At 50.5% G+C, this 141,531-nt stretch overlaps 1 protein-coding gene and 2 long non-coding RNA genes across 3 annotated transcripts; 2 read left to right on the forward strand and 1 right to left on the reverse strand.

The window, feature by feature from the left end:
- Window positions 1-7,722: 7,722 nt before the first annotated feature.
- On the forward strand, window positions 7,723-32,638 carry MICALL2 (MICAL like 2). Its single transcript, XM_083800117.1, has 17 exons — window positions 7,723-8,012; window positions 14,584-14,632; window positions 18,678-18,819; window positions 20,538-20,698; window positions 21,373-21,494; window positions 21,873-22,541; window positions 22,760-22,935; window positions 23,773-23,848; window positions 24,168-24,283; window positions 24,810-24,962; window positions 27,694-27,749; window positions 28,257-28,380; window positions 28,978-29,068; window positions 29,470-29,543; window positions 29,855-29,969; window positions 30,948-30,994; window positions 31,086-32,638. Exons 1-17 carry the CDS (start codon window positions 7,870-7,872, stop codon window positions 31,169-31,171), a joined length of 2,400 nt encoding a protein of 799 aa, XP_083656243.1. The 5' UTR covers window positions 7,723-7,869; the 3' UTR covers window positions 31,172-32,638.
- Window positions 32,639-41,101: 8,463 nt separating this feature from the next.
- LOC310882019 lies at window positions 41,102-68,911 on the forward strand. Its single transcript, XR_014572763.1, has 3 exons — window positions 41,102-42,346; window positions 44,402-62,506; window positions 64,508-68,911. It is a non-coding gene; the product is annotated as an uncharacterized lncRNA (long non-coding RNA).
- Window positions 68,912-130,577: 61,666 nt separating this feature from the next.
- Window positions 130,578-132,382, reverse strand: LOC310882217. Its single transcript, XR_014572847.1, has 3 exons — window positions 132,098-132,382; window positions 131,916-132,011; window positions 130,578-131,824 (listed from the first exon to the last, which is right to left on the reverse strand). It is a non-coding gene; the product is annotated as an uncharacterized lncRNA (long non-coding RNA).
- Between the last annotated feature and the right edge of the window lie 9,149 nt (window positions 132,383-141,531).

Consider the following 141,531-nt stretch of genomic DNA (forward strand, 5'->3'; position numbering starts at 1 on the left):
CCTCACTGCAGCATGGCTGGGCTTTGCAGAGCAGGGGGAAAAGAGGTGGGTTGGAGAAGGTGGAAACAGCATCTCTGTCATCAACAGAAACCGTCTTTTGGGAGACGGGAAACTCATTCGAGGCTACGGAGTGGGTGGAAGTTGTTCATTAGCAGGGCATTTCCATAGATCTCTAAATATGAGAATTATCTATTTTTTCTCTGTTTCCTGCTAAATAGAAGGTTTCCCCTATGTATTTGTCATGCTACCATCCTCCGCTTGAATGCAGTGGAGCTGAGCGCGCTGCCCTGGCTTGGAGCACACCACTGAAACCAGATCATGGCTGAGAAGAGGGCTGCCGAGGGGTGTCTGGATGTGCAGAGACAGCTCGGGGCAGGAGTGCCACGGGAGCCCATCCCTCCTGTCTGCAGAGGCAGCTGTGACAGCTCGGAAACGGTTAGCGACGACATTACTGATGCCCTGACACTCGCCCGCCTTTTAATCAGCATGCTGTAACTTTCATCTCCGCCTGGCTGAGCACCTTCTCTCCTCCCATCCCCGCTGAGCTGACAGCGTTATCCTTCACAGGGCTGCTGGGCTCCTCCTGGGGGCCGGGGCCACGTCCTCTGTCTTGGAGGAGAGCTGCTGACTCGCTCAGAGGAGGAGCGGGGAGGAGGCTTGCAGGGTTGTTCCTGGCTGAGCCCGTGGGGGCCCCGTGAGTGTCTGTGCGTGTGCCAGAGGCTTCCCTCCAAAGTGGTGCAGAATCGCTGCTTGGATGCTCCCCTGCCACTGGCAGAGCTTCCTAGGAGAGTTGTGGGCTGCCAGAGCCGGTGTCTAACGGGCTGGGGAACGTGCTCAATGCTTTCAGTCTCCTAGGCCAGCCCGGGAATCCCGTCCAGCTCTAGAGGAGGCAGGAGGGGAAGGGGACACTGGCTGCAGCGTTGTTGTGCATCCTGCGGCTGCAGCAGGCTCAGAGGTGGAAGAGGGCTGAGGAGCAAAGGGAGTCCAGGAGGAGCTGAGCAGCTGCAGGGCCCCTCCAGGATGGGGAAGGGACGTGGGAATCGCAGTGCCCTTCCAGCTCTCTGTTTTCTGCTCAGACAGCACATGCCGCTGCAAATACAGCAGGAGGTGTGGGGTAGAGCCATCTCTGGGAAGGGGAGGGAGGGAGGTGGTGCCTCTCATCTCCAGTCCACGCGCTCGCTCAAGGTGAGGCCTCACCACACGCACGCCATGCTGCACAGCACGTGCTATGCTTGCAGAAGTGAGAGTGGCCAGCTCCAAGCTCCCAGCCATCGGGGCACTCGGTGGCCGTCAGGAATTTCTCAGCAGCTGAGCTGGACGGAGACTGCCGTGGCGGCAGCACTGGTGCGTGCCAGTGCCCCAGGGCAGGGGCAGTGGTGCTGGCGTGGCTGTGAGCAGGGCATGACCAAGGGAGGAGGTGCCTGCCTGCTCCTGACTCAGTGGCAGCTGCCTGCGGGCCGTGCGTGACATTGGGGAGCTGGAAGAGGCCCAGCACTGACCTCAGAGGCAAATCTGCCCAAGCTGCTCTCGGCAGCAGAAAGGCAGCGCGAGGTTGGGGCTCTCCAGGTAACTGCTAACGAACTGGTTTTCGTGGGTAGAGGCACCGACGTTTTGCTAGTAGAAATGAGGAAGGAAAGAGAAAGAAAAGCCTCGCTCCGCAGGCAGCACCATGCGAGAAGCACCACGCAAAAAAGGGAGAGGAGAGCTCCATCTCCATTACTTACCGTGTATGTGTAAATTGGGGGCCGTGGAGTCTACGCAGAGACTGCTCCCCAGGGCCCTGCCATCCTCTTCAGCCAATTCCATCTGTGACCTCGGTCAGTGACAAATACAATTCTGGCCCTGCCTGACCTCAATTAACTTCCCTCTGGCCATACCACAGTTCAGGACAGTATGATTCATGCTTAAGTCAGGGAGTTATTCACTAAAAGCTAAAAATGTTAAGACTTTTGTTAGCTTTGGGTATGTCGAAGCCAGCCCCACACCAGCTACTTAGCCTGGCTTCTATAGAGGTAGCATGTGCCTAAGGTGGGCTGATTTTTAAACCTCTGCATCGCCTCTCCCTGTATTTAGATAATTTGGCCCTCAAGCAGCAGAAAATAGAGCTTGCATTTTCTCTCCCTTTTAAATTCAAGAGATCTTAATAATAATAATCTGCCTGCCCTGTGTAGCTGGTGTTGTCTTGCCTTTGGCCTTGCCCTGTCTGCGTGAACAGCATCTCTAACTGAAGAAGATATTGGGCGAAAGAACGTCAAGACCCCCAGCAACAATTAAAAAATTCATTAAGCTACAATAGGCCAGTCATTGCTGGGTAATTATTAAGCTGTAAGAATTGCTAATTGTCTTATTAGCATTAAACAATTATGCAAATAATGGAAAACATACCATAAAAGTAATAAAATTACCTCTCTTTTTCTTTTTAAACCAATAATGAGATTTAAAATCTAAAGTGATGCTTATGGTTTTGCTCTCCGGGGTTTACTGGGAGACGTTTTTTGCCTCCCAATGTCTTTGGAGCCAGACCCCCAATGGCACTCGGTGCAGGGGGAGCAGGACATCTTCAGCCACATCTACTGTGGGAGTCTTCTTGGGGGGCTTGTAGTGCCACCACCCCAGGCTGTCCCCTGTTCTGCACCCACCACAGGCAGCAACGTGGGGACATGCAGGTGCCGAGGGCTTTGAGGGGCTATGTGGTGGTCACGGTGCTAGACCAGGACTGGTGAGAGCTTGAATCCTGCATTATCAGGGGCTTCCTGCAGCATGTCAGGCTTTGTGTCACCTGCACTCCGCCAGATACAATACGTGGGGCTATAGCTTTGGTCTGGGTGGAATCGAGTTGGTGGTTTTTACATCAATTCAGAGGGAAAGGGGAAAGTCCTGGCCTTTAAAGTTATTTTATTTCAAGGATTTTATCTTCACTTATCTTGTTAGTAACCCAAGGTAAGAGCTGGCCTCTCTTCCTGGTAAGGAACCAGATGGACTTCAGAGTTCAGCTCTAAGGGAATGCCAAAAAAAACAGCCTTGCCTTCCAGTGTAAGGAGAATAAAGTCTCGTTTAGCCACGCCACCACGGAAAGGAGACTTCATTTATTTGTGTCCCCAAGAAGCTTGGAAGAGGAAATGGGCTTCTTTGCTAAGAGCGCTAACAATGTTAATCACTAACAAATGTTATTGTGTTTCCAGGCTTTAAATTGTGCCCCGCTGATAAGAGAGCATTTCAAAGCAGCCCAGCCAGCTCCTGCTCCGGGGCGGGTCCTGCTCCCATGGCGATGCCGTGATAGATATGGGTCGCCTCACCCAATCTCATGATCCAGAGAGGTTTTGATCAGCTAAACACACCTTTCACTTTCTCTTTCCGATAACAGGAGTGAAGTTTGTGGCTCTTGGAGAGCTGCATTTTGCCAGGGCTGTGCAAAGACCAGAGATCACCGCTGGTCCGTATCAGTTTTCTTGGAAGAGGAGGGGAGGTCACCTTCTGACAAGCACCATCCCCGTTTCCCTCAGCGTGCTACTCTGAGCTCCCTGAGGTTCTCTGGTGCCCCACCAAGCAGCCATTCGTGGCCTCTTCGTTTTTCCTTCTCACCTGGTGTGTATGCTGCAGCACGTGAGCTGTCTCCCGTCCTTGCTGCTTGGAAATGACTTCCTGACATTGATCCCCCACCTCTCTGTTTTGGGGACAGGAGAACCAACAGGCCACCTTGCCCGCGGGGCAACAGGGGACAGAGACTTTTTTTTCCAGTCACACATTCTGTTATACCTGGGTGACAGGTCACACTTTACCCCGATGCTCACTGTTCTGGGTCCTTTGAGGTTTTAGGGTAACGGATTTACCATTTATGAGCTTCTCGGAGGCACGTGTTGTGGAGAGATTTACCGAAGTGCCTCTCTCTGTAACTTCACATTTTGCTTTCATCTTCTTTCAGTGGAAATTCGTGTTCAGGCTTGAATTTTGTAATAACTTTTTTTCTGCTGCTTTACAGGTCAAACTAGCCAGACTCCAAGGAGAGGCGGGCATCACGCAGAAGCATTTCTGTGTGAGTAGCTGTGAAATAGTTGGGGCATTCTATTCTCTGGCTTGGGCCTTGCTGTCTCGGTGGAGTCAGCCTGGCTGCCTTCTGGGAAGAGAGAGCTGATGAGGCATGTTACTGATGAGACGCGTACTTTCTCCTTCTTGTTTTGAATCCCTCAATTTAATACAAGCCATTGGCAGGGGAATATATGAGAGCTCTTGGCTACAACACACACTTCCTATTGTTGGGAGTGAACAGCCCTGCATACAGCCTGCAGCAAAATTATGAAGTAGCTCGATTTGATCTACTGATTTCCCACAATAGTTAAAAGATGTGATTTTCCAGTCTACATTGTTGCGCACTCTTATGAAAAAAAACGCTAGTTGATTCTCAGCTTCGTGAGGCCCCACACTGGCTGATATGAGGAATCAACCCTTTCCCTCTTCCTCAGGTCTTCAAAATAACAGACGTTGGCTTGTTTTTCTTTGGGCTTTAGGGTAGTCCTAGACATATATTTAAGTTTTTCTCTACTAATGGTAAAACCCAGGAATATTGCATATGAGAACCAGGATAAATTTAAGAGGTGATGGCAGAGAATGGTTCCCGCTAGTCATAGCAACCATCAGAAAGCACTCGGCATTTCCCCATTACAGTCTGCTGTCTACGAAGAGAACTGAAAAGGACTGGGAAGGAAGAAAAGGGGAAGCATCTAAGTGCAGAAGAATAAATCACTCCATGTCTGTGGCCTACTGTTCTCCAACAAGCTTCTGAACACGCCGCGGGAGGCAGGAGGGCAAACAGCACAAAATGGGAATAAAGACATATAAAGCTCCTCCAAGGAAAAGATGTAAAAGGGAAAAACACAATCCAGAGCGAGGGGTTGTAAGCTTTATCCCATGAGGAACGTCCTGTGAGAACAGCAGTTGTTGGTAATGGGTAAGCAGCTGCACAGACAGCTCTGCTCTTTTCCTCCCCAGTTCCTCTCTCTAGTGCTTGTTAGTTTACCTGTTGGTGTATTAAAGACTCATCATGGCTGTAAACTCCTGCAGAGCTCTCTTTAATCACCAACTAAGAACGCTGCACAAGTCGCTGATGTCTGTATTTTGAAAAGCCATTATTGGGCCAGTAGTAATACTGTTACTGCATTAGCTAACTTGTTCAGCAATGTCATTTTAATCACCTTAGCATATAATGTGGACCTGTTTCTAATGGTATACCAATGGCTGTGTCTCCAACCTTACCCTCTCTTGGGATGCACAGCTTGGAGCCAACGACTAACAGATTCTTCTTCTGGTGTCTGCAAGCCTGGATGCCTTTCTGATAGGATTGCCTCGGTCAAACACAGCTGACCGGGCTCAGTGCGGGGAGGAACGAGGTGAAATGTAGCGATCTGTGATATACAGAAAGCAGCAGCTGCTCTCATAGTCCAGCCTGGCTTTCTGCTCCGTGGCTCTGTGTCCCCTGCTGCCCAGCCCCAGCTGCCCCTTCCCAAAGTGCAAGGTAATGAGAACGGACTAACCACACTGACTCATTAAGCTGGGTTTGTTAGAAGACAGATTGTCATGTTAAACAAATATATTTTTAAAAAACTAAATATCATTCCCTGTGCTGTGCCCCATCTGGGCCATTAAATCTGAAAGGGGCAACTACAGCTGTGTCAAAGCGAGGCTCACTAGCTTTCCACTACCGATTGGCAACAACTCCATTTTCAAACATCATTTTTGTCTCCTCATTTCCCAGTGCTACACTATTTAGATTGCAAGCACGGCAGGGGGACACACTGCCAAACAAAACAGTCTTTGGGACTTAAGAAAAGAAACCCCACAAATGCGTTTCTGAAGCCCGTTACATCCTTTTTATTTCTCACAAGGCCCCTTCCCTGGGTGACCTGATGACAGAGGAGGGAAGGACTGCCCATCTGCCCATCGTTAGCCAGTTTGCTTTTCATAAATTCTGCAAGTTTCCTCAATCTCATGAAAAGGTGGCGTGGAAACAAACCAGGGCAGCTCAGTTTTCAGGGTTCCAGCACTGCTATGATGGATATTTCCGAATTGCAAGAAAGCAGGCATCTTTTTTGAACTGGGGACTCGCACACACAGAACAACTTTGAGTGAATCCAGCGTTTCTTTTGATTGATCCCTTGGTAATCTGATTAATTCTGAGTGCAGATGTTTATCCCTTCCTTCACAGAATACAACCAGTACTTGAGAGCAAGCTCTCTGTGCCATATTTCCTACTTGCCACACTGTTCTGTTATTGTTACGGTCGTGCAGCAACATATGCTAAGGCCTTATTACAAGGGATTCCTATAAATGGCATAAAGGATTAATAATGTATTTATAACACAACTTTGTTTTAGTATAAAGTGATCTATAAATTTGTAATAAATGTTTTATAATGTTTTTGTAGCCTGTTATAAATGATAAATGGGAGACTATAGATGCCACATCAAATATTCATGCTGCATTGTGTGCATTATTATGCCGTTACTGTTCAGGAAACCATTAATAATAAAGTGAATGGAGATGTAAAAGTTGCTGACATGCCCAGCAAGCCATTTATAATGAAATGTATAATCCTTACCATAAAGTAAATACATTGGCCAGTGACTGTTGATGAAATGGAAACACACTGAATTATTCGTAAGGTATTTATATATTAATGTATATTATCCATATCATGTCATAGAAATGCCATTAATACATTATATTATATGTATTATTAATTATTTTTACCTAATTTATAGGCAGCTCCTAAAGTGTTACCTTGTCTCTTCTGCAGTTTTGTCAGCCATATGAGAGCCTATCTGGTGAGTTATTTTCCGCGATGTGCGTGCTGCGGGGCAATTGTATAAATTAGCCATCACTGTGCTTTCCCCAGCTGTGGCTAGGCCACCTGGGGCAGGTCCACAGCTGACGGGCTGATTTTTGGCTCCTCACCAAGCTACCCTGCTCCTACCTCTCCGCAGGGAAAGCAGCCTAAGTTCATCCACCCCCAGATCTCCGTGTGCTCTCCTTGCGCTTGTTGGGTTTTGTTCTTTCGAGGGCTGGGCAGCTCCTCAGTTCGACGACGGCTTGGCACAGCGGAGGTGGCTTCAAGTGACCGTCTCCGCACGCTTACAGTTTTTTGGGTGCCTGGCCCCTGACCCCCTGCTCTCTGTAAGGCACAGCCTCAGGTCGTTTCACACAGCTGTCGGCAGCTGTACTTTGTCCTTGCTTGTGTTTTGTCCTCACGCTGGGACACACAAGGTTGCCTCGCATCCCCTCAGCACCTCTCTGAGGTGAGCTGCAAAAATGGGGAAGCTGGGGCCTCGAGCGTGGGTCTTCCCCTGCAGCCTCCAGCCTGAGGAAAGGCTGCAGAAACCGACCCTGTCTGCCCCTCAATAACGAGAGGGAAACTTGCTTTCTGACTTCGCACTGAGGAAATTTCCCTTGTGTTTGTGTGGAGCCCCCATCTTGACGCGCTGTGCTGCGAGGGGGGCACGGGGCGCCCCTCAGCCGCTGTGGAGCAGGCGGCCGCCCTGCTACCACACACACGCGACGCTCTGCCGCAGCGTGAGAGGCACTTTTCGTCGAAAACCCAACTTTTCTCGGCCCTTTCGCCACCCCACACGCCACGAAGCGCCTCCCGCGGGCCCGCCGGAGGGCGGCCGTGAGGGGCCGCCGCCGCCCGCCCCTTTCCCCGCCTCCGAGCCGGCCCCGCTGCCGCCCACACGGCCGGCAGCCTCCCTGCCTCCTTCCCTCCTTCCCTCCCGGCACGGCTCGGCTCGGCTTGACAGAGCTGAGGGCTCCTCGTGACCCTCACCGATCCCCCCGGGGCGTGCATCGCCACCTCCGCCTCCCCTGCCCTGTGCCCGCGCCATGGCGGCCATCCAGAACCTGCAGCTGTGGTGCAAGCAGCAGTGCGAGGGCTACCGCGATGTCAGCATCACCAACATGACCACCTCGTTCCGCGACGGCCTGGCCTTCTGCGCCATCCTGCACCGCCACCGCCCCGACCTCATGTGAGTACCTCGGGCGTCGAGGCCGGCACATGGGCCGCCCGCTTGGCGAAGCCAGGACCCGCCATTTGGGCGCTCCGTGGGCGCTCGCTTGCCCCACAAGAAAAGGGGAAAGGGACAAAAAGTTGACAGAAAGGGACCTGTCCCGTTGTCTTCTCCTCAGGAGATGTTGCGGTCCTCGTGCAAGCTCTGCTAGGGCCAGCTCTGAGCAGAGCTTTGCCCTCGTTGCTTTTTCCTTTTTTCCCCTTTCCTCCTTCTTCGGGGAGCTGTGGCAGGCTGTGGCTGAAAGATAAACATTTAAAATATGTCCTTTTCTGTTGCAAAACAAGTTCAGGCACCGTTTTGGGAAATGTTTCCTTCTTCGCTGTTTGTGTTTGTTTAGGCTTGGCTTTCCCCGCTCGGCCAAATGGCAATTCCGTGGGTTATTAGTTAAGAAGCGACCGCGGTCTGAACGAAATACAATAGGAAAGCGGGCAGTTTTCTGGAGGAGCTGTGGAGAAGAGAGCTTGCATCTTCCCCCAGCCCACTCGCAGGGCCCTGGGTGCTGGGCAAGTGCCCTCGTCACAGGGAGCCCCTTGTTGGTGCCTGGTAGCTGCTGCATTCTTGCAAGTTGTTTTCACATCCAGAGCTCCGTCCGTGGGAGGCAGAGTGTTTTCCAGTCCTTGCTGGTTTCTTCGCTGTTGTCCCGTGGGTTTTGACCCGTCTCTGCCCAAATGTAACCTCTGGGTATGTAAATCGCCAAAGGAAGCTGTAAAGAAGAAAAAAAAAAAGAAAAAAAACTACATATATATATAAAAAAAAAAGAAACTAGGCAAGTTTCTCAAGGTAAGGGAGCAGCACAAAGATCGCCCAGGAGTATTGATTTAAGCATGAGGTCACTCCCAGCCAGACGTGGAGGACTGGGGTGCGTTTTCTGTGCTGCGGTTTTCCTGCTGTTTCCTGAATTCTGCCTTTGCCTTGGACTCCCAGGACAGCCTACCACTCGTGTCTGTGTGCAGAGATCTCTCTTGCAGGTGTCTTGCTTCTGGTGGAAGCCCAAGAAGATAACCTTTTGCTCTCTCTCCTCTCAGTTGAAGCGGTCAGAGCAGCCCTGGGCAGCAGGAGGTCGTGCAGGAACTTCAGGCGCGCCCTTTCTGATGTCCCCTCCTTGCCGGTGCTTTGGCAGTCACCATGGTGCTGCAGTGTATGGCTTCCTGACTTGCTGTCGCATCCATGTGACTCCAGATATTCCCTTTCCTTCCTTTCGTTCACAGTCCCATGAGTATGAAATACCAGGACAGAAAGGTTGGTGTGTCTGGGAGGTGCTCGTGGATGGCCTGGGACCGCTTCCTGGCCGATTCCATTGCTAGCCCATCCGGAGCATGGGTGTGAGCAGAGGCTCAGAAACTCCTTTAAGTGAGTTTAGTGAGTTGTTTATAATCCTTGAACTGTGCACCACGAGTTGTGGATAGACATATCTTAAGTAAACGCTCCTGTGCTGCAGAGAGGAAACAACCCTTGTGGCGTCTCTCTGTTCCCGCTGAATTCCTCTTCTGATGGAAATCCTGCCTGACTTTATGCAGAACCTTACAGAAAGTCTTTCTGACTTGCACCAGCTCAGCAAGACTGCCTGAAGGTCAAAGAGAAGCATTTATCTGTGACCTCCCTCCTTGCTGTCAGTAGTATAATACAGGAAAACACCAGCTGCACTGGGCAAAGTCCTGCTGGAAGTAAATTATACTTTCAAGTGGTTGGTGTCCAGGGTTGCCAGGTGTCACGTGTACCTCAGCTCCTGGGGCTGAATACTTGTGCAAATTCCCTGTGAATGTACAAAAATCCTTTTGGCATTTCAGGAGCCACTGACAGGAAAGGGTGACTGGGTGCACATGTGGCTGTGACTCCTGCTTCTCAGGGGCTTGAAGTGATTTATCCTGAGCTCCTCCCCTTGCTTCTAGCAAAGATCCTAGCTGAAGATTAAAAGCATCATACAGAAAGTAAAACTAGAATACGATAATTGGTGTTTGGAGAACCCGGTGTGTTTGCTGCAGCCCTTGCGTATAAATCACTTGCAGAACATGATTCAGTCACTGCAGCAGGGTTTTGCAACAGCATGTTTTCCTTCTTGGTTTACATTCTTGGACTGAGAAGTACATGGTATGGAGAGGAGATTTTTCCTTGGAGGAGTCTGAGAAATTCACAGGAAAACTTAAAGCAATTACAAAACCTGGTAATAATCATGTGCTTCTCTCGAGAGTTACATAGGTCAGAGGACAGGCTGGTGCAGGTCTCTTGCTCCTTCTCATTTTCTTGCCAAAAAACATATGGGGAATGTGATAACTCCTCTCAAACTTGCCTGATGTCAGCTCGTATGTTATCAGTGAACAGGGCAGGCTGTGTAAAATTAGAAACGCGTTTCCAGCTCACTTCCCACTCACCCGAGGATGTGCAGACAGACTGGGTTCTGGGGGCGTGGAGGCACACACTGAATCACCATGGAAATTCACTTCTTTCATTCCAGCTGAAGCATGTTTGGTACCTAGTCCCAGCCGGGCACGGATACATCATCAGGCAGGTCCGAGCCCATTTTCTGGGATGAGAGCAGAGCCCTGAAGTTCCTCGTGTCAGAGACCGTGAAGCCTCGCGGCAGTGTGATGTGGGCTCTGCTCTGCAGCTGCTGGCTGTGGCGGTGCTGGCGGTGCGAGCTCCAGCCGGGGGTTTTGTGGTCTCAGTCCGATACGTGGGTTAGAAGCAGCGGGGGAGCCGTGCACACTCGCTCCGGTATTAATGCCAGATGTCGAGGAAAGTTTTTGATTAAGCTCCTTCTCTTCGTCCTGGATCCTGCTTTCCCAGCCTGCTGGCGGGTGTTTAACAGCGTTCTGGGAAGGGACCCGTTGTGAAATCCCCCTTGGCAGCCGTGCGCTGCTGGGACGTGCATGTTTGGTGGCCGGCGCTGAGCAGCTGCGTGCACCCGTTCCTCCGGCCCTGTTCTTGGGGTCGCCATCAGCTCAGCCAGACGGGACGAGGCTGTGAGCCTCTAACACGGACAGGGAGAGCTGCTCGTGGTTTCCATCTCCTCAGCAAAGGGCTGGGGCGAAGCAGAGCTGCTGCCTGCTTGGCCTCTGCGGGGCTGCGGTTTGCGTGACAGGCGGGTGGCCCTGGGGTCAGGGAGTCTCCTCTTTTATTACTCGTCCTCAGCCTCGTCTTTTATTAGTTGCGGCTCGCCAGTGGGTTGAGAGGAATGTGGAGCAGGCATCGCGGAGAGGAGGAGGGGTGCGTGGGGGACATCTTCCACGTGGGGTTCCCAGCCCTGTCCCAGGTGGTTTGTACCTCCAGATAGAGCACTGCTGGAAGCTCCCATTCCCGGCACAGCGTGCTGGGCTCGAACCCTCTGTTTGAGGTCTGTGTGCAGGCAAAGGGTGCTTTGCTCTCTTCCAGTGATCCTCGTGAGTGCACAGACCTCCCTGTGTCCAGGGGAAATAGGACAGAAGTGCCTGCAGACAGGAGGTTCTCTGGAACCCTCACGGCCCGCAGTCTCTGGGACTTTTTTTTTTTACCTCCGTCTGCTCCGAGGTGAGGTTTCCAGCTGAGTTAGCACCTGCAGCAGCAGCAGAGGGGGAAGCACGTGTGCTTGCAAAGGAGCGTGGTGTGCTGTGAGCTCTGGGTCTGTGCAGCTGGAGCAGTGGGTGGTCACGGAGATTTCTGGGCACGGCAAATGCTTGGCCGCTTTTGGCTAAGAGAAGGACTTTCTGCAGAGCTAAAAACTTCACTTCTATTCCTTTGCTAGCAAACTCCAGTCTGATTTATTTCCAGCTCTGGAAGCGCTCTCTTGGGTGAGATTTATGTTTCTCACCTCTTCCAATTAATTCAGTTGCCTGTGTTTTCTCAGCGGAGAACTCCTACTTCTCCATTTAGTATTAGCTTTGCTTTCTTAGGATTACATTGGTCCAGAGAGCTTTGATATTCCAAGATAGGAGATGCACCAGCTTTCAAAAGAAATACTGTATGCAAACTGCTCACCTGGCTAGCCAGGAAACAGTGATGCTGAGAGGGCAGGGAGCTCCTGAAACGACCAGGTGATCTGGCTGTTTGCACTCTCCCCGGGGAACAGACGGGGATTTCAGATATTCACCTTCAGAGCTGCAGGTTTTATGTCTCTGTTCCATGCCGCACAAGTGGGAAGCCGTACAGGTGATACCACAGCAAACAGCACTCAGCAAGGTGGGGGTAAAAGGCACGGGCTGACAATAAATAGGTCACTCCGCTGTTATTGAGGCCGGCACGGATCTGCTGCAGGTACCTCCTGCATCTGCACTCTGATGTGCTGATGCAAAGCAAAGCCTGGACTCACGGCGTTGTGTTTCCAGCGCTTGGCCTGGTTTCACTGGGCTCACCGCGTGAGTGGGCACTGCTCCTGCTGTTCCCTGCTCTCCCTGGTGCTGTGTTACTGCTCTGCACGGCCGAGGAAGCCGGAGCTCCCCTGGTCTCCCGCAGGTGTTCTCCTGTGTTCAGGATGTCCGCAGGGGCAGAACCGGCAGTGAGGCAGAGGGCTGCAACCACCTCCCTCAGCTGGCTCTTACAAAAGCTGGTTTTCTTGCCTGACACAAAACAGGATGATTACATCTGTTGTTCCACTGAAACGTTTTGTCTTGTAGTTATTTTCATCGCTCTTTCTAATCCATTGTCTCAGGGAAGGGAAGTGCCTGGGCAGGAGCAGCACTTGGAGAAAAACCTCTGCGAGTCCCTTCAGATCGCGCAGGAAGGGGGATAAGATTTAAAGGTGGGATGTGCCTTGGCTTGGCGTGCTTCGTGGGGGAGTTTGACCTTTGGGTCTTCGTGGTTGCTTCCTGTTCATTCTCTTGTTATCCAGCACAACAGCCACAGATGTGGGAAACGGGGGGCAGCCCAGGCTGCGGCGTGCTGGACACCCCCGGTTTTGGGTGCCTTTCTTATTTATAATGCAACGCTCTACTTTCTCTGCGAAGCAGACAAAGGACCCGGCTTGTTCCTTGCTCTTCCAAGTCATGGAAAAAGTTCCCCCGCTGCGGTGCGGATCATGTGTTTGTCTCATGAATAGATCACTGCGAGCCGGCTTTGCCCTGGCTTTCACACCGCTACCCTTGCTCCTTTTAAAGGTGAGGCCGACAGGGGTAAAGCTGCATCGGTGATAAAGGTGCCACCTACAAAAACACAGCGTTGGTGGTGTAGTGTTTTTTGCTTGCCTAGTGAGAGTTTCCTTGCTGATAAAAGCCTCTCACTGAGCTTCGTGCCAAGAAGCACAAGGATTGTAAAGTGAAACTGCCTTATCGGCAAGGAGCTGACCCTGCGCGCTTGCCTGGGCAGGAGGAAGCGGTGCTGGAGAGCGAGGCTGCCAGCCAGCAGCCCGTTTCATATTCCCACCTCAGCAAGCGACGGTCAGTTTCAAACAGGCTGGTGGTGAAGGTTTCCTCCACAAGGCACACGCTCTGGGTGTGGGAAAAGCATGCCATACTGCGGCTCTGCTTCCCGTGGCACAGGCTCACTCTCCCCTCTGCTTTCCTGCCTGTCTTACGCTCCCAGTTTGTGAGTTCCCAGCCTAGCCCCATGCAGAGGTGGCATTTGGGCTGGACCGGAGAGGGGAGAGCAAGCCGTGGAGAGGGGAGGAGGGAAGTGATGTCCAGGAACAATAGAAAATGAAGAAGGGTTGTTGACTTTGGCTTGTAACTGCAAGCAGTAATTGTCTCTTCCTTTTCAGTTATTGGTTTAGATTACAAATCAAAAGTGACAGCCCCAGGGAAAGGAGAACGAGATTTTTAAAGGCAACTTCGGTGTTATCAGTCACGGGATTGTGTTGTGGGCAAAGGTATTTCTCATGCAGGCTCTTGCTCCTGGTTTTGTACAGCTATGCTAGAGAAAGAAGGAGGTTTTGAAACCAGAACCTGTGAACTGGTGGAAGCAGAAGCATCTGAGATCAGAGGGTATGGATTTATGGAGGAGCATGAGATGCACACAGCGTTGGAGGTGTCCAGCCCTTCTCCGAGTTCTGTGGTCTCTCTTCATGGAGATGACTTGGAGGAAGGGCAGAGATGGATGTCTGCTTCGAAAATGTTTCCAGGGAAAGAGTGTCGCAAGTCTGGCTGGCAGCCATGGGTTTCTCCTCTCGGGGTGGGAGAGAAGCGAGGCTTTTTGGAGGAAAAAAAACAAAAACAAAAACACCAAAAAAACACAAGTTAGAATTTGCTCCTGGCTGTCTCAGCAAAGCCCCTGAACCTGCCCGGGTTGTTCTGGCGTCGGCATGTCCTGTCCGCGGGAGGCTGCGGAAGTCAGCCCTGCGAGGGTGGACGTGCCAAAAATGTGTTGTGCTACCCGTGGGCAGATGGCTGTGCCTGCTGGGCCTCCTGGCCGCTCCTGTCCCAGGAGGAGCAGCAGGTCTGCGTCCGTCAGCAGGCTCAGACGGGATCTGCCAGGCTGCTCCCTCCGGAGCATCCCTGAAAAGGCAGGGAGGGAGGAGATGCTCTGTGCCCCAGACCAGCGGGGCTCGGAGAGGTTTGAGAAGCTGGAAGCGAAGCAGGTTGCTCAACGACACCAGCCTGAGGTTTTTCTCTTCTTTGTGTTTCAGAAACTTCAACTCCCTCAGTAAAGAAAACGTGTATGAGAATAACAAGTTGGTAAGTGGCTTTTAATGTTTTCTTCTGGTCTAGTCTACGGCCTGGCACCTTGCTTATGTGCTTTACCAACAGAAACCCTGCAGGTGCCGTGACCTGACAGTGCCTTATTCGGATCCTTTGGCTTATTCTGCATGCATCCAGCCTTCTCATTTGAACAGTAATGTCCAGGCTCGCTGGCTGTTTGAAAGCACCCTCAGACTGCTCACGTTTCTTCACTGGCTGCATCGTGATGCCTGTCTTTAGTGTGTCCATTTTCCCCTGGAACTGACTGTGTCACCGTCTCTGCTGTGTACAGCTCTGCTCGCTCTGCCAGCTCTTGTCTCACAGAGAGCCACGACTCCCATGTGCTTCTTGCATCTCTGATCACCCTACATAGCACATCTCAATCTGAATGAAAGGTACTTTGGAAACGGTTGCTCATCTCAAAGTGAACGCAGGCTTTTTTTGAAGGCAAAGCTTGGGATGTTATAAAGGGAGAGCTGGGCAGCCTGGTGCTTTAGAGGGGAACGTTGCTTCCCCCCCACTGCTCTGATTTTGAGCAGTGCTCGGTGCCTTGGTCAGCTAGAGCAGGAATTAGGCAGGATGGTTGATGCTGTCATGCCCCAGCCTGACAGGACCTCAGCAATGGAAATGGCGGAGGAAGGGGAGGCAGTTTTGGTAGCTGAGTGTGTTGGGAAATGGTGTTGAAAGAATTGCTGTCAGCAAGGAGAAGGAGAAGGCAGCTGGCTGCAGGCCATGAGCGTGGTCTCTGCCACCCCTCTGCCTGGCTGGAGGCAGCAGCAGATGCTGGAGGTCACGGCACAGGCATGGGCATGGTGCGTACCTGGTGCTTCAGAGGGATGGAGCAGGAGCTGGGAGGTACTGGCGCAAGAACAGAAGCTCAGGGTTCTGCTTGCACCGCTTCTGCCTGCTCCCAGCACAGGGGATGAGAGCTGCTGGAAGGTGGAGAGATCCTAAAGCCTCGTCTTGCCTGGGCACATCGCTCCAGGACAAGGTTTTAGTTTCTCCTGTTCTCTTCACAAAGAAAGTAGAAGCTGGACAGGCCAGCCCCTCCTGCTCTGGATTCAAGCACGGGCTTAGTGCTCCGAGGAAGGATTTTTTCTCTCCCTTTCCCCTTTGCAAAGAGAGAGGCGGCAGATTATAATGCTTCTCTTCCCCTTAGCACCACTCCACGCAGTTTTGTGGCTGCTTGGCCGGAGCTCAGGCAGTGAACACACCACTGCAGCTTACTCTTGTCCGGACTGGAGGAACAGCATCTTCTGACACAGTGAGCTATCTGAAGTGGTCTTTCCTCCAGGAGAGATAAAAGCTGGGATCCTGCGTGTTCCTCACCTCCGTGTGCTCCCTAATTTCTGCTGCCCTGGGGCAGCACCATCTCCCCGAGCTGGGGCTGTGGTATATGAGCAGTTACTTGGGCTGCAGGGTTCAGCCCTGCGTGTTTCCCTCTTGCAGGTGAGATTCAGGCTGAGTGTTTTTGCCTGGGAGCTTTGGTATTTGGCAGGCACGAGGGCCTCTTTGCCGTGGACGGTCATCCTGGCCAGAGTGCTGCGAAGCCCCGAGTGCTGCTCCTTCCGCACGTCTGGCTGACGGTGTCTGTTCTGCTGGCAACTTTGTTTTGCTCTGGGAAATGAGCTGTAGACTGACCTCCAGTGCTTTTCCTAATGAAAAGCTTCTTTGTGCCTCTCATAAAAACAGTTGCTCCGCTCTCCTATGTCAGCCTGTGTTTCCCTCCCTCCCTTTCCTCTGTTTTTTAGTTTGTCCTTTATTTTACTTTCTTTTCTTTACTGCATCTGTTCTTGGTGCCCTTTTACTGCTGGTATCCCACTGGCCTGGCTCTGCCGTGGGTGGGATTGTCCCCTTCATCTCCCCGTGGCACCGGGTTCCTGGGCTGGCCTCCCTCCTCGGACCGCTCTCCGTCACAGGCTTTCTTCCTCTGGCTGCTCTCGGGATACAAGTGGTCTGATTTCTCCCAGCGCTGCTCCTCGGCTATTGTTCAGACCCTCCTTCGTGCCTCACTATTCAGTAACTCCGAAAAGAGGCTGTATTACTCAACAAAAAAAATCTTGTCCAGGCTGCGACTTGCCACATGAGGTCTTTTTGCCAAGAAAGAATGTGTCACTCGTCAAGTGCCAAAAAGAAAAAGAGAAAAAAAAAAAAAAAAGAGAAATTGCTTTTGGTGTCTTTTTTTGCTAAAGATTTCAAAATATGTATAAATAAGAGAGAGGTTTCTAGCGACCTTGCATCCAGTTTCTTCAGTGCTAGTGTATGGTGGCGTGGTGTAGTGGGTACAGCAGGGAAGAGCTGTGCCTGGCCATGTCAGATGTCCTCAGACCTCTTTGCCTCCTCTATGCAGGGTTCGCAAAACGGGAGCAGCGGTGCTTACCTCCTTTGTAAAGCCCTTGGAGCCGCACTGCTGAGAAATGTCACGTTACTTCTTTAAAGGCCAGCCTGGGCAGGCAGGGAGGGCAAAGCAACTGGGCCAGGTGAGGCGGTGGGCTTGTTAATCTCCAGGAAGAGCAGTTCCCAGGAACAGGAGGACGCAGAAGGCACAGGGAACAGACACTACATCCTCATGCTGCCCTTTGCATTGCTCACCTCGTCCTGGCCAAACTGGTTGTGTGCACAGAGTAAGTACCCTCCTCTTGGTGGTCCAGGCAGCTCCTCACGCTTGTTGTGTGCCCATTGCACAGGTCTGACCAACGGCACCGTGTAGCAGGAGGTGGCATGGCTCTGGGAATGCCCAGCGAGAAAACCCCACTGGTCAGACCAGTCATGCAGCCGGCGGGATGGGGAACACTCCAAAAACCATATTAAGTATGAGGTTAGAAGACAGGCAGGTGCCAGGCTGGGCTGGCAGCCGGGATGATGCAGCCAGAGGTAACTGGCTGAGCGCGTGCGTAATGTCAGCTCGGTTACATTTTTACTGGGATACCCAATGGAAAAAAATGGTAATTATCTTGCTAAAAGCATAGTGGCTGTTTGTTTCTTCTAAGCAGGAATAGCGAGCTTGTACACCAGCCCTGTTGTGTGTCTGCGCCAGAGGTCAGATGCGGAGGGTTTTAATATGTGCAAGTCTTTCTTTAACCATTTAACTGTGGGTTTCAGCAGGAGCCTTCCTTGTGTCTCTGCTCCTTGAGGTGCCGTTTTCCGTTGCTCTTTTTGAAGGTGATGCCCCGAAGGGGGAAGGAAAGGATTTTTTCCCGTAGGCGAGGATGGGAGAGGGCTGCGGAAAATCCGTAGCAAAAGTCCTCTGGTGAGTTGAGCAAAGGCAAAGTTGGTTTAGGGATGTTGCTTTTTTCTTTTGTCCTCTTGCGTAGTGGCAAAACAAAACGGCTTTTCTGTCCTTTATCTGGCTTTGATCCTGCAGTGTCAGAGCAAAGGGCACCACAAAGAGGTATATTTGCCCCAAACACGTTACGTTAGCATGGAAATGGTTAAGCTGGAAGGGAGTTAGGCATCAGGAATTCTGCGTTATTCCTCTATTCCTGCTTTCTAGCCTGGGAGAAATGGTTTCCTTCTCAGCCCGAGGTTTCCCCTTTTTCAGATGGGGAAGAGCAGGCAGTAGGCAGGAAGCGTTAACATTTGCACGGCGCTCAGAGATAGAAGGCTGCCTGCAAACACCTACCAGCGCACCGCTAGCTGGGGAGCGCTCCAGGTCGGGCTGGAAGCCTGCACGCCAGCCTGCCAGCCCGGGCTGCCACAGACCCTTCTGCCAGGCCTCGCTCTCCGCAGCTGTGCGCATCCAGATAGAGGCAGGCTTGAGGAAGAGCAGGGGAAACCCAGGTGAGTTCCCGTGCACTGAGCTACGGCCAGCTTGCCAGGCCAGATTTTTGGCTCCCTGCCTGAGTTTCTCAACGCGGTGGCTGGAAGCCACGACTCCGTTGGTTCCTGTAAGGGCTGGACGATGTCGGAGTTAAACTGGTGCAGCTGTTCCCCAGTAGAATTATTATCTGAGTTTGCGGTGCAGTTTTGCCTGATGAGGAGCGGCTCTGCTGCCTGGGCTGGATGAGACCCCTCATTTATTTATTTTTTCTTCCTTCCCCAGGCGTTTCAAGTGGCAGCAGAGGAGCTGGGAATCCCAGCCTTGCTGGATGCAGAGGATATGGTTGCTCTGAGGGTACCAGACAGGCTGAGCATCATCACCTACGTTTCCCAGTATTATAACTACTTCCACGGACGGTCTCCAAGTAAGTGCCGTGTTCCCTGGAGGGGTGGGCAAGACTGAGGCTTAATTTTGTGCTTTTTCTTGCCCATTAACAAGCAAAAGGCAAAATAGACCTCATGGAGGCCTTTTGGTACCAAAACCATTTCAGTGGGGGATCTGACCTCTTCGCTTACTGCAGCAGCACCAGTGCTTTTGGAAGGGCACAAGGGCTGTGCTTCATCTTTAAAGTGCCTTAGAATTTAAAATATAATCTAAAATTTATTATGGCCCAGCCAGGTAGGAGCACAGAAGGTTCACTTCTGTGGTCCACACTTCAGCTTTCCTTTCTTTTGTGCCTCCATCCATGCCCAGTCCTTGCCACACCAGAGGGCTGCCTTTAATATCTGAATTCTTCCCCCTCCTCCACCTCTTCACTCATTTACGTATGCTTTCTCTTTCTCTCCATAACCTCTTCCCTCCCCCACTTTGTTTTTTATTTCTTGTTTTAAAACCCTGCTGAAACAAATTCCATCATGTTTGTGCCAAGTGGTGGGAATCTGGGTCAGTTTGGGGTCTTTCCTCCCTCCTCCCCAGCTTCTCGCCTACCACATCATCAGGCACGGCACATTTTTATACTCTCTAGTGTCCCACAAAATGCTCTGGTCGCATTCCTGTTGCTGGGGTGAATGTGTGTGTCTGAAAATGAGTCCAGCCAGGAATGTGCCCTCTGACTCCAAGCGGACTCCTAATACTATCGCCGTGCCCTTTGAATGGGCTCCAGCAGGACCATGAAATAAGCAGGACGCAGAAGGCCAGAGAGGGCGAGCAGCCAATATTTTATTGAGGTCAGGATTTTACAGAAGAGTAGAGCTGAAGCTTTGTGCCGGGCTTTGGGAGCTCAATATATGGAACTAGCAGGCAGTGAGGGCTCAGCCTGAGTTTGCTGAGTCTGGTGTCACCATTCCACTGGGCTCTGTGGTAAAAGAGCCCTGGGTGTTGATTTGGACAGCTGACCTTCTTGAGAGAAGACCACTAGGAACTGGGCTTCCTCTCTGCTCCCTGCAGCCTGCTCAGATATCCCCTGTATTTACTCAGAAGGGTATAATCTCTTTTCAGATGGGTGGTCATTTAGCTGATTGCTCTCAAAACAAAGCTACGGCTCAGATAACTGCTGAGTTCCCATAAGGAGTGCGGAGACACTCAGAATAGGAAGTGACACAAAAATAACATCTCTGCGAGACAGATGAGGAGTCCTGTCTGTCGCAGTTGTACATAAAGCCTTATTTCCCTGGGAAGTCTACCTCCATTTCCCAGGACATAGGGCACTCCCACCACCTCCAGTCAGGAGCCCAGTGTTTCTCTTTTCTCAGCTTGCTGTGAATTTAGAGGGGTTGTCTTTCATCTGCAATGAAGAGAGGGTTGGGCATTTTCAGGCTTTTTGTGGTGATTCTCGTTTTGTTCACACCACCTATGTTTTGTATTTTTCCACTTTTTCATTCCTTCTGGGGAATTTCCCTGAGAAGAAAAAAAAAATAGCAGTTTCAGCTGCCAGATGATTCCTGCATATGTTGGTGAAACTCGCTTGTTGCCTCTTTCCCCTCGCTCCACTACAGAACTGCTTGTGAAGGAAGCCTGAGTCTCCTTGTATGCTTTGCAGGTTATCCGTCAGGCACCCCGGATCTTCTTGTATTGTAAATAACTCCTAAACCCATGAATTTTCCTTATGCTCCCTTAGAATCTTCCCTTTTTCCTTTCTTCCAGTTGGAGGCATGGCTGGAATCAAGCGTCCTTCCTCTGAACCTCAGGAGCAGCCTGTTGGGAAGAAGGTGGTTTCAGAGCCTCCCAAGCCGGTGTCTCCAAAACTGCCTCCTGCACACCCACCAGCCAAAGCTAAGCCAAAAGAAACCTCCCCGGTCACCACAGTAAGAAATGGGTTTGGGGCTGTTCTTTATACCTTTAATCTGTTCAGCGAGCTAGGGAGCGTTATCCTAGTTCAAGGCTGCTAGTGATGGGGCCTCAGTCTCTAAACTTTCTGCTTATTGCTTCGGATTTAATCCAGAAATCTGATTACTGCACAGATTCAGATGGGAGTCACTGGAAAGCCATCAACCAGCTGGGATTCATCTAGTGGTGAACACGCCATGGGTGTCTCAGGATATGGCTATGTTGTTCCTAGCCAGTAGGTCTTGGGGATGGAGATTTCTAACAGAAGGGTTTTTGTTTTTGATAGAAAACATGGATTAATTTATCGGAAACAGTTTCAAAGCAGAACAGGGATGACAACAGAGTGGAAAGAAGGGAAGCTCCTCTCTCACTGGGGTAATTAGCTCACGAGCTAGTTCAATTCAGAGACCTTTGAACTTCAATTTCCCAATTGCAGGCAAAACACCCTGGCCCTCTGGCCATGTGGAATTAAGTCCCCTTTACACTATCCTCTTCCATTTTGCGTAAACTAGGGGTTAGCCACAGCAAGTATTTCCTGCATATCCCTTCCCTGTCCTAGCAACTGGCTGTGCACGTCAAATGCTTATCTGGGAGATTCTTAAGCTGTACACAGGCCACAGCGCTGCCCGCTCACCACTGCTTCTTCCCACAGAAAGGGGTCCTGGCAGAGAGTGGGAATATCCGCAGCAGCAGCTGTGGTATCTGCGGGAACCACGTCCACCTGGTGCAGCGCCACTTGGTTGATGGGAAGCTCTACCACAGGAACTGCTTCAGGTACAGCTCCTTGAAGGGGGGGCACAAACCTGTGGGTCTCAGGGGCAGTCTGGTTCCTTTGGGACTGGAGGGAGAGGTGTGAAGCATTCATGGTGTTGGAGGACATTTCTGACAGAGCGGAGGCAGCCAGTCTCTTGACCTGTGCGTAAGGGAAACTCTTTGCACAGGTCTGTTTTCATCCATGCCTTTCCTACCCCGGGCCGTGCTGTTAGCAGTTCCTATTTTGGTGCCTAACGAAACGCACACAGGGTCTGCTCGCTGCCGGTGTGGTACCTTCGCCCTCCCTGCATTGGCAGTGGAATTGTGCCTGCACTCTCAGCTGTGTGTCAATGGCCCCAGAGCTCTAGAGGATGCGTTCTGAGACTTCTTTATCCACAGGTGCAGGCAGTGTTGGAACGTGCTTCTTCCTGGAAGCTACAAAGCTGGGCCTGAGCCCGGTACGTTCATCTGTAACAGCCACCAACAGCCAGACAGTGTCCAGATCTCTGGACTCCGCAGCACCGGGAACAAACCTGAGAGCAGCCCAGCCCCTGCCACTGTCAGGCCATTCCAGAAAGCAGCAGAACCCAAGAAACTGGAGCAGGTGTTGAAGAAACCGAGCCAGGAAGGCCTCGCTAATTCAAACACGCCATCTGTTTCATCTTCTGGAAGCTCTGGCTTCAAAAGTCTAAATACTCCATGGTCTTCTTCAGCTGTAAATAAATCAGATGACTGCAAAGGTACCCCGCTGGGAAATAAAACAGATCTTCGTGAAGGTACCCCGTCAGATCCACTTCGGACAACCTCAAAAACAAAAACACAGCAAGCTCGAGAAAATTTTTTTCAGTCTTTAGACTCCTTCAGCAATAAAACCTCTGACACTACAAAACATGTCCCTTCTCACAGCCCTGGTAAAATTACCTCTGGCAGAACTGAAGCTGCAGCCAGTCCAGAGGATACTGAGAAGAATCAGGCACGTAACCATATTATGCAGGCTCTGGCTGGGTCAAAAATCTCTCCAAGCAGGCCAGGAAGACTCAGTTTCACTGGCTCCTCAGCATCCAGTAGGTAGGTGCTATTTCCCTTTCCCTCTTTATTCCCAGGATGACTTTGGCATAACTTGGAGAAGTCTCTGCATCTTTCTTTTTCCCTGACTGATGTTTCTGATGGGATTTAAAGACAAATAGAGTGACTCATTCAAATCTTTGGAACACCATTCAGTATAAAGCTCCGTCCTTTGAAAAAGGACAGACTTTCAAAACTCATTAGATTGTTCTTTTTTGCAGTGGCAACTTTTCTCCCTCCAGTTCTCAATGGCAGAGTCCAGCACCAAAAGCACAGTCCAGCAAAACAGGGTACACAGCACCAAAACAGGAAAAGATCACAGAGCCTCTGCCCAAGAGTCAGGCTGCCAGCAAACCTGTTGATTCTGTGCACAAGCCAGAGTCAAAAGGCCTCAAAGGTGAGGATGACTGGTTTGAATACAGCTCTGACAACTTTATGCCCTCCTCTTGGGCCAGCACAATGAACATGTCAGTGGCTCACATACTTCCTATCTGTACCACTACGTATGTGTTTTCTGCGTTCTGGGGATCAACACACTTCCATTTGTCCTTGTGCAACTGCTGCCTCTAGCAGGGCGAGTTTTTCTTCTCTGAGGATCTCCAGGTATTTGAAGTTGTAGTAGCTGTCATCAAGTGTTGCGATCATGATGGATTACAGAGGTTTAGGTACGCTTTCCCAGGCTGGAGACCTTGTCATAACTTCAGGATGATTTTGTGGCCACAACTGGGGCTTTCCCAGCTATCCAGCCTTCTCGTCTATTTTGAACTGAGTTTCCTCCCCAGTGACTGTCCAGTGGGCTAGGGTCTGATGTTCTGGGAGTGCTCAACCACTTCCTTATGTTTTTTGGGGGGCTGAGAACAGTGTCTGCGCGGAGTTTGTTGTGAGCTTGTGGGGTTTTTTGTCTTCCCTCTCCTCCACCATTCTTTGCTCTCTAAGATCTAAGCCGTTTTTGTTGTATTGCTGTCAAATATGTCTTCATTTCCGCTGTGGCTGTGTTTCTGTAGCTGCACAGGTTTTAAAACATTTGAGTTGAAAGGGGCAAAATGCCACCAAGGTTATTTATTACCTACTGTATGTGAATCTGCTCGTGTTAAACTTGAGTTGGTGCTGGCTTGCTGCAGTAACGTGATGACATCTACCTCTGTGCACGGCTTCTCTCTTCCTCCTGAGACACAAATCTGGCTTGTGTCTTTCTATTGGATCTGATATTATCTTTCTACGTCCCTTCCTTTAGAAACCATGAATGTTGGTGAAGACAAGTCTGAGAGCCCAGCAGATTGGAGATCTCGGTTGAAGCCTGTGGCCAACAAGTAAGTTTTTTTTCAAGCAAGTGGGTCTTCATGACAAGTGAGTGGGGATGTCCATGTCTGCAGCTGTGTTTGTTGCTGCAGGTCTGTGTGCATGTTGGAGGGAAGAGCTCTTACGTTTCAATGCTTCTTTTTTCAACAATTTGAAGGAAAAGTCAAAGGCTTTCATTTCTGGGAAGGGAGAGCACATTTCAAATGGTTGAACTCTGATTAGAAGTGTGACCGTCATGGCTGGAGATCCCGGCCCAGGATGTCCAGAGCTCTTTCTGTGGACCAGTCTGCTAGAGGGATGGTTTCCTACCTTTGTCTTTCTTCTTTGCAGAGACCAAGGTGGCTCTAAGAAGCCTACTGATAACTCTCAGGTGGGAACAGGGAGCCCAACACAGAAGGAGACAAAGCCAAGTCCGTTAGTTGTGCCATCAGCAAAGCAGGACTCCGGTATGAAGGATATAAGCTTTGCCTTCATTTTGCTGGTCAGGCAGGGGACAGGCATTAGTGCTGCAAGGCACAGAGTGAGAAACATGCTGGTGGAGATGGTGCCTTGTTTACAGGGATTCTTGCTCTCTCTAAACCTGCTTTGGCCCTGCAGTGCCTTTATTTGGAGAGCTGTCATTCCCCAGGGAGAGGGTCTTGGTCCTCACAGTGTGCCCCTCTTCTGCAAGACAGCTAGCGAGATTTCGCTTACTCTCTCTTGAATAAATAAGTATTGCTGAGAAATCTTGATGATGGTTCCTGACCTTTCCTTCTTCTCCTCCACCCTTCTCTCATACTGTGGCCTTGTGACTGGTGGTTTCTCTCTGTTTTCTTCAGACTCATGCTCCTCAGTGTCATCAAGAGAGGAGTGCTAGGACTAGAAATGAAGGCAGCTAGTGATGAATGCCAGAGACTCTGGGCAATACAGGGATTTTTGTGAGACGAGGCATGAAATTTCTTACCCAAGACCTGTCTATGCTTCCTAATTCAGCTTCATCTGGTGGAGTCGTTAAGAAGAAGTTGATCCCCAGCTCAGATCTTATCAGGAGCTGTCAGAATTCAAAGCAAAGCTGGGAAGACCATGGGGGTTCTGTCAAGAAGAAGGAAGAGGGCAACCACCAGTTGAATCAAAGCACTACCACATGTAAGATCTCTTCTGCCTGCCTAAAGCCACTCTCTCCTCTGCACTGCTGGGGATGGCCTGAGTGGTCAGTGTGGGAGGCACGTCCCAGAGTTTTCTGCGGCTGTTGTCATGGGGGGAAAATCTGTGTCGTTAATTTTTATTAACCATCTTGGGCTAACCAGGAGCCAGCCAGGCCAAGGAATTCAGTGGGAAGAGAAGAAATGAAAATATAGATTTTTCAGGGTCACTGTTCTGTCATTCTTCAGGCTCAAAGCTACGAAAAGGACATCTCCTGATTTGGGGAACGGGGATCTAGCTGATGCCTCTGTTCCTCTCCAGTTGAGTGGCTTTGGGAAATGAAAGGAATGCAGAGAATTGTCAGCAAGAGACTCCAGCTGGCGGAACACACTGAAGCTCCAGCCAAGGCTGCTGCTTCTTGGACATTCAAAGATGTCCCAGCCGGTTCTGACCAGCTTGTCCCTGCTCCTAATCCAGTTTCTTATTCTTGTCTGTTCAACCTCGACGTCACTGTGTACCTCTTCTTTTTTGCCCAGTTGTCCTTGCTGCTTTCCCTCTTATATATCCTACCACAATGAAATTTCATGGACCTAACCTGATGTTTGCTGCTGTTCTGTATGCTCAGCTTGTGTGTTTTCCCCTTTCCTTACCCTGTCTGGCTCTGTCTTATCTGTCTGAACTAGAAGATCCTCAGAGCAGGGCTCAGCTCTGACTCTGATGTTTGTCTTGGAGCAAGTAGGATGGGTCCCCATGGCTTGATGGTCTCATGCTTTACTTCTTAGCTGGCTCCAGCACTGTCCTTAGCCTTCAGGTCTGACAGCTGAGAAGCATTCAAATGGCAATTATGTTGTCTGTTTTAGCAAGCCTCTATTGCCATCATTTTCCCCGAACTTTCCATCTCATTTTTTCTCAGACTCAGTCACGAGGCTCACCATTACATCATTCCCCAGGAAGTGAGCTGTTAAGATAACGGAGGCTGGTTTTATATCTCTTTTTAAAGCTTAGTGATTGCTGGTGGGAGTGCCTCCTGTGGGCAACTTTCCCAGCAGTTTGCCCCCAGTTTTCACATATGCAAGCCTGGTATCTGAAAGGCTGCTTCCTTGCTGCTGTCTCTAGGCAGCCTGTGGATTAAGGACAGACTTGGTGCTCCTCTGTATAGGTTTCTACCTCAGCAGAGAGCCTCTGTGAACAGTTACGCCCTTAATACTGTGTGTGTTTCACAGGACTGTAGATGATGAGCATTTCTGTAGATCATTAGTTTTCTTTGGTGTAGATAGTGTTTTCTGTTGAAAAAGGAGACTCTGGGTTCTTCTTGCCCCCTGTTCTATTTCCAGTTTGCCCATCTCGTGTCAAGACAGAACTTGAGGATATCAGGGGACACCAGACTTCGAGCTGGTCAGCAGAGAGTGACTTTGCTAGCTGTTCTCCAGTGACCTGGTTTTCTCCTGATCAGTGGTGCAGCTTTCTGCCCTGCTTAGAGATGCTGCAGAGGTCACCCAGAAGGAGCCTGGAAACGCAGCGCTGAGCTGGGAGAGGCAGTGGCAGGCTGCCCATGGCAGGCCAGGTCCGTGTTGGAGGAACCTTTAAGAGAAGTGTGAGTTGCAGGTAGCATACGGGGCAGCAAGCCAGCTACATCCAGAGGGAAGAGTGAGCCGATGGAGGCCAGTCATGCAGAGACAACACAGCTGATTACCAAATCCCGTACCCAGCATCTTTTGCTCCTTTTACACTCTTCTAGAAAGCCTGTTAGAACAAGGAATGAGCAATCTGAGAGATGTCCTTGAGCTCTTCCTTGAGTTTCTCATCAGCAAGTCGGCACAGTAGCAAGAGATTCTCAGGGGGCTCCCTGGTCTGTCTGTCCTGTCTTTCTCCTTGTGTGTGCCGAGCCTGCATCACTGCTGCCTTTCTTACAGCTCTGCTCTTTTAATACTAGAGTCTTCCTTCCTATCACATCATCCACGTGTGCTTCTCTGCTCTCTCTGTGGTAATTATCCAGCCCAGCCCCTCGGGTATCCGAATACCTCACACTCTCCTGTAGTTATCCTCGCAGCACAGGTGGGCAGAGGAAGCTGAGGCGCAGTGGAACAAACACACATTGCTTAAGGATTGATTGTAATAGGTGTCCAGGGCTTAAATAATGCTGTGTAGCTGGGCCAAAGGGACTTCTCACCTAGGAAGTGTTTTGTGGAAGGAATTGAACCTTAGTTTCCTGAGGCCTATGCTAAGGTCCCCTAGACTATCTTTGTTTCATCAGTATTTACTGATTCTTCTTTGTACAAGAGCACTAGAGGGGCATTTTTAACTGTAACTTGAAGTTTCTTGTGACAGTAACCCAATACTTCTGTTCTGTCCTTTGGAAGCTTAATAAGCAGTGCTTTTTGCCACGATAAATATATTTTAATTTTAACAAGATAACGAATGAACACAGAAGTCACTATTCTCATGTGCAAGCCCCCAGGCCCCACCACGGTTAGGAGACAGCCTGTGCCTAGAGGAGGCAAGCAGCACCCCATGATCTGGGAGTATCTGAGTGTCCAGCAGCAAGGAGTAAACCAGGCTGTGATGTTTCCCAAGGACACGTCTTTCACCTTAGTCTGGGCCTGCCAATGCATGTGTATTGTCAGTGCCCTGTGTTGGGTGCCATGGGCTTCTTGTGCTCTCAGTGGTGTAAGCACTGTCTCACAGCACAAAATTGTTTAAAGTTTGATGTGGGGTTTATTTTTTTCCCTTCTAGATAAATCTTCTGCTCTGATTAACATTCAGAACTGTGAAGCAGTGTCCCCAACCAAGGTATGGCTGGGAAAGGGGTGTAATGGGCACAGACTGGGGTTGCTGGTTATTCTGCGGAAGTGTTTGCCCAGATACATCTCAGGTTATCTTATTTGGAGGGTTTACTTGAATTCTCAGGGAAGGGGTAAAAGGCTTTGGAGCAGAGGCAAGAAGGAGATACTGTCATCTCCTGGGCAAGGGGACAGTAGAGGCTGGAATGAGACAGAGCAATAGATAACAAAATCCTGGTGGACACAGTCTGTTCCAACAAAGGAGGGGGAATGTCTGTGGACTGACAAGTGCGGGTAGATATTATCACCCTAGTGAATGTATAACAGAGCTGTAACATTGCCATGACCACCACTCTGGTGTGACCAGCCAGTTCTGCATCTCTGCTGACTTGGCCCTTCCAGGGCATGGCTCTACAGCTGAGTTCCTTGTGTCATTTCCCATTTCTGTTGGGGCTGTGCCTTCAGGAAGCAGTCTTAGGGCACTGAGATGTATTCATTCCTACATTTGTTTTCCTAGCTGCACCCAGACTACCTCCCTGAGGAGGAAATCCAGGAGAAGGTACGTGACATCGAGAAGCAGCTGGATGAGCTGGAATCGAAAGGAGTGGATCTGGAGAAGCAGCTGCGTGGCTGCGAGGGAGGTAAAGAAAACCAGGGGGCTCTGTTACTGTAGGAAGGTGTGAGGCTCATGTCTTACCCCTGGGCATTCTTGGCTCTGTTTCTAGGAGCTCATGCTACGTGTGAGACACCAAGTTACCAAAGGTAGCTAGTACAGCGAAATAAAGCCCTGGGAATTTGGAACCCACTCTACGCTGTATCCTAACCTATTATTTGAGCAAGGTGTTTGTGTTTATTTGGCTGAGGATCAAGGAGTTTGGGAGTCAAAGGCTACTATTTATCTGGTGGTTGAATCCCAAGCCAGACTGGCTGTCATGGCTAGCTCCAATTCCACAAGGATTAGTGGGTTCATTCAGAATGGCAGAGCTGAGCCAGCCACATGGAAAATGAGCAGGGTGCCCTGTGACAGGGTGTCTGTGAGCAGCTTCCTTCTGCAGGGAGTGGTCTGCTTCCTTTCCTTTGCATCTCAGAGTACCAAAGACAAGCTGTTTTCACTTGAGGTTGCTTATGGCTCATACAAGTTACCCTGGGCTCTCCTTCAAGTGAGAGTGTGTTTGAGCCAGGAAGAACCAAACTGATGCAGCTTTTGGAGGTGTTTTGCTCTTTTGTGGTCTTTGCAGATGAGTCTGAGGATGCCCTCATGGTGGATTGGTTCAAACTCATCCATGAGAAACAGCTGCTGCTGAGACAGGAATCGGAGCTGATGTACAAGTAAGTAGAACCAGAAATTCACCTGTCTTTCCACACACTTCACTTGTAAGCAGTAAGCAGTGAAGGAGAGGAAGTGTGGCAGCCCCCAAAATAATTTGCCAACTGGCGGGATGAGGGAGGACTTGAGGAAGTCTATGGGAGAACTGCCAGCATCCTGAGGGATGCTGGCCCATCCAGCTAATAGGCCTTTGAGCACTGAATGGACAGATGAGCCCCTAAGGTCTGTGATGAGCCTGTGGTGAGGGAAACCTTGTAAATGTGATGGGGGCAAATTTCTCACAGCCTGCCAGCTCCTGCCCAAGTGGTGGGCCATGCGGAGATGAGACTTTAGCATGACATGAGAAAAATTCAGCCCTGGATCATGGTGGGGCGTAACTCATCACTTCTGTGGTCTCTTCCAGGATGAAACAGCAGAAGCTGGAGGAGCAGCAGTGGAACATTGAGATGGAGCTGCGACACCTCATGAACAAGCCAGGTGAGGACCAGCTACACTGAGATTTCTGCTGGTCCCTGGCTGTGCAGAGACCTACGCTCTGCGCACCAGCCCCAAGATGTCCTTCAGATCCGAATGATGCTGTCTGCCTGCCAGGGATTATGGTTTCACTGGGGAACTCTCCTGACTAAGCTGCCAGGTGTTTTCTGAGGGATGTGAGATGTAACCCTGAGTGTGAGGATAATCAAATTCAGGCCTGTGAGAGGGGCTTGCTGGAGCAGGGTGAAGGCAGGAGCCCCAGTGGGGAGGTACTGACCTGTAGCTGTAAGAGGGGCCTCTCTTGTCTTGTGCAGAGGAACTGAAGACACACAGAGAGAAGGAGCGTGAGAAGGAACTGCTGGAGTCATACCTGAACACAGTCAATGATCGGAATAATATCGTGGAGTGCCTGGATGAGGACAGAATCAGGTGAGGGCCTGCGGGTGTTAGGGGGTGAGCCAACACAAGGAGTGGTTTGCATTGTAATTCCTCTGCTGCCCAGGCTCTAGGGGTGGACAAATGGCTGTAATCCAGACTTCTGTTCCACGAGAGCTGGGTGTTGACCTGTCACCAACCATCTTGTCTTAAATGCTGCTGCTTTTGCTTCCTTGGCACCTGTTAGAAACTGAAATCAGGTCTGCAGCCATGTTCAGTGCTCTCTCAAGGTAACGTTGCTCTGAGGACAAGGACTATGAAAGTGTATAAAGCAGGAGCAAGAAAGGGAGAAGCTGGAGATGGGGAGTTGGAGGCAGCGTGTGAACCCCGGGAGGACTCTGGGAGCATGAAGCCACATGTTTGTTTGTCTGCTACGGCAAAAGAACAGCCACAGCCATTGTGCTGACAGCTGGATCTTCCCCAGGTTCAAAGGAATACTGCTGCGTCAAGTAGTTGGATACGTGCCTCTGGTTGCTGAGAACAACATCCATTTCTTGCTCTCAGGGCAGCAACTCCACCTGGAAGGTTCCAGTAATGCCCAGGCTTTTGGCTCTGGCCTTGCCCAAGCCCTAGGGTGGCTGTGATGTGAGCACCTCTGCAGCACCCGAGGCTACTGGTGTCTCAATCTTTATTCCTCTCCTGGGGTGTGGCGTTGCCTCACAGCAGGGTAAACTCAGATGATTCATAGGCCAACTGGGGAAAGGCTCTGCTGCTGTAGCACTGGACTGCCATGATCTGGAAATCCCCGTGCAGGCCATTGCTTTGAAGGGGGGTGTAAAAGCAGATGTAATTTGCTAATGTCTAGGAATTTAACTGTTTTTTTCCCATCCCCTTTTTGGGGTGTGCTGTGGGGATTGGTCACTTCTGACTGGGGGAAGGACCGTAGCCGTGTTTTTTTGCACGTTTTGCAGCGTCTACCACCTTGTTGTGAAACAGAGCACAGTTTTCTAATGCCATGCTCTTCCATTACAGAGAGCAAGAGGAGGACCAGATGTTGGCAAACATGATCCAGAAGTTGGGTAAGGACCTTTTCTGCTGTTAGAGAGCAGCACTGAGTAGCAGCGAGGCTGTGGGTCTCAACCTTCTTTGCATCTGCTCCCTCTCCTGCAGATGGATCTCTTGAGAACCAGGAGCCAGAGAAGAAGAAGAACAAGTTCCGTTTGTCCAAAATATGGAAGCAGAAAAATAAGAGTTAAACTCAGGAGGGATGTTCCCCAGCCCAGTGGCACAGCAGGGGCTGTCAAAGGGATGTTCTTTCCTCACTGCTGCTTTCCTGGAGTTGTGCAGGACTGTGATGAGGCTTCTCTCCTCTCTGATATGAAGACTGCAGGTTTCCGGACCAAAGGGACAGTGCTAGTCACCTCTCACTGGTGTGGGGTGCACCTTTCCCAGAAGACAGACTTTAAGAGCATTTTTTCCTTCTTCAAAGCTAGCTCAGAGCTGGCTTCAACTTTGTTGGCAGCTCGGGAGGGTAGAACTCAATTTGCACATCCACTGCTCAGGTCACTGCAGACCTGAGTGCCGGAGCATGGCACTGCATGTCACCCCGCAGTGCCCCCCTCATCTCCGCCAGGGCTGTGCCAAGGATACTGGGCTGGTTTCTGACAGGGCAGTTCTTGCTCCCTCTCTGTGTGTGCTTTGGCACAGAGAGGTGCTATGGGGCATTAGATAGATTGAGGGCCTCCCCCTTTTTACACCCGTGCAAGCTGTAGCTGCAGGCCCCGCAGCCAGGGGAAGCAGAGAGCAGAACCACCCCCTGAACTATGGGGTGGGATGTCCTAGGCCCAGAGACATTTCAGCAATAGTGCTCTGTTACCAGACCTCTCTGAGAGCTGATGTAGGCTGTTTTCTCAAAGCCATGAGGGGTTACTCACTGCTTCATTCCCTCTGTGGGGGAGATTTTTAGCTTCCTTATTTCCCGAACTGCACAATGAAGGAGGGTCTTTGTTGCCTGTGGCCCACCATACTGAAGACAAACAGAAGTATTCTTTTAACAGCCTGATGCTAACTGGGAGCAGAAAGGGATAACTGAGTTTGTCTCACCCACCAGTTTTCTCTGTGGGATGAACATTCCTCTCCTGAGTCTCTGTCCCTGGACAGCCAGCACCCTCAGGGTTTGCCATGGTTCAGCCTGGGACCAGGACAGTAGGAGCAGGACAGGATAGGTGCTGGGATGCAGGCTCTGAGTCTTTCCCCTCCATCCTCACTCCAGAGTGACTGCAGCCAGGCAGCTGCCCTGGGTGGCAATATCCTCTCTCCCCAGTCAACCTTGGCAACAGGGGTAGACGTGGGCAGGGAAAGATCGGAATAACGAATGTTGCCTCAAGCGCTGGTAAATGTAGAGTCCCTTGCACTTCCTTCCTCCCTCCACACCAGAGTACTCTGAGATTTCTCCAGGTCCTGTTCTCCGGCGGGGCCTGGGATTTTGCTGGGAGGAGGTTTGCTGCCCGCTGTGCCCTGTGGCAAAGTGGAGGCGATGCGAGCCTTACCCACGAGGTGGCAGTGGGACTCTCTGTCCGAGGCAGCCCACCCTTGGCACCGCAGGGGTGAGCTCAGTGAGGTACCAAGTGCTCGAGGGGTTTCGTGGTGCCCACAGTATGCCATGGATATGGGACACCGTGTACCTGTGTATGTTTTTGTCCAATAAAGAACTGCTGGTGCAAGTCTCAGGCTCCCAGAAAGAGTTTAGGCATGGGTTACTGGGTGTGGGCTGTCCTGCTGGCTGCGAGCACTGACAGTCCCTCTGCAGACACGAGTGACCCTAGGTGGGAGCAGGGGATGCAGGGGAGAGCTGGCCCAGCTTTGCACACCTGTAATGGAGGAGCTTCACCACCCGGAGCTCACAGACCAGCCACAGGTCCTGGGACAGCAGTAGAGCCAAAGGGTTTCTCCATGATTTTCCTGTGTTAAACTCCCCCTGGCTCTCAGATGGGTAAGTGCATTCATTTTCTCCCTCGCTGCTTTAGCATCACGAGCATCCCCAAGACTTGCAGGACCCCAGCATAGCCGGCAGTCTGAGGGAGAAGACAAGCTCCAGCTGGCTCTGCCGTGGTAGAACTGTCATCCCGGTGACCTGACTGGCTGAACAGCAGTTTCATCAGGCAAAACACAGATGGAAGCACTGCCACTGTGCTCTGTGCTCGGTGGTGGCCTGTGCTAACCTAGAGAGGAAGATGAGCTGGGCTTGGGGGACATGCTGACCACAGGGACTGGTGTGCAGTGCCTTGATATCCTGGTCTGCTTTTTGGGAAGCTCTTCCTTTCCTGTTGGTGTGTCAACTAGGACTGTCACGATTGCTAGGCTTTTATCTTTTTAGGCTCAGAATCTCCAGCCTCAAGAAATTTAGTCTGTACAGGTTTGGAGGTGGCAGCACCATCCAAACTTATCCAAGCCTTCCCACTCTGGGAAATACAGGGCAGTTCAACCTTCACCTATCTTGAAGGCAATCAGGAGCTGGGTCTACACAGGAACATGATCCCAAGGTGTTTAAATTACAACCCTACGGCCTCCTGTAGGGTTTGGTTTTGTGAGAATGTCTACTGCTGCCAGAAAGCAGGCACTCACTAATTGGGACTGAGCGGGAGGGAGGAGTTGGGAAACTAATTCGTGCTGCCTCTCCCCCGACAGTGGTCACCCCTGAGTAATGAGGCAATTCGGGCACCTTCCTGCAATCGAACAGGAATCAAATTCCTCTCCTTTCTCCGCAGGAGGGGACTGGTTTTGCTCCACTCAAACCCCACCAGACACTGAGCCCCGAGGTCAAGCTGGCAGGGGGTTGGCTGCTCCGTCGCTGTGTGCATGTGGGTGTCTGCGTTTTGGTGATGACTGAGAGCTTAATTGCTCTTCCAGGTCAGCCTCTCCACTTCCAAAATGGTTTCAGGAGGGCTGAGCTTCCCACTCATTTCCTGTTCGGGTTCGTGGCCTCCCCAGCTCCTAGATACCCGGAGTGCTGCGGCTGCTTTGTTCGTAGCTGAAATGGAGGCGTGTGGGAGGCTGCATAGGGTCTGGGGGCTGCAGCCCTGAACCTCTGCCATTTAGGAGGGTCTTGGGGTCCTCCTGTGGGCTTTGGGGTGAAGGGGAGGCAGCTGCCAGCTCCAGCACTTCATGACTTGCAGATGAAGCTGTGACTAGGCTCTGTGTGTGTGTATGTGAGTGTCTCTCTCTCTCTTCTGCCGTTTTCTTTAATTACAATCTCAGAGGTAATTTCTGACGCATCATTAACAGTTCTGAGTAAACAAGGGGAATTCTCCAAATTATTCGCCATGAGCACAAAGGGAAATTGGCTTTCATCAGCTCCCTCTTCACCAAGGAAGAAGATGATCTGGAATAGGCACGGAGAGGAGGGGAGCCCTGTGGCTGCACTCGGATGCTTCGAGTTGACGAGACAGAGCAGCAAACAGCCCCGTTTATCCCGCTGACTGCGAGGGCAGCACTGCCGGCAGCTTTTTGTCCCTACTGCAGAGCTAAGTGGCCAGGGCTTGTCACAGTCGGTGCTGTAAATGCAAAGCGCCTTTTGCTTACAAGAGCTTTAGGTGCTACTTTTCAGCGTTTGACTCCTGTTTTCACCTGGATAAATCCATACCCCAGCTGCTCAGGAGGAGACCAAAGCCATCTGCAAGGCTGGGGCTCAGCTCGGAAGGTGACAGCCTGGTCCTTGGCTGTCAGGATGAAGGGTAATGCCTGAGAGCCACGATGTTGGGAAGGGATGGATGGAGCGCTGGTATGGCAGGACGTGGGTCCTCAGGAGCTAGGCCTGGACATTTCAGTCTAGTGCAGGGCTCAGGGGGAAAGGGGCTTCATTAAAGGGGTGGCACGAGGCCAGTGCACCTCGTGAGCACCCACACACCAACCTTCCCTCGGCACGGTGGCGGGGCCCCTCCGGCAGCAACCAAGCGAGCAGAGGTTATTTATATTCATGTTGCGGCTCTGCCAGCCACGACTCTGTTATCTGCCGTGCATGAATATCATTTGAATATGGAGTTTGTCGTGACTATTCTTCCAAGTGAAACGAGGGATTTGCGGTGGGATGGCAGCCCTCCCTCCAGCTGTCACTCAGGAGGGGTTTCCTTTTCCTGTCTCGCTGGAAGCCGCGTCCCCAGCAAGGTGAGGCAGTGGACACTTTTTCTCTTGTTAATATCCATGTCTAATCTTCTCTCAGAGGGGCCCTTTGTCCTATGCTGTAGCCAAGATGAGTAATTCAGGGATAGATGAGACGCTATAATTGGTTTGTGACAAATTAAAACATTTTTCCTTCGGAGCCGAGAGCAGGACTGTGGTCTGGAGCTGTCACGCGTCACAGGGGAGGGCGATTTTCGGAGTAAGCGCCTTGCAAATTGGCTCCAGATACGCCTTGGAGTCTGAAATTAAACTCCAGCTGGTGACTCCTCTCAGTTGGGGTTTTATTTTGGGAGGGGACAAAGGGAACATGTGTGGGGAAGGAGGGGATCGATAAAGAGGCTGTAACTTTTTTTTGCAGTGAGCAATGAGCTGGGGAGCAGCGCCAGGCACGGCGGGGATGCCGGGGAGCACGCCAGGGCGCGAGGGGAGTGAGCAGGCCAAAGCTGGAGCCCACCCTGGCCTGCTGCCCTCCACCCTGCTCTCAGAGGTTTCTCAGTCCCATCCCAGCGAGGACAGGCCGTAAGGAGAAGCTGCAGCTCGCTCCATCTTTTCCCCTTTGCTCCAAGTCAGTACCAGGTACAGAACATCCCCAGGAGCCGCCGGCTGGTCCTTGCCCTGTCATGCTTGTTTTTGGCCCTCGCCTCCACCCAGGAGGGAAGGCGGGAAGTCATGAGCCCAGAGGTGATTGGGACGGTTTGGTGGAGCACCTGGTTTGGTCCCAGGGTGTTGGTGAGCTGGCTGTGGGCAGAGGGATGGAGGAGGGAGGAAAATGGCTTCCTGATGGAGCTGCTTGGTGCTGCTTAGTGGAGAGTGCCGCGGCAACGGCACCTTCATCGCGCGACAGAGATCGATGGAGAATGAAGAGCATGAGCAGCAGGCTTGGGAAGGACACGTGTTTGTAGGGGGGATTTAAGGGAGGCAGGAGTCACCGTGTGGGCTGGTTTGTGTGCGAAAGGTAGCGGGGAAGGAAGCTCTGAGCTGGGAAGAGTCCAGAAAACAGGGGTGTGAGGAGCTGAGCCTTGCCAGCCCGGTGGGGTGGAGGCCACAGGCAGGTTCAGTTTGGGAATGGATCAGATGAGCAAGAACAAGGCCTTGAATTGTTTGAAGTGTTTTCCATCTGATACTGAAGAAAAAGGAGGCGCGAGGAAGGAGTGCTGTGGATTTTCCAGTGGGCTCTATGTTGGAGAAGAAGGCCTGGAAGAGAAACCTGGAGGTATCAAAACAGGGAAAGCACAGAGGCTTTTGGGGTGTCTAAAGAGACCCTGAAGTGAGGCCAGGTGAGAAAACGAGGAGATCTGGCATCTCCTAGCTGTGAAGAGTACAGCTGGCAGGCCAGGGTGGCAGGCTGATGGTGACGAGGAGTTGGAGGCCTTGGGACGGAAGATCACAGGATCTAGTTTAGCAGTGGAAAGTGCATAGATACAGCAAATCCTGAAAGGCAGGATCAGATGGCGAGCCGTGACTGGTGTCGCTGGCATTAAGATGTTAGCTAATCCGGTTTAAGGGGATAAGCCCAAGAAAAACTGTGGAGACCTAAATTGGAGCTTGTCACTCTTCCATGGAAAGCAGGAGTGTGGAGGAGGAGGAGGAGGATTTGCTGAAAGAGCCCCTGGATGGCTGGTCAGGAACGGAGGGAGGCTGGAGGAGTGCTGTGAAGATGAAGGGTCAGGAGGTATCGGGTGGGAAGGAATGAGGGGAATCACCAAAACCCACACAGGGGCTTGGTCTGGGTGGAGGAACCTCTCCCTGGGGCAAGGAGAGGCCGTGGGACATCCTCAGCGAGGGGTGGCCAGGGCAGGAGACGCTGGCTGCGGAGCACGTAAATCTGTCGTCAGCTCAGATGCCAGCAGTCTCCTCCTAACTGACTGAGACTTCGGGTTGTTAAATAATATTGCACCTAAAATATTTAAGGGGTGAGGGGGAAAAGGAATGGATGAGAGAGAGCAGAGGAAAACCTGCTTAAACAGAGATTGCCTGCAACTTAGTGCTGTGCAGGGCAGTGAAATATCTGCCGTATTTCAGAGTTCATGCTCAGTTTTGACGCCTTTTCGTACTTTAAGTGTGATGTTGTTGCAAAAGGTTAGTTCAAGTTCAATCATCTTACTGATGAGGGTAAAATAAATGTTTAGTTACATGCTTTTTATCAATATTGCTGGGCATTTTTCAAAAAGGAGATGGGAGACAGTGAGAGTTTTGAACCCAAATCACTAATTGGAAATTGCAAGCTCTGGGAGAAATCGCTGCTCTGGTTTCAGTCCATACAGAACTTCCCTTGGCACAGCCTGGCCGGGAGCCTTGGGCTGCGTAATGGCTCTTTTAGTGGTTTGGAAGCTGACCTCCAATAGCCCATCCTGTGCACTAGGTGAAAGCGGTAAGGTAGCAGTGAGTCTGTAGACGTCCAGTGATTATGGTCTGGGAAGCTTATACGATGCATATCAAAGCCAGTGTGGGAATTGCGTAAGTGTGATGTAGGTCTGGCATTAAAATGATAAGAGTCATATCAAGGGAATAACTTAATTAACTGGTCTTGATCAAAGAACTATATGAATTCAATAGCCCAGTTTTCAGCACTAAATGATGAAGTTTAGAAAAACCGTACTTGACGCAATTATCAATTTTCCTGTCCAGGGAGCTTTGAAGTTGCATTAAGAAGGGACAGGCTATTGTTCCACTTAGGACAACTTTCCCCCTCCCTCAAGTGATCGGGATGCAGAGGGACTCTCTCCTTCTTCAAGTGCTCATTTGAAATGGTCTGAGGCATAACGAACAGGGGATGCCAAGGGGAACAGTATCTCGGCTCTCACAAGTTAATTGTTTCAGATGGTGTAAATCAGGAACAAAGCGCTGTCCTTTCTCTGCCAGCCAGCAGAAATGTCTTAATTTCCCTATAGCTTTCATAATGCTCTGGAATTCGGAGGGGAAGTGGTTTTGTTTAACTTTCAACAAGCCTGGACCTTTTGTTTTTGGTCCCTCTGGCACACCTGCCCAGCTGCAGCGGAGAGACTGCGTGCTGCTCATACAAGATGCTGGGTATGAGAGCAAGGAGAGAGGCTGTTGAAAGAAGGCTTCTGGAAGTCTTTAAAATATCAAATGCCACGTGTGCAGTTCAGATGTGTCTGTATTGCCGTAGTGTTTGGCATCTATCCCTTACGTTGACTGTGCTAAATGACTCTTTGGGCCAAAGGGAGAGACGGGTGTCTGGCCTGCCATCCAAACACAGCCAGTTTGTCCAGCTGAGTGACGTCTTCTTGATGGATTCCTCAGCTGCTGACTTGCACAGGTACTGAGTCAGGTTTCCGACGTGATTAATTAGCACCTACAGAGCACTGAAATAGTCTCTGGAGGATATATGTGCAGGCGTCCCACCACAGCTCACTCAAGCTACAGGAGATGGGTTCCTCCTGGTACGGGACTAATGCAAACAACTCTGTCTGCAAGGAAGAAGGATGTGCAAGTTCTGTTTGGGATGAGAACATCACCAGTTCCTTACTTTAAATCCACTCATAACCAACAATGAAGGCAATGCTGAAATGCTGGGAGCAAAAAAATGCTGTGCTAAGGGGACACTAACACATGCTCCAGATGAAGGGACAAACAATCCCAGAACAAAGCGTTACATTAAGTCCCACGTTTCTTTATTTTGTCCATGTCTGTAAATAAAAAATATTTTTGAAAACAGATAACAAATTGTGAAGGGATGCTGTCCTGCGGTCTGTAGGCCATGTCAGAGCCCCAGCTCTTGATACAATTTTCCTGACGGCCAAATAGATGATGCTCGTCTCTGAGTCACCTGCCCCTGAGCATTTAATGCTTCTCTGCTTGACACCAAGGTGTTCAAATCCAGCTTTCCCCTTGCTTTTAGTAAATGGGAAGGCGATGATCACCCATGTTTTAAACCATATGTAGCTTAGTGCTTTCGGTTGGCACCTTCCTGTAAGGATTAGCCTCCAAGACAGCACTACAAGTACAGCCTGTTGCCCCCAACCAGTGTGTAAAACGCACTCTTCCGTGCAATAATAAACCACAGGCCAAACATCATGGGGGATAACAGTGCGAGGCCTGTTCTGCAGAGGGGCAGGGTTTTACTGGACTTCCTGAACAAAATCAGGCCTGTGTATTTGGTCTAGGATTAAAAATGATGTCATGGCTACTCAATGAGACGTTTGTCTGATGAAATCCACCCAGTTACGGAAGCTGAGGTTTAACCTTCCACAGAACTTCACAGCTATTTTAAGGGAGAGGGGAAAGCCTGCACCGCGCCCTGCTGCATCACTGCACGTAGCATCCCAGAATGGTTTAGGTTGGAAGGGACCTTAATGGTCATGCCCTCCTCCTGGCTGCTGGATTCTGTCCCCTTCTCGGTGTCCAGCTGGTGCCCTGCAGACTCACCCGTTTGCTCAGAGTCGCCGCAGGAGAGGGTTGCTTTCTTCACTGTCACCTTGGCAGACCTCGACCAAGTCTTCCAGAGAGCTGAGTCCATGTGTTTGGGTACACCTCCTGGAAAAGGATGTCTAAACCTCAGTCACCCATCAGGGACAGTGATGGAAGAAAAGTCCTACTGCTTCCAGCTGCTGCTACCCATGGGCAGATTTCTCTGCTCTCTCCACCCCCTGGGCACCAAGTCCTTCCACGGGTGGGTACCTCATCCCCAAGGCAAGGAGAACTGGGGACGTGTCTTGTCTGCCAGGTTATGGTGGAGGCTGCTGTAAAAAGCTGAGAACCTCAGAAAGGCCCTTGGGAAGTCTAGAATTAATTCAATTTCCTCGTGGCTCCAGGACCTTCTGCTGGAGAACATGGACAGACTTTGGTTTTGCTCTTGGAAATGAGGTAGATCCTCCTCGTGGGCAGACAGAGGGAATGATTTCCAATGACGGCAAGCCTCAGGTCTGCTCCCTGGGGTCTTCCCCAGCACAGGACCGAGCACTGGGGGTGGAAATATTTGCACTCCAAGCCACATGCTGTTTTTTCCCCAGGCGAGGAGGGGAGATGGGTGCTCGTAGCCAGGAGGCGAAGCTGCAGCTGGCCATGCCGGCTCTGAACAGCGAGGGCAATTAGAGATCAGAAGAGCTGGGGTGGCTTCGTCACATTTCCCTGCTGCCGTTCTGGAGGTGATAATATAATTCATATCAGAAGAGTTAGTGGGCTGAAAATGAATTGGAGAAATCAATCCAGAGGGTATAAATGAATTAGCATGTAAATGAGGACACTTGCTCTACATAGTTTAATATTGCCTGCAGCTGTAAATAATTCCAGGGATGGAATCAAAAGCCGCAAACAACTTCATTTTTGTGCTCCTCCCCAGTCCGGGAGCACCTGCAGCTACGACCGACCCACCCTTGCCGAATCATCGCATTGCAAGGGAATTAAAGGAGATGAGATGTATATACATTTTTTTCCTGATTGGCCATTATTTACCAGGCTGCTGCTCCTGGTTTCGCGCATCGAGTCGCTGTTTGTGCATGCACATGGCAGTCGGAGCGGCAGGGAAGGGGGAGGCGGCGCCGGCTGGCGGCGAGATCTCGTGCAGAGCATCATGAGCTGTCCTGCCCGCCCCGTGGTGGGTCAGCGTGCCGGAGAAATAGCAATTTCTCACCAAGAGCTGCTGCTGGAAGGGCTGATCGTGGTGGAGGGCTTACCCCTCCTGGGGTGTCCCAACGAGCCGTGGGTGGGAGAGGTGGGTGCTTGCAGAGCAGGGGCTGCACGGGGCTGGTGGCAGCTCTGGTGTCCTCATAACCAGCGTGCTCCTCTCGTTGTGTTACAGCCCTGAATGAAAGCCAGCGTGTGCCAAAATCCTGAGTTATCAGGGACTGCTGAGAAGAGGGGGATGCTCATGGGGCTGTCCTGGCTTTGACTTTCCTCCCAGCACGGTGCTGAACCAGCCAGCATGAGTAGCTGCTGAAATAAAGGGCTTGAAGGGGCTAGGAGGTACCTGGAGAGATGGCTTTTCTGGAAAACGGCAAGAGGTGCAGAGAGGGGTCATGAGAGCAGAGAAGGTATCGGTAAGTCCCTTTGTGAAAGGCAACGAAACAAGCAGAGCTTATTTAGCCTAACAGAACGAAGGCTGAGGGCTGATGTGATTGCACAGGCAGATAAACACGAGGGAGGGAGAAGAGCTGGTTAAGCTAAAGGCCAATATTGATACCAGAACATGCAGATAGAAGATGGTCATGAATAAATTTCAGAGGGAAATGAGATGGAAGCGTCTAACCGCCGAAGCAGAGGCTGTGGACAAGCACTGGAGAGTTGTGGGGAGCCTGCACAACCAGGCTGCGCTTGCACTGGTGTTGGACTGTAAAATAGGATTACAGGAGCGGGTCCCTCAGGATCAGGCAACTGCACGCTGTGGTTTGGGAAGTCCTGCCATGCCAAAAGCCCCTTTAATATCCTGGCAGGGGAAGGATGCAGATCTGAGGAGGGCATATGTCTCATTGAGTGACTCCAAGAGTGGTTGTTGAGAGCTTTTGGAGTGGTGCTGATGACAGGAGGTTAAAGATGATCCTCGGCAGTCTTTTATCAGTGCTTCCCTCTTGTTTTTGACACTGACGGATCACTGAGTTCCCTCTTTCATCAGGTTGGAGTTTCAGGTTCTGCACTAACTAGATCTCCCAGGTGGACTGGAAACACTGATTAAGATGGATAGAGTGAAAGCAAGTCCATTAAATTGTTAATAAAGAATATTACACACATACCTTAATCTGCAGCTAGCCTGACACTTTATAAAAGTACATTAGGATATAATCCAATTGAAGCCACAATATCGAGAACATCTTATCTCATCACAAATTGAAATTATATCATATTCCTCATTTCTTAAATTAAAAAGCTAAAACCTTTTAGTTTGCTCTCATATGCTTGTGTAAAACTTAATCAGTGGTTTTAACAACATTATTTTTCAATATGGGCCATTTCTGCTCTCATTTATTTACAAGAGAGAACTTCCTGGTAGGAGAAGTGATTCAATTTGCAGGAGGATACATCAAGCACTTAAGGATTTTGTAGGGATTGATTGATTATTTATCGTGTTATCTTGCCTGGAGATGTCTGATATGGCTGTGCTTTTGCTATCTCTCATTCCCCCTAATGCTCTTGCTTTGCGTCTCGCTCCGCTCCAGTACTAAGGGCACTCTCCCCGTGTCCGTGTCTGCTGGAGGAAAAGGGGCCAGGGGAGGCCGGGCTGAGGCTGTCCCTGCTGAGACGAGGATGCCGGACCAGACGGAGCTGAGATATTCATTTCACTGTAAGAGAGTATGGAGGTGAGAAGTTAAAGGGTGGCTTGAAATCCGGCAGGATTTTATCTGCAGGCTGCCGTGCTGCTCAGCTATAGAACACCAAGTGCATTGAATGCGTCCTTCCTCGCGGAGGAAAGGGCACCGTGGATGCCTTCAAGTTGCCAGCAAACCCCTGGGCACCTCTGGGGACAGATTCCTGCTCAGCCGAGCTGCCCAGGGCTCTTCGTGTAGCCTCCTTTGTCCCTAAGCTGGTGATGAACCTGGTGTCCCAACAAGGTCAGGCTCGTGCCTCAAAGAAAAGGGACTCTCCTATCGCCCAGCTGTAACTCCCCGTTGGCCAACATGGAATATGTTGCCTAACTGGACTATGGCTTTGGGATGTGGCTCTCTGTGATGGAGTTGGTGTCCCTAGTACTGAGGAGCTTTAGGAACTACCAGAATTTGGCTGATGGGGAATAGCAGGGTTGGACTTGCTCTCGGTGTTGCTGTCCTGCAGTATTGGAGGCAATAAAACTTCTTGATTGTAAGAAAGAAAACAATGACAGCAGAAACTCCAACCCCACCCCAGGCTGTTTGGACCACGTTGTCCACAGCACGGATATGGTTTCTGGCATGGGCCGTGGTTGTCCCTCTGGCACTGGGAGCAAGGATGTTTGAGGGTTATTCTTTGCGCTGCTGCAGACTTTGGCAAATTGCTCTCCCTGCCACAGTTTTCCTGGAGCAGTTTGAGATCAGCTGGGTTTATTCTGTTCTGAGTGCTGTAGTGCTGGAATGGCTCTCTTCTGGTGAAAATAAATACAGAAATCCTGAAGCATGACTCCAAAGAGGCACGAGCCTGTGAAAAAGCACCACGCTGTAAAGAGAGCATGTTTGGTTTATCTTATTTTTCTTTTGCTTTCTGGGCTTTGAGGGCTCCTGTGGTAGGGATGGCATCGAAATGACAAAGAAGAGAGCTCTGCAGAATGGAAACACAACCCCAGGACCCCAGGAGCTCAGACTTGGACAGCAACAAATGGCTCTTGGTGCACTCACGAGTGCAGGTGGAGCAGCTGACTTGGAGCACGTGGAGGTGAACGACTCCAGAGCCCTGCAGAGCCACATGGATGGGGTTTGCTGGGCCCAGCGAATAAATTCCTGTATGGGATGATCCATGTGCATGGCCCCTTGCAGGACTGGGGCCAACACTTGCAAAGTGCTGTGAGATGCTTGGACGAAAGGGCCTACAGAAGCGCAAAGTATTTACTTTTTCATGATTGCTGAGATTGTTATCCTTGGGGCTGTCCAAATGCTGTTGCTCAAAGCGAGAATATAAAGCCCTTTTGACACTTTTTTTTCATTGTGATAAATAGAAATGCAGAAGGAAAAAAAAGAAGTGCCTCTTCCTAACAGTGAGAGAAGGCAAGCAGTCCCTGTGTGATTTGTTACACATCTCGTGTCTCTGACTGCTAGCTGGAGAGCTATTTAGAGGGAATATTTAGCCAACCCAGTGCACAGCCTCTGGAATACCAGCTCCTGCCTTGGGCCATGCTTGGTTGAGCCTTTACAGCAGCTTCATGGTTTTTCAACACAGCATTACAGGAGAGGCTTCGATTCTGGAGGATGCCAACTGCGCCGAGTGGGGCTAAGATGATTAATCAAATCATTTGAAGGGCATTTGCCAGAACTGGGAAGTGACCGGTCTCCTTCCTAATCTCTGGATGGAGATGTCAGGCTGGCCTCTGGCCATGGAGAAGGAATGGTTGTGCCTTCCTCCCCGTGGGCTGTGGGGTTGTGCTGTGCTCCGGCAGCTCCTGACCATCCCCAGGGCATGGGCTCTGCTCCCACCTGGAGATTTTTGGTCTTTGCTGAGCAGCACAGGGCAACAAGCAGCCTGGCAAGGAAAAGATGCAAATTTCGATCTCCGTGCTGGTGTCATGTGCTCAGAGGGGCCGGGGCTTTTGTCGAAGTCTTGCTGGAGAGCAAACGGGGCAATGGGGTGCTTGGGGCAATGAGGTGGGAACGCGCTGCCGGGAGCTCCGCGGGACGAAAAACGCAGCGGGGAGCAGGGACTCGGCTCTGACGATGTGCTTTTCTCTTCAGAGACCAGATGGGGCCGTCGCCCACCTGCTGGTGCTTTCAGTGAGCGTTGGGATTTAGCCGCAGTTGAAGATGAGGCCAGAGCACCCGAGAAGAAGGAAGCAGGTGCCGCTCCTGCACTGCACGGTGCCGCCTGCACGGGAGGATGCAGCCGGCGGTGCGAGCGATGCCGTGCGTGGGGACGAGGGTGGGTGGATGGACCTTCCCTGCAGCACGTGGCCCTGATGCGCTGGGAACTGCAGGTCTCAGCCCTGCTCTCCGTCTGGCCAGGCAGTGGGTGTCTCTGTTCCATGTCACCCCAAATATCCTGGCGTTCCCCCCAGGCACGTGGGCTGCATCACGGCCCGATGACCCGGAGGAAGAAGACCTTGGGTACGCTCAGTGCCTATCCCCTGCTTCCACCATGCAGATTTTCCTCGGCAAACACCTCCTGACATCTGTCCTCTTGTTTTCCAGCACCGAACTGGGCACTGTGCGCTCACAGAGCCCCCGCTCGCCATCTGCGTGGGCCGAGCCGCGGCAGCCCCTGGGCTGCTTCGCCCCGAGCCCTGCGCCCACGGCACCGCGGCCACGTGCGGCCATCAGCTGATGGGGAGGATGACTCAGCCGGCAGCTGTCGGGCCCCTAAAATAATGACAAAAACAATTAGCAGTCCAAGCAGTAGCCTCTCCTTAATTATCTCCTCCGAGTTTAATTAACTAGCTAAATTATCAGCAGTAATGTAGGCATTAATTATGTCAAATTACAGTGTAAAAATCACAAAGTGTGGAAAATGTCAATTCAGCTGCGCTCACCTGCCGGGCTGAGACAGCACCGGTGACAGAGGCTCAGCCCGGCGCAGGGGCAGGGGCTGCTCCCCGTCCCCAGGGGCACGGGACCCTGCCACGGCCCCCCTGGTGGCACCGGGGGGATGCCAGTGCCAGAGCTGGTGGCACGGTTTGGGCTGGGAGCCGTCGGGGAGCGGCGCAGGAGCGGAGAGGCTGCGGCGATTTGGCTCTGGCGGAGGGAGGGGAAGGAGCGTGGCTCCCCAAACCAGATGGCTTGGATGCTGAATTATTAAATTATGAATATTAATACAAATCAGACACGGAAGAGGTAATAATTTTGCTGCCCTACAGAAATAATTAACATAATTTTGATAAATTACATGATAAGAGAATCTCAAAATTGAGGTAGATTTATCTTAATTAATATCTTGGACTTGCTCCGAAAGGTAAATTTTTCCACTGGGGACCGGGGAAGGGTGAAGAGGGGGTCCCCAGCCCCAGGAGCCAGACCCTTCCCAGGGTGCGTGTGTACAAAGGGATGGGGTGGCCCCCCCAGGCTGCACCCACCGCGCATGGGGAGCGGTGTCAGGGTTGTTCCCATCCCCACGGTGGCACCAAGGGACCGAGTGGCTGACCACAGCTTGCACGGTCTGTTGGAGAGTGACGGTTTTAATTGGCATCCCCAGGCTCCCGTGCAGAGTGCCACCCTCTCGGGCAGGCACTGGTGGGGCTAAACGGCTCCATCAGGAGCGGGTGCCCAGGTCTGATGTGGGTTTGTGCATCGCAGCGCGCCTGCCTGTTGCTTGTATCCATCAGTGCCACTGCACGCACATGGGGGTGCTGAGTAGCTCCTAGTTTCCGCAATTTGTGCAATAATTCGGGTGTCTGCCCTCGTCCACTAGCCCAGGGCTGTGCAACGGGGTTAAGCCCACGTGCTTTCTGTGCTCACACATGACTTTTATCCTTTTCGGTGTGTCCTTAGCACCTTCTTCCCCGTGCCTACAGAGCGGTGTTTGTGCCACATGTCGGTGACAGCACCGAGGGACCGGTGCAGGGCTGCACCCCGAGCACAGGGGATGGGTTTGCTTTCTGCAGGTGGACCACAACGAGCTGCACGTGGCTGAGCAGAAGTCAGCGGGGCCGTGCCAGGGTGGACGTTAGCCCGGAAAGGATGGCGACGTTCAGGTACCAAGCGATTTGCTTTGCCATCCATCACGGTGTTGTTCGGGCTGCTTCGTCGCTGCGCCGTGGCATTGTTTTCCTGCAGCTTCCAATAGTCTGCACGGCTCCGGGGGAGCCCGGGGACTTCTGCAAGTCTTTGTGCATGGACCGGGCGATGCCTTTCCCCTCGGGTGAGCTGTGGGTGGTGCCAGCATCTTTGTCTGGGTGCTGCTGCTGCTCCTGGTCAGCTCAGCCTGCCCAACAGGGGTATATGGGCAGGGTGTGCAGGTTGCTTTACGGTGTGTAAAACTTTTCACTTGAATCCGGCTTCATCCAAGCGAGTGTCAGTGGAGGTGCAGCCCAGAGCAGGAGAAGAAGTGGGGATTTAATCACTGGAGCCATAGATGTCGCCCGAACGTAGGCAATGCATACGCTGGCACAGCTCTGCATGTGGAGATCGCTGATAGCTGGTGGCATCAGAGCTGCAACTCAAATTAGAGGGCTAATTGCAAAATTAAAGGGAATTACGCTTTGCAGCGACATTTCTGCAATACCAGTTCAAGCAATCGAGGAGACGACGTTATCTGCACATTAGCACTGCCTGGATAGATGTCCTGAGCCGTGGCCCCGCTGCAGTCCTGTTTGCAGCCCAGTTACATTTCAGGCGTGTGCCTGCTGGGACGGCCATAGCCGGGTTCTGTGACACGTTTCTGACCCCGATGAGCCCGAGGAGCAGCAGGAGAGGCTGTTCTCAGGAGGCTTTGGTCCTGGTCTCGAACTCAAGAGGTCTTTAGATTCACATCCATGCGTTCGCCAGCTTAATTGGCAAAAGCTTTAATTTTTCAGAAGGGTTAGAAATCCCGTTGATCTGTTCCCACTGGCAGTGTGCAAAGCCTCAAACACTTTTCTTTTTCAAAGAGCTGTACAAATTAACTAATACAGCCCTGGTTACGTGTACTGTCTGGGTGGGGAAACCGAGTCACACGCGGTACAAGCCTGGGAGAGGGAGCTGCTGGGGGCCTGTCCGTGCCTTGTGCGGAAAGCACCTTCACCACCCTGGGCCTTGCAGCAGCTCCCGAGGAAATCAGGGGAAGAAAAATCCCAAAGCCGACAATCACAGTGAAAGCGAAGCTGGGGGAGGCAGCAGGGAGGTGGCTCTGTGGCCCCCGCACAGCTGGTGGAGACACAGCCGGGGCTTGGCACGGCAGATGGGTGGCATCTCTTTGTCTGCTCCTGCTTTCCTCTTTGCATGAGCAAGCAGCCCCCGGGTCCAGGGTGGGCTTGCTGATGTGGCAGCGTTGGTGCACCTGGGTGAGACCCGAGGTGGTGCTCGGGATGCTCCTGGGGGACACGGAGCAGTAACCAGCTCCTCAACCAGCACTGGGAATATCATTCATGGAAAACACACCACGGGAGAGTCCCTTACTTACTGGTGGCTTTTAAATACAGACCGCGAGTGCTGCAGCCATAGGTTAGGGAGATTTTCCAGCGCTGGCGACAGAGGGTTGTGGAGCTGCGTGTCTGGACAGTGCTGGAAGTGCTGTGGGGACACGGGCACCCCACTGAGGAGCCACAAGGGGAGCTCCATCCACGTACACCACCCGTGGGTGACCCACCACTGAGCAGCCCGTCCTGGTGTGCCTGCTGATGGGCGCCCGTCCTATACATGCATTTATCTGTACATTTTCCTTGCAGTGGAAATTAGAGCCCAGGCTCTGGCTGCGGGGAGCATCCCACGTGCATCGCGCTGCACAGCCCCCGGCAGGATTTTTGGCATGGGGGGGCTGCACGCTGCATGTAGATGTATGCGTGCACACACGCATGGACAGACAGACGGACAGCGATGCCCGCTGCATCTAACGATTCAGTTTAGGCTCAGCTTTAACCCCTTCAGCCTAGCAGATGAGGGCTGGGGATCCACCGGGATAGGGCAGCATGCTGCTGGTGGTGCCTCGGTGGGGATGGGGGGATGTGGCTGGACCCAGGGGCACCGAATTGTGCCTGGAGGCGGGGACGAGGAAGAGAACATGAAACACAGAGGGATGGAGGGTGCTAGGGAGGGAGCTGGGGAGGGCCGGGTGGAAGAGGTGTCAGATGGAGAGAGGGGCTGGTGGGGGGTGCAGGCAGTGGGGGGAATGGTCAGGGAATGGGTGGACATACACGGGGCAGGGTGGTTGTTTTGTGTGGCTGCCCTGCTCCTGCAGAACGGGAATGCGGACAGGAGCGGGGGCTGGGTGAGGGACACCTGCACGGGTGAGGGAGGCCGAGCAGAGGTGAGTGACCCACCCTGGGCGAGCGTGCAAACACACATGGGTGCCAGCAAGGCGTCCCCAACATCCTCACCCTCCTCTCACAACGCCCCTTTTGCTGGCGCCGAAGGTGGGGAGACTCGCTCTGCTTCTGCCTTTTGTGGTTGCTGTCTCCACTTTGTTTCAGGTTTCTCCTCTTTTGGGACTTTGGGCCTTTCCCTTCCCCAGTAATGATATAATTACTTCACAACATGCTGCAGGAATAGTCAGGGAGATGGCTACAGCTAGCACAACAATGGTGACAAGTAAAACATTAATTTCTGGAGTTCTTTTAATTAATTCATCAGGAATCGTGCTGTGCGGGATGATTACGTTAAAGTGTTTAATTACAAATTTATATGTAATGATGCACTTTAATTACTTTGGACTGGTACAATATTATTGGGCCCTTTTCCCAAGATTCCTGGCACTGGGTTTGGGTTGCACATAAGCAGTGCCATGGATGCTTGTGCTTCTAAATTATTTACATGGCATGGGAGAAATCCGGTCCTGATTGATGAGAGGAAATTCTGTCCTTCACTGAGCGGGAGCGAGGGCCGCGGGGAGTCAGGAGGACGGTCAGAGCAGCACGCGCGGCAGGCAGGGCATCGGGGCGCTTTTTGTTGCAAGAATCGAGGTTAATCTGGTGGAAACCGAAGTGATAGAGAGCCTGGCACGATAAATATTTATCCGAGGGGCTGGTGTGAGGATGCTGGTTCGCAGATGCAGCTCCGGCACAGGCAGCTCTCCGGAGCAGCGCGCGATGCCGCTGTGAACAGCCCTCGCCTGCCGCCTCGGGTCCTCTCCTCCAGCCCCGGCCTTTCGCTCGCCCCCCTCTCTTTGTCTTGCCTGCCTTTGTGTGCACGGGTGGGTGTGCACGCTCATTTTCTTTCCCTTTAGGCTCTCTTTCTCCCCTCGTCCCATCTCTATTTGCCTCCGTGCATGGGGAGCATCTGTCATCCCTCCTCCTTTGTCGGTGCCTCCCAGGCTGGCCGGAGCCCAGGGGACGGCCAGGCGCGGTGAAGTTGGAGGACAGCCCATCTTTAAGCTGCTCGGTGTGTAAAAGAGCTGGGTTTTGTAGCGTGGAGATATATACGGTGAAATACATCCAGCCCTGCTGCATACAGTCGTCTGCTCTAAGGCAGCAGTGCTCACACGTTGCCCTCGCCGGCAGCACCCAGTGCCGGCACCACGGAGCACCAGGGCTCTGCAGCCACCTCGCTGCAGCTGAGCTAACCGTCAGGCCTCGGTGGCGGGCACTGCAGCCGGCTCGTGTTCTGCAGACAAACAGACAGACAGACAGACCAAGTTTCAGAGCTTCCCCTCACTGCTGGGCCTCAGGAGGGCAGTAGGTGAGAGCAGCTTCAGTGGTCGCATCTCTTGGGGTGTCAGTTTTGGGACACCGTGTTGGCTTTGCCTTTGCTTGTTCTTCTCAGAGATTTGCAAGACTTTATTGGTTCACAGCAATTTTTTTTTTTTTTACCATTTTCTAGTCTTGGGCTCTCTTAGGATGCTCCATCACCTCAAAGCCACATTTCACCCCAGAGGGCAGCGTGCTCTCCCTCGCTGGGCCGGCTGTAGGGCTGGGCGGGTAACACTGGGCAGCTGCTGCAGGAGGGAGACGGAGAAGGGCCGGGAGCAGCTGCCAGCAAAAGGGCAGGAGGTTTTAACGGGGGGGACGACACCAGGCCCCCACGTCTGCTTAGATGTGATCTGGAACACCTCACCTGCAGAAATGGGGTAAAACAGGATCTTTTGGTAACCTCAGGGATCTGCTGCCTGCAGGCACGTGGCTCAGGTGGTGCCCGGTGGTATCAGTTGCAATTCTGGCTGTGCCCGTGGAAAGCTTCGGGAGGTGAGAGCAAAGCAGCTCCCACACAGCTGGGATGGGCAGGGGAGCCCACGGCTTGGTGAAGACGGAGCAGAGCAACGTGAGCAGCTCCTCCGAGGAGACACAGAGCCAGGCACATGCGCCAAGCCCTCATTGCGTGGGCTGCCTGCCCCGGGCAAGCAGGAGGCCAACAGCTGTGCACAAGTGGGCTCAGGGGGTCTGCACGTGGGCAAGCAAGTTGGGGAGAGTCCCGCGGGGAGCCCAGATGTGCATCGCCCTGCTGAGTCACAGCAGCTGCTCTCCCTGACCAGGCTATAGGTGAGGCGAGGTGGGAAACGAAACCTCCACCATCCTCTGTCACTGCATGGGGAGGGTGCGAGCACCCTTTGGCAGGGTGCTGGGGGCGCCGGGCAGCTCAGCAGGCACCAACGTGCTGCTTGCCCTGCGTAGCTCGGGTGGTTCCACGCTGGTGCGGGGCCGGCAGGGCGCTCAGCTTGCTGCTGCAAGCCTTGTCCTGGTCGCCCCCTGGCAGAACTGCTGTCCCAAGCATTGGGGCTTTTCTGCAGGGTGGGCAGGAGACGGGGCTGTGGCCAAGGTGCCAGCAAAACACGTGAGCACCACCGAGGGCAAACCCACCGGGCTGGTGTTCATCCCGAATTCCCAGCACCTGGGCCAGGCCGCATCCTGCAGCTGTTTGCAGCAGCCGCAGGATCTGCACGATGCAGTTTGTTGGACTGCTACGCAGGCTTCAGGCATCTTATTTTTTTTTTTAAATCTTTTATTTTTCCTTGACATTAATCCAGACATCCAGAAATCATTCCAGTGCCGGCACTCACCGAGGGAGCAGCAGAAGATGTTGCTGAACAACCCCCCCCCCCCCCTTTACTCTGCCCTGCGCCCCTTCTCCCAGCAGCACTGCGGCATCTCCGCGTGCCGAGCGGGGCTGGCACTGTCCGTCCGTCCGTCCGTCCGTCCATCCGTCCGTCCATCCGGGCTGCCGGTGCGGGAAGGGCTCCTTGGGCCTGCCAAGGCCAGATGGTGTTTGCGAGCGGTGCCAGGTCCCAGCTGAGCGCTGCCCGGCGAGACGCGCGCGGGAGCTGCCGCCGCAGCCGGCGCTGCCAAACCCGCGGCATATGCTGTGCTCGGCCCTACACCTGCCGGTGGGCAGCCGCCGCGCGCCGCCGGCTTGAAGGAAGGAGGAAAATCGCAGCCCCATCTGGAAGGAATTTAACGGATAAACAACAGCGGCGAAACCCCCCAAAAAAGGGAGAAAAAAAAAATAAAAATTGAAGAGCACGCAGGAGACGCAGCCAGACGGGTAAGGGCGCAGCGGTGCGTGGGCTGGAGTGGATGGGGCATGTCCACATTTACACCAGGACCCCCATTTCCACCAGGACCCCCATTTCCCCATGCGCAGCCCCAGGGCCAGCTGCCCTGCCCTGCACACCATCCCCAGCTAAAGATGCTGAGGAACTGCTTGGGGATATTTACTTTGGAGAAAACCCCAAATGACCGTGAGCAAAATTGATGGGGGAATATACTTCCTGCCTACTTTGTATTTACTTCGGTAAACTGTGCACACTCCGGGCTCGGGTCTGTAATTTATTGAAAGGAACCAGACTGGAAACCAGATTCACACTGTGAGTAATTTCCAACATCGCTGCCATCTATCACCGGGAGACAGGGCACTTTGTTTCTCTGAAAAATTATTTTTGTAGTTGGCTTAGTAACAACAACAATTATTATTATTAATATTAATAACCACTTGTGTAAGGCCTTTCATGAACAGTTTAGAAAGCATTTTGTGCACGAGACAGTAGCTGTTTGATGGATCTTGTGCGTAGGGAAACCGAGGCACATATTTGGCTACTGCCTTGCTGAGGCTTATCCTGGTGTGCAAATTCCTTGCTCCCAAAACATGGCTGGAACCACTGGATGCCACTGCCCTTCCTCTGCTTCTAAAATAGTTGAGGCTTTAGTAATGATGAAGCAGCAAATTAGAAAAGGATTTTTTTTTTTAATTTGGGTCACTGTGGTTCACAAAATTATTAAGGAAACTTCAGAGCTGTCCTAAGCTCCACACTCGCTGCTGCTCTTAGTAAATAACTCAGTGCCGCTGCAGTGGGATCTCCCAAATCCCCCTTTTTACAGCGAAAAAATACTGCTTTGGGGTGGGGACCAGCAAAGACCTGCTCCCAAAAGCCCACCTCCCGGATGCTGGGTCAGACAGATGCGGGTGGGGACACCATGATGCCATCTTCATCGCTTTCAGCTGCTTGGGCCTCCTGCAGGCCAAACGCGCTGGTTTTGGACACGTCAGCTCCTTGTAACCCAGACTACTCCAGGTGGTAAGTATGTTTTTATTCTTTCCATCCATACATTCTTCAAGACACTATTTTATCCATAATTAGAGTCCTTGGGCCGAACTCTATCCCTGTCTCTTTCATTTCTTACCTTGACGCAAGAATAGTAGTGGTTAACATTTAGGGAGCACTTTGTGCCCTCCAAGTGCATTTGCAGGTATTAGCAAATGAAGCCTGGGCTCACTCCCGTGGTGTGGAGGGGCACAGCAATGATTCCTGCGTTTGCAGGTGGAAAATTCAAGGCAGCATCCCTCAGTCCCTCTGCTGTGGCTGCCAATGCTGGGTTTGTTTGCAAAATGTTCTCTTCAAGTAAAAAAGCAAATTAAAAAAAAAAATCAGGAAAAAAGATGTCCATCAGCTTCCCCAGTACAAGCGTGCCCTTTATTTTATCTGTCCTGGATCTCTGCACTTGCTGAAAGCAGAGAGACGCTGACAGCTCCAGCCCTGGGTTTGTGCCTTGTAGGAGGGATGGGAGGGTGATTTGGGGTGAGTTACACCCACAGCTCAAAACATGCCTGTTCTTCAGGCTGCATCTCTAACACGTGCCCAGTCCAGCATCCGAAGTCCTGCAGAGCCCACAGCTCCCAGCCCTGCCCGCAGGGTGCCTCCCATCACCATCACCGATGCGCTGGGCTCCCTTCTGTCCAGCTCCTTAACGAGGGGCCAAGGCTTGCATGCCCAGATCCCTTCTCCCTCCTGTATCACCTTGCTGTGATGTGCTGCTGCTCTTCTTCCTCCCTCCCTCCCCTCTTCTCAGTGCCCCTCCGGGCCCAATCCAGTGCAGGCACGTGGCGCTTGCTGCAGGGTGCTGCGAGGACGTGCTCAGCATCGCCGCGCTGCGCCCTGCTGCTGCGACCCCGCTGCCAGCCCTCACTGCCTTCCAAATTGCTGAAGTCAAATTAGGGTAAGTGGTTTTATCAGGCTGACCTATACCTTGTCAATCTTTACATCATTCAAAGGCAATTTAGCCTATTCATTCATAACAAGAGCCTATTGATTGAATAATCTCTGTTATTAGCGTTGGGGTGGAACTCGCTCTTTGTTTTATTTTATTATTGTTTTCGCTGGCCGGCTGAAATCTGCTTCTGCTCTGCCCTGCTCTAACTGCCGCTGCAATTACAGTGAGGAGTGTGAGAAGTTACTTGATTAAGCCTCGCAGAGATTATTGCAAAACAAGGCCTCCTTCTGAATGCACGTATTTGAGAAGAAATAGCAAAAAGGAGCAGGCACGTGTGAATTCTTAGAATCTGCAAGCACAGTTTATCCTTGCAGGTCAATAGCTCATATTGTCTGCTCTGCCAAATTGTTCAAACATATATAATGCTCTCAAAACATTGCTTAATTAGATTCTAGAGAACATTGACACACAAACAAAAGATATTAATATCAAGGATTTCAGCATCAAATGTAGTTTACACAGATCAAAGAACATTTTTGGTGCAAAGAGGTTATGGATGTGACAGGTTGTTACTCCGCCAGTGAAGAATATGACAAGAGGGGGATGTGGTGATCAGGGAGCGAAGCACAAGGAGGAAGGAGTACGAACTCACGAGGGATACGGGGAAGATAAAGCTGCAGAAACAGAGAAAAAAGATTACTGGAGAGGCAGGGAAAACACTGTACAGGACACAGGGGCAGGCTCTAAATGGACACAGAGATTTTTGGGGCTATAGGACTGTGAAGTAGGACAGGGTTTGCTCTCTTTCAGAGGGATGGCATATTAAGAGTGAGAACCAAAATCTCAAAACCTATTTGTAGGCAAAATCTTCCTCCAAATTAATGGCTATAGTCTGAGTGAAGACGTGGTCTGTAGCTGGGAGCCTTCTCTTGTATCTGCTGGTTGGTGTGGTCAGCGTTGCCTGAAACTGGGATGAGGCAGAGACGAGGTGAAGGAAGGGGCTTTGGAAACCTCCTGAAAGCCCAGACCTGCTCCTGATGAGCTGGCAGTTCAAAAAGTGATGGTCAAAGTTAGAGGTGGTTGCAGGAAAATGTGCAGTCCCAGCTGGGCCTGGCACCTTGGGGGGCAACGAGGTAGAAAAGGGGGTACAGATACAGTTAACCTTTGCCTGTCTTGAGTTTCACAATATACTGGGAACACGCGACCTGCCTGCTTATGCCCAGGGTTAGGGAGATTGATGGTCTCCTTGGGGCGTCAATGTGCTGTCCCCATCCCCTTGGCAGAGCTACAGGGTCTGGGGGCAGCTCCATGGGGCCTTAGAGATCCCAGGGCAAGCAGGGCCACCCCAGTCTGGTCAACGGGGTCTTAAATCAGCTCATCCACCACGCCTGGAACAGGAAATTACTCTGCTCCAGCTACCTGGAGCAGAAGCAAGGAGCTGGCAAGGAAACGTGGGCAATGTATGTAAAGGCAGGCACGAAGTAGCAGGCCAGGAACACAAGCAAACAGCTAAAAGAGCAAGCCAAGGGGAAGTCGATAAAATCGACTTAAAATACATATGAATGAAAAAAAAATTAATAAGCCAAAGCTGTATTTAATGTCAATATTGTTGTAGTAGTCTGAGAAATCATGAATAAATAAAACCAGATGGTGGATTGATCAGACAACACCAAGAAAGGCACTTGTGAAGAATATTTTCTTCTCAAGGCACACAGATTGATACATGTGTTTCTCATTTGCTTTAATGGGAATCATGTTTGCAAACTCGTGTGCGTTGAGAAACAGGTAAACTTCAGTGATTAGGGCTTGTTTTGACACAATTATTTCCCTATTCTCGCAGAAAGTATTAACTTCTGTTTCAAAAGTCTTCCCCCTTCTTATTACATGATATATCACAGCCACCTGCCAAACCCACTAAATTATTCAAAAATACGCTGACAAATCAAGGACCGACGTTTTGAAGTGTGGTTAATTTGCGGTGTTATCGAAGAGTACCCCCCCTTCCAGATTTTCCCAGCCAGCTCCGTCCCCTCCGAGCGCCCGCCGCTCCTGGCAGGCAGCCGTGCAGCCGGGGCCGAGGGGTGCTGAGTGCTCTCGGAGCCACTGCGTTGGAGCTGCTCAGCTCCTCGTCCGACTTCACATCTATTGAGTTTTCTAGGCGGATAGTGCATCGTAATATCCCATTTATAAACTTGGGAAGAGAGGAAGTGGCATGAAGATGAGCTACGTATTCCTGGCACAGAGGGCTCGCTATTAGGCCCAATTCCAGAAGATCGTTTCAGCGTGCGCTTTCTGAAACATCTTATTTTTATTAGGCTCTTTCATTAGGTAGGTCCTTAGCTATGCTGCAGTTGCAGAGAGCAAGCAATTTGTCTGTCCGTCTCTCACTAGTTCTCATTGCCAAGCTATGTAGCCTCCAGAGACTGAAATAACATCCTTAACATCCCCTTGAAAGTGCATTATTTGCCTTAAAAACTAACTCCTATTATTAAAATCAAAGTGAGAGCAGTATGGAAGTGGCCAGGTATACAATTGTCAGAACATGTCCAATTACGTGCCATTTTTAGCCCAACTTTAGCTCTCCTCATCAGCAGCAAAACCAACAGTTTTGAGTTTCTTCTCCGAGACCCGAAGGTACGTGGCAGTTGTGGCAAAGCACGGCTGGGTGGAAAATCCCACCATCGTATGGGAAGGGTAATGGGGTAAGAGCAGGGGGGTGGCCCTCTTGCATGGGGTCATCCAGTTCATGGCCACCGTGGGGCCCCCAGCAGCAGTGGTACAAGCTGGGGGGACTGGTGCACAGGTCGGGAGCAGGGCCACCTTGAGAGCATGATGCCTGCTTTTGCCTTGCTAGCCGTGTTTTTCTGTGCCCTAAGAAATTTGTGCTTAGAAAACCTCCTCTGTAGCCTTCATGGTGTGTTGCTTCATGCTTTTCTCCCTTCCTGAAGCTGTCAGCAATACTTGGGCTGTTTAAAGTGAGGGGTTGCAGAGCACTTGTGCATGGGAAGGCCATTGCGTACTCTGAGGGATGCCGAACTGCCTGATGATGATGGTCTGATCCTGCACACTTGCTCTTTGGTCCCCAGGATGGCTCAGAGAGGGCCAAGGGCCTCTTCATTGATCACCGTCGCAGTTCGCATCTCCTTTCCAACCTGCTTGCGTAGATCACAGCCCAGGTGTTCTTCTGTTTGCGTGGCACCTACAAGGGTGAGATCCAATTTTTGGCTTGTACTCTTCATGTGTGTGACAGTTCTGGTTCATCTGCCCCGGGAGATTTGTTTTTTCCCTGGAAATGATGAGGTTGCTGTGGAATGGCATGAGGCGCTATCAGAAGGAATAAGCAAGAGGAACATTAACGCCCTGCAGAAAACACAGGAGACATATCAACAGGTATTTCTGAAAGGTGTTTGGGGAGGTGTGCTCGGCACTTGCTAAGGGAAACAACTTGCAAAGCCCTCAGCCTGATTGCCAGCGGACTTTATCGCAGTTTATAAAATTGTGTATGATCCAGACATGCACGCATGCCCACGGTAGCTGTGTGGCCGGGCAGCTTGCTCTGTGCGGACCTCGTCCTGGGTGACTCAAGGGACTGCCTATGCCCTTTGTGATGAGACCCGAAAAGAAGGGCAGACCATGTAAATCTGAACCCAACTGCAGCTCCGTGTCGGGTACCCTTGGCTGTGGAGCAGCAGGTCTCCAGCAGAGCAGGGACAGGAGACCCGTGTGTTAAACCAACCAGCACAGGGATCCAGTCTTCCCATTAAAAAGAAGATTTTGTGACAAGATGCAGACACGCGACACGGGCGGGAGAGGCAGAAAGGGGCAATTTGGCTGAGGTTTAGGAAATCCTGAAGGCAGCAGGGTGTGTGAAGGCCATCGCATGTCCCCAGGGCAGGGGACACTGCTGTCCCCACTGCCCCCTGCCACTGTCACAGCCCCACTCCCCATCCCTCCTGCACCGCCACGAGCCCCTGCAACAGCAGCTGCCCGGAGAATACCTCGCCGCTCCGGCATAAGATGCATGGATCAATTAACTCAGTTGCTGGGTTTCGCTTTTGAATCAATTAACTGGAACCGAAATTAACTAAAAATATCCTTTGCTTATTAACAGACCGAACTAATTGCAATAAAAGGTGGAAAAAAAAAAAAGAGACAAACACAGAGATGCTATTTGTCACAGCGAATCTCTGCCCTCATCTTTATCGCAAATATTTCTCATTTGCTCGGCGGACTAATGACTCCACAACCTCTGCTTCGGCGGTGTCACCCTGCCACGCGTTTTCACCACCCCCAGTGCCACCCAGCTCGGCGGGGCTGGGACAGGGCCGCTCGCGTTGTCCCCACCGGCCTTCCTGCCCCAGCTGCTCCGCGGGGCCTGGCAGCATGCAGCCCTTTTGTCTCGCCTTCCTTCCCTTTGTTTCTGGCTCCAGTTCTTTGTTTGCCTGCTTTTTCCCCCTTTTTTTTTTTTTTCTGTTTGCATCCATCATTCCCTTGCTCACCTCTCCCTTTGCCCCCACCCCATCCCGAGGATTTCCCTCTGTCCCCCCCCAGCCCTTTCGCCCTTCCCGTTTCCACCACCCTCTTCCCCTTCCCTCCATCACCGCCCTGTCCTGCTCCTTCCCTCTCTCTTCTCGCCTGCAATTAGCGCTAATCAGATACCTGAGCAGATCCACAAAGCTATTAGTGGCTTCCCCCTCATCCCCGGGGGAGACGAGCAGAGCTGGACAATTAGGCTTTTCCATGCAGCCCCCACTCTGATAAACACAATAAACAACGCGGAGATGTGGGAACCATGCTGGGCACGGCCGGCGAGCATCCTTGGCTCCACACATCATCCCCCGGAGGTACCCGGTGCACGGGGTGCTCCTGGCCCCCCCCCCGCCTGCCCCATCTCCTGCCCTCGCTCCGGAGAACCCCATTTTTTGGCTCCTTGGGGGTGCTTTTGGCCGGGACGCAGCCTTTCCTGCAGGGCCGATGCGCGGCGTTTGTTGCAGAGAATTTCCCCGCTCACTCGGTAGCACGGCGCACCCCTCCTGCTGCTGGATCTATGAGCTGTGTGTGTGTTTTGTAATTAAGCAGTTAATTGCACTGGAGTTCTTGATTAGCTTTGGGGGATGGTAATGTTCTAGCAGGATGAGATGTTGTGTACAGTTCAGAATCATTTACAGAAATTGGAGCTAATTTTGCTGTCTGTGCTTATTACTGCATTAATTTAATTTGGGTTGCTTTTAGCTCATTAACACATCTAATTAATTCGTTGACATCACTATTAAGATGTCTCTTTGAAATTGGCGTCTCCAGATAATCAGGATGGAAGAGGCTGACAGATCAGGCGCGAAGCTGACTGGGAAAACGGGGAAGGAAAAAAAAAAAAAGGACGACTAATGAATTTTCCATCAGAATCGCACGGTTTGGCAGAGTTGGTATCAGAGAGGCAGAGACAGAGCTAGCGAGACAGAGAAAGGGCGTGAGAGAGACAGCGGTGGTAAAGGGAGACACGTCCTCTCCAAAATATTATATTTGTTAGGAGGGCAAGCAAGACGCGTGAGAGGACAATAATTATTCTTTAGCGAATCGACATCCAGGCTGCATATTTCTTAGCTAATTTTCCTCTCTCCCTGGTTTTCCATCGTGGCCTTTTGGCTGCTTTTATTTTCTCAGCTCTGCACACAGTTTGCAATGCTGGCGCCGGGGGCTTCGGTGTCCCCATGCTGTCCCCCCTGCAGCTGTGGGGTGGCTGCAGAGGGGACACTGGCCGTGCCCTGTGCTGCAGCAAGCGTGGAGTTTGGGGGGGGACAGAGCAGTGCAAGCCATTTATTGTTGTTGTTTAATGAGTTAGCACATACCGGCAGAGCCGTGCTATCTGGCTGTTTGCTGGCCCTGCTGAAATAAAAGAGCTCAGCTTAAACCTGCCTGGCGGAGGAGAAATGTCGTATGGGGTTAGAGGAGCTCTGGCGTGCTGCTCCGGCTGGACAGCCCCGGTGAGGACACGCACGGTAACACCATGCCCTGGCCCAGGAGCTGCGGGTCCTGCAGGTGGAACCCACACTGTGCAGACCCATGTCCCCGGGAGCTGAGTGTCCCTTCTGCAGCTCCAAGAGCATCCTCCCAAAATTACAGAGGTCCCAGACACGAGGGGAGCAGGGAGCAGACACAGGTACGGCTTGTGGTCGATTACGGCTTTATCCCATCGATAATCCCCATCCAACCTCTTCGTATCCCACATTCCCCGTGACAACGGGTACAGAAACAGGAGAAACAGCCCCCAGAACTACTTCACATGTTTCTTCACTGGGTTTGGACCACTCCTAGGAGGTGGTGGTGGATGCGGAGCCGAGACCTTCCCATTGCAGAGCGAAATCAAGCTGTGATGGGTGCAGGGGGGCTGTGCGCTGTGGCCAGGGCTGTCCATCTTGGAAACTCGTGTCCTATGTAGGTATCTACCTGGTTCTCTAGGGTACCAAAATATGAAAGGGGGAGACTGGTTTTAAGAGCCTGTTTTCTGGCAATCTTGATTTTCCCCACCACTATCGTGTTGAAATGCCCTGAAACATGGAATGCCTCTGTAGGTCTGTTTTAACTTTGACGTGGGAGGAAAAAAAGCAGAAATATCCCAACACCCTCAGCCTAACAAGTGAACCCAAGCAACCTTTTGTCCCCTGCACGGCAAGCCTGTCCCCACAAGGAGCACAGGTTGATTTACAGCCACGCCACGCTGCAGTTCCCACCTGGGGAAGGGAAGTTTGCTCCAGTTTCCATTCAATCTCACTCAAGGAGAGAATATTAGAAACTCTACTCTTTAGTACTTCATTAAACACTTTAGTTTAATAGCATCCTCCAGGGAATCCCAATCTGGACCACGTGAGCCAGGAGTAAACAGCTGCATCAATTAACCCCATAATCTCGAGGGTGCTATTAGAAGGTGAGATACCCTTAGAAAGTGCATATGCCTGCAATTAGGCTTAAAATACTTATGTGTCAATAGCTTTAGTTATTTGTGCTCTCTGCTATTGATCTTGCTTATGTTTTCCACATTAAACGGTCTTTCTTACTTCATCAATAAATTAAGCGCTGTTTAGATTTATTCACTTTTTCTATTACACGGTGCAAGCTCCTGAGCTCCTGAGCCAGCTCCATCCGAGGCTGAGGGCTCCAACCCTCTTCGCTGGCAGCTCCATCTCAGTCTTGTTGTCTGGAGAAAGCAGATGATGAGGACCTGCTGGCCTGGACTGACCATCAGCAAGGCTCTGATGGGGCAATGGTGATGTTTGGGATGGGTTTGCTGGATATATGCCACTTTCCATGTTTGTTTTCCCTGCCTCGGTCAGATTTCCAGGAGATCTTTGGAAGGACCAGCTGTCCACACTGGGAACATTACAGAAAGGATCGAGTTTCTGCCATGCAGGGAACTTGGGCAAGGGGCAGGATCTATGAGACCACGCAGAAGATAGGGCTTTTCTTCCCAGGAAAGGGCTTGGGGAGAACTTTGCAACCTCTGAAACGAGCAGGGAGCGGTGCCACCAGCAGTCACCTGCACCGGGAACCAGTGGGGTGGGATGAAGGGCTGCTCCTCTCCTTTTCCTCCCCTTTTTTTTTTCCACCAGCCTTTCTGTAAGGAAGCCGTGCAATTATTTTCATGGAGAATAGTTCTAGAGGTAACTGTTTGCTTTGTTTTGTTTTGTTTTCCACTGGTCATCCTGGCTTTTCTGTGCTTTGTTTAACATAAGTTGTGGTGTTGCAGGAGGAGCAAGGATGGAAATAAGAACAAGTCTGGCTGGGTATTTAAAGAACAGCTTTTCAGATAGTTTGCATTGTTCAGTTTGCTGCTTGCCTGTTCTCAGCTTCTTTAGGGCCTACCTGGTGTGGAATAGTGGATGCAGTTTTTTATTTTTAACCAGGACCAAATGGAGCCCGGCAGGCCCTTGTTGTTACAATTAAGCCATGCGCTACTTTCCGTAACTCATTAGCCCTTTAGTTTCTGGATTAATTCAATGTGCAAATAATGTCACAAATTGAATATTACTAGACTTCTATTGAGGATTAAGCAGCAGTAAAAGCATATTGCTGTGTCTTCATCCTGCATTGCACGACTGTGGTTTGTCCAGCATAGCATGTGCCTAGTTAGCTACCTGAGAGCTTGCTGCCTTCTTTCCTGCACTGTTTTTTTTTTGTTTTGTTTTGGTTTTTTTTTTTTTTTTTTTTTCTGTGTGTGTGTGTGTATAATAACCCAGAAGAGAAAATTAGAAAAGCATCAACTGTGCATGTAAAACTGGGGATGCACAAAATAAGCCTCTTCTACCACCTCTAGTTCTTTGCAGGTAGAAAATGGGGGCGGGATTGCTTAAATCAGCTTGGGCACCTCTACTGTTGCTACAGAGATTATGCAGAAAACCAAATTTTGGTAGGCTGCAAAGTCCCATGCCAGCCAGAGATCTCCACGGGGCGCCAGTGCCTGACCCCAAGGCTCTAGGGGTGATTTTGGGACCCATGGGTGGTCACTGCAATGCCAACATGAGCCCGAAGCGCTAAACTTCAGGCATGTCGGTGGTGCCGACGCGGGGAGGATGGCTCCATGCCACTAGAACTTCCTGGGCACTGCTGAACAAAATGGGTGCAGCTTTCTTTTAATGCACTGAAGTGGAGGCAAATTTCAATCTAATAATGTAAAGCAGCAATAACCATTATAATTAATTTATATAAAAGACATTAAAATTACACTTGATGCATTTAAATCCCATCCAGGAGCAGTGCTCGTTTTCCAGTTAAGCTATGGGCTGTGCTAAGGCAGACGGGGAAAGAGGTATTTCAATATTTCTTATAATTTTATATTCTTTCTAATATCTCTCATGCTAATTTCATTATGCAACACAGTCAGCACAGTGATGTAATTATTGAAAAGTAATTTTGCAATAAATGGATTTAAATGTGTTCGAGTCCATTGTAAATTCAATCTCTTGGTAAAGGTGGATTGAACAGGCAAGAAAAAAGGGAGCTGGGACGTTGCTGGGTGAAAGCTGAGAAGTCCCGGGCATCCCATGCCGAGCATCCTGTTACACCAAGTAATAACATCCACTTTGGATGGAAACTGCTCCCAGAGCTGGCCTCCCCCCCTTGGGCACCCAGAGCAGAGGGCACGTCCAGCCTTCAAGGTGGGAGCAATTTAGGAAGTCTCCTCCCGGAGCAGGGCATCACCGCCACTGGGTGTCTGCGCCGTTCTTGCAAAGCGGTCCTGTGTAGGTGTCTTAGGCTGGATTAAGGGCTCAGCTGCTGGGCAGGGACATGAAGATATTCTTCTGCATAAGACATGGGAGATGTGATTTCTATTCCTGGCTCTGTCAGAGACTTCCTGCGTGAGACTGGGCAAGCGGTATATCATCTCTGTGCTTCCATTTCCTCATCCGCACAATAGGGATAAAGAGTGCTTCCCCAGCTCATCGGTGAAATTAATGTAACATATGTAAAGTGCATGTATATCCCCAGATGAAAGGTGCCATTGTAATAATATTCAAATTATTATGGAAAATAGATAAAGCGACCAACCCCTGCTAAACGATCGTCTAGCTTTTCACCAGATTCATGAGATCCACGTAGAATGCGATAAGAAAACCTCAGATGTCAAGTGGTTTAGAGTCAGACTCTTCTCATGAAATGGAGCTGGCTGTGTCTTTTAAGTGGAGGATGAGATAGGGAAGAATTTGGGACTTGGGAAGTTGTCACCCTGGTTAAGCTGGCTGGGGTTTTTGGATGCCGCCGTTCACCTAGAGGGTCAGCCAGGGGGCTACATCTCCTCATGGCCAAATCCGGACCCAGGAACAATTCTCTGATGCTGAAATCAAAGTGGTAAAGCAGGGCTGCTTGTTTGGGTTTTGGTTTTGGGTTTTGGGTGTTGTTTTTTTTTTGATCCTAATGGCTGCAGACACTTGGGATATCCCAGAAAGGTCCTGTGTGGCGGTAGGTGGCAAAGGGGAGACGGGATGAACTGGCTCAGTAGGAACATTTCACCCACCAGGCTCATGTTGGACCTCTACCGAAGTAAAGGAGGTTCTGGTGTCACTTGTAGGGCATGAGCTGACACTGCAATGGGATGATGTGCAGGTCTAAGTACCGGGGTGATGACTTCTCCCATGGCCTTCATGCATCTCCCCTTCCCCACAGCATCACTGCAAGGTGTGTTTGGTCAAAGACCTCTGCTGTATAAGGAGCATCCATGTTCCTCGCAATAGGTTGTATGTGAGCAGGGATGGTAGCAGGCAGAGATGTGAGCTTTCTGTCTAAGCTGAAACAAACGGACCTCCTGGAGTCTCCTTCCATTGTGAAGGAGGTGCTGGCTTGGCCTCCGAAAGAGCCAGGCTGGGAATTACTTGAAACCTGAACTCACTGGAGATTTGACTCTGAAACTGCTGCGCCCGTCTCTTCTGGCACCATTGTATAGTTGCCCAGCACCAAATGCTCAATTATAGACAAAATTGAATTTACAATTTGCTTTTGGGCAATGTGTAAATTGGCCCTTCATTGATTATTAATGAAGTGCTAATTGCTCTTTGCAACCAATTTTTATGCAAATGCTATTAGTGCTATTTGCACAATCCTGCAATTTACAGTTTTACATTTGCAATGGCCTGGTGAAAAGATGCGAAAAGATGACAGCTTGTCCTAAAAGAAAACAAGAAGGGGAGGGGGGGGACAATGGCAAAACTTGCAAAACTTGGAGTAGCAAAATAACACAATTAGGAATGAGAAAACGTTTTATAAAAAAACAACAACGAATAAACAAACCCTCTCTCTTTATTGATTGTTACAGATTCAGCGTTGACAGGGGTTGTTCTGAATGTAACAGGATCCCGTGGCAGATGTAAACCAGACTGAAGGCACTCGCCGTGTGTTTCGCCAAGGAGGTCAGCGTATGAATTTCCTTGTGAAAACATCGAGGCGAGGCTGCCAGCGTTACCCATTGCAGAGCTGGGTGCTGTTTGTGGTGACAAGTGGCGCCGTGTTAGTTTGGGAACGGAGCGTGGGCAGCTGCTGAGATGCTTTGGTGCAGAGCTTTTTTGGCCGAGCTTTGCATGAGGAGAATGAAATGGTGGAGTATGAAATCAGGCTGAGCTCCAGGTTGTCCGTAACTGTCCCCCCTCCATCAGTGAACTGCTCTGAAAGCATCTGAGGGACAGGAGTGGCCTCATCTGCTGCCAGGTGATGGGTGCTGCCAGTGGGACAGGGCTTCCCGAGTCCCTAAAAGACACATTTGGTTCTTTTAACGTGGGTAGGGGCAGGCTGCGGTCACCAGGAGCCCAGGAAGCGACAGGCAGCCCCTGTGGATGGGATAACGGGTGCGTGGGCAGGCAGGCTGAAAGCAAAACCAGCGCAGGAAGCCTCGAGCAGGGCACGGCCGAGGTGGGTGCCTGCTTGGAGCTGTGTGCATCGGGGAGAACAAGGTAACAGGAGAGTTTGTTGATGGCTGGTTTTTCTTTTATTTTTGCTTTTAGTGCTTTGAGCAGAAAGGTGCTGTTTCTGCCTGCACTCCTGTGTTCATGCAGCCAGGGATCCCGTTTTTTTCATCGGTGAGAGCAGTGCACCGGGAGGTGCTGCTGAGCTGCTCGCTCCCGGCAGCTCCTGGTCCCACCAGAGCTGTGCTTTGGGTGCTCAGTGCTCCTCCTGACATACCTGCCCTGCCCTCAGCCAGTTAATGCATTTTGCTGGGACAAGCCCAGGAAGGGAAGAGGTCCGGGTTACGCTTGTTTCTATCCCGTTCTTGTGTCACGCCAAATTTTCCCCAGCAATAACTTAAAGTTTTCTTTCCAGAGCCTCGAGGAGAGCACCAGCCCTGCCAGCCACCCGTGCCTTCGGCTCTTGGAGGATCGCTGCCCAGCTCTGCTCTGCCCACCCGGACCTTGCCAGGGGTACGTGCGATGGGACCGTACCCCGGTCTGGCAGCAAGCAACAGGTGCAGCTTTGGGATACCCCACTGCTGCTGCAGCGCCCTCGGGCAGGAGTTTTGCTGCAGCCTCAGGGATCGCTGCCGGCTGCCTGGCTGCTGTAAGGCCCGGCACGGACACAGCGTGGCACTCTTTTCCAGAGCACCGCGCCCAGCGCCCATGGGAGCCCGCGGGCGTCCCCGTCCCTGCCAGCAGCCCCAGCTGCCCCGGGGCTCACCCAGCCCCGCTCACCCCCTGCATGCCCTACTCCAGCCCCCCCAGCTGATTTATCTCCTCCAAAGCCGGTGCCTTGCTGAGCATCTCGGCTCCGGCCGGCAGCCGCCGGAGCAATGCCAGGGGTTTGCCTCGGGGAAGTGCTCGGAGGATGCTCGGAGTGCGTAACAGGATGTGTGCATCGATAAACCACAAGTGTTTTGGAGATAGAGCTGCCAGAAAATAGTTTCCAGAGGGGTAAAATTTTCATTTTTAATCCTGGGAGAATTATGCAGATGTGTCTTGGAGGTGGGGTCAGTTTGCCTTGTTTTGGGGGGATATAACCTGCTCTTTCAGAGGGGATGCGGCCCTAATCTGGATGAGGACCCCCAGGTGATAGCTGAAGGTCCAGGAGGTGGGACTGCGCTAGAGGCTGGATCCACAGAGCCACCCCCTCCAGGAAACACCACCTGGGGAAAACCTGTCCGGTGCCCAGGGAGAAGAGATTTCTTAGCCTCGAAAAACCTGAGGAGCTGGGCTGGGCTTGGCCCCAGGTGGCTGGTGACGTTGGACAAGTCTCGTGGTGCTTTCAGGTGGGTCCAACAACACTCACAGCCCCCCAGGAGCGATGCCGTGGGTGCAAGCAGCCTGCACGCAGCCCCGCCGGGACCCCCCAAAAAGCAGACGTCAGCAGGGCTCTGGAGCATGAGGGTTGCAGATCGGATTTAAATAATTGTTGCCAGGGTTTCAGCGGTGACTCATAGTCTCCGAGACAGGATCCCTTGTTAGCAGGGGGCTATCTGGGGAACACCAACCCCGTGTTGCCAAGGCACCTCGACCAGAGGGACCTGCACCTCCTTCTGCTCTTTCATTTGTTTTCCAAAACACTCGCCCCGGTGCAGTCAGGGTGCACGTGCATAGGGGAGAGCTGTGTGCTCCCCAAAAGGGCTCTGCTTTGGCACAGCCGTCAGGCTCCTGTGTCTTTGCTTTCTTTTAAGAGCTAGGAGAGGGTGAGAAAGATCTGCACTCAGATATTTTGCTGGGCAACCAAGAGTCTTGGGGATCAGTCCGGCTTCTTTGCCAGCAGGGTGTCACCGGCATCCCGAGGTCCCAGCACGGCAGACTGTCCTTGGCTGGGTGGGCACCTTGAGGAAGGGCGAACTTGGGATGCTGAGACAGGAGGGGAGCAAACTCACTCAAGCTATTTTAGCTTTCAAATTCCCTCCAGGCTTAAAGCATGCTTTAATCTTCCGGATTTTCTTCTGTTTTCTTTCCAACATCTGGTTTGGAAAGCTGTTTTTCCAGCGGAACAGGAACAGAGCTGCGTTTTCCCCTACACCTTGGCATTGGCTGCCTGCCATCAGTGGTGGCAGCTCTCCCCAGCCCGAGTCCCACATCCCAGGGAGGGTCTGCCAAAGAGGAGGTTTGCCTTTCTGCTGAGATGCTGCAGGTTTTTCTGCCTTTGGGCTTGTCCGTGCCGAGCAGGGAGGGACCTGCTCCATCGCCCCCCTTCGAGCTGCCTCCCTGTGCCCCGCCAGCCCCAGGGATGCTGGGGGTGGACTTGCTCAACTTAGTTCATCCTCAGCCTCCAGACAGCACGGGGAGGCCCAGAAGACAGAAAGAAAACCTCTTCTCCACCCCATATAACAGCACGTCCCTCCTTGTGCTGCTGGGTTTTGGTGTCCCTAACAAAGTCCCTCCCTCCCATGGCAGACAAAGCCCAAGGAAGAAATAGTGGGACTTATTTTCTGGGGCCAGAGTCCTAGCAGGACCTCATTTTAAATCACCGAAATTTGAGGAATATGTATTTTAAATATGATGCTATAAAAACGTAGTAAATATTTAATTTTATTTTTATTAAATACTAAATTGATGATGGCTGACACTTTATTAAAGTGTCAAAGTGAGTGTTCCTACATTCTAATTACTTATTCTAACAAGGAGGCAGCCTCGTCAGGAGCTGCGCGCGCCGACGTGCGCAGGCGAGGGGCGCTCCCGTTAAGTAACACCTATTAAACTATCATTTGCACCTAGAGGCATCTCATTAATATCTCAACTGGTGAGACTGCGCTGCCAGTGCCTACCTGACCCGGGGCATTGACAGGAGAAATGGCTCCAGGAGGCCTTTCTTCACTCCAGGCTCTCCTGTACAAATAATTCCTATAAAATTAATAACGACTATTCCACTTAATTGAATTCCTGATAAATGAAGATTCTTCCAAGCCCCATTATAAGCATCGAAGAGATGCAGGAGGGCTGCTGCACTACAGTCTGGGGAAAGTTTTGTCCTTCTCTCTCCTCCCTGCTTTCTTCATCTCTCCATGCCTTTTCCCACCCTCTCCAGCTGCTCCCTCCCTGTCATCCTTCTCCTTCTCCTCCCATACCTGTCTGCTCTTTTCTGCAGCACTTTCCCTTCTGGCTCTTCCATGTGAATCCCTCCCACTTCTCTGCCTCTGCCTGGATCTATCTTTACAGTATCTCCATCATTTATCTTCCTTCTCTAAACTTCTCCTTCATTTCTCTCTTCCCCCTCCATCCTTCTTGCCCTTTCTTCCACCTTCCATTTTGGTTTCCATCTCACCAATAGCAGCCATTTTTCTCAGGTTTCCTTTCAGGCCCTGATCCTACTGTTTTAGAGGAATCTTCTCCCTGCTGTGAGACCTCAGTTGGATGAGGACGTGGCAGTGCATCTTCAGAGCTGTCCGGTCACCGAGGAGATGCGTCCTCCCTCAAAGAGGAGATGGCCATCACCAAAAAGCATGCAGGTCTCCTTTCATCCCATCTTCCCCATGGACGGAGAGACTACTGCGTAAGCAGAGGAACCTGTCCTCCAGACGTGGTCAATACAGTCACCGCTTGGCTGCCAAATCATTACGAGAGAGGTAATGGGCTTCTGCAAGAGACACTTTGCAGTCTGAGGGGGTTTTTGTTGTTGTTGTTGAACTGCAGGGCTGTCTTTAATCTCATTTCCTCTGCTCTGGGCAGTAAAGGCGCTGCCTTTTTGCTGTTATCCTCCACAGGTGCACTACTGGGGTTTGGCTGTTGGGGTTTGCTTTTTGTCATTCCTGTAATAAATGTAAAAATACTCACTAAAAAATTCCATTCTATTTTTATTTCATTCCAATTAGGAAAACAAACTAGAAACTACACTTAGTATTAAAAACACCAACTCAAGATTCAAAGCAAGCAACTTAAAAATAAATAAATACATAATGGAAAAAAATATCATTAAATAACACATGAATAACAAGTAATGGGATTTTAATCTTCTTGCTAGGAGAGGCTACTTCTTCAGCACTAAAGGTGACTCACAAGCAGCATCACTCCAGGAAAGTTAAAAGTGATAATTCAGTAAGAGTCAAGGATTATGTGGGACTCGAGAGGGCTAAACCAGCCTTTTGCAGGGGGCTGTCTCCTAGTGATGAATGAAGCTGGAAAACCTGGTCAGTTCAGAGCTGATGAAAAATAAAACACCATCACCTCTTTGTGAGCACTCAGGTAGGCTGGAATTCGCTGCCCCATCATGCCATGAAGTCTGAGAGCTGAACAGGGTTCAAGACGTTCAGCATTTGTATGGGTAGCTACATCCAAAATTGTAGGAATCAATATTAAAATAGAAAGAACAAACAATAACACCACCCGCTGAAGTGGTCTGGAGAGTATCTCTGGGTGCCTGCACCCAGCACTTGCCTAACCCTCTGTTGTCAAAATTAGGAAGAAGCTTCCTGCAGTGCTAAGTTACTCCCAAAATGTGGTTTCTTGCACCAGCTTCTGGGGCATCCAGTGGTGGAGCTGAGACCTCTGAGGCACCTGGAAATGGGGCTGTAGTGTCCAGCTTGCACTTGAGCGGTGCATTTCTGTTCATGCATACATCTGTGGGGGCTTCCAGACCAAAGTGAGAAAGGTGGAGGTGGGAGAAGAACAGAGTAAGGCAGAGGAGGAAAAGACTGGTCTTGCAGTGGCAGTGGGAAAGCCAGTGGAGAGGATGGGGGAGACCTGAAAGGACGAAGAAACAGGTGGGAGAGGAAGAAGGATTTCTCCAGGGAGTGGTAGGATTTTAAAGGCCAATGCTAGGAGATGGATTTCATCACTGAAATCCAACAGCAGTTACTCGGGGAAATACTTTAGAATATCTTGATCAAAGTTGGTGCTTGATACAGGGATGGTGGGTGAGCTATGAAACAAGAAACAGGCAAATAAGAGCTGTGAGGAAGAGGTGCAGGGAAAGAGTTGGAAAAAAAAATGTGTAAGCAAAAGAGAGCACTTAGGGGTGCTGGTCTACACAAACTGTGTATGTAGTGTGTTTTTCACATTTTACTCTGAAAGAGGTGACAACAAAAAGCTGTGGAAACTCAAAGAGGACATACCTGCCGGTGGGTTTCCTTCAAGTCCAGAAAGGGACAAGTGGCAGGAGCAGGCACTGCTGACTCACAGGCACCACGCTGCCCTCCCCATCCCATGGCTAGTCATTGCCAGGCATATAATTTAAAGCGGAATTTGGCCTTTCTTAAATATTTCATTACTTCTTTGATTTTTGTTTTGATTTTAATTCATCCATTTCTGTGCATTTTAGGTGTTTCATCTGCCTGGGGTGCCTGGCGTCCCAGGTCAGAGGGAGGAGAGCGCTTTTCCCCTGCTGCCGGGAATGGGCAAGTTGTAGGTGCATGAGTTTTGTACGGAGAGAGGGCCATGAAATGGTGTTGAATATGGGAAGACCTTGTAATATTTCTACAGCTGCTTTGCCTGCCTTGGTTCACCCTCCCTTTCCCTCCACCATGCCTCTTCCATTCTCTGCTTGCAGAATCTGGTTCTTTATATTTGAAACGTTTTTGGGAGCCCACCCTGCCCACCACTGGTACAGGGTTACCACTGGCCAGGAAGGCTAAGGGGGACTTCAGCATGTCCCTTGGCTGGGGTGCTGGGACACAGGGTGCAGGACAGAGTGCCGCACCGCCCGCCGGTGAGCATCCCCATCCTCCTGGCTTGGTGGTGAATGGGGCAGGCTGGTCGGAGGTACAGCTGCCCGGCTTCAGCTTAGTGTTTATTTTCCAGGCTGAAAGGAAGCTTGTGATCCCAAAGCCCTTCTGTGTTTAGCCAGACCTCTCATTCACTTGCAGAGGAAACCCATGTCAGCCGCTCCCCTTTGTCTCCCCTGAGCTATTGCTTTGAATCTGAAAGGATTGGGTGCAGATTTCAAGGGATGTTCAGACAAAGGCTGTTTGAACAGCACTTGTGTAAATAATCCATGAAAAACTCTTTGAATAACCTCAATGAAATTTTCTCTGAATTTGCTATTCTTTTTCCATGGCAGCAGAAAGAAGTGGAAGTGAGGGAAGGGAGGAGAGGCAGAGGAAAGGAGGGAGAGCGGGAAGAAGGGGGTGGGAGAAGGACCCACACTTTTTTCTCTCTGCCAACTTCTCTGAATGCCAAGAAGTAGCTTGGCTTAAAAAAAATCTCTTTGTTATTTTCACAGCTTTAGGAATAATCTCATACGGGACCTCCGCGTCCTCAAACTTCTCCGTACATTAAATGTAAGGGGACACCCTTGTATTTAACGCAGCAAGGGTAATGTCGAGCCAGTTAATTATTAGCCGTATGGTTTAATGTTCACTTGCTGTACATATGTACGAAACAATTCCCCTTTAGCATGTCGTTTAGTTTGCATTAAAATGGAGATAATTGTTTTGATGCCAAATGGTCCCGTTCCCCCCTCTCCCCCCCCCCCAGTGCTCTTCATACAGTTTATACAAATTACATCCTTAAACAAGAGGGACAAAAACTGCTTTGATTTGGTTTCTTTTGAAGATATCTAAATGAAATCCTGCACGTTGGTGGCTGGGGACACCTCCACTGAGGTGTCGCGGGTTTTGGCCTGGGATGTGTAGGGTCCCCCCTGGAGCACCCCGGGATGGGGATGGGGATAGGGACGGGAATGGGGATGGGGATGGGGATGGGGAGGTTGCTCCTGCACGAGGAAGGGCTCTGGGTGCTTTTGGGGCTCGCAGCGTTTTCGGGAGCCGGTTCTTTGGATGTCCAGGAGATGGAGCAGTGTTTCTGTGGCCTCTGCCGCCGGTGCCCCTAACGAGCCAGTCTGTCTGAACTCGGAATGAATTTTGTTCCCTTTTCATCACTCTCTGATGTCCAGCTGCTCCTGTCAACACCTTCTTATAGCATGTAATTCATCGCTCAGACTGACAGCTGGGGCCGCGGGCCTGGGACCAGCTCCTCCTGCCATCGGCTGCACCCAGAGAGGGTCCCTGCCCTGTGCGAGGGCTTCCCTCGCCCCCCTCCCGCACCTGGGGCTCGTGAACTCTCTGAAGGATTCCCGAGACAAAACCAGGAGCAGCCCGGCTCGCTCGGGAGCCACCTGGGGAGGCCGGGGGGGAACACCTCCCTCCCAGGCCCCCTGGGGCTGGAGGAGGCTAATGAGAAGGCAGGGAGGTGGCCGAGGCCTTGCAGGCCGGCCCCCGCAGGACGGCGGTGCTGCGTGAGCCACGGCACCCTGTCCTTCATTCCCTGGATTTGGGCTTGTTCTGGCTGTGGGATGAAGCCAGAGCGACCTCCTGCCCAGATTTCTGGGCTCACACCCCAATAACAAGCACTGTCTGTTGCCCCACACCACCCCCAAAGTGCACCTAGCAAGGCTTGCTGATGCCACCGTGCACAAAAGCACACAACTGCCGTACAGCCCCTAATTCCTCTGGTGCCAACCCCCTGCCCAAACCCCCTCTTCCCTTTGGTCTACCAGCCAGTTTCTAGTAATTATCCTTTAACTCAGCACTTCTGCCTTCAATTCTCCTCCCGCACCTTCCTGTCTCCCTATAATTTATTCTATATTTCACCCATTTCTTGTCCTCATTTATAATTCTTCTTTATTTTATTACTTTGCATAATTTCCTTTTAGGATTTGTCATAAAATAAATTCTGCCACCTCGGTCTTCTCATTTCTGCTCTCAAGTGTCAGCGCTGCACTCTTTTGCATCGGCTCCCGACGCCTTCCCAGCCCTGGTGCTGCAGCTACCCCAACCCCAGATGACCTGGAAGGGACCCCGGTTTCAGAAGGGCCTTTCCAAATGAATCAAAGCCCTCAATGATCTCTGCAAAGGCAATAGTGAAGGTAACTTCAGGGTGAACCTCCAGCCAGATTTTTTGCTGTGGTGAAATTCTGGCATGTGTGGAATCAGCACTGCATGGTTGCCTAAATCTGAGTTAAAAACACTGATGACCAAGTGAATGAAGAAGCCGAGGGGAAAAGCTGCTGGTGTACCTGATGTGGTCCATTGTGGCCATATTGGTGCATTTCCCATTGCCTTCACTGTCCAATCTGCCCTGGGAGGTTGGAAAGCAGATGGGGAAACTGAGGCACGGAGCTCTAATCCAGATCCTTTGAGTGCCTTAGATGCCTGGCTACCTTTAAAACCAATAGGAATGAAACGTGACATTTTTGATGGTATGAGTCTGAGTCAAGTGCTCAAAGTCACACACGACATTAGTAGAAAGGTGGTACAGAAGACCGAATGAGAATTTTCTGTGATTCGTCCCAGAACCTGAATATTTACCTGAAAGGTGGCCTGGCAGGAGGGAGAGCTGAGCACGTGGAGGAGCTGCTCCACACCTCAGTGCACCCCATCTCCAAGGAAAGTAAAAACTATTCATGGGGAGCTGGAGTCAAAACAGTGTTTTCTGCTGGTACGTCTCCTGGAGCAGAAGGTAGACCCGGTGCTTCCAGGGAGCAGCCACAGGAGCATGAACTTCCAGTTACCTCTGTGGTGAGGAAATGTAAAATTTCCCCCAACAACTTCAATGCAGAGTCAATAACTTCGGAAAAGTGTAGGAATCCTGATTCCTACGGAGGTTCAAAGCAATCAAATCCCAGCCCTGGAAATGTCCTCCCTTCCAGAAAGCCCCATTTCCCTTGTGGAAATGACGAGGTCCCACTCCTGCACACAACTGGAGCAGTTTTGGGCCATGCCCAAAGGAGGCTCTGCAGGAAACCAGGAGGCTGTGGTCCATTTCATTTTTACATAAGATTCCTGATTGGAGAAAACAGAAATGAATGAAAGCATCCTCTCTGTGCCCAAAATTTGTCGTGGTTTCTTCAGCTGCAGGCATCTTACCTAGTTTGAAAATTTTCAGGTTATGACACAGTCTGGTAAGGTTTGTGAACCCTTTCGAGGGATATTTTTTGAATGAATCCAGGCCAAAAGATGGCTTTGTGTGTGAGAACCACGCAGTCTAATTTGCCATTCCTTTGATTTTAAGATTCACTTGGATTTGAAGTTCAAAGTGAGACCTGTGAGAACAAACCCTCGGACAGACTGGGATGGAAAGCATCCTCCTGGTTCCTTGTGCTGGAAGAAAACCTCCAGCTTCATCTTCCCAACGCATTTCGGTTTGTTTTGTTTTGTGCTTTTTTTTTTCCTTTTTTTTTCTTTTTTTTTTTTTCCTAATATGGAGAAATCCCTGTGTGGTTTGGGTTTGCGAGAAGGATTTTCCCTTCATGCGCTGCCACAACAACTGAGATCAGCTGAGGCACTCAAGTGAACGGATCCTGGATGTAATTGTCTGAGGGCCAGCGGCCAGGTTTTGTCAGAAGAGGGTCCGGTTGGCCGGCTTTCAGTCCCACCTCTGCCTTGACAGAGCCTGTCTCCTTTAATCATTAGAGTTCAGTGCACGGCTTTTGCCTGGCACGAGTTGGGATTTCATTTGTTTTGGAGGAAGATTGCTTCTTTTGTTAGTTGAGGTCTTTTGGTTCCAGTTGTGTAAACTGGGACAAGGCGATCCCATTGGCTCCGAGCAGCTTACGGCCGGGGGAAGTCTGGCCTGCTATTCACTTTTGGGGGTTGGTTTTAAATCTTGGAAACGCCATTCTTGTGCCTATGGAAGCATTCTTGTGTCTGTAATGAGGCACGTTTTATGAACTGAGAACAAAATGAATGTGTGTTTCTCCCAAACTCGGAGCAGTGAACACAAACTCAGCAGCATAAACCGAGTTCCCGAGTTTCTGAATTTATTCCGATGAAAGTGAATGTTGCATTATTACAGCCTTGCAAAACTCCAGTTAATTTACGGTGGTGTAAAATCCATTTTTTTAATGACTGTGACACTGCCAAAATCTTTGCAGATGCAGAAACAGCTTCGCAGGAGAATTTCAATCTAACATCAACAGGAGATTTGGAAGATGAATTGTGCAAGGGTCTCCTTCCTCCAAAGATGCTGCTTTGTTTTGCTTTTTAGCATTTGGTTTGGCTCTAATATTGTCTGTTTTATGATGTTTTAATTATTGTTGTTTATTTATTATAATCATATTTTAATTGTTTGTGTAGTGCCTTGAGTGCCTTGGCAGGGGGGCACATTATAAATTAAATTATTATTAAAAAGTTGTTATTATGTGTACCTACTCCAAACTGAGCTAGAGCAGGGAACGCATTCAACTGCCTGGAATTAATTTACCCCTTTTATTTTCCTTTGTCTTCTCTCTGCTCAGGAGCATAGTTCAAAGGGTTGGAGAGAGAAAATGAGGTTTCACTGCCGCCTCCCAGGGCTGGGAGAGGCGAGGGGAGCTCTGCTCTTGGCTCCCTTGGGTGCTGGGGATGAAGTTAGGGAAATGGTGTGCTCTGTGGGCTAGGCAGGGAGGGCAGTTATTTTCTAAAGCTTTCCTGCCTCTTCCCCCTTCTAGAGAGCAAGTTGCTGGAAAAGGCTGGTTGATATTTGCTGCGTTATAGCAGGATTTGCTAACTGTTAAGTGAAAAGGGGGCTGTCGTGTGCTCATAGTGTGCTTGCAGGGAAGGAAGGGGCTGCCAGCTCTGGTGGCCAGGTGAGGATGGCAGGGAGGATGAGGATGGCTCACGTCCAAGCCCTGCTTCTTGTGTCCTGACCTTTCTGGTTTGCTGCAGATGTCACCGTGCCCAGCTGCAGGGTCCCCAGCAGCCCGGATAAATCCCAGCTGGGGAGGCCGCAGCTCTCAGAATGGCAGCCAAGGACTCAGCCATCCTCTCACATTGCTGCTGCACCAGATAGAGGCCACAGCTCCTCCACTTCTGCTCTGACCTCAGAGGGGTTTCTGTGTGCCACAAAGCATTGGCCAGCCTCTCAAGGCTGGTGATGGGGAGGCCACAGCAAAACACCCTCACCCCAAGACCAAATAGGTCCCTTTTGGGATGAAGCCAGTGGAGAGACAGATTCCCTCCAATTTATTCTCATTTATCACCCACAGGTTTTCCTAGTGTACCAACACAGCATGGCTGTTGGTGTTGCGGCACAAGTGCAGGTAACCCTCCCCTGGGACAACCAGCTCTGGCAGGACTGGGATCCAGCTCAAAGGTCACCAAGTGCTCAGACCAACCGGTCCACCAGGGCTCCCCGCCCATGGAAGAGAAGAATTTTCTCCTCCCTCAGACCTCCTCCCCACTTGCCCATAGGCTCAGCTATGGATTATGGATCATTGTCCAGGAATAATCATCCTGCTGCTCCTCACAGATGTTCTGCAGGGATGCTAGAGCTGGGGAGGCGCTCGGTGTTATGATGATGGGAGCCACACAAACTCCGTTAATGGCTGAGTGATAATGTGAAGGTCCCTGCTACGTTAGCTGTCAGTTTGCTAACGAATATTAAGAGACAGATGTCATATGAGCATCTCTACACTTTGGAGCTGGTGGCAAACTTCACACCTCCAGCTTTCCTAATAAGACAGTATTTCATCCGGCAGTACCCCACTCAAAATGCTTATTATAGCTAGGCTGATAAGTACTGTAAGATCTCATTATTTATCTATATGCTTTATTTTGAATAGATAATAGAAAAAATACTTAAAAGGGCAGCAATATAGTCCTAACATTCAGGAATAAAACTGTGATTTTGATTTATTCCAGTTCGTGGGCCCCTGAACAAAGTATTCCAGCAGAGGCCCAGGCTTCTTTGTGCTTTCTCTGGAGCATAAAAGATCTTGCTTTATTTCATGGCCTTCTACAGACCTCAGTTCACAACCCACAAGAGTTTGGAGGCCACAGTTTGGAAACCACAGGGATGGAGAGAGAAATGGATTTGGTGCCTGCTTCAGGTGCTGCTGTTCAGCCTCTGATCTCCATCCTCCAGGAGGAGAGAGCTCCCTGGGGAGCCCCAGCCGGGGCTCAGCTGCTGCCCTTCTCCACATGCACTCCCTCATCTTCATCCCCCTTGACGGGGAGGGAGCTGCCATCGCCCCCCACCCCTCCGCAAAGCCCTTGTAATCCTGCACCCAGGGGCCATTTAGCCCTGTCTGCCTGGTTTGTGGCTCAGCATTGAAGGGTCCTAATTTGGTGTCATGTACACAGTGGGCACAGGGGCAGGGCAGGGCTCCCAAGGGCTGTGGTTGCCTCCTGATTTTATGCCAGCAAAAAGGTTGAGCCCTTTCCCGTCCCTGCCTCTCCAGTCCCCAACGTGGAGGGAAAAAAAAAAAAAAAGAAAGAAAGACTGGGAAAGGGTATTTGAACCCAACACCATCAGCCGTATTGTTATTGTGTTATTGTTTGTGCATCTGTTTTCCTCCTCCCAACATCAAGGCTTAAGGTTATTTTGTTTGTTCATGGTCATTATGTAATTGATGCTTATGTGGCTTAAACACTTTGAGCTTGTCTGACTTTCTGGGTCTGTAATAGGGCAAGTAACCCTGTACCTGGATAAAATTAGCTTTAGACTCTCTACACTATGTGCTATGTATTTTCGTGTCTTTACATCTAAGGAGAACATCTGAGTGCATTTGGCTCTGAACACGATGCAGCTTCCTTTTCTTGCCCTCTGCACCTAGCCTTGCTATCTTACCTAACACCACTTACCTCGTCTCTGCCCTTCCCACTAATCCACCTCCAGTGGGACTTCTTCCAGGACTGCAGACCCCCTTGGGCATGGGAAAGGGGTCTTTTTGAAACCATGCGCCCAGAGGTGGGCTCCCTACACCCACCTGCACCAGCTCCCTGCCCTGCCCACGGCCCTGCACATGCAGGTGTGGGTCCCACGTCCCTCTACCCAACCCTGCCGCATGGGAGAAGCCACCTCCCATGTGCCGTGGGGACTCGGACCTGGAGATTTGCACCTCAAGTCCTTCCACGGATTCTCCTGGATTTATAAGAGGGCAGGATGTGGCCTGCAGAGTTTAACAATGGTTGTTAACCTTGGCTGTGATCAAATTAGACCGGAGCACGAGCTGGCTGTTGTATTGTGACCTAAGTTGTAAGCTGCTTGGAAAATGATATGCATTCTTTTTACTTTTTTCCTACGAGCTCTGGCTGTGTCTGTGCTGGGGAGGGATCGGCAGGATAACAGGAGTTTCTGACCCAGATGGGCTCCATCCTCTTCTGTCGTCAGGCTGGAGCCAGAGGAGCTTTTAGCTGAACGGAAATGTTTTTCAGGCCCTCTCCATGCTTCTACTCTTCAAATATGTTTGAAAGTGTTTTCCCCAACGCCTGATGTGTTTGTAACGTGTTTCAACTTCAATGTGACTAAACGCTCGTCTCTTGCAGGTCTGCAGCACAGCTCCTCGTTCGCCTGGCTGAAAACCAAACCTGTACGTGCATTCGTGTACTGGAGCTGGGCTGAGATCCTGCCAGCCATTCCCAGTGTGGAAGGGTCCTCTGTGTGTCTCCTTCCAGACAGGAAAGCCCTGGTGGCTGAGATGCTAAAAATAACAAATGTGGCTCCATGCCTTGAGCAGCAGGGGCCTTGGGTGGGCACAGCCCGGCGTTCAAAGGGTTAAGGAGGCTGTGTCCTTGGTGACATGCAATTTATGATCTTGTGAATCCTTTTTTAATTATTTTGCTGTGACAGAGGTGGAAATATCCAACTTCAAACGACTGGCTTTATTGATATGCTGCTATTTGTGCCTCTGTGGAGGAACAATCCCATAAAAGCAATAAATTAGAAAACCCCTTTTCTCATCAGAGAGAGACAGACTTTCTGGCTGGGAGCGAGAGGCCCGGTGCAAAGGCGTTCCAGCTCCACGAAGGGGCTCCCTGTGATCTGTGCTGAGAAGCCCTCTCCCTCTAGCCGGGCGCGTTCACATTTTTCCACCAGACCCGCCGTAAAGCCCCCACCTGCCCGGCTGCTCGTCCCCTCCGAGCCGGGCCAGGCTCGTTGCGCAGGGCCGGAGCCTGGGATTTTTGTCTGCATCCACGGGCATGGGCTTAACAGCTGTAAAATGTTTATGGCCTTGTGGCTGCTCGCATTGGTTGGTTATTTACCATATTTGCACTGAGAGGATGATCAGAAAGCGCATTTTAGGACAGAAAAAAGGATTTTGAAGTACAATTAACTAATGCTGCTGGAGATGGGCTGGTTGAGGCCAAAACAGCAGTGTTTATCTGCAGACATGAATGACCGCTTCTCACCACAGGGAACGTAACAAAATCCATCTCATGAATCCAGATGAGAGCAAATATGACGTATTTTTTTTTTTTTAAGTGTAAATAGTCACCCGTAACAAAGATGTGCAGGCCTGGCCACAGGAGTACCCCGGCGCAGCCGTACAAACACCCGCAGTTATGGAAGGATTTCTGCTTCCAGCTGGATTGGCAGGTGCCGGAGCCGAGCTGGGCTCTGCCACATGCAGGGCACATCCCATGGGGTCCGACCTGCTCGTGGCAAGCCCATTCCCTTCTGTTTAGACAGGCACAGTTGGACATGGAGCAAAAGGCCTATGGGGCCTGATTCTGAGGCCCAGGGGCACCCCTGACCAGATCGCGAGAGCCCTTGGTTGCATGAAAGCCGCTCAGCCTTGCAGCTTTGGGGCTCTTTTTCATTACAGGGGGACAGTCAAGTTCCCATTCAAGACCCACCCGAGACCGAGCTTCCTTGCTACCTCTCTTTGCCATACAAATGACCTGGTCTGAGGTGCCCCGAGGTGCTCGAGGGACCGGCATCCAGCACCCCCGTGCACCATGCGGGTGGGGGTGAGGACAACTTCTCGTCCGTCCCGGGAGTTTCCGTGCCGGTGCAGGAGTGTGGCTGGGGCAGTAGCAGCAAAGTGGAGATGAGGGCTTGGATCCAGTGCAAAGTTGTTGGTGTGGTTGCGTTATGCTCATGGTGAAAATCCAGGTAAATCACCCCAAAACTTTAATGCATGCCAATCCTGAAGAAGGCAACGGGTCTGGAAGGTGAAGTCCTTTCGGGTTCAAAACAGGAGTTGTAAACTCCTCAGCCCAGTTCTGCAAAGAGAGGGAGACTTTACCAAGGCAAAGCTCACACATTTCTGCCAAAGTAAAGCATCAGCCCCCAAACCCATCTTTACCAAAGGGGAGGCAGCAGTGTGCCCTGAGCTGGAAACTGCCACTGTGTTGAGAGGATCTGTGAAATACCTGCTGGTCTTCTACGGTGGAAATTTCCATCATAACCAAGACCTTGGCTCATTTCACAGAGGCTGTCCTTCAGTGATGATTTTCGGTATTGGCCAGCCCGGACCATCCTCAGGAACCAGCACAAAGCAGAAGGCAGGGCCTGGTTCTCCCTTGCACCCTGCCATAACTCAGAAATGCTTTCGTCGAAGTCCCAGGCACTTCACGCACTCTGGAGGTGATATGAGAGAAAGATGAATTAGTCTCTGAGTATTTACCTGCCGTTGATCTAATTCTGAGATGCCGCAGTAAATGGGATATTGCTTTTGACTTACACAGATGCTGGATCAAGCCTACAGCGATTAACATTCAACACCTGTGCTTCAATCAAGCTACTTTTCTGTAGTAATATCATTTATGCTGAAACTTCGTCTCCTTCAGTCACTGATCTTCAGGCTTATCTGCCTTAGCCTGGTGTAAATCCAGGGTAACCCTGTTCTTATTGGAGTTATTCCTGATCAGCACTGGTTTAAATGAAATCCGGATGTGACCCACAGATGACATCATTTCGGGGCCCTGTAAAGATCAGAGCCGTATTGGGTTCACTGGTATCGATTGCCTCATTTATGCTGACAAGAACAAACAAAGCAAGGTGCTGGAAGATGCTGTTGTGTTTTAATTCACTGACACGGTAAAATCTTAAATGTTCATTGTTTATAGGGCAGGTTTTTATGGGTTTGGGAACCACCCACCTCCATGCTGGCCCATTCCTGGGGTTTCTTCTCTGCTACAAATCCGTAAAATCCCCAGGCTTGGCATGTGTTGCACCGGGAGAGATTGATTGGAGCCAGTCCGATGGAGATCATTTCCCATCCAGGGAGAGAGGGCCTGAGCAGGAAAGCAAACCTGGCGCTGAGAAACTGCAGCAGCTGATCGATGAAGTTTGTCATCTGCATGGAAATCCCATTTTCTAGAGGGGGAGTTATCCCACGGCACCCCAAACCTGCAGCTCGGTGTTTCCCTGGGCTCACACCCCGCCACGAGTGGTGCCTTCGGGCGGGCTGGGCACCCAACCCAACCCGGAGCATCATCCAAAAGAGTCCTTTGCTGCTGCTTGGTCCCATCCTGAAGGTCACTGGTGAGGCCAGGCAAGGAGAAGACAGTGTCTGCCACCTCGCTGGTCCTCCGGGGTGTGTTCACACCTTTGACCTTGGGACCCCTTAGGAAACCATCCCACTAGAGGGCACTGGGAATCGATTTTATGTCCCCTCCTTGTAGTTTCTGCTTTTTATTTGAGTTTCTCCTTGCTTAGTGTTCTCCCCACCTCTCCCTCCTCTTTGCTGGCCAGCTCAGACTGTTTAAATTGGAAATTATTTGTATTACTGTCTGTAAATAATAGATGAGGGAGTGAAGTGGAGTTGGTGTCCCTTCCATAAACTCCTCCTCACTTTAATTAGTGCGAAACAGCCTGGTGAGAATGCGAGCTGCCTTGATGCTGGTAATTAAAATTGAAACCACTGAAAAGCTGCTCTATTTTTTATCGGAGCTGCTGTTCGGAGCCGGGAGCCTGCGGACGGCTCTGCAGTAAAGAGTGATAATGAAGGTGTGAATTCCCGGGGGGAGGAGGGGCAGCTGTAGCGATGGCTGAACTTACACCAGATGAAAATGCAGGAGCAATTAGAGGTGGCTGTGTACAAGCTGGGCATCGGAGATTAGTTGGCACCTTGGGAACGTGGCAGGGAGGGACAGGGAAGGGGGAGGGATTTTTTTTTCCATTTTGAAAAAATTTAATAACAAAAAGGGGGGGGGGGGAGGGTTGGAGGTTGGCAACTTAAAATAAAGACAGACCTGTGCGGTGTCCTTGGCTGGCTGCTGCTGGCCTGCTGGAGAGAGGGATGGAGGGAAGGTGGAGGACGGATGTGGCTGCGGCACAGAGCACGTAGGGCGGGCAGGAGGCAACGGGTCCCCTCGCCTGGGGGCACGCTGGGTTTCTCGGCAGCAAAGGCATGGCCTTGTCATTGTCCCTGGATGTGCTGCCCCTAAATGTGGGCTCTGTGTGTGTGAATTGGCCTGTGTGTCCTTGCTCCTGCCCACGGGACTGATCCAAAACTAACTGCTGTCTGTTGAAATGTTTCCTCCCATCTACAGTTAGGTGTTGGATCAGAGCCCATCGCTGGAGAATAATAACTGTTAACGTAGGCATCTGACAGCGTCACAGCAGTGACGGGAGATGGAAGAGCACAAGCAGAGGCCTTTGTTACTGCTAACCAAGGAGGGGTTTGGGAAGGGCTGCTCCAAGTAATCAGGCATAGTTATTAATTGCTTCCTGCCCTGGTGCATCCATCCTAGAGTGGGCTTCACCACACCGCTGATGGTCTGTTCGGCAGCAGGAAAGATGTCAGTTAATACAATGCACTTGGTCAGAGCTGTGAGCCTGCAAAAACCTTCTTCTGTCTACAGCCACCTCGGAGGAAAACACTCCCTGTGAAGGAGAGCACGTGAGACGGGCACCTCCGCCCAGAGGGCAGCTCGTTCCACCCTGCTCGTTAGCTGCCCGGGGTGGAATTAGTCCCGGCCCTGGGGATCACCTGAATGTGCCAAACTGTCTTAATTTAGATGGAGGAGAAGTTTTGGAGAAAGGAGGTTAAAGAGGCTGTAAAGAGAGCTTCCGCTTCAGGCTGTGACGCCGTCCTCCTTGTGGCCTTGGTTTCAGAAGTAGGAGAAGCCAAGACTTCCTGTAGGAATTTTCAGTGTTGGAATAAAAAGCCAAAAATTAAAACCTGACTATGAAAGGAACAGTCTTAATTAATCTTGGCTTATCAGGTTTACTACATGAGGTTTAAATAGTCTGTACATTATGATCTTATACACCAAAAAAATGAAAAACAGTTGCTTAATTTGAAACATACACTTGGACCTTACCAGAATAAAGGATTCTGACCAGTTTTCACTGAAAAATCCAGTGCACTGGTAATTCCTTGAAAACTCCATTTTTTTTGTGGAATTAGCATTTTCTGGCAAAAGACCGTCCAATTCTTGCGCTCACCTCTGATATATTTCTTTGTCATTGATTCACAGTAACAAAATTCTTTTATACTTTACATTAAATCATTTGATCTCCTGATGAAAGACTCTGAGGGGAGACCGAGGGCAAAAGAAGAAGGTGAGCTGAGATGCCCATGGGAGGTGATTTGATGCTTTTGTTTGTTTTTAGTTAATATGATATTCTCAGGAATACGTTGATCCAGGTATAATGAACTGTCCACAATGCCAATGAATGTTCTAGCATATTAGTGAGATCTCAGTAATTCATATTTATCTCCTGTGTCTGCTCTACCTGTGAGTTTCCAAGGTTTCTCCGTGACTTCATTTGTAAGGTATGCACGTCCCTCAGAGAGACCTCCCTAAGCTTTCCAGAGTTTATAAACTCTGGCAATTTATAAACTCTGGAGATGGGCAAGTTTAGATTCATGTGGGGCTTACAGACTCTGATGAACTGTATTTTTCACTTGTTTGTTGTAATAAGGCTGTTTTATTTCATTATATATATATGTTATATATATAACTGGGCAGGCCTTACAGCTGGATTAAGCATTTGTTCACTGTTGTATATGTTATTCAACGTTATTTTCCTGTTAATAGGTTCTATTTTCTCACCTGTTAGGCATGATACAAAAATGTGATTGAGCAGATTTCAAAATTAAGAGTGAGTTTACTCAAGTCCATGGGACACATTTATTTAGCAACTTGTTTCACACTGATCAGTGGCTGTTATTTAAATCAAAATAAAGAAAGGACAGTTTTGTATCACCTGAGTCAGCTTTTGTACAAGTATTTAGGACCTGCATGTGTCTTGATGCTTTTCCAAAGAACTTTTTCAAGAGAACGGAGCTGTCAATATGTTAGAAGGAAATAAAATAACTCTTTAGAAATGCTTATTTCCTTTACTGAAAGTTAGAAAATTCCCAGGGAAAAAAAAATCTTATTAAGATAGAACTAAGTTAGAAGATAAATTGAAATCCTTTGATTGAAAGTAATGTTATTAAAAAGTTTTAATTATTGAGACAAAATTGTAGGAAAGGCACTCAGAGCTAACATAAAAATGATTGGAAACTGGTAATTAAAACAAAATGCTTGAAAATTAAACATCACAATATATGAAAATGCAAACTCAGTTCTGATTCATTGAGGCACTTAAAACCTGGGATTGATGTTGAATTTATGGATGATTGGTTTGGGTTCTGCAGGTCTACTCTGGGCAACTGTGGCTGCACTTGGCTGACCAAGAACATCAGGTTTCACATCCTGTCTCTGTTCTCCCTTTTCCCACTTGTCACCATCCTCCATTTAAGTTTCTACTTTAAAGGCAAGCTTCCTGCTCTCTCAGAGAATACCTGGATGCTAGGTGTCTTTAAGCCACTGCAGCTCCACTCATTCAAATCTTTCATGTTTTATTTTGCAATACCGATACAATTATTTTCAGCGGAGAGCTGTGTCTCTGTGTAGAGCACCAATTTCTACCCAACAAAGGCTGTAGATTTGTACACAAACTTCTCCAGAACATGCTCGGGATCTTCCAGGACCAGCTCTGCATTTCCTCAGGAGCCCTTCCAGAAGGCAGTTGGCATCAGAGAGCTCCTGTGGTCAGTGAGCTGATTTTGGGGTCTGTGCACTGCCAGATGCCACAGGGAGCCCTGCACTAGGTGGGAAGTGCTAGCACGCCCCTGTTGGCATTTGTGTACCAGAAGAGCCATCACCACTCTGCTAGCCAAGGCCAGACAGGGCACATCCCACCATCTTTTATTACCAGCATCTTGTTTCTCAAAATCACTCCGTTTTCCACATTACCAAGGCAGTGAATGTCACCTTAGTGACATTCTTCTGAAGGAAAGACCGCCTCATCCCTGCCTGGAGGACAGCTGGGAGAAACGTCCCCACACTGGGCAGCCCTGGCTCCTCTCTGCCCACTGGGCTCTTTCCCAGGAGAGACCAAGAGCAAGCAATCTTAGACTTGGAAGAAGGTAATTTGAATTGGATGTGAAGTTGTTACTAATTTAATGTTTATCCAATAACAAGGACTTTGCAAAACCCCTTACCTTTTCATGAGCCTCAGGTAACACTGTCAATTCATAATTGCTATGATCCCTTTATCCTGTGGTTTAATAAATAATTTACCTAAATTATTAAAATGAAAATTTCAACATTATTAAAAATTAACCAGGTTAAATGAGCAAACAGTAAATAGTGCTGGGCTTGTCCTGCGTGACAGGAGTCCGCAGCTTTTATTGTCTTTTTCCCAGGCACAGAGGATACGTTCCTCCCCCCCTGCCCTCCCTCCCCGTCTCTACTTTCACTGCTCTGCTCTTGCCTTTCAGAAACTCCTCTGCTGCACCCCCTCCTTTCCTTGATACTCGTCTTCTTCACATCCTGCTATTTCATCGCCATGTCCTCTTCTGCATTCTTGGTTTGCTCTTCCTTCCCGTGACCTCCATCCCATTGCACCAGTTGTCCGTCTCCTCTCTGCACATCATTCTGCACACACATGTGGCACGAGACGCCTGGTGGGCCTTTTTGTGCTTTCTCGCCTTGATCAGTGGCTGGCAATCCCCTCTGGTGCCAGGAAGGCATAGATCTAGGAGAAAACGTGGTCTCCAAAGAGCAGAGAGTTTGTCAGGTCTTCAGGATATGGGCTGCTTCCAGTCATGAAAAATTTATTAAGATCTGACTGCTCTTAAAGGATCGCATCTCTGTCATTTTTAATTGAAACATTCAGTTTGCCCAAAATGAAGTGCTCCATCTTTTGTACTGTATCTCTTGCCAGATTTTTTTTTCTTCTCTGTAATTCCTGCTGAACTGCTCCTTCTGCTGTTTTCTGGCATGATTCCTCACTGACTTAAAAGGGTTCTCCCCCAGGCTTCATCCCACCCATTTTCTCCTTCAGCACATGGCAGTCCTGGAAATGGCCTTTCCTCATGCCTGGCATTTTTCACCCCGAGCACATATGTGCACAGACGTCAAGGCACACAGTGGATCTTTCTCTAGAGACCACGAGAACTGGAGAATTAGGCACCCAGCTCCTGCTGAGGTTGAGTGAGAGCTTGGCGTCTGCAGGAACACCAGCCAGCCTTCTGGCCCTTTTCCTGGGTGCCCACGACATTATTAAGCATCCCCTGCAGATATCTGGGCACCGACAGGCTTCTTGATGTGTTCTGATAACATTCATGTTTCCTTTCTGCTGCTAAGAAACCACAAATTGAGCAAGGATCTTGGATCTTGCACCCGAGATTTAGCTGTGAAGACAGAGGTCCCCTGCCTATCCCTTTCTGAGCAGCCCTTGGGTAGTACCCAGCACTGTTATGGCCCTGCTTAGGGTGGGAGGCGAAGAGAAATCCCACCCGCATGCAAAAACAGAGGCGATGTGAGCTGGGAGGATGGCTCAGCTGGGAGGTTTCCAGGAGGATGTATCTTGAGTGCTTGCTCTTGTGATACAGCCCAGGAGGTGAAGCCCAGAGGGTCCAGTCAAAGTGAAGGCAAATGGATGCACTAAGGCAGCGAGACCCAGAGCCTATAAAGCACAGGGGCTCTGTCCATGGGGACACGGCCGTTATTGACTGCACCATCACATGGCACGGCCCTTCCCTTCCACAGGCAAGGCTGGTATCTGAATTACTTTGGATTTTAACCACAATTAAAGAGCTAATCAAGGTCAACAGCTCCTTTCAAATACAGTTTAGTACAAAATCCTAATGCAGGAATTACACAAATTGATATTGTCAATATAATGGATTCAAGCCAATTGTTCTAAACAAGGTTGTATCAAGTCTGTGCTCTGTATTAGGTGAGGGCTAATTCTGTCTAGCAGCAATGGAGGCGAACGGAAAAACAGATACATCAAGTCTTCACAGTTCGGATTTATTACTGAGGTGATTTTTACCCCTCTCAAAGAATTCATTAGTCTAAGAAAACAGTGCAGTTCCGAGGATTTCGTTCGATTCAGAAGGCAGAATGTGTAACATTGAGTGCATGCAATGTATTGGTCTGATACACAGGAGATGCAGGGAAGTACCTGCTGAGAGAAAGGATGAGCCTGGAGAATAAATCTAAGCAGCAGCCTTTTGTGAAAACACATGGGGACAAAGGACTTTGCTCAGGTACCCAAACGTATTGCACTTCTTGAGGCATCCTAAAGCATCCAAGACAGCAGGCATGGCTGCAGATGTGACAAGAGACCTGCGGCAAACCCATGCTCCTCCAGCGTGGCAGGTATTCCAGAGCATCTCTGACGGACCCTGAGAGGTCTGACCCTCTCAGATCAGGAGATGGCTCAGCAGTGAAGACAGCCTCTTATTTACCTTTCCTCTGAGACGCTTCAGGGTTTCCCCAACAACTGCAACTGCTTTGACATCCCAGGCAGCCCCTCTTCAGTAGGTGTGAGCCTCACTGCTCCCCTTTAGGCGTGGGGATTTACAGACGTGTCCGTGGTCAGTCAGTAGATCAATGATGCTGGATAGTTTTTTGTTTGTTTGTTTGTTTGTTTCTGTGTTATTTCCCACCCAGATTCCAATTTTTCTTCTGTGAAGGGGTTTATGGAATGGCAGGGTGGCTTTATTTATTTATTTACTTACTTATCTATTTGTTTTTATATTTATTTTAATTGAAACTAATGGCAACCCCAAAGTGTCAAGACCCAAGAGGAGAGAAGGGCTTTCTCCAAGGAAGAGGGGACACCCAGGGCTACAGGGCAATGCTGCTCAGGAGTGAAGAGCTGCAAATGGCAGGGCTTCTGGAGGTTGGAAGACCCCAGCTCTGTCCATGAAGCTGCCAGAGGAGGCCCTGGGGGCAGCCCTTGTGGTGTCCTTTCCTCTTGGCAGCACAAAGGCAGCCTGACACCCTGCGTGAAGCAGAAAGAGCCCTCTGTATTTTTGGCAATACATGGGGAAGAGACAACCCCTGTCTGAAGAGCCGCTGGTGTGAAGGACAGGTTGTTACGGGTTGGGAAGTGGCACCTGGTGAAGAATCGGCCTAGTGCTGGTGGGGAGGGTGGTGGCTTTATCCCTGCGGGTAACGGGGCATTAGATTCCATCTGAAGGTTTCTTCCCATCTTTGCAGACATGGGCTAGCTCCTTCCCTTCATCTTGGCTCCCACTTTTTGCTTCCTCTCCTCATGGGAAATGAGTGGAATGACCCCAGCCCATGCCCCCACCCTCGGGGCTGCTTTGGGAGGGTGGGAGACGGCCAGCCTTTCCGGGGCCCGTGTGAAAGAAGCTAAATGGGAACATGAAGGTGGTAATAGAGTGGAAGCAGAGCAAGGAAAGCCTTGCTGATGGATTATTAGGCACTGTCAAAGTTTCAGCAGAGTGGAAAACTTGGAGGCTGGAGCGAGTAGTAACCCATGAAAAATCACCTCTTCCTTTTCCTGTTCATGGCAGGGCAGCGTGTCCAGATCAAAGCCGCCCGTCACCGCTTGGCCTCAGCCGCACGATTTACGAGGCACTGGGGCACCAGCCCATTAACAGCCCTGGTAATTCATTGCAAGGGCAACAGAAGGTGTAAATCCCCTCCCCTCCAAACTTACACATTTACCTAATTGTCCCCCGATTGTGGGCCCTGGACATCAGAAGAGTTGATGTTATGAGTGTGGAGGCCCATGAGAGGTGCGACGGGAAGGAGAGGGGGGCTGAGGAGAGAGTCTGGGGTGGTCAGCATGGTGGGAGAGACATGGCCCAGCAGGCAGACCCTCTTTCCTTTGCACCCATTAAGTAGCAGAAAATCTCATTGGTTTTAATTGCGTTTTGACCTTCCGGAGTTCCTCTTGGCCATTTCCCTTGGGATTAGTGTTGGAGAAGGAGCACGCTTCGTGCTCACAGGCAGCTGGGAGGCCTCAGTGTTTTTTAAGGCTCCTGAGACACTGTGCTCCACGCACGTGGCAGTCCCTCCTGCCAGCAGCTGGTCAGGGGCTCAGCACCACCAGAACCACTGATGGCACCAAAATCATTAACACCAGCTAAGGGGAGATATGAGGCCCCAACTTGCTTTGGGACCTCAAGGTCCAGCCACCCCTGGGGGAATAACATTCATCTACTGCTCCCTCACTTTACTGGTGGTGCTCAGACATCCTGCTTTCTCTTACAGTCTTCTGTGCCATCCCCACATCCAAATATATGTGTGTATATATATATATATACTGCAGAAAGCAAATTCTTTGTTGTTCTCTAAAAACACCAAAGATCAGTTCTGCTATTTGTTTTCTTGTTCCTGGCTACTCTGTCTGCACTCGCTTTCTTTCTCTCTGTCTTTACCCTCTCCTCAATCTACCAGGTCCCCTTTTTGATTCCCCACCACTTTTCTCACCTAGTTCTCTATTTTCCCTGCACTACTGTCCTTCTGCTCTTTGTGCTTGGCTCCAGGCATTTCTGGCTTTCAAAAAGGTCCCTTTCCTTTTGCTCTTCCCCGACTTTGTTCATTTTTCCCTGTGTAAATGCTCAATTCTGTAATGTTAGCTAATATTTGATATCAGAAAACTTCCCCTCAGCTATATGAGGATATTTAAAATAACCATGCATTTACAAGAAAACTTTGAATGTGAGCTTTCCACTCCCACAATCTGTAAACTGGAACTAAATCCTCATCAGAGGTGTTTGCCTGTAAGGGCAGCAGTGGAGATTAACAGGCTCTAAAGTAGAAAAAGGAGGCTTGCTGGTAGTATTCAATAGGTGGAACAAGATGTCCAGATCAGTGGAGTAGTCTTGCAAAAATCTATCATTTTCCCCCCAAAAAAAAAAAAATAAAAAATAAACTTCACTGCAGTTACTTTCATTTCACTTTTTATTTTTTAGGCAAAACTAGAAACTGATTTCCATGAGCAGTTTCCCTCAGAAACCCATTTTCTTTCCCTCACTCTGAGGTTCACAACAAATAGGCTTGACCCCCCAGCTGCAGGAGCAGGCTGATGTGCTCGCTGGCCAGGAGAGGCCAGGTTTGGCTCAGCAGGGGACAGGGCAGCCACCAGCTACATGGGGACGAGGACTGAGAGCTCCCTGCTCCTCCTCTCAGAGCAAACGCCAGCCCTTAAAGCATGAGCAAGAATGAGAATCGGGCAACGATCCTTGGTTAAAAGATAACAGAAAGGGGCTAAATGGAGAGAGAGTAAAGTGCAAATGAGATGAGACTGGGCTAGCTGAGAGAAAAGGACATTGTTAGGGTAATGGTTTGTAAGGAAAATCTATGAGATTTGGGTTCACAAATGCTCTTGATTCTTGAACAATATGATTTAGGCACTTTGGTGTTGTTTAGGTGCAGGAAGTTCACTGCTGGTTAGGAGGAAGGAACACAGAACTGTAGTAATTCCGTGAACTATTTGTAGTAGGGCAAAGAAAAGTTTAGGACACTTTGCTAGTCCTGACTTACTGGAAAGCAGACCTCAGCACCACATGCAGCTTCTCCATGGTCTGTCACCCTGGGAGGATACCAGGAGTTGAGGAGAGGTTTTGTTGGCTCATCTTGTTATTTTCCCGGAAATTAGCTTGGTAAAATTAGCTTGGTTCTTGGATGTTGTCATGGGAGTTGCAGCTGATTTGAGACTCTGCGTTATGATTCATCCCCACCTCTAAAGGCACATGGCTCGTCCTCTCCAGTCAGAAGGAAAGAGGAGGGATGACACGAAGTCCTTCAGCAAACAGTGAGAAATGACACGGGGCGATGGGAAGCCAAACCTTTGACACTGCACAGTAGAGAAGTCCAGCGTGTGAAAGGGCAGAGCCTCCACCAGATCTTGCCACACATGTGAAATCCATCAGGGTCACTGTTCCTGCGGTGCTCTGTTGTCCGAACCATAACATGACATCCTACGGAGAGGGAAAGGCGTCTGGTGGGCAGGGGGGAGAGCTATCCGTGGTTTTAAGAGGTTGGCTGGGAATTAAGAGAATACTTTATGGTGGTTACACTCTGAATTTATAGTTTCCTCCTCCTTTGCTTTTTAATGTTCTCCTGCCAAATTACCTATGGTTTGTCCTGTAACTTCAAGCTGCCCTGTGGCCTTACATGTCCCAACACCACCTGGGACACATAAAAGAATAAAAAACAAGCAATCTGTCAACATTTCAAAGAAGAGAAAGGCTGCACTGCAAAATGTAGATTATTTCTGGACCTAAACCCTAATTCTCCAGACTCGGGTCAGGATTTAATACATTTGCCCTCTGTCCTAATGAGACAATGGTGACATTTAGGTACAGATCAGAACTTTCTCATTCAAAAAATGTGACTTGGGCACCCTGTTTTCAATAAACCTTTGGCTGTGAAGTTCAGAAAATATCTACAGTCTATTAACCTCTCTGTTTTACCACCTGGAGATGTGAACCATTCCACACACATCTATTCTCATGAGATAGAAGAAGAAGGTTCATCATCAGTATCTCCCAGAGCTTCAAAGCACAGTAGGACACCCGCTCAGAGCAGACGTTCTGGTACTTCCCATTGCTTTCCTGGAGACACTAAAATCAGGTCACACTTAGCTGCTAATAAAACTTGTGCTGAGCACTTGCCATTAATTACTTGGAAATGAGAGATTGCCCCAGAGTCAAGAGTTTGGGAACCTATGTAAAATATTTTTGGAAACCTGGCCATATTCTGTGAGTGACTGGAAGCTTGGGTGGCTTTTACAGAGCTGTCTACGGAAAACCCAAAAGGTAGCAGTGGACTTCAGAGAGTGAGCCGGTGTTTATAACCGCCTGTCTGTGCGTCCTGGGGTCTGCCTGGGCCTTTCTCTTTATGAAGGTCCTTCCTCATCACCCAGGCTGTACCTCCACCTCTCTCTATGCAAGTGACCTCCTGTTCCCTTTATTCCTGTCTCCTCCTGGCAGGGAGCTCAGGAGCAGAGGCCACCACGTGTGGGCTCCCAGCAGAGCTGTTCCCTGCCACATGCACACGCACCAGGAGCAGTAATGCGAGCCCAGTGGTGGGAATGATCTGCCTTTTCTCCCCACTGCCCTCCCAGGTGCCGTGCTCCAGCAGCTCACCTCGGCGGCCCTAAAACAATTAGGGGGTTTGAAGTTTCACACGCCCCAGCAGATACAGACAGGACAACTCATCCGTTATCGCAGCCCCAGAGCACAACGCTTTGTAATACCAGGCAAATGATGTGGGGAACGGTGAACTTGGCAGCCCCTCCTTGACCCTTGTCTGAGCGTAGGGTCATCCCAATATCCGGGATGGATGCTGGCTGAGCTCGTGTACCCGTCTCTTTCAACTGCGGTGTGGGGGACCCAAGCATCCCGAGGCAGGACATCGCCTGCCAACTCAAGCATTAAACATTAATCCCAGCAGGACTTCCACTGCTCTATCTCCGAGGCAGAAGCAGATTAGGGATTTGCTCTCCTGAGCTGACTGCGTGAAAGTCAGGCCCTGGAATCGGCTCCCTGTAGCTCCTCCATCTCTTGTTCGTCACGTTGGTGCTTTGTCTGTCATTAGATGCTGCTGCCCTTTGAGTATTTTTTGAGGTTTTCTTCCCTCACTTCCTGGGGGCTTGCAGGGGAACCAGGGGGACACTCAGGGTGTCTTGCCTCCAGGAGCTGAAGCTCTGCTGCCTGCCAGGCCTGGGCAAAGACAACTACAGCATCTGAGGTTAGGGAGAGGCAGCGAGCTGAGCCTGTGTTGAAATGAAAAAGGGGAAAAAGAAAAAAAAGTGAATTCTTTCCAAAGTCTGTTTTCCTTGGGATGAGCAGACTGATGATTTAGCAAGACTGCTTGGTTGTTTTTCCATGCCACTGCCTTTGGCCCCTCATTCAGAGCAGCTGAGCCAGCAAGACAGGAAGGCAGCGAGCTCTGGGGCTGGCGCTCGCCAGTGTGGGCTCACATCTGCAAAACTGGCCAGAAAGAACAGGGCACCACAGGAACCTCCTGCCTGGGTCTCTGACCCTGGGACCCAACACCCATCAGCTCAATGACAGCATATGAGGTGTCCTACTGCACCTCCTGAAGTGCAAAGGGAGCGACCAGCCCAGGGAAATGGTGCCCCAGCCTGAGCTTCTCCCACCAAATTCCTGACCTTGTAAGCTCTCTGCAACCCCAGACCATTGCTGTGGCCTTCACCCCACAGAGGTCCTGCAGAAGATGAACTCCTCCCCTACCTGCCCAGCACCTTGTGCCCAACACTTTTGTGTTGTGTCAAAGCAGGCAGTCACCAACCCTCCCGACCTTTGGTTTGGTCCTTCTGTGCTGGGGGGAGTTGGCCAGGACCTGAAAATCTCTTACAACATTGGGTCAGACCCCCTGGGAAGGGTCTCCCCAGCTTCTCCTATTGCTGTGGGTCACTCTACGAGTGGAGAAACCCTTTCCATGCCTGGCAGGGAGGTGGTGGTGCTGAGCACGATTCTGCACTCTCTGCTGGCAGCACCTCTCTCAGGGATTGCAGAGTAGCCAGTGTGCCACGGCTGGATTGAGCAGACAGATTTAATTAAGTTGCGATTTAATTACCTATCAGCATCCCTATTTAATAAAGCTCAGGAGGATTTTAATTTAAAAAAAAAAAAAAAAAAGAGGAATAAATGATACGGCCTGTCACAAAGCAGCAGGAGCAGCACAAGGTCCAGGTGCAGGACCCAGGCAGGGCAGGATGGCATCCCTACGGTGTCCCTGTCAGACTGCAAAACCAGGGTGTGGATGCTGGGAGAGATCCAGTTTTATTTTAAATTTGAGGTTTACTTTTGACTCATGAAGCCAAAGCCAAAGTGCAGACCCAGAGTTGGGTGTGATCCTTAGCCACCGGGGTGTGGGGAGGTTTGGAGAAGACGTTTCGCTTTGGCTTCTCTCTCAGAAGCAAGTTAAGATATCAGCTAACAGCTGAGTCTGGGAGAATTTCCACAAAACAAGATTTTTCAGCCACTTTAGCTGCTATCTCTTTCCAAGCTCCTCCCAGTCTCGTTAACTTCTGCACAACATTCATCTCACTGCTTTGCTGAGGATGGTTCCTAAGGGCTCAATTGTGCTTGAGGTTTTATTTCTGCTGGGCCAGACCCAGCCCTGCAGCAAGCAGGCATTGTCGTGGTACTGGGTGAGCCTCCCCGGGCTTACGTGATCTCAGATGCTGGCTGGGGACCTTCTGGCCTGTTCTGCTGTCTGCATTCATCCTGTTTTCTGTTTTAGAGCTTTTCTGCAGTGGAGACTCGCCTGGGACCTTTGCATTTTGCAGGGTCCCCTTGCATCTCCCCACTGATGAGGATGTGTCAACACCAAGTTTAACACCTCTTGAACTACGATAACTGCAAACACACCATAAGGGAGACAGCATTTTTAAACAATGAAAATGAAGGAAACCCCAAACCTTTCCCTAGTCACCAGCACTACGGCAGCAGAGATCTAGCCTGAGCCCTAAAACACCTCCAGGGGGACTCCATATCCATATGTGCTTCCCACCTGCATCACGTGCGGTTTCTCAGCTCTTGCTCTGTTCTCTAAAAAAACAGCTGGGTTTCGGGCACCACCTTCAGACACCCCTCAGTTAGGGCTCTGTGCCCCCTCCCTCCATCCCCTCATCCTCCAGTGGGGACAATAGCTGCGCCAGAGAGAAACAGACCTTGATATTTCTATTGTTTCATGGTAACAGCGCCTGTCCTGAGACCCCAGGCCTGACAGATTGACATAACAGGTTAATAAGTGTTTTCCACTTCTCCTAAAGGCTAATTAAATATTAATCCACTTGGTGAGGTCAGCAAAAATAACAAACAATTGGCAGAGTGAAATTCATTTAATTAATTCTCCTGTGGAGGTTTTTCAAGCATCTTCCTCCCCTGACACACGCTGCCTCGGCTGCAGTAACCTACAGTGAAATCAGGCCTTATTGGTTCTGGGCCTGCTTTTCTCAGATATTTAGTTTTGCTTCATATTTTTGTTGGTTTTCTTTTTGTTTGTTTGTTTGTTTGTTTGTTTCTGCTCTTTGTTTTTTAGTTTCTGTTTGTTGGGTATTGCCCAGGGCCCCTAAACAGAGATGAGAGGTGAAGAGGAAGAAAGGAATGCAGAAATGGGGTGAAAAGAGGAGGAAGAGGTGAGCAAAGCCTCCTTAGAAGGCTCCAACCTTCAGCTGCCAAAGGCGTGAAGCTCTCTTAGTCTTTGCAAAATGAAATCCAGGCACAGCACGCTAATATTAATTTTATTGCTGGAAATATTAAGAAATTGATAGTCTTGCTCTTTCTAGGCAAATATTCCTTGCAGAGACCAACAGGGTCTAATAGCAGTCCAGGCTACCAGAGTAAGCCAAGTGTGCCCTTGCTCTCTTCTGTGCCCACCATCCTTAGCATGACCATGTAACTGACTTGAGCAGTTTTATTCTCACTTCCAAAGCATCTCCCCACGAGTGCTGCCCATTGGTGTCCAGCTCCATTTTGAACATTTCTGGACGCAGCACTTGGCTGCACTCTTGAGCAAAATAAACAATGTAGTTGTGCTCGTGCACTCATCCCTCCATGCCACAACTGATGCAAATACGGCAGCTGGAAAGAGGCCAGGAAAATTGTTTGTTTGTTTGTTTTTCTGTCTCTGCCAGGGGACAGACCTAAAGAAATAATTTCTTGAGTTCCCAGGCCCTTCACGCAGCAGTGAGCCCAGGCACAGGCAAGGAGCTATGGGACGCTGTTGTTTGTTTCGAAGAGCAAAATAACAGAAACCTCCCAAGGAAAAGGATCCAGGAAGAAAAAACCTCCACACAGAGGAGCTCCACTGGGTCTGTCTCCGGCTATTTCTCCAAGCACCTGCATGTCTGGAGGAGGGTGTCCCCATGGACGCTCCGTGGCTGAGCTTCCTGTGCCCAAGCTCACCCTTCAGCATGAGCGGGGAAGGTCTTTGGGGGCATTGAGGCTTCCAGGCATCAGCCCAGACTTGGAGAGAACTGAGGGAGATTGGGGAAATGTTCTCTGGGTTACTGCTTTAGTTCCACGCTAATTTTTTATTTATCTGAAAGTGGCACTGGAAGGGTTTTCAAAGTGAGTCTAAAGTAATTAGGCGCTCCTGCTGATGGATTGCACTGGAGAGACATGTGGATTATTTATTACAAAGTCACTTGCTGGAAAGGTTAGAGGCTGAGAAGTAATTATTTTTTCCCTTTCTTCCCCCTTTTTTTTTTTTTTGTGGAGGAATTGTCAGGGGAGAGCAGCTAGAGTTCCTCTGTGAAATATTCCCTCCCGGCTACGTCCCCCTTCCAACCCTTCTCCCACGGTGGCAAACAGGGTCCCCAGGGAGGATGTGAAACAGGAGCTGATGAAGTTTCAGCAGCTAAAAGTGGGCTTTGGGCTGAGATCCCAGCCCTGCACCCACCCTTGTGCAGTGGGGACATGTAGGATCTCCCCTCTGACCTGAATGTGACCAGGGACAGTTCTGGAAGCCACCCATCTCTCCTAACCAAGCCCACAAAGGTTGTGAGGATCACTGGTGTATATGATGTGTCTGGCTTGTGCCTGGTGGACATGGTGAGCAATACTAGGAGGACTTGCTGCTTCCAGCAACCTCAGCTGCCTCCTTCTCTGCTGCCTGGTAATCTACATCTAGGATGGGAATTGAATCCAAAGAAATGCAATCCTCGACCTTGAAAAACAAAGCCAGGCTTGGCACAGTCCACAGATGAATATGCAACAGCTCTAATCAGGAATCCTTTGTCAGGAAGGGGATAATTGTGGCTAACAGCGTGTTAGCGCAGTGCTGGATCTTCAAGCTCCTTACAGCTTATAAAATCAGGATCCGTTTTCGGTGGGAAAGGCTGAGCGAAGAAAGACACGCTCGAGCAATTAGTCACCAGAGAATTCAGCTCGTGCTGGACAGCTTTAGCATTGCATGAACCGCACCAAGTCCTGTGATATTCGAAGGGGCAGTGTGGGCTGGGGGCAGGAACTGGAGGCGGACCGCAGGGAAATTGGGAAAATTGAGCGTGAGCAGCTCTGCTCTGTGTGCAGTCATTAAATGGGGCCCATCACTGCGGTGTCTGGGCACGTATCACCTCAGCTGTACAGGGGCTTGCTATCTGAGGTCCTTGCCAAAAAATAAAATACTGAATAACCCTTGTCGCCTTGCAGGGGGAGCATCAATCAGGTTTTGGGTAAAGGTATCAGTGGTGGGACTACTGCTGAGGACCCCCAGCCCCGTGCTCTCTCCCCGTCCCCCACTGGCCATACATCTTCCAGGCCTGGGAAGCCCCTGCCTGTGGTGTCACCAGCTCACCCTTGTCACCTCTCCCTGGGCACCCATGCAGGGACGCAGCCTGCATTCCCGGGGCCCGTTGTCCACGCTGGCCCCAGGCCACCCAGGCAGCAGCAACCCCTGCTCGTGGTATTTATAGACCCGTCCATGTCCTCGGCTAGGAAGGCATCCGTAATCTCTTACAGATGTTGGCGAGAACAAAGCCAGCCAGTGACTCGAAAGGACCGCCCGGCAGCGTAATGGATGGAGACCTATTTCTGAGTCACCTCTGACATTCCCTGCCCTTGCCCGCTCTCCTTCATCCCCAGGAGGCTCATCGGTGCTGCCTGGTGCTCCCTAGTGCCTAAAAGCCTTCCCTTGGGCAGGGACTCATCCCCATCCCTAGCAGGGGGAGCCTCAAGCAATTGTTCTCCACCATCCCCCAAAAGTATGGGTGTTCTCCCGGAAATCCCAAAAGCCACATGAATGCAAGAGGAGGATCAAGGGAGGAAGGTCCTCCTGCACGTGGCCCCTGCCTGCCCCAAGAGTACAGCCACCCTATGGTGCTACCAGCTCCATCTCCAATTTCTCTTTCACGCCTGGGTCAAAGCCCAAGCCCAAATTTTCCCTTCTCTCCCCTTTCCTGCCTCCTGACCTTTTCTGTGCCTTCCCTCAGCTCCCCCCTCACCCTGCCCCAAACCCCACCCTGCCTTCTGCAGAACAGGGCTGGTCCTTGGCAGCACTGGTGTGGGCAGAGTGTGTCCCGTGCTCATTTTCAGGTCGACTTCCCATCTGCCAGGAGCCCAACTGTTCGCCTGGCAAAAAACAAGGTGCAGGATCTAATGAGGAATTTGTTTGTCTGGATGCTGCCATGTCCCCTTCTGCCGCTGCCTGCGATCTTGGTCCCTTCCCTGGGTTGTCCCTCTGGGAGTTTCCGGGGAGCTTTGGGAGCTGGTGAGCATCCAGAAGCTCCTGGACTCACACCTCCAGCAGGTGAACTCCAAACAGGGCTGGCAAGAGGGACGAGACAGCTCAGTGGCATATGAAGCTCTGGACCCAGCTATGGCTGATTTAATTTCATCTTCTGTAGCACCTTGTGCCATCCCCAAAACCTACCATGGGGACCAAGGCAGCAGGCAGAGGGAAACCAGTTCCTCCTCTGGCTTTCCCCAAGTCTCAAACCTTTTGTCCCAAAAGCTGGCTGAGTCGATGGCTCCCTCCTTGCTGTAGCATGGCCTCTGGGGCTGCCGTGCAGGGATTTGCACCCAAAATTCACCATGAGGCTGAAGTTGCTGCAGTCCAGCTGTTGGGGAGAGGATCCCTTTGGGGAGCAGGAGGCAGGATAGACGGACAGACGGGCAGGCAGTGTGTTGGCAGTGCTCACAGAGCGGTGCCTTTGTGCTGAGCCACAGCAGCACCGTCCGAGAGCCCTTTAATGAGCTACTCTGGTGAGGGCAGCCTGTCTTAACCCACCGAGACAATATTCACATTGATGCTGGGCTAATGGCAAAACCGGCTTCCAACCCGGCCGAGGGAGGGAGAGGGGGAGGCTGGAGCAAGGAGATGAGCGGGGAAAGGAGACATCCCCCACCCTGTCCCCCTGCGATGGGACAGACCCTGGCTTTCAAAGCCCTTTCCCTTCTTTCCCCGTCCCTCTGTGCCCACCCAGTGGGTGCAGGATGGAGCTGCACCCATGGGATCCCCCGGCTCCATCCCCAGCCCCACGATGATGCAGCCGTGTGCGGGGCTTTGTCGGGAACCGAACACAGTAACTGTTTAACGATTTAACTGCACTAATGAATATTGGGCCAGATATTTTCAAGGCCTGTTCAGACTGATTACTTGGAGAGCTGAGTATGTCTACCAATTACCCAGGCAATTAGGCAACTAATTAAACACTTACCCTCAGCTTCATAAACAGAAGAGAGAGAGAGGGGGAAAAAGGAGGGAGGGAGGGAGCTGGCTCCGGTTTCTGTGAAATATTAGCTGTCAGAAATTGCCGCTTGCGAGGAAAGGTGCACAAAGGCAGAGGGATCCAGGCGGACAGAAAGACTGACAGCCCGCACCAGGAGTGCAGCCCTCAGCCTCTTTAATTTGCCAGGAGGGGTGCAGAGCCCTGGGGTTTGCCCTCCTGGGCAGGGCTTTGGGACACAAGGGGGTGCCCCAGGACCCCGAGGCACCCACTCCATGCAAAAACATGTATGGTGAAAGGAGAAAGCAGCAGCAACGCAGAGAGCTGCAAGCCAAACCGAGGGGGGAAGAAAATCATAAGAAATGGCCCCAGAGTGGACACACTGTAGGGCTTATGGCCAGTTTAGGACACCTTGGGTTTCATCCTTTCAGAGGTTTTTAGGACCCACCCGCTGACTGGTGCTGGCTTGATGCCTCGCCAAGGGTGGAGGCAAGGCGCAGATTAAATCCCACATCTGGCATCTGCTCAGGACACTGCTACCAGGGAGTTTTGTGCTAAAGCCAGAGCTCGGATGGCCAAGTGAAGCCACACGGCTCCCCGCAGGCAGGGCGGCAGCAGGGGCAGCTCACACCGGTGGCAGGACCCCGCCAGCTCCCAACCTCCGCAGAGACGTGTGCTTTCCTAGAAATAGCAGGCTCGGGAAAGAGTGTTATTGGAGGATGTTCAGAAACACTCATGGCTTTGGAGCAAATTTGGACAAACAAACCTTGCCTGGAAAAAAAAAATGAAAATGTTGGGGAAAGGTGGAAATGTTTTGATTACTTTTTAATTTATTTTGCTATACATTTTTCTTTTTGAAAATAGGCTTGCTGCTCCATTTTCAAAGATGGATTTTGAAGAATTCGAAGACATCCTGGTAGTTTTCTCCTTCCTGGTGCATCGCCAGCCCTGCAGTCGTGATGAACCTGCTTGGATGCTCAAGACTCCACCCAGCAGACCCTTTGCAGCACATTACAAGGACATCTGTCAATTTTTAGATGCATCAGGTCTTTGTGAGGTTTGTTTACCTATCCAGGTATCAATCTGAAATCAGAACACGATCAGAGAGACGCCTGATGATAGATTACTTCCACATCAGAGCTGCTGGGGTCTCTGCCTGTCTAGATGAATCCTGCAGGGGTACTTTCTGTGTACATTTGGGATACTCTTAGAGCTGCAAGGATGGAAAGGAAATCCCAAAGTCCCTCTGAACTGAGACATTCTGGCACTGTGGATCTGTCTACTCTCTTTTGGTACCGTTTGTCCTGGAGTGGTGTTGACTTCTGAAGACCATAGTAGGGTGGGCCAGATTGTTTTGGGGTAATTCTAAATATCTTAGAGGATGAAATCATCCCCATGAATGTGGGATTATACAGGAGCCATCTTGACAAGCTATATGTCAGTAGTATGGGCAGATGGACTTCCTCTTGCTCGTGAATATTCAGAGAGAGATAGACCTTTGCTGAGTGCAGTGATGGAGATGGTAGGAATAACTGGATGTGACGCACGGTTGATAATGCACAGATGGCATTTGACAGTGTAAATGAGTGAGCTGATGGGCTTCACTGGAGCCTTCAGACAAGGTGGAGATGGTGTCTGCATAGCCATGGAGTTTGAACAACCTGGAAGTTATTCACTAAAGGGCTCTCACCATATGTGGTAAAATGGTACGGCAGGGTCCAGGGCAGCTATAGCTGCTTATTTCCTCTTTCCAAGCTCTCCTGGGCCTTTTCACTCTGTTTGGCATTGTGGTCCTTGAAATCTAGCCCCTCTGTTGCCAAGTGCTGTAGGAGGGCTGGATGATGATCCGCCAAGATGTGTCTTCTTGCTGGACTCCTGTCCTCCTATTCAGTTCCTCCACAAAATCCTTCCTCTGGGCTCCCTGCTTGGGCAGCTGACAGTGGCTCCTGGACAAGCATCCTGAGTTAGCAGGACCACATCTGCCTTGTTCTGTGGCCCTTTTGCAGCTCACTTCTCCTCCACATCACTGAACTTCCCAAATGCACTTCACTCAGCACCCTGGCCAAAACAACCCAACTTTGCATAACGCCCATACGGAACATAATAATTACTGATGAGCTGGTTTTATTCAAATCCCATTCACTAAATCCATTTATTTTCTTAGCGTGCATCCATTTCCAAATACTGAAGGCTTCCAGTCTCTTTCTGTCTCCTTCCCCCTGCACCCTTCTGAGATGTAGCCCTGCAGAGCTGCTATTTCCAAGACCCCAGGGACTGGAGCTGCTGGCTTACAGATGTCCAAGTGACACGGACGAGAGGTCAACCAGCTGTAGGACCCCACGAACCCTCGGTGGTCTGCCGTCACCGCTCAGCCTGCAGCAGCGTCATCTGGTGATGCCAGCTTCTGCCTCGCTTTTCATTGGGAAGCCACAATGTCTCCTCCTTCGTGGAGGTGGAGCTATGGCAGAACTTGCTTGAGCTGGTTTTGCTTCCATAAGGAAAGGCAAAATACTCTGCTAGTAAGTCTCTAATGTGCCGTGGGGCTCTCCTGGACTCAGGCCCGCTGGGGGAAAGGAGACTTTTCTCACTGGCACCGCCAATGCGGGATGGGACCCTTAGCTGTTACTCCAAACAAAACAAGCTGTCCTGGTAATTGGGGTAGGTCTGCTCTCGCGCCGGAGAGTTGAAATGTTTATTGTGTGAAACATCAGAAAAAGGAAAGGAATCTGCTGGGAGCACTTGGTTCATTCCCGTCCAATACGCCCCGAGTCCCTGTTTGAATGCCGGGTCTGTGGCACGGAGACAGGAGCTTGTTTTGATAGTTTCCCTGCATTCAGAGGCATGAACACTTTACAGTTTTCTGTTTAAATGACCCATTTCTGAGAGCGGAAAGCACCAGCCAACACGCACCCGGGCCCCTCCGCATGTATCCGGAGTTTACAAACCATCCCCACCGATCCGTGGTGCTTAATGGACACTCCTGCTGCTCGGGGGGGCTGGAAAACTGTTCCAGGTGACTACCGGCCTCGGCTGGAGGCAGCGCGGTCCCCAGGGGCCTGGGGAGACACATGAGAATGAACTCAGGGTCTCTCCCGAAGCGTGACGTTGATTAATGACGGGACACAGCCCCGTCCTGTCGGCCAGCAGCTCACTTGATGCGACCTGCGGGGAATAGCCGCGTATAAAGGCACCGAGCACCACCGGTGCGCACAAGGAGCGAGGCGCCGGCTGCCCGCACGATGCTTTCAGACACAAAATTGGCAAGTGGCGGGTAGCGGCTTCAAAGCTACACCTTGTCTCTGCCTGCTCATCACCTGCCTGCCTGCTTTCACCTGGCATTTTGGCTTCGGCCCTGGACAGACACCCTGGACGCCTCCCTGCCTGGGGACTGACCTCTTTTTGAGCTGGCTCTGGGTTTGGACACAGCAGCGTGCTGGCTCTTAGGAAGCTGGAGCAGTGCTTCTGCCAGAAAAGCTGATTTTCCTTCTTCCCTTTGTTGTTTCAGCTCCTCCCTGGGCTTCCACAGGTGATGGCTGAGGCTAGAAGAGATCATTAGTTGACCCAGTCCATCCTTCTGCACGATACCAACCACAGGAGCAGAACGGTGGGCAAGGAGCTACAGGGGAGGGGGCAGAACCTAATTCTTTTTGGGGTCTAACTGCTCACATCTGTCATCCTAAGGGGATCTAAACACATCCTGGAGATCTGTGCATCCCCAGCTTGCTCCTTCGGGTGGACAGAGGAGGACACGAAGGTCTTTGCCCCCTGAGCCCTGTGCAGCGAAGTGCAGGCACCTCAGCATCTTTCGTCCCACGTGCTCTGCATCTGAGGCTTCCTGGGAGCTCCTTGTGCAAAGCTGAGAACATCTGCAAAAGCAAAGGTTAAGAAAGCTGCCAGGGACTCATGTTACCCCTCTCCCTTGAGGCCTCTGTGACTTCCATTCACACCACTTCCCGCGTAATCAAAAAACAAACCCTGAATGCCCAAGAATGTAACTCCTCTCGGAGGCAGGACCCACTGGTGGTAAACCCTTTGTAAAACAGCAGGTTTCCTGGTAAAACATGCTGGCTGCCTCCGAGGGGGGGTGACGCTGTCTCTACAAACAGGAGCACGATTCCCAGCAAGCAGGTTATGCAAACAGCTGCCGGGGCAGGAGTGGGGAAGGGGATGGGGAAGAAGAAGGCAGCCGGCTGTGTGCTCTTGCCTGTTGAGGAGCCGACCAGCCACGCTTTCATCTCCAAGGCCAGCAGGACAGCAATGGCTTGGCGATGGCTTACCATAGACCAGAATCATAGAACCATAAAATCATAGAATATCCCTAATTGGAAGAGACGCATGAGGATCCCCAAGTCCAGCTCCTCCTGCCCAAAGCCCACCAGAGCCCAGACTCACCCAAGCCACCACTGAGGACCGGCTATGCCCCTTCCCGAGAGCTTTCTTCTGGTGCAACCAGAAATTACCTGCAACGGGAAACCACACTCTCTTGGCAAGGGCAGAGATGAGGAGCTCCCAGTCAGGGTACCAAACCACACCAGTGCTACTGGGATGTGCCTGGCTCTGCTCTCACCAACCCTGAGTTTTCTGCAGCCATCTGGATTCAGCTCCCAGGTTGGGGCCTACGTGGGAGCAAAATATTAGGGCTTGGAGGATGCTCTGTTAAAAGCTGCATACGCTTTTGGGTGTCTGCCATCATCTGGGAGATGGAAATGTAACAGAAGTCGGTGTCTGTCTGTTTAACACAGACCAAGCTGTGTCTGCGTGTTTATTTATACCCAGCACACATAACATACACTTGGGTTCCCTGCGCCCTGGCGGCACAGCTGAAGATGCAGTGTCCCCGGCACCCTTAGTCCAGACAATGCTGGGAGACATCTGTGGCTTTCTGTGACAAGCAGAAGGAAAATGCCTGCTTGTTTCTGGGTGAGCAGCAGGTCTTCTCCAGGATATCCAGGTTGATTCAAGGGGGATTCAAGCAGCAGCCTGGCTGGACACAGGGTGCCCAAATATGAAATGGGGGGGGGGGGGGGGGAGATGTCCTGTGCCCCCTCCTGTCAACTCCAGCCTCAGAAAAAGATGCTGGCACGGTAGCTGCGACCTTCAGGCTTTTTAGCAAGCCTTCCCCTGGCCTTGGTCCCAAAGCTACTCTTGGGATGTGGCTGATTTCTGGCCATAACGCTGCCCCCTCCCTCTGTCGCAGCTGGTACAGCCACGGCAGATCGGCAGCACTGGGGGAAAAACACTGACTTCAAAAGGGCCAGGTGTGGGATGAAGGAAACCTGGCTCTTTTTAACACCTGTGCCCATGTTTATTCCTGTGATAGTTTTGCAAGAAACCCTGATGAATCACTAGTCAGGACAGAAGGGCAAAGTGAACGTGGATGCTGCTCCCTGGAAAACCACTGGCATAAAATAATAAGTGAGAAAACAAGGCAAAATCAGGTAAGAAAAGTGAACGTGCAAAAACTCCTGGGCAGGATTTTTTCTTCCCTCTCCAGGAGAAGCCAACTGCAGGAGTTTTGGATCTGTTTCCCAATTTCTCTGCAGTTTGCTGGAGGGGGAGGTCCCTGCTCCACGCCAGTCCATAACCAGCTGCCAGAAGAGTCACCTGGATTTTATTTTTGTCCCTGCCCCGCTCCCCATCCCATACCTGCACTGAGGTGTTTCCATTCCTGCATCCCCCCCATGCCAAAGGAGCACACCGGAGCCTGGAGGTGAAGTATGGCAAAGTTTCTGGAGAGCAGGAAAGGAATTCCCCTCGGAGTCTGGAAAGACCCTATCATTTAAATTAAATGTTGGCCTTTGAGAAGACAAAAAGAGCACTGTCTCCAGCAGGGCTGCCTGGCGACATGGCTGATATTTATTACAGTGCAGGTAGTTTAAGAAAACAGAGGCTTTTCTTTGGAGATTTGGGTCTTCAGCCTAACTGGGAGCTTGGGCTGGAAAGGTTCAGTTGCTAATTAAATCTAAGTTGGACACTGTTCCATAGAGGGCAGATTGTAACTATAAGAGGATGTTAATGTGGATTTTAAATATTTATTATAACTGAGGTAGGTTATAAAAACAGACATTCTTCCTTTCAACACTCTATAATGTCAGATTTAGAGGTTTGTCTCGGGCCGTGAGTGATTTCCCAGCAGCTGTCAGGGGCTGGAGGGCAATTTATCACCCTCCCAGTGAGAGACCTCGCCGGACAGTGAAAGATTAGAGCGCTGATTTATGGAACGCGAGGAAAAAACAACGTTGTTGGAGCGGGTGCCTGGGTGCTGATTTTCACACACCTGTTCCCAGCCACACCAGTAAGTGATTTCCCTTCTCCTCCTCGAGGAATCGAGGCTTTTTAACACCAGCCCCAAGAAGATGGGCAGGCACCTCTCTTCTCCCCAAAAGCACAACCCCACGAGGGTTAACACCACTAAAGCCCCCCTGGGGGCTGTTGCAGGGCTTCAAAATACCTGATCCATGGTCCCCATGATCCACAGGTTGGCAGCCTGAGTCCTGCAGTCCCCCCGGCAGCAATTCCCCCTCCCAGGCAAGCCAGGAACCAGGGCTCAATGTCCCCTGCCTTGCATGACCACAGCAATTGCTGCATAATTTAGGCTCTGCTGGGGAAATGCATCTATAAGGACGCCTGCTCTGTTTGGCTTCTCCTCCTCCCTCCTCATTATCTCTCCCCCCTTGTCCCCTTTTCTCCTCTTTCTAGAGATGCTTATTAATAAGCACGTCTTCAACACGTGTTCGGGAGCTTGAAGGCCTAGCTGTAAAAGATGAAAGGAAAGAGGCAAGAAGGAGCTGGGACAAGAGGACAGCAGGAAAGCCATGTAGGCATTAAGGATGCAAGGAACCAAGGCTTCTGTTTAACAACTAATGATGCCCTGCTCAAAAGCAGCATGGGGGGTCCTCAGTCTTCTCATTTCAAGCCCAAATCTTGGAGGAAACTCCAAATGCAGGTGGCTTGGTGAACTGGGAGAGGCCACCAGCACTTGCTGGTGAAATGCTCCGTGCTATACGCCAGTTGTGGGTGCTGCAGGTCCTGGCTTCCTGGCCATGAGGAGGAGCAGGGATGGGAGAGGTATGCAGCAGGGCTGCTGACCTCCTTAGTCCCTGCAGCACCGAAAGGGGTGACCCCAGTGACAGCACCACCGGAGCTGTGATGCACTTCGTGTGGCAATGTCTTGGTTTTGTCTGCCTTGGCGTGCCTGCCTTAGGGGAGATGGGTGGGCACCGAAGGCAAGGGCGAGAGACAGCAGAGGGAGGGGTTTCCATTGAGCCCAGCAGAGTTTGGTTGGAAAATACATTTTTGGGGAGGGGGGTGGGGACCTAAATCCATGTCTTTGGGATGAAAGTAACTTTTAAACTCAGATGAACCCCAGTGCTTTTCAGATACCTCCACAAGGCAAGCTGACCTGTTCTGCATGCAGCCCCAAATCCACGTGGGCCGGGTCACACTCTGATGGCTCATCTCCCCCCAGACCCCACACCTGGCCTTGGCACGCAGAAGACACCCAGCCTGGTGTCCCCCACAAGCCACACGCCCCATATAGAAGCCCCCAGACCTCGACACCCAGGTCTGGTCCTGCCTTCTCTCTCCCTCCGCCTGGGATTTGTCAATAGCTCTACACACTTTGCCTTCCCCGGCGTAGCAGGGCTGATGGCCACATCCTGCGACATGGCTACGCTCGTGCAGCTCAGGCAATTAGAGCCGACCGTGCTGCCGTCTGATTTGGTTTGTTACTTAGCAGAGGCAAAAGTGGAGACAGGATTGATCCGATAGTCTAAGACGAGGCTTGGGATGCTCGAAGGAGGGGCTCCGTCTAAGTGTTAGTGATTGGTTTTAAATCAGCCTCCCTTCGCTCTGGATTTCACGTGGGGGGGTGCCGGGACTGAAAATCCTCTTGTTGGAGAAAACGTGCTAAAAGGGCAATTTACTCACTCCCTGCATTGCCATCCAGGCTCAGCAGGGCTCTGGAGCTGTAGGAGGCCTTCTAAACACTTGGAGTGGAAAAAACAACTTTCAGGTGTGGTTTAGGATGTACCGAAAACAGTTCCTGGGGGTCCGCCCATGTGCAGTGCTTTCGGAGAGGTGGCAAAACACCCGGGGCACCCAGAGCCTGTCCTGGGGTGGGCTGGCACACACTGGGTGCCCCCTGACTGGGAGGAACACGTTGGCAGCCCCCCGTGGGCATGGGGGGAGGAGGGCACGGGGGGCACATCGTGGCATTTTCCCATGAACAGGGTGGGAGGAAGGCCCTGTCATCTGTGTCCCAACCCAGGACGGGGGGGGTCAGGGGGGAGAAATTCTATTTCTTGCTGAGATTTGTCTCCACTGAAGCTCAAACCGCCAGATTAAAGGCCTTCGTGAAAACATGCATTTAAAGGAGTGAATCTTGCTGGGCAAAATATGACAGAAATTCAGGGAACAATCTGATTCCCCCTTCCAGAAATGTCCTGGTCACTAAAGCAAAATGGTTTTAAATCAAAGCTGCCGAAGAATTCCATTAAATGGGCTGAACGGGAGAAAAGAGGCTGTGCGCAGCAAATAACTGCATTAGCCACACGACAAAACAAATATAACAAAAGCCTCCAAACAAAATTACATTTCACAATTAGGGAATGAATAACTCTTTAGACAAAAGCAAGGCAATGGAAAAAAAATTTAGCATAGACTAACGCTTCTAATTGTCTTTCTTTTAGCTCCTCTGTTCACTGATCCATTGAGCAATGATAAAGGCATTAAATTTGGTGATTATGTTCAGTGTTTCTAATGACAGCGAGCTGCCTGTGACTTTGGCTGTGCTCAGGTGCGGGCTGGAGCAGCCGCGTGCGTCTCTGCACCGCACTGCAGCGTGCAACTCGCTGTGCAGGGGAGGGGAGGCAAGGTAAGGCAGCCAGGCACCTCGGTCCTTAGCTGCTCCAACAAGAGTTAAACCAACAAATGCAAAGCCCCTGAGCCAGGGCAACGCATCCGTGTGTGAATGTGGAGGAAAAATCCTGCTGAAGATGGCACTGGGTGCATTTAGCTTGAGATGGCAGCGATGTGCCCAAGCTGGAAGCCCCTCGCTGCAGATGTTTTGGTGCTGAGCACTCTTGAGCTGAGCTGTTTGGTGCTCCTGCACCACATTCCTGCTTTAATTTATTTATTATTTGAACTGCAGGAGCTTGCTTTCCCAAAGCTACAGCTAGCTTGGGCTTTCTTCCGATTCAGATCAAGTTCATACTTATGGCTTTGATTGAAATAGGCATGTGATCTTATTATCCATATGTCCGCCGGGGTGCATGTCACAGCTTGCCTAGCACATGGTAGTGCTTATAATATCATTAACAATGTCTGAATAACAACTGTTAGTTAGAATCAGCCTTTATTATCACATGGGGCTTCACCGGGTTTTCTTCGATTATTATTTTTTTCCATCTTGTTGTGAACGTCTCTCATTCTGCACTAATTAACGGCAGCTGCCTGCAGAAGGATGCAACAACACCTTCCGAAGATGCCTGGGATGTCTTCAGTGCGGCTGGAAGGTGCCGTGTGCCTTAAACCACTCCCCCTGTCCCGATGCCACTTCTGTTACAGGATCCAGCTTTTCGGCATTTCTGCTCCTTCCAGACAGGATTAATGCAGAACAAGCCTGGTGACCAAAAATGGATTTCTCTTTGCAAGGTGCTGACATCCCTGCTCAGAATTTACTCTCACATGGATGGCTCTTCTGGGGGAACACACGATGGAGATGCTGCAGCCCATGGGGACATCAACATTTAGCCCTGGGGTCTTCAAGGACCATGGGAGCACAGGACTGGTACCCAGGGGTTTCCCTCAATGCTCAAATTGGTCAATCCCCATAAATGTCCAGAGCTTGGGATCCCCACAGCCTTTCGAGTGTCTCCATCACGTGGGGAGAGAGAGCAGGGAAGGAGCTGGTCCCCAGCCCTTGGGAGTGGGCGAGGGGCCGGCCGGCAGCGCGGGGGGTGGGAGCGGGGCCAGGATTGATGGGGCGATTTACATTCCTGGAAAGTCCTGCAAACCATGATTTACCAGCCATGATGGCTGGAGAGAAAAATGATCCCTTTGCTGCCGCCACAGCTGTGGGGAAGGATTGTGGGAAATGTTTCTCTCCCGAGCCTGTCTGCTCCTGCCCTGATTTTCCTTCCCGGTTGCCTCGTCCCTGCGGTGTACCAGGACCGAGGCTGGTGCCAGCCATGATCCAGGAGCATCCTCGGTCCAGCAGGCACCAGGCAGGGCAGGGCATTGACAGCCATCCCATCTCCAAGCTCCGGCCATGCCTGTGGGTACCACTGGTCACAAACTTTGCTCCGGACTGGGTTATTTCACTTTTCCTTCACCTCCCTCCATGCTCTAGCAAGGCTCCGAGCTACTGTCAGCATCCTCAAGCTGGGAAAGTTCCCAGCCTTGGAGATGTCCCGAGCATCAAGGGAGCAGGGTTTGCCCTGCATCATTGACATGAGTTTTATGCCTCTTCCCTTTCATGTGCGTGCCCCGTGATGTATTGACCTGCTGTGTTTTTTCAGTTGTGTTGCAGCCTCCGGCTGGGGCAGCCTGAGCTGGGTGAGCTCGTAAACCTCAGCTGCGAGCCTTGAGAGAGGGATGGGGAGGAAGGAAGCCCCCAAAGCAAGGGGGAGGGTGTGGAGCCAGTTTCCACCGCTGTCAAGTTGAACAGGCACAAGTTGCAAGGCAGCCAACAAGCTGCTCACAAGCCCCTTCCTTCTCTCTCCTGTGCTTTGCATGGGCTGGGTTTGCCATCGTCCCGGGGCGAGGGCCAGGCAGGACAGAGGCTGAAGGGAATATCCTCACTCAGACACCACTGCCTGCATTGCCCCTAAACCCTTGTGCTCACTCCAAAGTGCATTTTCACGGGGCTGCTGGACACAAAACATGCGTCTCCACAGCTTAAAGATAGGAGCCATGAGGAGCCATGCCAATGCAGGGAATCCTTGGCTTCCCTCCTCCATCCAGGCTTGTCCCCTGCATGGACAGACAGACTGACCCCTGGACCACACGGTGTTGGGAAGGTCTCACCTAAATTTGCTGCCCCACTACGCAGATCTCTTGTGGACAAATCTTTTCAAATTTTTCTTTCAACTATTTTAATTTTGTTGTGCTGCAGGCACAGCACGGCGAGCATGAGAGCACCTCGGTTCGCACGCTGTGTGTGCTGGCCCTGACCACGCCAGCCACGCCTCTCCAGTGAGCAGAAAGCCTGCGCTGTGCACTTAACTAATGAATTAAACAGCACTAGTTAATTCCATTTATAAGATGCCTCTAGGTGTATTTACAGCAAGGACAATAACAACAATAAGGCATTGCACGATGCCAAGCAGCATCAGTTAGCGCAAAGGAGAGCAGCCGCAGCTGCCCCACGGTGCCAGCCTGGCTGAGCAGCACCGCTGCCATTTCTCAGCCTGATTCTTCTCCCCTCCACTCGTTTCATGTACTCATGACCTTTTATTCTAGCAGCTGGGGAGGTCTCTTTAGCCTAACAGTGGCCAGGGTTGAGATGGTTCTTGCCCCCTCAGCGTGTAGGAGGAGCGGGAGGGGCTGTGGGAGAACGGTGGGGTGGTCAGACATCCCTTGGGATCTGCAGGGAGCATTCCCAGTTCAGGTTTAGGACCACATCCTTCTCCTGTTGGGATCAGAGGGGGTTGTGGCTGTAGCTGGCTTGGCTTTGGTCATTTGATCACAAGGCCGGGGTGGAGCATCACCCCCTCCCCTGCACGCTGGCTCTCCAGGGCAAGAGAACATGTCTAAACCTTTTGATGGCCATTAGCCTTGGTTAAACCAACTCTCTTTTTTATTATTTTTCTGGCAATAAACATATGGGCTGTAACTCTTTTTGACAGCACTCCAAGAAGGATTTAACACCTTCCCCGTAGAGGACAGCCTACTGATTACCTGCTGCTCTGCTGGGATGGCTGCAGCCTGCCGTCCCTCACTCCAAACTCATTTACAAATGCGGCATGGCTAATTTCGGGCAGGGCTGCAGTGAATTCCTTAGCGTAGGCACACAGCGATCCAGGAGATACTGCACAGAGCCAGATCTCCCTGGGGTTGCTCACCCTCCACTTGCTGGAGCATCTGGGGAAGCGGAATGGGGACAGCAGAGGACCAGCACAGTCCCAGGGCTCTGTGTGATCCTCCATGGACCATGCAAAGGGTGGTGAGCTCGGTGAGGGTTTGGCTGTCAGAATCTGCCTTCACACAGTTTGGGGATGCCCCAGGCTCCACACACTGTGTTTTCCTCTCCTGCAGTTCCTGGGGCTGCCAGTTATTGATATGTTGAATGGCACGGGGCTTAGTGGGCAGCTAATAATCAGAGACTCCCAGGATTTGTTGCCCCACTTGCTGCTGTCGGGTGTGATCTGTATGCACAGGCACTCCTGAGAGCCAATTTCCCCTGACAGAGATATGTGTTGAGACAATTTTGGGGTCCAAGGCTGGATTATCCAGACCAGCTTACCCTGTTTCAATGCCCTGGTTCACTTCTGGCCACAAAGAGCAGCAGAGGGACACTGGGGCTTCTTGCAAGCAGTGCCCGGGGTCAGACCCCGCTGCCCTGCCCTGCATCCCCCCTCCATGGAGGCCATGCAAGCTCCTTTCCCTGCTTTCTTTGGCAGAGATTTCCTTGAGGCTTTTGGGTTTGAGAGTCCCTCCTGGCCTGCAGCCAGCCAGGTCCACGTTCCTCTTTGCTCATCAATCTTTTCACCAAAACGCGGTGATATACACCATGATATACACAGATCAGTGTCCCCACGGGCTCCCGCGACAGCGGACAAGTTACCAGATTATTTGTGAATTTTAGCCCTACAATGGGAATCCGATGTTTCGACTGTAAATGTGAAATCAGCCACTTCCTACAACTTCAAAACAGGGAGCTGTTAACAAGTCAAGTAAATTAAGCAGCAGACTCACTCCACTAACAGGCAGAGCTGTCAGGAGAAGACAGATGCCTGCAATCAATGCTGAGCTCAGCCCAGCTCTGCAGGGTCCAGGCTGCCCCATTCCCCATTCGAGGAAGGAAGCACAGGCTTGCTCCGGTCCCAGTGCTGGGGAAGGAGCTGCTCTGGGAGCAGATTTACCCATAGCTTTGCTAGCTGCTTGCTGGGGTGCTCTTGCACAAACCCAATTTGGGCAGTGGTACCTATCCATGCCATAGCACCCAGCATCCTGCTCCATTTTGGAGCTGGCACTTGCAAGTCCTTCAAGATCCCGTAGCACCAGGAGTCCAAGAGCTGCTGGAGAATAACCTCCAGAATTTACACTGCCAGCACAAAATGGCTTTAAAACCCCACACTGTCAAAGAGCAGATGAAGAGGGCGGACCAAAGTTTAATCCAATGCAAGCTGGGTGTATCACTCAAGTGAACAAAGCCATTTTCCCCCAGAAAAGCCATCTCCAACACCTACAAAACCAGGTCACAGTGACTGGTCCTCTGCACTGGGATGCCCTAAGCCAGAGCACAGCTCTGAGTGCTTGCAGCCAGGGGGGCTCTGACGAGGGGGAAGTGCAGCTACACTTGAATTTGTTAGGTAAATTTATTATGGATAATTTAAACACACAGCAGAACTTAGCGTGCTGTATGCACCCTCTGATAGGGCTCCACAGTGCAGTAATCAACTAGCGCTGACAAGGGGAAATGCAGATTTATTAATTCTCATTTTTGTGTTGGGTTAAATACCATAGAGTTAAATAAGCAGATTTTTTTTTTTTGTAATTCCCCCTTCTTGCTGCATGGCAGATCAGATTAAAATTCTCAAGAAGAGTCACTGGCATGAACCATTTTATATAGCACTTTTTTGAAATGTGAGAACTATTCACCAAAATTAATATTGATCTTCTTTTGGGTGAAACCAGGAAAAAATGTCAGGGCAGGGGATTTCTCTTTTTTCTTGCCTGACTGCCTGAATGAACTTGCTACAGAGAAGCATCTGCCATCCTTGTACCTCCCTTGGAAAATTCTTCTATGGCTTGTTTTAAATATTTATGCTGGTACAGAAGGAATTACTCTCAGCTTTGTGTCTGCAAACAATTCTCAGCAAAATCCTGCAGGAGGCTTTCAAGGTTGGGGCCTTTTTTTTAAGTCGTTCCGAGTCCTTTGCATAAAATGTCATCTGGTTTTATTGTTTTGACACTTCCGCAATGATAAATATTGTTACTGAAAGTCAGCAAAACAGATGGATGGCTGCCTTGGCGAATTTCATAAAATCTCATGCTAATTAAGGGACTATCAGGAAAAAAAAAAAATTGAGATACTGCATTCACTTCCCTGACTTGACACACGGGGAGAAATGCAGCAGCCTGCTGAGCCAAAGTGCCAGGAATACAACCTGACGGGAGCTTTGCTTGCTAAGAGGGGCGCGCGCATCTTCGCCCCTTTGCTCGCAGATCAGAAACTTTGCGAGTTTTTGGAGAAATGGTTCCTTTCTCTGAGTTTCACAGGGATGGGATATCCCACGGTGGAGGGCAAAAGGTGCTGGGAATCAGCACTGAAATGGGATTACAAAGGACTTCGCTGTGCATCCTTCTTGGCTTGCTCATGTGGACCTGCAATTACAGGACAGTCGCAGGGATGGAAATGGAAAAGCAGCAGTGGAAAAGAAATTCGAGGCTTCGCCCATCGGGAACCCTCTGGGTCTGGGAGAATGGGGGCAGGAGCAGTCCCGGTGCTGGCACCTCGTCCCCCCACCCTGCTCACAGCACCTGGTTGTCTTTAACTGGAACAGCCACAACATCAGTGACAAGTTACAGGCTGGCACAAAATCGATTGGTTCTAGGAGGTAAAGGCTAAAAAACACCGGTGGACGCCAAGGGCCGGTGGGAATGAGGAGGACCTGCCCAGGGTTTTGTTTACCCTTTCGGGTTCCCACCATTAAGTAGAGGAGCCGCGAGGGTTGTTTTCCTTCCAGCAGCTTGAACTCATCTGTTTGTCTTCATCTCTGTTTGCAAACAGCAGCCGAGACCCAGCTTTGCTTTCACTTCATCCTCAGCAGAGAGAGGCAGAAATGAGAGCCACAGCCCATCCAGAGGCATGAGGGATGGGAAGCAGCTGAGGGGGAGAGCTCTGAGCCCCCGAGGAGCCCGGGTTAAACAAGCTGAGCACGGGACCCACGGGAATCCACAGACCTTGCCGACAGCTTGGGAAAGGTGATGAAAAGTGGCCAAAAGCGTGCAGTCGCAGCAGGCTCTGTGCCCTGCAATCCTCCTTCTTGTGATCGAGCAGGAGTGTCCTGGCGACATCCCTGGGGATCCTGGTTATGGCCTTGAGGATCCTGTTTACATCCTTGGTGCTCTCCCAAACATGATTTTTTCTGTGTAACGTGGAACAGCAAAATGCAATGGACCAGTTGCCAGTCTGGGACCGAGGAACAGCTGAGTTTCGGTGGCAATCTGTCACTAACTCATTGACTAAGTGATAGTTTATCAAGGGTATTAATAGTCTTTTCCATCATGGCAGCCTTCAGCTGGTTTCTCCCAAAACAACCTTATATACGTCAGCTGGGAAAAACAAAAAACAAACAAACAAACAAACAAAACTCATTTCCCAAAGGAAAGGGACCGTTCATCACCAGGTGCCTCCACTCTTCTGGGGAGCCACATGGGTGGCTATCAGCAGGCCATGATTCATCTCCCATTGCTCCCAAAATATTTCTGAGGATGTTCTCAGGATAGTGGCACCAGGCCTGGATTCGTCTCAGTACTGGAGAGCTTTGGGAGATTTTCAACACCCCGGGTGTCTTCTCCAACCAGGGCAGAGAGCAAAGGGTTCAGGGAGGGATTCCCCAGCCCAGGCAGCAGCGGGTGCCCTGGCAGCCCTGAACAAGTCCCGTGGTGAGCATCCTGCCCCACGGTCCTACTGGAGCAAGGCCAACGTGTCCCCAGCCCCTTCCACAGCACTCAGCTATCTCCCCATCTGCTGTGGGAATTTTGCATGGCCAAGCAGCCCCATACTCTGCTTCCTAAAGACTTCCAACTCTTAAAAGACCTCCCCAGTGACACGTGGGCGTCCTGTGTCACCCATGGTTGGATTCCTATTGCTGGCTGCTCAGCAGCACTGCCCAAACACCCCCAAAATGAGCACCAAGAAAAGAAATCTCACCCACTGCTCCGTCATTTATCAGTAAGCAGCTCCCGAGCCTGCAGCCCTCCAGAGGACCTGGCCTTCGTAAACTTGGCCGGACCCTCCTGGCCTTCAGACTGATATTGGTGCATTTAAGGCTTCTTTGTAATTTTAAAAATCTCATTGATATTTTGCATTTTTCTTTTTTGTTTTTTTTTGTTATTTCCCAGGGTGCTAATATTCCTTTCAACAGACCTTGATTAATGGTCAAAACCTCAGGAATATTCCTGGTATTCACTTAGCCAGAGCAATTACATTGCAAAGAACAGCATGAGGACCCCGGTTTGACATGCAAATAGCCATGTTATGCAATTAGTTGATGCACAATTAATTGGAATAACGACAAATATAGTCAAATACGGCTGGATTTAGGCTGTGTAAATCTGAGGCATACCTTGGGGTTATACAATTAAGAGAAGTAAGGAGACAACAGCAGAATCCTTCAAGGACAAAAAACCCATTCCCGAGAAAAATGCTTTTCTCTTTAGATCCAACCTGGGAAAAGCCGGCAAAACACCATGCAAAGTGACCTGATCATGAGCAGATGGACACACATCCCTCACCTACAGGGTTTTGCACCGAGTTCCTACCCGGGCAGGGCACATGGCCACGGGGATGATAGCAGCGGGCAGGAGGAGGGAGCTGGACGGGGACGTCCCCCTGACCCTGTTGGGTGCAGAGAGGGATGCACACCAGCACGGGGCCCTGCCCGTCTCACATTCTTGGTGAGGGTCAATTACCCCAAAACTGCTCAGGCCTAGCAGGACATTTTACTTGTGCTTCTCTTCCCTTTTCATAACCCCAAACCCACCGGCATTTCTTGCAAAGATGAAAAAATCCCAAGAACATCTTGCGCAGCATTGCCGCAACGGTCTCTACTACGACCCACTAAAAACAAGGATAAACTTTGAATGTTCATCTGTCAGTTTTATTTCCCTCCCATCTGTTTCCCAGTGGTTTGCAAGCCCAGAAATGGGGAGTGAAAGTGGGATGAAAACACTTTTTCCTGCAGCTGCTTCCAAGCTTGTCCTTCTGTCCTGCAGGCTGTCGGTGGTCGGTGGTGCACATAGTAACCGAGCCTGCCTGGCCCCACGGTAAGAAAATCATTCACCAGTGGGCAGGGAGTGCTGAGGGCTTCCTTTCCCTGAAAAAAACAGGACACATTTGTCAGCGGACTGTGTGGAGGACAAGCATGCTTCACAGTCCTTCCCACATTCATTTGCTTTTATTAATACTCTATTTTCCTGTCCTTTCAAAAACTGCTGTGTTAACCCCCACATGATAGATATTGAGCTTAGCCTGTGTTTAAAGTTTAATTATTCTTACTGTTAATTACAACACCTGCAGAGAGCATTTGCCATCCAGTCCTGGAAAGCTCTGATTCCCTCCGTATTTCTGATGGTGGGATGTATTTTGGGGGAGTTTTATGCCCTTTGATGAGAGATGTCTTTGTCAGAGGCTGGGTGTAGGGACACCGGTGTCAGACACGGGCTGGAGACAGACACAGCGATGAGGAATTTCGGGATGTTTGAGAGCATCTGGGAACCCCCCACGTCCTTCAAATGCAGCAATAAGGGGAGGTATCCTGGAGGTGCCCTGACCCTGTCTACACATTTTTCCCCGTTCCCGGTACCCTGATCTATAGGGTTTGATCATCACTTTGTTTTTTCCCTTGTCCACATTTAACATATCCTCCTGCTGTTTCCTGCACATCTTCTTGAACACTTCTCTAATTTCCCTTCAAATGGATTTGTAGAATGGACCCCAGCATAGCCAAAGCAAATTCACTTAAAGATTAAAATAGATTTACAGGAAACTTTTTGGCATGTTTCACTATCTTGTGATATTCTGGATACATTCACAGGCTCTAGATATCCACTGATTCTTCCGCCGTGACCAGTATTGACATGCCACAGCCTTATTCCATTGGTGGAAGAGGGAATTAATCAAGCCCTATAAAACACTCACCACGTTCAGTCTCTTACTGGGGTTCTATTGAGAAACAAATGATCCTTTAGGACTTAAATCAATGTCCATCGAGCCAATACCCTCCGTGTGATTTCAGGGGTCCGTATCAGCTCTTTAGCATGCACATTTTTTACAGTATGTGTTATTTATCTAGGGATGATATTTAGCCTTGAAAAACGATCAAGAAAATTTTAAGCAGCCAGAGACAAATTCTACTTGATCACACATACAATAATGATTGATGGTAATGGAAAAAAACAAATGCTATAATGATGATTTACTCGCCTGTCAAAAAAAATTAGTCATCCTAAGTGTGCAGAAACATGCCCAGCATATGTGTATGTGTGGGTAGGTACACAAACACATGTGCACAAGCGCACACACAATATTGCACCTATACCACCATGTGTGTGCACGTGCTCTGGGGCTGGGAACGCAACGATAAGAGGTTTTTGCACAGTAGAAAACAGTTAACAGCAGACTTTGCAAAGGGATGGTGAGAGGAAACACTTAATTCTCAACATGTGCTATAGGAACTCCTCTCTGACATGGAGAACTTACAAAACACGTATGTAGAGGCCTCATTTCACACCAGAGGTTAAGCCTAGCTGTTTTTAAGCATGGACGATCTGACCGTCTTTCATCCCAGGGACTGCTGTTGATACAGAGTGGGGCTGGTTTTGCAGGACTCTGGTGTCATCTATATTCCATCACGTATGTGAAATAGATGTACAATTCTGTTTGATCCAATATTTATCTTTATCAGTTGGGTTGTAGGTCTTGCTGCTATCAAACATTTGGGTTCCTTGCTATTGATTTGAAGTGGTTTTTGGGTTTGGTTTGGTTTTGTTTTGTTTGGGAGGAATTTGATTTCCCCTCCCCCCAGCCCAATTTCAGGTGGTTTCAGGCCATTAAAGCTGGGCCCAAACCTCCCCTCCCGTCTGAAACCAGCCCGAGAGCGCCCGAGCAAGCAAGATCATCCCAAGATTTCTGTTTCTTTACATAAATCAAATTCTTTTACAATCCCTCAACATAACACATTCAAATGTGCCTGTCTCACTTGCTCCCTCCCGGCAGCGCTCTCCCGGATTGCCTGCGAGAGGAGCAGGCACCCCCGGGAATTGTTTAGCAGCGATTCACTGGGTCAGTGTATTAGAACAGACTCAAGTCTATCAGCCAGATGGTGACTTCAGAAAAAAATTGACACACCATTTCAAACTGATTTCACGCAAACCCTCCTGAGGGGAGCCAGTGGGAATCCAGCAATCAGATCTGTTGTGAATAAATATTACAAAATTGTCAATTACAAAAGGGATGTTTAAAATGTTTGACTGATTTAGAAGCCTATTCATTCCTTGCCTTCTACTTTGATGACGGATCTTTCGATATCACTGACTGATTGTTTCCCTTGGCCAGAGAAACCTCAGCTTTTAATTTTTTGTTGGAAGAAGTTACTGTGGTGCCTTTTCCAGGCTTTTATGGTAAGCAGGCATCTGAGATAAAAGCTAAGCCAGGTACAATTTGGAGCATGATGTCTCCAGCAGATAGTGGCTTAAAAATGAGCATCGGGCTTAATAACGTAATCAGGTTTGAACACTTTCAAAGTTACACAGGACGGAGATCTCTCATGGGTAAATTTAATCGATGTGCATGTAAATGGCTGCCTTTGCAGAGGGGAGAACTTGAAATATCCTTATGGTCCCAAGGCAGCATCACCAGTTGTCTCCCTCTCTTTAGAACTTCGCGTAATAAACAGCAACGCTCACCTCCAGCTGAAACTTTTATTCCCATGGCTCTTGGTTCGTCTGTACTGGTCAGTCTTAGTGGTCCTTTGCTCCCACAAGATGGAGATATGATCACTAGGAAGGAAAATGAGGCATGAGTCAAATTTATTCCAGAAACAGAATTTCAATGTTTTTTTTGAGTGGAAATGAATTGTATAGAGCTTTATTAGTGCAGTATCATCTAATTGCACCGACTGTAGTAAAGATTGTATGTATGTGATTTATAGAAATTTATATACTGTATTTCCATCCTAGATTTATGTCCATTTGTGAAGGATTATAGCACATCCTAGCAGTACTAACATTTCTTCCGTAAATAGATAAATCTCTCTTTTTTTTCTTTTTTTTTTTTTAAATCCAGATCCCACGCCTTGCTGTTCCAGATTATACGTACAATTCAGCCATCAGCCTGAACCCAAGCCAGGCCTGGAAGAGCCTTTCTCAGCAAATATTTGTCCACCTTTTTAGAGATTTGGTTTGCCTGACTCCGAGGCGCTCAGGATGCAAGCGGCGACGCGTGGTATTTATATTGCCTTTCGCTGGGCCCTCGCTCCCCGTGCAACCGTGGTGGGCAGCTCCAAAGACAAAAGAGCCAGAAAAGCTGATGTCTCTGCCCAGGAGGGATAAGAGGAGCCCTCAGGTCTGGGTGACACCTTAAACACCCCCACTGCTCTTTGTCCCCATCCCTGTGGACCCCCAGTGTCCCACCACTGCCAGCTTCTTGGGATAAAGCAACAAACCAAAGAGCAAAAGCTCTCCTGATCTGTGTGGCTGCAGCTGGGGTTTCCCCACTGAGCTCTGAGCCCCTCTCCAACCCCCCCAACCACAAGGTCCCCGCTAGTCCCTAACGCCCTTCCCAGGCACCGGAGGAATGCTTTGGTTGCACCAGAGCTCTGCCATCCATCTTCTGCACAGCTCAGTGGCCACACCACTTGGAGGTTTCCCGACCCCAGGAGCCCCCCGCACCCCACAGTCGCCCCCCAGCCATCCCCAAATCCCACCGGGCCCCACCTGCTGGTCTGGGAACCTGCCCGCCAGTGGCCCCGGTGGAAACAGAGACCCAGGGACGTCAGATTGAGTTGCACGGTCATTATTTCCAGGAGGCTCTTGATCGGAGGTATGAAAGGCAACAACAAAGGTCATCCTGAACTTTAAACTCAACACCCTGCCCCATCACCCCACCCCGGCCATAAATCTCGCTGCAAGGAGGGATAGCTCATCGTTTCCAAAGACCAAGTCCTTCCCAGGCACTGACTTCATGATGCCTGCTGTATCTTCACTATTTCTGCTCATTGCACACCAAGAGGCATCGGTTGTAGCAAAGAGAAACACCCAAAGGACAAGAAAATATGTCTCTGGCTCCAGAAACTTCCCCACCCAAAACACTGAAATTCTGGGGAATTTTTAATAAAGTTACTCAGAAATTTCCGTCTGCATCATGGCCATCTGCAACCACTTTTGTCAGCCACTTAAATTGCCTTGCACCCTCCTAGGTTGCCTCTGAGGTTTCACACTCTTGTGTGCTTTTTTTTTTTTTTCCTCCTACCCTATAATAAGATTTATTATTGGGTTATTCTTCATGGTATATTAGCCCTTAGCCAGAGTCAGTGCTGACAGAAATGTTAGTCATTTGGGCTCTGCTTAACCTGCTAAGAAGAACTGAATTTACAGAATGGGACGAGGCTTTTTATGATTTCATTCCAGAGCCAAATCAGATAAGAATAATTATCCTCTCCTGGGATATTAGGCAGCACCTCCCCAGGACCGGCAGCTGACAGCTGTTTTATTGGTTGAGTCACTTGGGTCTGGAGTCGAGGATTAATTGTTCGCGTGTCCTGGTGGCTCCAGGAGCAACAGCGAAAGGTTCTTTTTGGAGATGGGAGATAATTTATTTTCAATTGTTTTCATACACATGATTTCGGTGGACAAGGAGAATTAAAAACAAAATCGCATAAATAACCCTGCTCCCACCACTTTCTATGTCCATTGTTGAATGCCGGCTCATACATTTCCAGCCTGAGCATATTTAGCAGAAAGAAATGTCACATCAGAGGGGAAATACGCTCCTTGAAAGAGGGGTCAGTCCTCTTTGCCACCAAACCTCCTCTCTGACCACCTCTGACCAGCCAGCGAAGGCAGTGCCCAGCGCTCACCCCTGCCTTTCCCTGCCACCCACCCCCAAACGCCTTTATTCAGAATTAATTTACTCCTGCCTATCACCTGCTGGAGATTATTCTAATGATAATGGCCACGATCCAAAGCAAATTAAAACCCAGTGGCGAGGCTCGCTCCGGCTCCAGCAGCTCCGCATCCGGCCGTGAGCAGCCTCGCGCCAGCCGCCCTCCTTCCCCCGGCAGCAGGATCTGGCCTCCCGTCCCTGTCCCTCAGTGGGGACACACGCTGTGCCTAGCTGCCGGGCAGAAGGGGCCCGAGACGGGGAGAGGAAGGTGGTTGCCTGGAGCAGCAGGGGCTCGGGAGCAGCAGCAGGGATGAAAATCCCCCCCTTCTCCGGGGATTTGCTGCCAGCTCTCTGCCCAGCATCCCTTCTCCTCCGCCTTCGTGGCAGGGATCGGTCCGTGGGCAAGCTGCTGGGTGTTTTGTCTGGGTGCTGGGGATGGGGAGCTTCTCCAAGGAGGTTTGGGGTTGTGGCTTTGCCAATTATTGGGCCAGACCATCCCTCGGCTCGCTGGGCGAGCAGCAGGTCCCGCAGCACAGGAGCTGGAAGGGTCCCTGCAAAGCCCCTCAGGCCAGGTCTGAGGATCACACAGAGCCACAGCGACCACAGGCAGGTAGAAAATGCACCAGTTGCTGTTTTTTTCACACAAAATTAAGAAAAAAGCACATGGATACACAGCAGCCTCTGTAGGAGCCTCAGCCCATGGCTCAGGTGCTGCCCCAAGCAGACAGCCCTTCCCTTCTCTGCCATGGCCTTCATGCTGCACTAAGGACCTCGTGGAGGTCACAAACGTTCAGGAAAACATTTTCTTCCTACACTGAAAAACTTTCTAATGCCTGTTTAAACCTTTCCCTGCAAACGTGGCTGTGTGGAAGGCTGGTGTTTCTCATGGAAGATTTACCATGCTCAGGCTTTCTGTGCTTCATCAATAATTCGGCTGCACTGTGCCAGCCTCAACCCCACCCTGCCCCAGGAGACTTTTCATTGTTGTCTTCATGTGAAATATGAAGGAAAAATATGGATGAGCCTGCAGACAGGAATACACCAAGACAGACCACAGCACAATAATCATAGAGGGGCAGCACAAGTCCTGCATGAGCTGGGGAGACACCTGCACACTGCAGCAGCCCCTAAGACTTCTGCTATAGAGCAAATCAAGGAGCTGGGGTCTCTCTGTGCATGGAGGAGTGGTTGGGCACTGTTCTGGCCTGGGACAAAGTGAGCAAAACTCCCACTGAAGCCATCAGGCGTCTTTGCCCACTTCTGCCAGGGCTAACTTTGTCCCTGAGGCTATTACCCGGGGGCTCTCAGGCGGTTCGGGTGCACAGTGCTGATCTGTCAGATGAGGAAGTTATGAGGAAGCAATGGAGTGTCACAAAGGGATTGAAGAGAATTGATACGTGAGCCCGGATAATTATGAGGTTGCCAGTCCGGTGTCATTTCACGGCTGGGCTGGCTCTTTGTGGTGTATGATACCCATCAACGCAAAAATGGAAATGAAGATAAATGGGGCAATGGCAGAAGCAGTTAGATCTATCTCGCAGGCTGATTGCCGAAGCTCTCTGTTGATTGAGGAACGGCACCCTCCATCAGCAGTGAGGGGTGAATTCCTGAGTCGGAAAGTGTGATTTGCTACAATCTGCTGTGGGATCCACAAGGAGTCATAGAGGACTACAGTCGCCAGGCTGAGCGGGTTGAAGAAAGTAGGCTGCCAAGATGTACTTTTCCAAGGGAAGGTTGCTGCTCTGCTGCGGCTGTGTTGTGTGTTAGGGTGAGCATCGTGGGCAAGGCTGAAGCAGGGTGGTGGTGCAGCCGGGCTGGGAGGACACAAGGGAGTGAGGAAGCTATGGGATGGAAAGTTTAAGGCAGTGAAAAAAATAACGTCAACTAAGAGTGCTAGAGGATGTCGTGTAATAACAAAGAACAAATGTTGGAGAAGCAAAGGCTTAACTTCAATGGAAGAAGCGAATAAAGAGAGAGAGAAGTGGGCTATGAAAAGAAGGAAACCTGATTTGCACCAGCACTTGTTGCACCGCCTTGAAGCCAACCGACATGCATTCCCTCTGTCCCTGTGGCAGGTGCAGACAGACACTCCTGAAAACTCAGAGAAGCAAAATTTTAGAGGAGGCAGGACATTTCTTGCAGAAAGGGTTGTAGGGATTACAAAAAGAGGAGGGAGAGCAGAAGGAGCTGTACATTAAAAAAAAAAAAAAAAAAAAAAGTGGCTATAAATTTATTTAGACAGGAAAACTGTGATTGCATGTACATAGCTATGCATAGCCTGACAAACTCACTCCAGGAATGACAACGAAGATCCTCTTTGGAGGCTCTGTCTGAAGAGAGGTAGCTGTGGATGGCTGAGTGATGGAGGGGGAAGCTTGAACAGTGGTTCTGAGAAAGCAAGTGTTGTGTTTGTGTTGTGATCACCAGCCCCCAGCAAAGGGGAATGATGCTAAGCAGATGATGACATGATTTATTTGCGAAATGTGGTGCCCTCACCATGCTTGAGATGTCCAGGAAATAAAGGCTCTCAGACCTCAATTAACGATGAGATTCCAGTGATAATGAAGCGCTGATTGCTGCCCCGGCTGGAGGAGAGCAAGACCTGATTAGGGGAGTACTGGAGGGTGTCTCTGTAAACATAGCCAAATCCGGGGCAAGCCGTTGGGCTGGAATTACCTGTCATCCTCCACAGCTCTCCCGGCTTCCTTGGGCTGAGAACATGTCAGAGCACCCACCCCTGTTTGTTGCGTTGTCTCCACTGAGAGGAATTCCTTTTAGGCTCAGGAGATGGAGATTTCGGGAGCATAAAATAAAGCAGCGCTGAAATCCCCACCTCGCCCCCATCCTGCTCAGGATAAGGGGATAATCCAGCGTCCCCTGATGTTAGGACCCGCAGCTCAGTGAAGAGCACCTGGGGTCCCATCTCCCTTCTGCAGAGAAGAGCTGCTGAGAACAGGAGCCAGTCTCTGTACCACAAGCCTAGCAAACATTTAATACAAGGGCTAGCAGCTCCAGATGGTTCCTTCGTGAAGCATAACTAAGACGTTGACAAGGGATTTAAAAACTTTGCCACATCAATGCAAGAAATTGGAACTGGATGTAGCTTTATAGGAAATGTGTGGGTTTTTTTCTTTCAATTTCCAGGTTCAACAGAAAACTTAAACACTGGAAGGAAAGCTCTTTGGGGATAGAAAACCTCCCCTGGTTCACCCCAATGCTGACAGTGGGGAAGGTGGCTTTTCAAACCAGAGCTGAGACCTCCCCGGGGAGGAAAAACCACAGGAGTGAGGTCAAAAGGTTAAAGCTTAAATTTAGGAGAGTTGTTTTCCTCATTACTTTTTAATTTCACACTTTAAAAGAGGAGTTTAATAGCATGAATTGGGGGAATGTTTCAATTTTCCCCCTTAGGAGGTCATTGCCTGCAGTGAGTCCAAGCAGTGCTGCAGGCTTGGGCTCCCTTCCTGGCACAGCAGTGATGGGAAGACAGTGGGCCAAGGGCTAAGACACTGCCCCTATGCCCCATGACCTGGGAGCAAGTTATTTAACCTTTTATGCTTTTTCTCCCATGTAAGACAGAGAGCAAAGCAAGTAAGTGTAGCTGAGAAGGGCTGGCTGGATGAGGACACCAAGTGGTCCTCATCAGTGGTACTCAGGACTGTGCCATGCCGTTGTTTTTTGGGGGAGGTGGTGGGACATGTGCCTAAATCAGCCAGCTAACGGGGCTCGGAGCTGCTGTGACAGGAGCGAGAGAGAGAAAGTTGGGATCCCCCCCCCCCCCCAAGTAAGATGCTCTGCTCAAATCCTCTGCTCTTAATGTGGGACACTGCCAGTTTAAGAGCGGGGCAAAGCAGGGATTTCTGATGCAAAATTCAGGACAGTTGAGAGGCAATGTAATAATTGTCAGTCCAGAGAGCATCCTGGTGCACATGTTCGGAGGATAAGAGTGTCACCAGAGTCTATTGTCTGTCCCCTCTCTGTTAAAGTAGAGATAAGGCTGGGATAAATCTCACTGGGACATTCTGCCCTATGATGTTATTTCATGCCACATCACCTAATAGGTGTATTTTCACACTGCTTGCTACTGCTGTGAGGCTCTGCAGCTCCTAGCCAGGCTGACAATCTCACTATATGGAGAATGGAATAGTGACGGCTAATTGATTTTACAGCAGTACCGAAGGACAGACAATGAAAGTACCATCAATTTAATCCACTATTTAATGGTTCCAATTTAGCCTCTGTAAATGCTCACTAAACTAATTTCTCTGGGTTCAGCAATCTGAAAAGCTATCATATCTCTAATCTCCTTCAATATATTCATCTGGAAAAGGGAATTTAGCCAATTCTGATGTGCGGAGATGATCTGTTAGCACAGTGTAAATGTTTATAACACGGCAATCTAGTTCGTTTATAAGGATATGAAAAGTTTTATTGGGGAGGGCACTGAAGTGGAACCACGGGATAATAGGCAGTTACCCAGCAGTCTCTGGGAGCCAGGGAGCGGGCAGGCATGCAGAAAAATACTAGGATTTACTTTAATCCCAAATTGTAAGCTAAAGTTCTGCCCAGTACATGATGCACCTGGGACTGCTGGAACAAAGGATTGTCTCCCGTCCCCCCGTGACCCAGGCTTTCACGCTACACCATGATAGCAACAGTCATTTTGTTTCCTCCAAGAGCCTGAAAATTAGTTTAGTTTTAGCACATATATATCTCCTTGTCCAACCAAGTTGCTAGTGGGGAGCTAGTCTTGAGGGTTCTTTCTCTCCTGTAAGGTTTTGGGGATTAGGGTTTTGGCTTTGGGGTTTTTTGTTGTTGTTGTTGTTGCCCCAAGCCCTGAACCTAATGCTGAATGTCCCCTCCAGCTGCCAGTGTCCCAGACAGCCCACAGACCCTCCTGAGGTCCAGGTGGGGTTTTTTCCCCAGTTTCAGTAGGAATAAGCCCCAGTGCCCTGTCTTTAAAAGGGAAAACTCCCCTGAGCATGAACGTTCATCTCCAGCAACTCAATTCCCGTCCCTTGGAGCAGGGTCTGTCCTATGCCCAGGTCCAAGCTTGAGCCCAGACTCAGCTTTGTATCACAGCTCATCACCTTCAGAAACCCAAACACATGAAAATATTTCTGTTCTCTCCTCTAATAATTGCCACGTGCCACTATGACCCCAGCAGAGGAATCACCCATGTGGAGGCACACAGAGCCCATCCTCTGCATGTAGACATGCAGGAGCAGCTCACAGTGTGTCACAGGAGCACTTTGTTCCCAGGTTGCCACCACCGTGCCGGGGTTGTCACTCCCTGGCATTTCGACAGGACCTGGCAAACCCGTACAGGCATCCAGGAGCGGGGCTGGCGTTAGCTGGCCGGGGCTGTCGAGCATCTTTTATGGGAAGAGCATTTCTGGACTGCAGAGGCTTTGCAGTTTGACCATCCTTTTCCCCTTTAAATTCAAAGACAATTCCACAAATGAGCTTCTGCTTGATTAGTGTTTTAATGAATATATCTGGATACACCACAAGTCCACCAGCCGTGACTCCAGAGCCACAGGCTATGCTATCCAGATGCCGCCTTTGTGCTGTCAGTTCGGGGTGTTAATGTCAGATCCGCCGGGGGAGAGAGAAGGGCAATAAGCAAGGAATAAGCATCCTGCGAGACCGTGATTTTCCCCGGACCGAGCTCGGCGCAGGCACCGCGAGGTCCAGATGGGCAATGAAAGGCTGTGGGATGCACCGGCGTGGAGCCCGACCCACGCTCCCGCTCCGGGCAGGCCCTTTGCTGGAGCAGCATTGCGGATTAATTAGCTCCTGTTCATTGGATGTGGCTTTAGGAAGGGCTGCTCGCTCACCCAGTGTGGTGGCGATGAATTTGGACAGGGAAATCCTGAGTGCGGTGTCGCAGCGCGCATTCCCTTCTGCTCCTGGACTGGTCCCTGGAAAGGGACACCGCGCAAGACGCTTTATGGCAGCAGGACACATTTTTTCCCTTGTAAATTATATTTAACATTCCAGAGAACTTTATTGCATTTGGTGTTAGGGTTTATGAAAAAATCTGTATTTAACTTCAAGCCCTGGTAAACATCTTTGCTTATGTTGTTATGTGATTCCTTATTTGAGTATTTCGATTTAATTTCACAGTTCATATACCTTAAAGTTTTGATTTTTTTTCCCCCCTCCCCTCTCGTTCAGGGGCTGGCCAGGGGCTGGCTGCTCTCAGGCACTCTGCTCTCCCACAGGACGCATGATGTGGGGCTGCCTCCTCCCAGCCCCACCCCATGAGATGCTCCAGGGTGTGGGGGGCAGCAGGAGACCCCCAGAGGCTGGGAAAACTCCATACGAGCCTGCTGCTGTCCTCAGCAGCTCATGAGAAGCCAGTCCTCCAAAATAAGACAAAATGAGGAGCTCTCGGGGCTTTCTGAGATGGGAAATACAGAGGGTTGGGGATGATGGGGGCTGTCCTGGGGTCAGCACCCAAGCCAGGTTCTGGCACCAGTGGGCTCTGCAGCTCTACAGTAAAGGGAAGAGAATCACAAATGTTTGTCCTGCTTGGGTAATTCATTAAAAGCCGGTGATGCTGTTGCCCAGAAGGCAAGAAATAGCGATCTTGGATAATTATGGGGATTTCTGCACTTCTTCTTTTATCTAAAAGGTCTGCATGTAAGGCCTTGCTTCTCCATTTACCCACTCTTCCTGTAGGATTTTCTCCCTCCAGATCCAAAAGGCAACAACACTTTGGTAGCTAATATTGCCATGGCTGTATATTCACTTCCCAATGTAATTTATGGAATTCTAGCTTCTTCTTGAGCTTATGTTTAAATTGTTTGACTGATGATCTTGGAAAAAAAAATAGGAGGTGTTTTGGAGATTTCCTTTCAATACACAAAATTTTCCTTGGATTTTTTGCACCGAGAGAACTCAATGCAACTTTGTTGAGTTAAGAACAGAGAGTTTTAAGAACATCTTGGGGAGAAGTGACCTTGTAGGCAAATAGGCCACATAAACAGGCCACAGAAACCTGGCATTTGGGGACAGATATATGTGGATCCTGTATACTGGAGTCTTCTTCTCTGGCTCACCTAGTAATCACTATTTGCATTTCAAAGGACTTGCCCACGAATGCGTATATCATATGATACATAACTTCATTTCCTTTGGATGCTCTAGACTATAAGTTCTAGTCTTGAATAGGAAAATTCTATCCTGGAATGCCAAAGGTCTCAATAAATGCAGCAAAAGGAAAACATTTTTTATTATTCTTAACCGAAATCACTAAGACATAAGTCTTGGTCAGAAAATAACCTCTCCAAAGAAGACGGGGTTAACCCACATCCAGAAAGGGTGAAAAAATTGTATCTTCACCTTTCTAAGTGTAGAGTCATACTATAGTGCTCATCTTTGTGCAAAATTCTTATTGACACCAATTTCACATATTTATTGATTGTTTTTGTTTGTTTGTTTTTTATGTTTGTTTTTTATGAGCCATATCAACAGGCTGCATTCCACAAATCAGTGCAACATTGCATTAAGTTAAACTTCTCGCAATGGATAGCACACACAACACCCGATCCTATGCTACTCCCAAACACTAGTAAATAAAACAGCAATTCTCCAGAACAGAGGAGGTGCTGGCAATGAATTGTGGAAGGCAGTCACTTCGCACTTCTCTTGGTGGATGTGCGCACGCATTGCCACAGCACACACGTGAAGGCAGAATCGCATCAGCTGTGATAGATACAGCACAGTGCGGGGCCCTGCGTCTGCAGGCAGAGGGAATGTTGCTCGGCTGGCTGCTGGTGCTATCCTATTTAGCTCCAAGCTACTCCTCACATGTGTAAAATTAAGCAAATGAGCAAAGAGAGAAGTCCTGGATCATCAGAATAACTACAGCTCGTCTGCATTTATGGGTGTCATTCATTTTAGTGACATCATTGCTCCATGGTAACGAGTATATTTTAGATTAGAGAAATAGATGGCATGAAAAATAGATTAGTTTTATTTAGATAGATTATATCATTATATAAATAGATAGACCACTCTATTTCTACTCATCTTCCACCTCCTGGTTAATAGGACATAGTTTTATTTATAGATAGAAATGCAGAAAATGTTTCTGCGTAAATGTTTCATAACTCTGGCGTATCTTTGTGTTTTATTTTAACAGGTTGCCCAATTGTACCAGTCTGAGATAGGTGGTAGGTCAATGCAAAGGGGAGAATATTTTGGGGGTTGCCCAGTTGGACCCAAAGTCAAAGAGCTCAGAGAACAGATCCTTCTCATGTGTCCGACGTGGGAGAGTAATGACTGACGCTGGGTCCTGGAGGGACACTCGGGCAGTGCCACCCAAGGAATTTGGCAGCACCCAAGACCCCCTTCCCCAATGCCCCACCCCAAGCCCCTCCAAAAAATAAAACCCAACCCCCACAAACCCGCACAGCCAACGGCAGCACATCCCCACGCATAATGATGAACCCACAGAACCCCAAACCACCACCTGTTTGGGGAGGATTCGGCATTTATTGCCATAAATAAAGCAGCAAACAAGCCCACCGCCCCGCCGGACCATGCTCATCCTCCCTCCTCGCAGGGCGCGGGGTGCGCGCGACGCTGGCGCGGCACGGCTCAATTACAAGCAGACAAGGCAGTGTCACATGTGATTCACAATGTCGATTTCATGCTCGCCGTAACCACTTACGAAAGAGCTGCGGAGGTTTTACATTTGATAAGAAATCAACAGTGTTTGTGTTTGTAAAAGACTGATCACAGAGTGTGACAGCTCCGAGAGATTGCCGCGGAGCATTGACTGCACGTCTGTAGTCTGTCATGGACCCATAAGTATTTATTTCAAATGTTGGTGGTTCTTTCTTTTTTTTTAACCAGCATGTTAGAAAATAAACTGTCAGTCTCTATTTACAGCTGAACAAGTAGAAAATACGAGGGATTTTAGGTTAAATTGTCAGTTAACAGAATTCAAAATAGAAAAAAATATGTACAGCGCTTGCTGGTTTATTACCTGCTGGAAAGAGAGTAGCGTTTCTAAATTTAGAGATACAGATGTCTCTCTTTCAGGAAACACAGATTGTCTATATAGCATATTTGAGGTGTCTTTATCTTCCCAAACCCCTCCACACCTTGCCTACCCCAGTGGGTTTGCATCCAATTACCGGAGCATTAGCTGGCTGGGACATGAATTCAACCCCAGCTATGCTGGTGTAAAGCTCAGCATTTCACTGGGAATGCTCTGGATTTACTGGCAGAGCTGACATAGGGGTCTGGCCCCTGCACCCAAGGTCTGACGTGGTTTTGGAGCTGGGTGACTGGGGCCAGATGCTCGTTTTGGAGAAATATGGGTTTCTGGAGAGAGCACAGATACAAAGATGTTCCCCACATTTTTTTCTGCTTACTAAATGGCTCGCCCCTTCCTGAATTTTGGAAACTCTTCTCCAAAACAGGCAGAGCCCTCACCAGTTCTCGGTGACCTTTCCCACAGCTTCGTGCTGCAAGCCCAAGTACCTGCAGCAGACACACAGGTTTGGGTGCAAATCCTCCTGCAAGTTTTCCTTACCTGGGTCCCTCAAGTCTAAAGTCAGCATGGATCTGCTGAATATAACCCAAGTATGCCAGAGAACTTCCCAGGCCCTTAACAGAAGAAGCTACTAATATATACTGGGACTCGTGCATTTTATTAGAGTATAAATAAGATTAGGCAGGAGCTTTCCTAACTATGAATGTCCAGCTCCAGAACACAATTAGGAGCCAGATTTGAACTAAAACACTCATGTATTGCCTGTTACTCAACCTCTGGCTGCACTTCAAGCACAAGCTTTCTCAGAAGCACAGGAGGACAGGTGCTATTGCATACTAACAAGCACTTCATTTCTTGACAGGCTTCATTTCTTGATGGATGCTCTGCGTTGCGAACAGCATCAGAGGAAAGAGAAGAGGAAAAGGGAAGTGTAACGTGAAACATATATATTGGCCCAGGAGTTGGCTGGAATAAATCTGAGTATCTCACAGCTCAGTGGAGCGGCATTGGTGAGCCCTGCCTGAGGATGTCTACCTTTTAACACACATTACAGTCTGCAGCCGTGTCATGGAGAAAACCACAGACCCAGAAAGGAATAATTCTCTAGACCATCGGGTCCCGAAGGTCTTAGATGACACAGTGGAAAACCACTGGCTGTGCTGGAATTTCCCAGGCTGCCTGCAAGGCCTGGCCCAAAGTTTCTATTTCAGATTTGGGTCCTCAGTAGAAGGGACAGATACTGCATGGCCAGCAGAGCCAGGCTGCACTCCCATGCTCCGATCCGGCCAGGGGTGCAGGATGGAGGCATCTCTCCGGGGTGTCAGCATGGCCAAGCATGGCTCAGCAGCCCTGGGGCAGAGCCTTTGGCTGCCCCGTGGCTAAGAAAAGCTCAGCTGAGAGAGAATTTGTCAGCCCTAAGCTGCTGGGTCTGTGCAAGGTGAAAGCTCCTCACTTCTCAGCAGTGTGCAACCCCCTCTTTTCTGTAGCTGGGACATCTCTTGTGGAAGGTAAAGCTGAGTCAACCAAGGCAGGGCTGGTGCTGATCTTCTGCTATGTCTAATGAGGGAATAAATTTATAAATGCATTTATAAATGTATCTCTGACAACATCAGGCTAATTTGTACAGGCCAACACATACAGGACTTACAGTTGTTGCCCACTGATTCAGGAAGTCCCAGCTGGCCCCTATGGTCAGCATCTTCCCCAGATCTAGTGCTGACATCTGGCTTTGCAGGGACCCGGGCTGAGAAGAGACAGAGAAGCAGATTTCAAAATGTCCAAGGGTTCATCTGTAATGCAACAAAACTGTTACAAAAGCCTTCATTTTACTTGTTTGGGGATAACTGGTATCCAATGTTTGCACGGTGGAAGAGTGGTAGGTTCCTCTGTGAGGTGCTGGGAGCCCACGCCGTGGAGCTGCTCAGCCGCTGTACAGCCTCACCACCTGCCAGGACTCTGCTGTGAGTGCTGCAAGGACAGAGACAGCTTTTCCCAAAGCTCCAGCTCCCAAACTCTTGTGAATAGGAGAACAATCTGGATCGCTTCCAAGCACATTTCTTGCTCATGCTTACAGAGAAAAACTTGAAAATGCAAAGCCTGCAGGCTAAGCAAAAATAAATGTATGTATTTAGGAAAAAAATAAAAATAAAGAAAGCATTTCAAATTAATTTCTTAACATCTTGTACATCTCACGTCTGTGCCATGAGTTTCTGTCTCCAGCTGTCAGCTGCCAGAGTTTCGCAGCACCGCAAACTCCTCTGCAAGCTCAGGTGCCTCTGCTTTTGATCTTTGCCCCAGGCATGCTCCCAGCCTGCAGCAGCCCTGCCTGGGCCCTGCTCCTCCTTTCCTCAGCTCCATGCACCCCACGGAGAAGAGGCATTAACCCCTGTTAGCCCCCAGACCCCTCACCTCTCTGTGTGTGCCCCCAGGTGCACAGCTTCAGCCCGTGCACCCTGCTCCCCGTGCTCCACAAAGACCAGCCCTGCCACAGTTCATTTGCTACTATCAAAGCCAAAATTGGAGCCTGCTTGTTTGCAAGCTGTGAATTTTCTCCATGTTTATCCCCTGGAGGGGTTGTTTTGTGGGTTTATTGACTAAATAAGGGTATTGATTTGCTAAGAGCTTTTCCTCCTCCTTTCAGTGGGGAATATCGCTCTCTCTTCCCTCTTCCCTGTGCTCTAGGTGAGAAGTTCTCTTAGTGACACCATAAATTTCCATCTCTGCGAGTCTCTGCTGTGTAAACAAGTGGTTGCCTGTCCACGGGGGTTAATTTGGCTGTGTTAACGCCCTGCAGCTCCCTCCTGGGCTCGGCTCCTGCAGTCTCGTGCTCCGGGGGAGAGCCCCGTGCTCACCGCGCGGTGCCCTCGGCCACCGCTGCCTTCCTCCCACCGCCCACTGAGAGCTCCACCTGTGCAAGCAGATCCCAGCCTGGGTGTTGCAATAGCTCTTCTCTCTCATCACTTGTTACATCAGCCTTCCTTTCCCAGCACCTGTGCAAAAATCTCCCCCTGTATCACTTCTGGGGGTTGTTGAGACACTTGTGAACAGAGCCGTCCATGCACGGTCCCTGCTCAAACACCGCTGCCTTGGACAGCCACCCATGCCCACACCGAAACATTGCTTCCTCAACTGACTTTCCACTGGGAAAGGATGATCTTAAGACACTGGTTTGGGGCTAACACACACAGTAATTGCTGTTCACCATGAATGAAGGTCATATTATCATTCCCTCACGTCTGTTTTATAGGGCGAGACACTGGTTATTACCTGCCATTAGCATGCAACACTTGGATGTGCTGGTGTCCATACATGCAAGAGATTTTCCCTTCCAGAAATTCACCATCTCTGAAAGGCTCACAGACTTTCTGGATGAGCTAGGCTTGAATTCAGTGCACCCTTCCTCACAAGGAGAAAATGCAAATCTAAGGGAAAATGCATGGAAAAATCAGCTGTTTCTGAGCTTTGCAGAGGTGTCTCCATTTTACAGCCTCCTCATGCCCACGGATGGGGTTTGTTTGCATTTTGTTTCCTTGAAATCCATCCCAAGTCCCAGCCATAGAGGGGAAAAAGGAAGAGGTGGTTTGGTTGGCAGTGGATTTGCAACTGCCAGAGGAGGGTCATCAGCACCCTGGGTCTGATGGACTTTCTAAATCCCACTGCCAAAGACCCTTCACCACGATTCTCCTCAGGCTAATTCTCCCCTTCTCAAGATTATGCTCCAGCAGTGAAACTAACTGTTTTAATCTCTGGGGATGTCAGCAGAGATTACAACAAGTCCCATTAATCTTTTCCTTGCCTTAAGTGTGAGCCATAGCGGGCTTTGGAGGGCTGTGCCAGAGCCCAACTCCGAGCTGGGACAAGGCTGCTTGGCCAGCAGGTTGTCCTAGCCCCCAGCCCCACAGGGCAGGATCCGTCCCCCTTTTCCCTGGGCAGCATGATTTGAGCATCATGCCATAAAGGAGTTAATTTTCCGAGTATCGTGGCACGAGTCTGTGGAGTCAGCAGGGAGCAATACAACCCCAAGCCCACGCAATACTTTGGAAATTTGCTCTTGTTTGCTGTATCCCTCAAAAGCCTCCTGAGCTGTCAGCGTTATAGATCACAAGGAGGCTGGCTGTGCCGAGGCACCATCAGGCAGTTACTGAAGGTCTTATGAAACTGTAGAAAACACATCCCAGAAGGTGCTGTGTCAGCTCCATTATTTATGCAGTGGCAGATCTCCGTCGGCAATGGAAGCACAGCTAACACAACGCGGAGGCTGCCATACCTCTTGGGCTCTCTCGGCATCTTGGCTGTGATCTTTGCTCTGCTGGAGTCGGGGAGGGGAGGGCTGCCCTGCATCCTGGCAACACCACGGCATGGTGCTGTGTATCAGCAGCAGGAGAGCTGAATGAGACCCCCCCAGGGACGAGGAGGGGACCTGGACCAGGCACCAGGCTCTGCTATAAGAAGTACTGGGGCTGTGCTTTGGTGACCAGAGCGGGTACACATGCTGAAACACCGCATGCTGCTGAGAACTTTTCCTCACATGTTCTCCACAGCAGAGACTTTACCAGAACTGATGTGGATGCAGCCCAAAGCCTTTACCCCAACATTTACATCAGTCACCAAGGGGCTGAACCGTCCAGCTGGGCTGCATGAAACACCCATCCCGCAGCCCGCAATTCCCACCCCACTGCCCCAGGAAGTGTCCCTATGTCTGATCCTGAGGATGGCGGTGGGAAACAGCAGCTAAAAGCAAGCTCAGGAAAACTGCTTGCACCAGCAACACAACATCTGCTGCAGCAAACCTGCCTCTGGATGCCCGAGCCCACCGCTGAGCTCGCGCGCTCCTGCCTTACGTCTGTGTGAGAGATGGACCGGGCCCTCGGTGTGCACCACGAACATATGTCCCAGCAGCTGCCGGAGAGCCGTCCTCGAGCCCAGTTGCACGAGCAGCAGGTTCGGCTGGGTTTCCTCAAACCCGGAATGTCACAGAAGGCGTTAATAGGTTGTTCGGTGCGTGTTTGGAAGCACCTAGAGGATAACTGAACCGCGAGCAATAAACAGCACTGGTTTGTAAGGAACGAGTCATGCCAGACCAACCCAATAGCTTTTTTCTTTCTTTTTTGGGGGATCAAATTACAAAATCAGTGGATGAAAGGCTGTACAGAAGATGTAATGCATCCAGACTTCAGCAGAGCATTTGATATTGATCCTCGCAAAACGCTACTTGAGAAACTAATCCAGACTGCCTTAGATATGAGCATTAACAACAGTGCGGATCGAGAGGCATCCGACGGGCTGTAAACAGAGAGCAAACGCTGAGGGGCGGTGCTTTGACGCACGGGAGCTGTGTCACGGGGCTGTGCTTGGCTCGGGCCCACGGAGACGTCTGTAAGAACACAGGGGTGCTGGGGATGGGGACACTCAACCACAGGTTGACCCCGAAAGAACTTGAATGGAGACCCTCCTGAAAGAGGTGTCCACTGCCCGCGGGGAGCAGTGCCATCGTTGCCGAGGTGCCGCTTTCCTCCCTGGTTGGAAATGAGCTGATCCTGCCCTGGTGCTGCTTTGGGGCAAAGACAGGAGATGGAGGACACGGGGACCGCTTGTGCAAGCAAGTTGTTCACCCTGGCTGAATCCCCAGTGGCAGAAAATCCTACAACCAACCTCCTCTGCCTTCAGGCCTGCTTTCTAGTGTATATATATGTTTTAATGTTGTTTCATTTTTGTGATGAATTCTGCTGCTGCTCTCAATGAGGGCTGCCTCCAGCATCCTCCCGTCACCTAATTGCGGAGGCAGATTTGAAGGAGGCAGCTCAGGTTTTGGTGTCCCAACCAAGGCACTGCTCTTTCCCTTGAGGTCCAGCCTTGCTACACCAACTTTTATGGAAGGAGCAAGCTGCAAAAAGGGGTTTGACCTTCACAGTCTTTCACAAGTCTACTGTTCTTCCCTCCTTGCCCCATCAAGCAAGGACATAGCACTCCATAGAAGATCCCTCATGGGTAAAACCTACCTAGAAGAGAGGGGACGGGGACATCCCAACAAGACATTTCTTCATATGTACCCACCTGCTTAGTCTCTGACTAGACTCAGGACCCTGGGTGCCTGCACCCTTCCCTTGGATCATGGTCCTCCAGCCCTGCAGCAGCCTGTCCCTGCATGTGATCCGGCTGCATGAGCCCTATCCTGCACCAGTGATGCTGATTTCACCAGAAGCAATCCCAGGCGCCAGCAAGTCATGTCCCATCATGCCATTAATCTGATTATTTACCCTGTGTGTTTTTAAATTCTTTGATTGCTTCCACACCTACAGAGATGTTGATAGGCACATTGTTAAAAAGGGAGGGGAAAAAAAAATCAGCCACATCAAATCAAATAAATAAATTCTTCGGCAGCCTGTTGTAAGGGTGTTCGATCCAGGCACGCAAACACACTTAGCAGGTCAAGCACTCAATCAGCATCCTCTCTCCATGCTGGAAGCCAGCGGCCGGGGTGAGCAGGGCTTCGGTCTCACCGAGCCAGCTGCAGCGGGCGGCAGCTCAGGGCTCTTGTGCTGGGAGCAGGCAGGGTCCCACCAGCCCGGGCTGAGCCTCTCTGCAGAGCTGGAGGAACCACCCCTGCAGGGGTGTCCGTGTTTCCAGCTCCAACAAGATGTCTGTTTTTCTTTTTTTAACCGAATTGATGGAGAGCATCGATAAACCCCAGTTAGCATCATCTCCCAGCCTGATGTCCCTTCCCAAAGACACGCCAAGTCTTTGCCTCGCCAAACACCCAATTTGCACAGCCCTTTTGCACACCCACGGGGTCACAGCACCCATCAGACTCTTGTGCATCCCCTGCTGCAACCCAGCCCCTGGTGGGCTCACCACAATCATTCCTCGGTTCGCACATGCCACAGATGTTCACTCCACTCCGCTCCCCATCCCAGGGCCAGAGCTGGCACGGAGGCGGGGGGCAGCTCACGGGAAGCGGGGGCCAAATCAGGTTTGCTTCCCCGATAAAGCCCAGCACGGATTATGGTCTCTTTAAGCCTGCCTCCACAGCCGCACCGGCTCCCCGTGCGCTGACCCAGTCGTGTGCTGTATTAGAATTGTAGAGTAATAAATGAACAGTGGAGGGGTTTGTAATGATGATTAGGGACTGAAATTGGTTCAGATTTACAGTGTCACTCAGGAGCGGAGGCAGAGGGGGAAGGCATTCTGCGCGGCCTAATGGATCCATCAACTCGTTTTGGCTGCTCGGTGGGCCGCGCAGGGTCACCAGGCTTTCCGCTGGCAGCACAAAGCACTTCAATTTTGTTAGGAAATGTATCAATTTAACCGACTTGAGCAGCGCGCGGGCAAAAAAAAAAAAAAAAAAAAAAGGGTAAAAAAAAAAAAAACTAATGAATCTGGACTCAATTTTCCGCCACACTGCCTCTGCGAACTGTCGGAAACAATGTCTGCGGTCGGGGTGAAGGCAGCGCGGATAGGCTGCCCGTGCGCCCGCCGAGCCGCCGAGCCCCGCTGCCTCCCGCCAGCCACCGGCCAGGGCTGCCACTCTCCTAACAATGATGTCATTAAAGGTAAATTGGCCTCTATTTCAGCAGGATGATAGTGCTAATTGAGTGGGAAAATATAATATAGGGAGCTGTTGTCTGCAGTTAAAGGGAGGAGGGGGACAGATTAAATGGCCTACAATAGTGGGTGTCAGGCACGGCAGATGTTGCTTTCCGCTGATAACTGCGCTGACATATCTCGAGCTTGTCAAGGCTGAGGTTTTCAGAGAGACTTACAGCAAAAGGCAGCAGATGGCCCTCCTGAATGGGAATGAAGTGCTTAAACAGCCTGGCTGCTGAAGGCAGCTAGTTTGTAAATAGAGGAGTCGGAGGTGTCTTATTGATCCCGCGCGCTGCCCGCCAGCGCAGCGGTCGGCGGGGAGCCGGGGCAGCGGGATGGGGGTGCCGGCGGGATGGGGACGGGGACGGGGCCGGCAGATGCTGCTGGATGGCAGCCCGGGGTGGCGGGGCCGGGCTGGGCGCTGGGGATGCGTCGCCTTAAAAGTCACAGATGTCAAACGGCAGGACAAAAGTCGGGGCTGGGGCCAAGCCAACGCTCGGCAGGGCTCGGGCGCCAAAGCGGGACAAAGGGGCACAGGTGGCCCTGCACCCCCGGCACCCCACGAGCAGAAATGTCCTGAGGATGTGATGCCGAAGCACAGGGAGATGAGGCCAGGTATGTCGAAGGCAGATATTTCTTGGGAATGTGTCTGCGCGTGATGTGCCCGCTGCAAGGTGCAGAATGTGAATCCGTGCGTGGAAGAGGCTCCGTATCTCCTGCGCACACACACAGAGTGTTTGCTGCAAGGAGAGCCTCGAGCTGGATGAGCTCTGGGTGAGATGGAGTTTGCTGGACTCACTGAAGTGGTGCCTCAGCCGTACTGGGACATGCTGGGATGCTGCCTGGGACGTGCCACATGCTGCAGGAATGGGTCAGGGCAGCACAAAACCCACGTATGTGGTGGGGTTACAGAGGTCCATAATACACACTCATCTGTGCATGTATGCCCACATCACCCGCACTATACAGAATTTCACAGGGTAGAGAGGGGTACTATTACAGGTCCATAAACATCATTCTTTTGTGTCTACCCACAGGAAATCTTGCAAACGCGTCCTCCCAAGGCATCCACCAAAATTAAACAGCACACGCGCTTGCCTGACATCCAGCCTGACATCAATCCTCTCCCCCTGTGCATGGGAGCACCACGGCCGTGGGGCGAGGAGCAGCCCAGGCAGGGCAGAGCCAGCCCCTCGCTGCCCACCGAGCTCGAGCACCTCCTGCCATCCTGCCCAGCCCGGCCACCCCACTGCCACCGCCTTCCCTGCGATCCCAGCTAAATATAAACCCAGGCACACACATGCTGTTATTAAATCTATCCAAACATGTAAGCATGCCTTTCACAAAATCACATGGAGTCTGGCACAAACACTTATCTGCTTACAAAATGACATAAATTGAGTCTGTATACACAAACACATACACTGACGCAGCTGGGGAAACACACTGCTAATATCCAGACAGACAGAGATTTACGCTGATAAGGTTGCGGCCCTGCTCCCTCTCCCACGCACCCTCCCGGGCCAAACCCCCCATCCCGGGACTGATCCCGCTGCTCTGGCTGTGAGTCCCCGCAGTCGGTGCGGTTCAGGCTGCGATCTCACGCAAGCAGAAACCAGGTGCTGAGGCTGCTGACTTGCACGGAATTAAATTGAGGTTCAATTGTCAATTAGGGATGTGTCAAGCTCATATTCCCAGGCTGCCTGAAGCCGAACGAACCGGTGCCAGCGCCGAAGCTCCCTGCAGAGACCTGGCAAAGGATCAGGCCTGGGACCGGCTGGGGACGGGCGCTGAGAGCTCTGCACATGTCGCAGACGTGCCCCAAAGCACCCAGCCTCCGCCATCGGTCCCCCCTGCTGCTGTGAACAATGTGACAACCCTCCTGCGACCCTAGCAGTGTGACTTGGGCAAAGATTTCTGGGTTTGGGGTTTTTCCTCCATGGGAAGGAGTGTGATTTATGCCAATGGGTTATGCTGCATGGGATCAAGGCAATGCTGCATGGGATCAAGGCAATGTTGCATGGGATCAAGGCCATGTTGCATGGGGTCAAGACGATACTGTGCTGCTCCTCCTGCCTCTTTCCCCTCACCAACCACAAGCACAAGCAGGAATCCCCTAAAAAAGCCACCCTGAGCTATGCAGGTAACCAGATTTAAGGACAGCTTTAGTCTGAAGACAGCCCCCCGCAGCCCTTCCCCAGCTGGTTCCCCCTCCAGCTTTTCCCAGATCACGTCTTTGCTTTGCTCAGCCTGCTATCTCTTGACAGTCCATTTTCTCTCTTCTTTAATGTGTTTCTGCCTTCACTTCTGTTGTTTCCGAGTTGCTGTTATTGACAGCAGTCGGCAGCCTCCAGCCCTCTCGTGTCTCTCCTCTGCTCCCCGTGTTTCTCCACCGCCTGCTCTCACTCAATTACCCCCTCGACCCCTGCTCCTTTGCCCTTCGCTTGGATGGCTCCGGCTCTCCACACCCCAACTCCAGGACACCGCCAGCCCCAGGCAGCACCAGCAGACAACCCCGGCGGAGTTTTACTGTGGCTTTGCAGGCAGTCTGGGATCTGGCTGCCATTCTCCCGTGCGAGGAGGTCTCTAATTTTGCACAGGAGGCTTGGGCACGCCATCAAAGCTCAAGCACCAAGCAGACACTGGGCAGACAGACGTTGATCCAGGACCTCCTGCTTCTCATCCAGCACCCTGATTGTCATACAGCACCTACAAGCCTCCGTAACCTGCTGCTCTCTGGTATCAGCAGCTCTCCTGCCTTCAATGCGATGTGTTTCCAGTTTTCTCATCCTCCGTGTCCTCCCACCAAGTGGGAAGTGACTGGGGCAGGTGGGGGTGTCCTGGAGGGCCTGTGGGATTTTGATTCATTCTGTGGCCACACTGGTGCCAAGGAGAAGCCTCCAAGGGAAAATGATTCAATCTGTGCCATTCCTAGCTTGGCACGGGATGCTGTATATGCCGACCTATCCCCAAATGTGTTGTGCACTCTTTGAAAGCCCACGGGACCTTCAGAGGTATAAGGAAACCACCCTGGAGCTCTCCAGCACCCCAAACCCATAGGCTGAAGGCGGGTGCACCTATGGGTACCAAAGGACCTTCAACCTGGAGGCCAGGGCACGGCTGCCCCAGTTACACACACGGTACATACAGAAACTCCCTCTGCACGGAGGGAGAAGCTCCTTAACGGGTAGCCCAGCATTTACAGTAATCAAGAATGATTCAATTGACAGGTTTGTGTGGTGTTTGTTAATTTACTTGAGATTCATTCCTGGGAACAGCTGGCTATATCCCAGCAGGACTGTGACTCTCACTAGCCCACCTGCTGCTAGACAGACGGGCTTTGGGTACAGTTGTAGTTAAAGTTTAGCAGGCAGATATTTCTGGCCATTAAAAATGGAAAACTTCTTCAAAGATTCACGTGCAGAGAAGGTTTTGGAAGCAGAGGCATTGGCTCTGGGCTCTGCTAAATGGCTTCAGTTGGGTTTCCAGGGTCACCAAGGAGCTGAGGGTTTGTTTTGTCACTTGAGCATTGCCGGTTGAATTACCAGGATGAAGGTACATAAGGAAGAATTCATGATGAAATCACTTAATATTCAATTACAGGGTCTGTTCTGGAGACGTTTCACAGGAGTTTGAATTGTAAGGCAATTAGACACCCAACTCCTCCTGAAACTCGGTTG

The sequence above is a fragment of the Anser anser genome (assembly GCF_964211835.1).
Source record: "Anser anser genome assembly, chromosome: 15".
Taxonomy (NCBI): Eukaryota; Metazoa; Chordata; class Aves; order Anseriformes; family Anatidae; genus Anser; species Anser anser.

Excerpts from the sequence above, each read along its gene's own strand:
- MICALL2 (XM_083800117.1), top strand. The coding sequence starts at position 7,870 with ATGGCGGCCATCCAGAACCTGCAGCTGTGGTGCAAGCAGCAGTGCGAG. Across the intron at positions 8,013-14,583 it reads CGCCACCGCCCCGACCTCAT|AAACTTCAACTCCCTCAGTA; the intron begins GTGAGTACCTCG and ends TTTGTGTTTCAG. Across the intron at positions 23,849-24,167 it reads TTGAAGCCTGTGGCCAACAA|AGACCAAGGTGGCTCTAAGA; the intron begins GTAAGTTTTTTT and ends TCTTCTTTGCAG.